The sequence below is a fragment of the Aquarana catesbeiana genome, linkage group LG03 (genome assembly GCF_042186555.1).
Source record: "Aquarana catesbeiana isolate 2022-GZ linkage group LG03, ASM4218655v1, whole genome shotgun sequence".
Taxonomy (NCBI): Eukaryota; Metazoa; Chordata; class Amphibia; order Anura; family Ranidae; genus Aquarana; species Aquarana catesbeiana.
In genome coordinates this window covers 642,034,726-642,145,152 of record NC_133326.1, presented here as the reverse complement: position 1 = coordinate 642,145,152, position 110,427 = coordinate 642,034,726, and the positions used below count along the sequence as shown (strand labels likewise).

The window sequence follows — 110,427 nt, the reverse complement described above, 5'->3', positions numbered from 1 at the left end:
GGGTCTACCCCATACAGTGATTCTGCTAATGCTGTCATGCTTTCTCACAATGATGCCCCCAATGCTGCAGCTACCCCATTAATTGCCCTTTATTAAGATACCCACAGCTTAGACCTCCTTATCTGTAACACTAACAACCCCTCCCAGATCCAACTCTGTGGAGGCCCCTAGGCAGTCCAATCCTTGGGGCCCCCTTGCAGGTTTCTGGAGCTTTCTCTCATAACATTTAACTAAGTAGTATACACATTGGCCGCTTGATGGAGATGACCATTCCTACTGTGCATTAAACATACACTATATTACCAAAAGTGTTGGGGAGCCCAATGGCATCCCAGTCTTAGTCCATAGTGTTCAATATTGAGTTGGCCCACCCTTTGCAGCTATAACAGCTTCAAGTCTTCTGGGAAGGCTGTCCACAAGGTTTAGGATTGTGTCTATAGGAATGTTTGAGCATTCTTCCAGAAGCGTATTTGTGAGGTCAGGCACTGATGTTGGATAAGAAAGCCTGGCTCTCAGGCTTTCTTATCCAACATCAGTGCCTGACCTCACAAATACGCTTCTGGAAGAATGCTCAAACATTCCTGAAGAAGAAAACGTACTTTTTTACAAAAAAATTTAAGAGAAACAAAGAAAAACTTTTTTTTTTCAAATTTTTCGTTTTTTTTTTTTTTTGCTGCGCAAAAAATAAAAATCGCAGAGGTGATCAAATACCACCAAAAGAAAGCTCTATTTGTGGGAACAAAATGATAAAAAATTTGTTTGGGTACAGTGTAGCATAACCGCGCAATTGGCATTCAAATTGCGACAGCGCTGAAAGCTGAAAATTGCTCTAATTAATCCCAAAGGTGTTCTATCAAATTGAGGTCAGGACTCTGTGCAGGCCAGTCAAGTTCCTCCACCCCAAACTTGCTCATCCATGTCTTTATGGACCTTGCTTTGTGCACTGGTCCAAATCATTTGGTGGAGGGGGGATTATGATATGGGGTTGTTTTACAGGGGTTGGGCTTTGCCTCTTAGTTCCAGTGAAGGGAACTCTTAAGGCATCAGCATACCAAGACATTTTGGACAATATCATGCTCCCAACTTTGTGGGAACAGTTTGGGGATGGCCCCTTCCTGTTCCAACATGACTGTGCACATACTTCTAAACCTTGTGGACAGCCTTTTCAGAAGAGTTGAAGCTGTTATAGCTGCAAAGGGTGGGCCAACTCAATATTGTGATACAGCTGATCATGATGTAAACAGGAAAAGCCGTTGATTGGCTTTTCCTCACTCGCGTCTGACAGATGCAAGTGGCGGCTTTCCTGACAGGGGGGGTCTGCGCTGATTGTTTATCAGTGTAGCCCCCTCTCGGATGCCCACACTGGACCACCAGGGATGCTGCCAGGACCACCGGGTAAGCCCCCAGCATGTGGATGGCCAGGTATGTACCCCATGGCCATCCACATATTTAAAAAAATGCCCAATACATGCCAATCAGTGCCCACAAATGGGCACTGACTGGCACCATTACAGAAATAAAAAAATAAACGATGCCAAGCAATGCCGCCCACCAGTGTAATGAGTGCCACCCATCAGTGTCCCTCAGTGCCACCTATCAGTGCCCATCCGTGGCCATCAGTGCCCACCTATCAGTGACCATCAGTGCCCATCCGTGCCACCTATCAGTGCCACCCATAAGTACCCATCAGTGCCGCCTATGAGTGCCCATCAGTGCCGCCTATGAGTGCCCATCAGTGCCATCTATGAGTGCCCATGAGTGCCGCATACCAGTGCCACCTATCAGTGCCCATCAGTGCCGCCTATCAGAGCCCATCATCAGTGCCACCTCATCAGTGCCACCTCATTGGTGCCACCTCATCAGTGCCCATTGGTACAGCCATATCAGTGCCCGTCATTGAAGAAGAAAACGTACTTATTTACAAAAAAATTTAAGAGAAACAAAGAAAAACTTTTTTTTTTCAAATTTTTCGTTTTTTTTTTTTTTTTGCTGCGCAAAAAATAAAAATCGCAGAGGTGATCAAATACCACCAAAAGAAAGCTCTATTTGTGGGAACAAAATGATAAAAAATTTGTTTGGGTACAGTGTAGCATAACCGCGCAATTGGCATTCAAATTGCGACAGCGCTGAAAGCTGAAAATTGGCTTGGGCAGGAAGGTGTATAAGTGGGGCCTATAGGCCGATGCCTACTTTCCCAGTTTGTAATCTGGCACTGCCTCAGAGCCACTTAGAGAAACAAAATGCCTGGAAATCATCCCCTGAACATAGCTCTGCCATAAATTAGAGTCTGCCTGGTGGAGATTTTATACTGATTGGTAAAATGTTAAAGGCTACAGGATACTATTGGTTAAAGCTGAGCTATAAACACAACATGGGTCACTTGAAGAGAATGAAAGACTTTTAAAATAACGTAATCGTAGATTTTAGATCTGTAGATTGTGCGGCAGCCAATTTAGCTAATGCCACAAATTGGAAAAAAAAATAAATTAAACTGATAATTGGGTCCCTCTTCTAAAATCAGATAAGCAGTTATAATGTTGCAATATAAGAAAAAAAAACGCTGATAACAGCAGCAAGATCACATGAGCAGGAAATGAGATTTGTCCGTTTTCTGTACACATTGCCCCAATGTTGCCCAACTACAAGAAAGCTACATTTGATTTTTTGCAAGTTATGCTTTCTGCAAAATTAAATGAATTCCTTTCAGTCCTTTATATTTTATATCTCTCAAGGGGGAGGGGGGTTTCTCATCACTTGTGCAGGCCAGGAATGATAATTGATAGTATAATCACACTTCCAGCATGGCTTTTACTGTGTAGACAACACAGAGGTAAACATAATTAAAGACCACAATACTTACATCTGCTTCAATGGTCTGACACCTGCAAGTTCCCTCGCCAGGTTCTTCTGCCCCTGGCTTTTTTTTTTGGGGTGCCAGTCCCTGGCCATCTTGATTGGCTGTGTGGGATCACATCACTGCCATGCATGCGCAGTTTAGTGATCCCGGCAAACAGGTGCCATGCTGGAATGTATACTAAGATGCCCATGTGCACCTCAGTGTAAATTTTTTAGGACAGGTGTCTGCAGCACTTTAGATGCATGATGATAGTCAGCAAGGGGCGTGCGTACAAGGGTTGCAATTGCGACCAGGCCCCTATGATCCTGGGGGCCAGTAAGGACCCCTATACACCTGGATAGGAGGGGCAGTGGGGGCGGCATATAGAGGAGCTGATCCCCTCCATTTTCCTCCTGTAGCCTTTCAGTAGCTGCTGGAGGAAAATGGAGGGTGATTGGTTCGTCTAAATGCAGCCCTGCCTCCTCTTCTATTCTGCTCCTGCTGTGATCAGGCTTTTGTGTACTCTCCCACCCCCTCGGTCATCCCCCACAGCATTGCTGGGTTCCCCCCTCCCTTCTGAGGGTGGCAGCTGCAGGGGACTTGTCAAGATGGAGAGCGGGGAAGGGGCCGGTAAATGTGTCATTTATCTGCCCTTTCCTTGTCTTAATGAATAGAGTCAGTGATCAGTACATGTTCATTCATAACTCAGGCATAGCAAACTATGTTTACTATGCTTCAGTTTATGAATAAACAGGAATAATACAATAAAAATTGTATACTAAAATAATAAAATATAAAATTGTAAAACATAAACAAATTAAAAAAAAAAACGAATGACACCAGTGGCAGAACTACCAGGGTCACAAAGGGAGGGTGGGGGCCCAGCTACGGGTCAGGGGGCCCTTTATGTTTTTTTGCACCGAGGCCCTGAAGGTTCCAGTTATGCCTCTGCTGTCAGCCATAGCCCTCCCCCCCTTATAAGGTATAAGGCTAATTTCACACTGTAGCCGATCCCCGTTAGCAGTAAAGTGCTGTTAGTTTTAGCGGCGCTTTACTGTAATTTTAGTGGCCCTTCCCAGCCGCTAGCGGTGCACTTTTAGCCCCCGTTAGTGACTGAAGAAAGGGTTAAATGTGCCCGTGTTGCGGTGCTGCCGAAGCGCTTTGCAGGTTGCCTATTCATTTCAATTGGCAGGGCGTTTTGCGAGCGGCGTATACAACGCTCCCAAACAGCCCCAAAGATGCTGCTTGCAGGACTTTTCAGAACATCCCACAAGCGCACCGCCCGAGTGTGAAAAGTCACACTGAAATGAATAGGAAGCGGTTTTCAGGCGTTAGAGGCTATTTCTAGCGCTAAAACGCCTGAAAGCAGCTTAATAAGTTATAGCTAACCAATAGTCTACATAAATACTGGGAATAACCAATATGCACAGTAGATGTCTGTATTTATGAACTAAGTCTACCAAGCCTGGTCTTGCCTTAAAGGGCATTTATTGACAATGACTCACAGCACTGTGTAGACTGTCTGGGCTACACTACAGCTATAACCCTTTAGAGCAAGATATAAACTTTGTTTCGTTTCTTGAAAAATGAAAATGAGCCATGAGAAAGTGGAAGTGTTTCCTGATGTTGTTTTATAAGTTATTTATAGTAAATACTTTTTAATGTTAACAGTTTCTGTAGCAACATGTACATGAATGTAAGAAAACTCCTGATTTAAAACTGAGCTCCAGGCAAATGAAACTTGGGTGCCCACCCCCTCTGTATATTCAAGATATAAGACTAGTTATACCCACCTTACTCCATGGTCCCATGTAGGGATGAGCCGAACACCCCCCGGTTCAGTTTGCACCAGAACATGCGAACAGGCAAAATATTTGTGCGAACACGTGAACCCTGGTAAAGTCTATGGGCCACAAACATGAAAAATCAAAAGTGCTCATTTTAAAGGCTTATATGCAAGTTATTGCCATAAAAAGTGTTTGGGGACCCGGGTCCTGCGCCAGGGGACATGTATCAATGCAAAAAAAAGTTTTAAAAACGGACGTTTTTTTCAGGAGCAGTGATTTTAATAATCGTGCCTGGGGGGTGGGGGGGGGGGTGTCCTTAGTATGCCTGTAAAGTAGTGCATCAAAAACAGTCCTGCAGCAAAATGACATTTCTAAAGGAAAAAATGTAATTTAAAACTGCTTGCGGCTGTAATGTATTGTCAGATCCTGGCAATATAGATAAAAATCATTGAAAAAAATTGCATGGGTCCCCCCCAGTCCATTACCAGGCCCTTTGGGTCTGCTATGAATATTAAAGGGTACCCCGCACCAAAATAAAAAAATTGCGTGGGGGCCCCCCCCCAAAATCCATACCAGGCCCTCCAGGTCTGGTATGAATATTAAGGGAAACCCTGCGCCAAAATTAAAAAATATATGGCGTGGGGGTCCCCCCCAAAATCCATACCAGATCCTTTAGGTCTGGTATAGATTTTAAGGGGAACCCCATGCCAAAATAAAAAAAATGGCATGGGAGTCCCCCCCAAAATCCATACCAGTTCTCCCAAAACACCTTATCCCCACTCCTCTTTAAGAGCATTTGAGCAGAAAAGGTAAAAGAGATGCATGGAACTTTTTTTTTATAAGAATCATACTTACCTAGGTGGATGCTGCATCTGTCCCCTGGCACCTCTAACACAGAGAACAGAGCGATCAAACACCACCAATCGCTCGGTTCTCAGAGCTCCCTGAACAGAGAGCTGCTGACTGTCAGTCACAGCTCTCTGCTCTGCCCCCTCGTCGCTCACTGGAACGCTGGGCTGTGGAGGGGATGGGAGCGACCAGCTCAGGCTCTCATCCTGAGGGCTGAGCCGGGTGCCGTACCAGACATGTGGGCGGATCCCGACTGGACCAGCTCTGTAAAGATCCATAGGAGAAGTACAGCCAAATGAATCCATAGGATAAGTACAGCCAAACAAACTTTGACTGTACTTCTTCTTTAAAGAATATCCCACTAATAGAGAAAATTGCCAACACTACAGGCTAAGAACATTCAACCAAAAGAGTAAATTATATGAGGGAGACTTCTGCACTGTAAATTAAGGGGTTAATTTAACAACTTGTGGATTGCCCACCCACAATGTACTGCGGATGGGCAGCCCACACAGGCAAAGTGACGCACCCACATATCGTTGCCTGCTTCTGATACCCGCTGTGATTGTACACAGCAGGCATCCATCAGCAAATCCTGCCCAATGATTCACGGCCTGGGACTGGCTGATCAGCTGTGTACAACAGCCTAGAGCCCTGTGCTGACAATCAACACAGAGCTCTGTACAGAGGGAGCGATCTCTCTGTTTCTTATCTCTGCAAAGCAGGGATAAGTAACAAAGTGATCTGTAGTAAAAAGCAGCGCATATTACACACATTACACATTGTTAGTCACACATTTAACCTCTTGATTGCCCTAGATGTTAACCCCTTCCCAGCCAGTGTCATTAGTGCAGTGACATTGAATAGTACTGTATTAGCACCGATCACTGTATTTGTGTCACTGGTGATGTCAGTGGCAGTTAGTCAGTTCCCCCCAGCGTCAGTTAGTGTTAGATTGCCCTTGTGCAATGGTCCTATTATGATCATCAGCATTAGTAGTACATAAAAGAGAGAAACAGAGATACTTAAAACTTTCTGATATTACAAATGATAATCAACAAATAAGATCTTTTTATCAGAACTAAATACTAAATTAAAAAAAGGAACAAATGCAGTCACCACAATAAGGACTACTAAGAAGCTATATATTATATTTTGGGCTTTGGGCTTATATACTAGAAAGGTACAGGTTCCCATGTAACAAAAAATGTGTATAGAACAGTCAAACCAGGTGTACAAAAGAGTGTCCATAGAGTAAGACCCATTTAACACCTTCTTGCCTGGCCTATAGCAGAATGATGGCCAGGCAATGGCTTTGCCATACTGACTGGACATCATATGACGTCCTTCGCATTGTGCCGCTCGTGACCGTCCTAGGGGACTTTATCATGTGATCATGATCAGCTGTGTCCAATTACAGCTGGTCACATGTAAACAAATGCCGGTTATCGGCATTTCCTTTCCATAGCGCAGTCAGTGTCTGAAGAAAGGAAAGCTAATAACTGGCTTTCCAGTTACAGGGCACATTTACACTGATCATCAGTGCCCTGATCATCGGTGCAGCCTCATCACTGCCCATCAGTGCAGCTTCATCAGTGCCAATCAGTGCCCATCAGTGAGGCTACATTGATGGGCACTGATGAGGCTGCACTGATGGACACTGATAGGCTGCATTGATGGGCACCGATGAGGCTACACTAATGGGCACTGATTGGCACTGATGAAGCTGCACTCATGGGCACTGATGAGGCTGCAGTGATGGTGCAGTGCCCTGATTATCAGTGTAAATGTGCCCTGTAACTGGAAATAGCCTCATCAGTGCCCATCAGTGCAGCCTCATCAGTGCCCATCAGTGCTGCCTCATCAGTGCCCATTAATGCATCCTATCAGTGCCCATCAATGCAGACTCATCAGAGCACAACAGTGAAGAAAAAAATTACTAATTTGCAAAATCCTGTAACAGAAACAAAGAAAATGTTTTTTTTTTTTTGTTTTAAAATTTTCTGTCTTTTTTTCATTTGTTTAGTAAAAAAACAAGTGGTGATTAAATACCACCAAAAGAAAGCTCTATTTGTGTGAAAACCACTCAATTGTGATTTAAAGCGTGACATCGCTGAAAATTGGCCTGGGCATGAAGGTGGTGAAAGTGCCCAGTATCGAAGATGTTTAAGGACTGCCAGAAAGTGGCAGGAAGAGATTAAAGTTCTGCAGTGAATTTTAGGGAAATAAATACAAAAACAGCTCAAACCGCGGAATAGGAAGAGGCAGATTAGGAAGACTTCCTAGCAACAAGGGTTTAGGTAAGTTTAAATTTTTTTTTTTTCAAATGTTTTTTTTTAATTTTTTTTTAGGATTTTTGGTGAATTTTTTTTTCCGGAGTGGCCCTCCACTTTAAGTACACTTACGTGAATAAGGCCAAAAACAAAAAAATATTTCCATGTAAACTCAACGTGCAAAATAACTTGCATCTCAACTCTATGCAGATAAAAAAGACTCAAATTAATGCAGTTCTTTATTTATTAATACATTATTAAATGTAATGTTAAACTCAAGCCAAAAATAAAAAGATAAAAAGAAGAGCCTATTAAAAAACTATAAAAAAGAAAACAGCTTTTGTTGCAAATTTCACTGTCGATCTAGAGATCTTCCCCACAGTACTTCCTTTCTGCTCAAAGATTTCCCCAGTCTGATGCCTGCCATCATTCAAACCACTTCCTCTAAACCTAGGCTGTCTGGGACCCAGCTCAGTCTGTGACTGGACAGTGAAGGAAGAAGCAGCACAGTGATGAGCTCATCTCTCTGCTTCTTGTCAGCACATAAACTGATTGGCCCTGTTATATAGGAACAGCTAAAGAAGACTGATATTCAGGTACTGACATTGCTTGCATTTAAAAAAATACATTTACTGACCTCACCACTTCATGCGAAACTAAAAAGTTTTGGTTTTAGATACACTTCAATATATAGAATTAGGTTTGGGGTCTACCCCATACAGTGATTCTGCTAATGCTGTCATGCTTTCTCACAATGATGCCCCCAATGCTGCAGCTACCCCATTAATTGCCCTTTATTAAGATACCCACAGCTTAGACCTCCTTATCTGTAACACTAACAACCCCTCCCAGATCCAACTCTGTGGAGGCCCCTAGGCAGTCCAATCCTTGGGGCCCCCTTGCAGGTTTCTGGAGCTTTCTCTCATAACATTGAACTAAGTAGTATACACATTGGCCGCTTGATGGAGATGACCATTCCTACTGTGCATTAAACATACACTATATTACCAAAAGTGTTGGGGAGCCCAATGGCATCCCAGTCTTAGTCCATAGTGTTCAATATTGAGTTGGCCCACCCTTTGCAGCTATAACAGCTTCAACTCTTATGGGAAGGCTGTCCACAAGGTTTAGGAGTGTGTCTATAGGAATGTTTGAGCATTCTTCCAGAAGCGTATTTGTGAGGTCAGGCACTGATGTTGGATAAGAAAGCCTGGCTCTCAGTCTCTGCTCTAATTAATCCCAAAGGTGTTCTATCAAATTGAGGTCAGGACTCTGTGCAGGCCAGTCAAGTTCCTCCACCCCAAACTTGCTCATCCATGTCTTTATGGACCTTGCTTTGTGCACTGGTCCAAATCATTTGGTGGAGGGGGGATTATGATATGGGGTTGTTTTTCAGGGGTTGGGCTTTGCCTCTTAGTTCCAGTGAAGGGAACTCTTAAGGCATCAGCATACCAAGACATTTTGGACAATATCATGCTCCCAACTTTGTGGGAACAGTTTGGGGATGGCCACTTCCTGTTCCAACATGACTGTGCACATACTTCTAAACCTTGTGGACAGCCTTTTCAGAAGAGTTGAAGCTGTTATAGCTGCAAAGGGTGGGCCAACTCAATATTGTGATACAGCTGATCATGATGTAAACAGGAAAAGCCGTTGATTGGCTTTTCCTCACTCGCGTCTGACAGATGCAAGTGGCGGCTTTCCTGACAGGGGGGGTCTGCGCTGATTGTTTATCAGTGCAGCCCCCTCTCGGATGCCCACACTGGACCACCAGGGATGCTGCCAGGACCACCGGGTAAGCCCCCAGCATGTGGATGGCCAGGTATGTACCCCATGGCCATCCACATATTTAAAAAAATGCCCAATACATGCCAATCAGTGCCCACAAATGGGCACTGACTGGCACCATTACAGAAATAAAAAAATAAACGATGCCCAGCAATGCCGCCCACCAGTGTAATGAGTGCCACCCATCAGTGTCCCTCAGTGCCACCTATCAGTGCCCATCCGTGGCCATCAGTGCCCACCTATCAGTGACCATCAGTGCCCATCCGTGCCACCTATCAGTGCCACCCATAAGTACCCATCAGTGCCGCCTATGAGTGCCCATCAGTGCCGCCTATGAGTGCCCATCAGTGCCATCTATGAGTGCCCATGAGTGCCGCATACCAGTGCCACCTATCAGTGCCCATCAGTGCCGCCTATCAGAGCCCATCATCAGTGCCACCTCATCAGTGCCACCTCATTGGTGCCACCTCATCAGTGCCCATTGGTGCAGCCATATCAGTGCCCGTCATTGAAGAAGAAAACGTACTTATTTACAAAAAAATTTAAGAGAAACAAAGAAAAACTTTTTTTTTTCAAATTTTTCGTTTTTTTTTTTTGCTGCGCAAAAAATAAAAATCACAGAGGTGATCAAATACCACCAAAAGAAAGCTCTATTTGTGGGAACAAAATGATAAAAAATTTGTTTGGGTACAGTGTAGCATAACCGCGCAATTGGCATTCAAATTGCGACAGCGCTGAAAGCTGAAAATTGGCTTGGGCAGGAAGGTGTATAAGTGGGGCCTATAGGCCAATGCCTACTTTCCCAGTTTGTAATCTGGCACTGCCTCAGAGCCACTTAGAGAAACAAAATGCCTGGAAATCATCCCCTGAACATAGCTCTGCCATAAATTAGAGTCTGCCTGGTGGAGATTTTATACTGATTGGTAAAATGTTAAAGGCTACAGGATACTATTGGTTAAAGCTGAGCTATAAACACAACATGGGTCACTTGAAGAGAATGAAAGACTTTTAAAATAACGTAATCGTAGATTTTAGATCTGTAGATTGTGCGGCAGCCAATTTAGCTAATGCCACAAATTGGAAAAAAAAATAAATTAAACTGATAATTGGGTCCACCTGCTAAAATCAGATAAGCAGTTATAATGTTGCAATATAAGAAAAAAAAACGCTGATAACAGCAGCAAGATCACATGAGCAGGAAATGAGATTTGTCCGTTTTCTGTACACATTGCCCCAATGTTGCCCAACTACAAGAAAGCTACATTTGATTTTTTGCAAGTTATGCTTTCTGCAAAATTAAATGAATTCCTTTCAGTCCTTTATATTTTATATCTCTCAAGGGGGAGGGGGGTTTCTCATCACTTGTGCAGGCCAGGAATGATAATTGATAGTATAATCACACTTCCAGCATGGCTTTTACTGTGTAGACAACACAGAGGTAAACATAATTAAAGACCACAATACTTACATCTGCTTCAATGGTCTGACACCTGCAAGTTCCCTCGCCAGGTTCTTCTGCCCCTGGCTTTTTTTTTTTGGGGTGCCAGTCCCTGGCCATCTTGATTGGCTGTGTGGGATCACATCACTGCCATGCATGCGCAGTTTAGTGATCCCGGCAAACAGGTGCCATGCTGGAATGTATACTAAGATGCCCATGTGCACCTCAGTGTAAATTTTTAAGGACAGGTGTCTGCAGCACTTTAGATGCATGATGATAGTCAGCAAGGGGCGTGCGTACAAGGGTTGCAATTGCGACCAGGCCCCTATGATCCTGGGGGCCAGTAAGGACCCCTATACACCTGGATAGGAGGGGCAGTGGGGGCGGCATATAGAGGAGCTGATCCCCTCCATTTTCCTCCTGTAGCCTTTCAGTAGCTGCTGGAGGAAAATGGAGGGTGATTGGTTCATCTAAATGCAGCCCCGCCTCCTCTTCTATTCTGCTCCTGCTGTGATCAGGCTTTTGTGTACTCTCCCACCCCCTCGGTCATCCCCCACAGCATTGCTGGGTTCCCCCCTCCCTTCTGAGGGTGGCAGCTGCAGGGGACTTGTCAAGATGGAGAGCGGGGAAGGGGCCGGTAAATGTGTCATTTATCTGCCCTTTCCTTGTCTTAATGAATAGAGTCAGTGATCAGTACATGTTCATTCATAACTCAGGCATAGCAAACTATGTTTACTATGCTTCAGTTTATGAATAAACAGGAATAATACAATAAAAATTGTATACTAAAATAATAAAATATAAAATTGTAAAACATAAACAAATTAAAAAAAAAAACGAATGACACCAGTGGCAGAACTACCAGGGTCACAAAGGGAGGGTGGGGGCCCAGCTACGGGTCAGGGGGCCCTTTATGTTTTTTTGCACCGAGGCCCTGAAGGTTCCAGTTATGCCTCTGCTGTCAGCCATAGCCCTCCCCCCCTTATAAGGTATAAGGCTAATTTCACACTGTAGCCGATCCCCGTTAGCAGTAAAGTGCTGTTAGTTTTAGCGGCGCTTTACTGTAATTTTAGTGGCCCTTCCCAGCCGCTAGCGGTGCACTTTTAGCCCCCGTTAGTGACTGAAGAAAGGGTTAAATGTGCCCGTGTTGCGGTGCTGCCGAAGCGCTTTGCAGGTTGCCTATTCATTTCAATTGGCAGGGCGTTTTGCGAGCGGCGTATACACCGCTCCCAAACAGCCCCAAAGATGCTGCTTGCAGGACTTTTCAGAACATCCCACAAGCGCACCGCCCGAGTGTGAAAAGTCACACTGAAATGAATAGGAAGCGGTTTTCAGGCGTTAGAGGCTATTTCTAGCGCTAAAACGCCTGAAAGCAGCTTAATAAGTTATAGCTAACCAATAGTCTACATAAATACGGGGAATAACCAATATGCACAGTAGATGTCTGTATTTATGAACTAAGTCTACCAAGCCTGGTCTTGCCTTAAAGGGCATTTATTGACAATGACTCACAGCACTGTGTAGACTGTCTGGGCTACACTACAGCTATAACCCTTTAGAGCAAGATATAAACTTTGTTTCGTTTCTTGAAAAATGAAAATGAGCCATGAGAAAGTGGAAGTGTTTCCTGATGTTGTTTTATAAGTTATTTATAGTAAATACTTTTTAATGTTAACAGTTTCTGTAGCATCAATAACATGAGAATGTAAGAAAACTCCTGATTTAAAACTGAGCTCCAGGCAAATGAAACTTGGGTGCCCACCCCCTCTGTATATTCAAGATATAAGACTAGTTATACCCACCTTACTCCATGGTCCCATGTAGGGATGAGCCGAACATCCCCCGGTTCAGTTCGCACCAGAACATGTAAATAGGCAAAATATTTGTGCGAACACGCAAACCCTGTTAAAGTCTATGGGCCACAAACATGAAAAATCAAAAGTGCTCATTTTAAAGGCTTATATGCAAGTTATTGCCATAAAAAGTGTTTGGGGACCCGGGTCCTGCCCCAGGGGACATGTATCAATGCAAAAAAAAGTTTTAAAAATGGTCGATTTATCAGGAGCAGTGATTTTAATAATCGTGACCGGGGGGGGGGGGATGTCCTTAGTATGCCTGTAAAGTAGTGCATCGTTTCTAACAGTCCTGCAGGAAAATTACATTTCTAAAGGAAAAAATGTCATTCAAAACTGCGGCTGTAATGTATTGTCAGATCCTGGCAATATAGATAAAAATCATTGAAAAAAATTGCATGGGTCCCCCCCAGTCCATTACCAGGCCCTTTGGGTCTGGTATGAATATTAAGGGGTACCCCACACCAAAATAAAAAAATTGCGTGGGGGTCCCCCCAAAATCCATACCAGGCCCTCCAGGTCTGGTATGAATATTAAGGGAAACCCTGCGCCAAAATAAAAAATATATGGCGTGGGGGTCCCCCCCAAAATCCATACCAGAGCCTTTAGGTCTGGTATAGATTTTAAGGGGAACCCCATGCCAAAATAAAAAAAATGGCGTGGGGGTCCCCCCAAAATCCATACCAGTTCTCCCAAAACACCTTATCCCTATGTTGATGGGGACAAGGGCCTCTTCCCCACAACCCTTGCCCGGTGGTTGTGGGAGTCTACGGGCAGGGGGCTTATCGGAATCTGGAAGCCCCCTTTAACAAGGGGTCCCCCAGATCCCAGCCCCCCCTATGTGAATGTGTATCGGGTACATTGTACCCCTACACATTCACCAAAAAAATTGCAAAATGTTAAAAATGACAGCAGACAGTTTTGGACAAGTCCTTTATTAAATTTTTTTTAAAAAGTGTCCCGCGATGTAACTTCATCTTCGATGACAGCGCAGATGACCCAAGAAAACCCCCCCCAAAAAAACTGAAAAACTCCACCTCCATCTGAGGCGTCCCGCGACTGCAGGGTTTTTGCAGTGACATCTGTTATATAGTTGAGGGCATCTGACATCATGTGACATCATGTAACGTCGGGGGGGCGGGGTGATCCATTTAAGTCACCGTGTGGCCCCACCCTCGGGTATATAACAGCTGTCATTGCAAAAAGCCTGCAGTCGCGGGATGCCTCCCATTGATGCAGAGTTTTTCTGTTTTTTTTTTCTCGGTCATCGAAGATGAAGTTACATCTCAGGACACTTTTTTTTTAAAAAATAAAGGACTTGTCCCAAACTGTCTCCTGTCTTTTTTACCATTTTAACACTTTTTTTGGTGAATGTGTACAATGTACCCCATACCCATTCACATGGTGGGGCTGGGACCTGAGGGTCCCTTTGTTAAAGGGGGCTTCCAGATTCCGATAAGCCCCCCTGCCCGCAGACCCCCACAACCACTGGGCAAGGGTTGTGGGGAAGAGTCCCCATCAACCTGCGGCCTGCCAGGTTGCATTCTCGGATAAGGGTCTGGTATGGATTTTGGGGGGTACGCCATTTTTAAAAAATAAATTAGCGTGGGGTTCCCCTTAAAATCCACATCAGACCTGAAGGGCCTGGTGTGGATTTTGGGGGGCTCCCACGCCATTTTTTAAAAAACATTTTGGAGCAGGGTTTCCCTTAAAATCCATACCCGACCTGAAGGGCCTGGTATGGATTTTGGGGGGTACACCCACTCAATTTTTGTTTTTTATTTTGGCGCTGGGTTCCCCTTAATATCCATACCAGACCCAAAAGGCCTGGCAATGGAATGGGAGGAAATGTTTTTTTCAATGATTTTGATTTATATTGTCGGGATTCGGCAATACATCACAGCTGCGAGCAGTTTTAAATTACATTTTTTCCTTTACAAATATAATTTTCTGCTTTCATTCATAAACCTATGTATGGCTGCTGTGTAAGCAGCCTTACATAGTGTAGGGCATGGACTTAGCCCCCCTGAGCCATGATGCCTTCGGTCAATCATGTCTCTTACAGCAGAGCGCTCTGTGATTGGCCAAAGCATGCAGGTCAAGTGAGGTCTCACGTTCATTATGGGGCATTCCTCGGGCGCTTGAATTTCCCGCAAGCGATCCATAATGTTCGGTATTCGGCGAGCGGGCGAACACCCGATGTTCGAGTCAAACTTACGTTCTTATTCCTAGTCCCATGAGCTCCCCCCATGGGCTTCACTCCTCCAGTCTCTTTTTGTTGCTTTTTGCAGGGCCAAAGCAACATTCCCTAACTTTTGATCCAAGAGAAAATAACCTTAAAGCAGAGTTCTGGCCACCAATTTTTTTTTTTCCAGGCATCCCCTCACACTGCATTAATAATACACATAAACTATATGTGTATATGCTAATGGATAATAATCATATATATATATATATATTTTTTTTTTTTTACTTTAGCTGATCCTCTTCTGGCCGTTGCCATGATGAGTGTGGGCATATGAAGCCCAATCGCAACCTCTTCCTGGATAACCTGGAAAATGTAAAAAAAAAATCAGGGTTGAACTCTGCTTTAAGAGCATTTGAGCAGAGAAGTTAAAAGAGATGCATGGAACTTCTTTTTTTTTTATAAGAATCATACTTGCCTAGGTGGATGCTGCATCTGTCCCCTGGCACCTCTAACACCGAGAACAGAGCGATCAAACACCACCAATTGCTCGGTTCTCAGAGCTCCCTGAACAGAGAGCTGCTGACTGTCAGTCACAGCTCTCTGCTCTGCCCCCTCCTCGCTCACCGGAGCACTGGGCTGTGAAGGGGGTGGGAGCGGCCTGCTCAGGCTCTCATCCTGAGGGCTGAGCCGGGTGCTGTACCAGGCATGTGGACGGATCAAGACTGGACCAGCTCTGTAAAGTCAGCTGACAGAGGGCTACAGCCCTCTGTCAGCTGAAAATGGAGATCCATAGGAGAAGTACAGCCAAATGAATCCATAGAAGTACAGCCAAACAAACTTTGACTGTACTTCTCCTTTAAAGAATATTCCACTAATAGAGAAAATTGCCCAACACTACAGGCTAAGAACATTCAACCAAAAGAGTAAATTATATGAGGGAGACTTCTGCACTGTAAACTAAGGGGTTAATTTAACAACTTGTGGATTGCCCACCCACAATGTACTGCGGATGGGCAGCCCACACAGGCAAAGTGACGCATCCACATATCGCTGCCTGCTTCTGACACCCGCTGTGATTGTACACAGCAAGCATCCATCAGCAAGTCCCGCCCAATGATTCACGGCCTGGGACTGGCTGATCAGCTGTGTACAACAGCCTAGAGCTCTGTGCTGACAATCAACACAGAGCTCTGTACAGAGGGAGCGATCTCTCTGTTTCTTATCTCTGCAAAGCAGGGATAAGAAACAAAGAGATCTGTAGTAAAAAGCAGCACATATTACACACATTACACATTGTTAGTCACACATTTAACCTCTTGATTGCCCTAGATGTTAACCCCTTCCCAGCCAGTGTCATTAGTGCAGTGACAGTGAATAGTACTGTATTTGTGTCACTGGTGATGTCAGTGGCAGTTAGTCAGTTTCCCCCCAGCATCAGTTAGTGTCAGATTGCCCATGTGCAATGGTCCTATTGCCAATGTCATGGTCCTATTATACGTCGCTGATCATCAGCATTAGTAGTACATAAACAAAAAAAAATTCAGTATATTTGCCATAGTTTGTAAACACTATAACTATACCTTTCCCGCAAAAACATCAGGATACTCTTATTGAATTTTTTTTTATATATCAAAGATGTAGCAGAATACATTTTGGCCAAAATTTTTGAAGAAATTTTATTTTTTTATTAGATATGTTTTGTCACAGAAAGTTAAAAATATATATATTTTTTTCAAAAGTGTTGCTCTTTTTTTATGTATATCACAAAAATAAATAACCCAGATGTGCTCAAATGTCACCAAAAGAAAGCTCTATTTGTGTATTGCATGAAAGCGCAATTACCAGTTAAAACAGCGCAGTCCTGAAAAGGAAAAAATGGCCTGGTCATGAAGGGGGTAAAACCTTCCAGAGCTCAAGTGGTTGAATTGGAAAAACAAAAAAAAAACAAATGGCAGAACTGTTTATCCTGGGGAAACTGTATGTACCCTTGTTTTGTGTTAATGGAGGTCAAAACAATTACTATTAGGCAATTTTCTCTCCAATGTGCCTCTAAAGTCTGACCCCTGGCTATTCCTTGCCCTTTCTCTTTAACTAGCAATTTTCTTTCCATTCCGAATGTTTTTTATTTGTAAGAATAGAGTGAATCAGGAAAATACTACATTATGACAACTAGATGGAGCTGACGATCATGGTAAGTATTTAACTGTAATGAATGAGCTACTGCAGAGAGTGAACTGCTATACAGAATTGATTTAATGTTGCAAACTCTGTTGTTTGTCAAGTTTCCAGGACCCGCTGTCAGCTGAAAACAGGTCACAGGAGTACAGAACAAACTGCACTCCTGTGATTCACAGGAGAAGTACAGCCAAACAAGCTTTGGCTGTACTTTTCCTTTAAATATTCCAAAATATTTACATTTAACCACTTCAGATCCGCACTATAGCCGAATGACGGCTACAGCGCGGACCTACTTTGCCGGGAGGGCATCAATAGACATCCTCCCGCGCTCGAGCGGCCTGCGCGACCCCCCCCCCAGGGCGCATGCAGTGCGCTTTGTGATCAGCGAGTCTATGAGACTAGCTGGATCACAGATCAGAGTAAGGGGTCGATCCCAATCCCTTACCATGTGATCAGCTGTCAGCCAATGACAGCTGATCATGTGATGTAAATAGAGCCGGTAAAAAAAAAGCCAATCACCGGCGGCTGTCAGAGGCACATCGGTCCCGATCAAGGGGAGCAGCCGCCAGCTCATCTGTGCCCACCTGTGCCACCTGCTAGTGCCACCTACCAGTGCACAACAGTGTCCTGCCTACCAGTGCCCACCAGCGCCACCTACCAGTGCCCACACTGCCACCCATCAGTGCCCACAGTGCCACCTATCACCAATCAGTGCCTCATCAACAGTGCTGCCCTTCAGTGTCACCTACCAGCACCCACCAGTGTCACCTACCAGTGCCAGTCAGTGCCACCTATCAGTGCCCATCAGTGCCATCTATCAGTGGTACCTATCAGTAACACCTATCAGTGCCCACCAGTGCAGCCTATCAGTGCCCACCAGTGTCGCCTCATCAGAGCATATCAATGAAGGAGAAAAATTACCTGTTTGCAAAATTTTATAACAAACTATAAAACATGATTTTTTTTTCAAAATTTTCCGTATTTTTTGTTTGTTTAGCAAAAAATAAATACCTCAGTGGTGATTATATACCACTAAAAAAAGCTCTATTTGTGTGGAAAAAATTGATAAAAATTTAATTTGGGTACAGTGTTGTATGACCGCGCAATTGTCATTCAAAGAGTGACAGCGCTGGTCTGGGCAGGAGTGGGGTTTAAATGCCCAGTAAGCAAGTGGTTAATATTTCATACTCATACATTTTAATTTTTTTTTTTAGACCACCAATAAATACAGTTGTGTGAAAAAGTGTTGGCCCCCTTCCTGGTTTTTCATTGTTTTCATTGCACGTTTGTCACACTTTAATGTTTCAGATCATCAAACAAATTTAAATATTAATCAAAGATAACACAAGGGTCTGGTATGGATTTTGGGGGGGACCCCTACGCCATTTTGTTTTAAAATTTGGCGCAGGGTTCCCCTTAACCTCCATATAAGACCTGAAGGGCTTGGTATGAATTTTAGGGGGACCCCCACGCAATTTTTTTTTTCATTTTGGTTTGGGGTTCCCCTTACTATTCATACCAGACCCAAAGGGCCTGGTAATGGACCGGGGGGGATTCCATGCTCTTTTTTTCAAAGAGTTTTATCAATATTGCCGAGACCCGACAATTCATTACAGCCGCTATCAGTTTTAAGTGACAATTTTTCCTTCGGAAACGTCATTTTGCTGTGGTACTGTTCTAAACACGGGAAAAATGCGCCACTTTACAGGCATACTATAGACATCCCCTAGGCACAATATTTAAAGGAATATTTCATTTTTATTGTTTTACTTTAAGCATTAATAAAATCACTGCTCCTGAAAAAAAGCTTGTTTGGCTGTACTTTTCCTTTAAATATTCCAAAATATTTACATTTAACCACTTCAGATCCGCACTATAGCCGAATGACGGCTACAGCGCGGACCTACTTTGCCGGGAGGGCATCAATAGACATCCTCCCGCGCTCGAGCGGCCTGCGCGACCCCCCCCCCAGGGCGCATGCAGTGCGCTTTGTGATCAGCGAGTCTATGAGACTAGCTGGATCACAGATCAGAGTAAGGGGTCGATCCCAATCCCTTACCATGTGATCAGCTGTCAGCCAATGACAGCTGATCATGTGATGTAAATAGAGCCGGTAAAAAAAAAGCCAATCACCGGCGGCTGTCAGAGGCACATCGGTCCCGATCAAGGGGAGCAGCCGCCAGCTCATCTGTGCCCACCTGTGCCACCTGCTAGTGCCACCTACCAGTGCACAACAGTGTCCTGCCTACCAGTGCCCACCAGCGCCACCTACCAGTGCCCACACTGCCACCCATCAGTGCCCACAGTGCCACCTATCACCAATCAGTGCCTCATCAACAGTGCTGCCCTTCAGTGTCACCTACCAGCACCCACCAGTGTCACCTACCAGTGCCAGTCAGTGCCACCTATCAGTGCCCATCAGTGCCATCTATCAGTGGTACCTATCAGTAACACCTATCAGTGCCCACCAGTGCAGCCTATCAGTGCCCACCAGTGTCGCCTCATCAGAGCATATCAATGAAGGAGAAAAATTACCTGTTTGCAAAATTTTATAACAAACTATAAAACATGATTTTTTTTTCAAAATTTTCCGTATTTTTTGTTTGTTTAGCAAAAAATAAATACCTCAGTGGTGATTATATACCACTAAAAAAAGCTCTATTTGTGTGGAAAAAATTGATAAAAATTTAATTTGGGTACAGTGTTGTATGACCGCGCAATTGTCATTCAAAGAGTGACAGCGCTGGTCTGGGCAGGAGTGGGGTTTAAATGCCCAGTAAGCAAGTGGTTAATATTTCATACTCATACATTTTAATTTTTTTTTTTAGACCACCAATAAATACAGTTGTGTGAAAAAGTGTTGGCCCCCTTCCTGGTTTTTCATTGTTTTCATTGCACGTTTGTCACACTTTAATGTTTCAGATCATCAAACAAATTTAAATATTAATCAAAGATAACACAAGGGTCTGGTATGGATTTTGGGGGGGACCCCTACGCCATTTTGTTTTAAAATTTGGCGCAGGGTTCCCCTTAACCTCCATATAAGACCTGAAGGGCTTGGTATGAATTTTAGGGGGACCCCCACGCAATTTTTTTTTTCATTTTGGTTTGGGGTTCCCCTTACTATTCATACCAGACCCAAAGGGCCTGGTAATGGACCGGGGGGGATTCCATGCTCTTTTTTTCAAAGAGTTTTATCAATATTGCCGAGACCCGACAATTCATTACAGCCGCTATCAGTTTTAAGTGACAATTTTTCCTTCGGAAACGTCATTTTGCTGTGGTACTGTTCTAAACACGGGAAAAATGCGCCACTTTACAGGCATACTATAGACATCCCCTAGGCACAATATTTAAAGGAATATTTCATTTTTATTGTTTTACTTTAAGCATTAATAAAATCACTGCTCCTGAAAAAACAGCCGTTTAAAATAAAAAAAATTCATTGATCCATGTCCCCTGGGGCAGAACCCGGGTCCCCAAACACTTTTTATGACAATAACTTTCATATAAGCCTTTAAAATTAGCACTTTTGATTTTTCATGTTAGTGTCCTATATACTTTAACGGTGTTCCGGCGGCTTTCGAATTTGCCCTGAACACCGCATATTGTTCGGTGTTCGCAGAACATCCGAACAACCAAAGTTCGGCCCGAACTTATGCTCGAGCCGAACCGTTCGCCCATCCCTACTTACTAGTTCTTAGATGTGGTGACTATATTAGTTTTCTATTTTCAGGCTTTTTATTTTCATCTGGTGAGTAACGCATTTCCAGTCCCAGGGTGACAACGCTCATTCACTGCACTGTATCTATGAAGAAGAAGCATTTTTGACCCTAGGATAGGACTACAGAACTCCATCCCCTTTTCTCCTCTGTTTGAGTTTACTACAACACATGAAAATGTCTTTTTATTTTATTGTGTGCACCAGACAGGGCAAAACATATCCAGCAATGGAATATTGTACAGTAAGAATAGGCTGTTACACATAAGAAAGTAGCAACATCTATTAGGAACATAGCGAATAGGATGATGTCAATATAGCAACAACTCCCCTACATTAAACTGAATTAAGATGCAACAGTGTAAAACACTAATATCGCCCCGAATCAGGTGTACACAAACAAATTTTCCAATATGATGAAGAAAACATTACATCTCAGAAGTAGGAAGACAAGAAGGCAAGAAGAGTAAGCAGTAAAAGAACCAGAGCAGGCTCAATAGAGACAGATGGAAAATGAGAATGAAGACTTAGGGGAGGGGATCGGAGGGGGAGGAGTTGAGAAAAAAGAAGGGGGGTATTGGTAAAGCAAATGGTTAAGGACACATGCACAGTTACAGTTGTTCCACTGAGGGCGCCACAAAGTTGTTATAATCTGATGTTCCATCTGGTTAATTTCATTCACCACAGCTATCCACTGACCGATTGAAGGTGGTTCTGAGCATTTCCATTTTTGCGGTATACATATTTTACGGCATTAAGAAGGTGGCTCAAGGGGTACTTCTTATACTGACGCCTCGAAATCGGAGTAAGTTGAAGTAAGCACTGCACTCGATCATCTGCAAGTGAAATGTCAGTCAGTCTAAAAACCAGTTGCCGAATAGCATCCCAGAAGGGGCAGACAAGGGAGCATGTCCAAAATATGTGTAGTAGTGAACCGTCAGGTTGTTGACATCTCCAGCAGGTGGAAGGAACTAAAGAGTAAATCTTATGTAAGAGCGTGGGTACTCTATACCAGCGGATAAGGACCTTAAAACCCACCTCCTGGAACCTACTCGCAATTGAGGAGCAGTGTGCAAAATACAAAATATGTTCTTTTGGGAAGGTCCGACTCAGGTCGCTTTCCCACTTCCGTAGATAGGGAGGTCGTCCTGGGGTTCAATCAGCATCACATACATTAATGACAGGCGATGACGGAGAAGAGCAGGATCTAGGTAGAGCCTCTCAAAAGCAGACACAGAGTAACTTAGAGGAGGGCACAAAATGCAAGGAGATGAGAAAGTGTCTAATCTGTGTTGCTCGCCACCTGTCTAGAGGGGGCGACAGCATTGCTTGAATTTCCTCAATAGTGCACCATCGACCCTCAAGAAGAAAATCTTGGAATCTTTACCTGTTGATCAGGAGAAATTCCCTAAACCTCCTCCCCAACAGACTGCAAGGAAACTCCTGGGCACCAATAACTGGTGACAAAGGTGAGGGGGTGTGAGGGACCGTTGTGATGCAACCCGTCTTAGCTACTACTGACAAAGGGTGGGATTTCAGGGTCACCGGCAGGGGAGAAGTCTGCCACAACAAAGTTGGAAGTGGAAAGAGTGACAGGGCCTGTTCCACCCCTACCCACTCCTTCTCTGAAAAATGCTTGGTCCAGTCTTGGGCTTTGGTTAAATGGAACATGTAGTAATATTTAAACGGGTCAGGGAACCCTATGCCCCCCTGGTCTTTTGGTAAGATCAGGATACACGAAAATGTCTTTATTGCATTTCATTTGTATACCTTAAAAATGAATAATCACCCTGAATATGTTTTATAGAATAGTTTATTCCATGTAGAGGCTTATTGACTGAGAACAATGTTATTGGGTATAAAGAGATGGGGTTTTTTTTCATGGTTTATTGGAAATGTTTGTGATGATGTGAAGATCTTTTAATACAAATAATAAAATAGAATTGTGGAGATCATTGTGGCCAAGATGGTGGCTGTTACAGGCTCTTGTCGCTCTCCTCTGTTGCCCTTTGATTCTGTAATTGAAAGGAGAAAGAAAGTGAAATGTCAGGTCATTCAACATATGCTATATTCCCTAAGGGCGAATCAACAGCTGTGCATTAGCGTGTGAAGAAAGGCACCTTTTTCCACACAATATCACAACATAAGGCACACTTATACTGTAAATGCAGTTCAGTTTGTCACTAATAATGTTTGTTAACCTAACATTTCATATTCCTGAAATGTGTATGTTGTACCATGTACATGTGTTAAAAAGAATGCTGTTCTCTTCTGCATCGCTTCATTTGTGCGAAATACCTGGTTATCTAGCCAATCCTCCTGCTTTACTATCGCAAACTGACCATGCTGGGCATGAGAGCATATCAATCCCAATGTAGTCAGTTTTCTGGTTGTGTTGGGAGCTCAGCCTGCCTGTCCTCTAATGGCCAAGACTTGAGCTGACACGCCCCCCTAAACAGCTCTTTGTTGGGAAGATCAGTGTATTGCTGTTTCTCTGCCTTGCTGACATACATATACCCCAGTTGAAGTCCTCGCGGACGAAACGCATCGGGTCTGATATGCCTGTCTTGCCACGATTGAATTAAGCGCTTATTTTATTCACTTTGTACCTGGTCTCTATTTTTGTCTCTATGAGCCAGAGTGCTTTTTATTGCAAAACTTTTCATTAAAGTCTTTGAAAGCTGATTCACAATATGTGGAAGTTTTCTTTTTAATCCTTCCACCTGAGGGCCTGCATCCCCTTCATGAAGATTGATTGTTGAATTGCGATACAGTCCCATACTATGAAGTTTGGAAGCTAGTGAGATTGGAGGAGGCCGATCGGTGAGTGTTTCCACCGTTTTTCCATCTGCTGTGGACACAGTGCTCCATCCATCACTTCCTGTTCTTCCGTAAGCCTGTTTGACTCTCAAGCCGCTGGCTAGTGAGTCCACCGATTCTGGTAAGGGTATTTTCACCTGTCCTTATCTACATCACAAGTCTGGTCACCATACTACACTGAAGCCATTCCCGGATATGGGGGACCCATACAACAAGTTTTAGTGGAAGTCATACTGGCCAATTCTTTAGATACACGTCTTAAGAACTTTCTATGGACTTTCACTTTACTTTTAAGCATATTTTTAATTTTTAATTTTAAATTTTGATTGTAACACTACTGGCACAAATGTTTTTCATTCTTTTTGAGTCGCACATATTGACTCATAGTTTATGCATTATCGGGTTTTTTGTTATGTGTAATTAGATATTTAACACATGAGATCACCCCACAGATATATAGATCCTATCACGAACGTTTTACATATTTGTTTATTTTTTTGAGTCGTACACATTGACTCATAGTTCATGTATTATTGGGCTTCTTTTTATGTATAATTAGACATTCAACACATGTGATCACCTCACAGATATACAGATCTTATTATAATATATAAGATCTCATACACAATCTGTAGAAGTCCTGTTTCACTAAACACTTTATTGTGCAAAAATTGACCTCCAGAATGATATTTTGGTGGGTCTTGCCCAATAATGAACATTATGTTGTTTTAGCGCCACACTTTATTAGAGTTACGGTATTTGTTCACAATTTGTCTGATTGTTGTGTCGGCTGCTTTGTACACTTTGGTTGGCGCAGTATTATTATTTTTGGATACAACACCCCCCACCACCACCACCACCACCGCAGTCTCCACCCCAGCTTTCTAAGCCTTGTACACAGCTGAAAGGTATTTATAATGATAGATATATATATCTATATCTATATATAGATATATCTATATCTATATATAGATATAGATATATCTATATCTATATATAGATATAAATGTTTTGCCTTACATTTCTATTTTAAACTGATTAGGTTGCTTTAACAGGTAAGGGGTCTGAATTCTGAAAGACAACTCAACTCAGGGGTTGTAGTAGGTGCAGTTATAGTTAGGGGTTGTAGTAGGTTCAGTGGTTCAGTTATAGTTAGGGGTTGTAGTAGGTGCAGTTATAGTTAGGGGTTGTAGTAGGTGCAGTTATAATTAGGGGTTGTAGTAGGTGCAGTTATAATTAGGGGTTGTAGTAGGTGCAGTTAGAGTTGGGGGCTGCAGTAGGGTGCAGTTATAATTAGGGGTTGTAGTAGGTGCAGTTATAATTAGGGGTTGTAGTAGGTGCAGTTAGAGTTGGCGCTTGTACTGCAGACATCTGTAATGAGACTAAGGTCCATGTCAGAGTAGTGTTCCTCTCACTGATGGTACCGAGCTCACTAAACAGAACATTAGCTTTGTACTTCCTTTCCCACTAGCCAAAACATTGTGGAATCTCCATCGCCAATGCCGAAGTGAAAAGACACACTCTAGTGGTTTATTTCCTGTCCCATGACATGTCTCTGGTGAATTGCCACCAGCAACAGGTAGTAAAAAAAATTGCACCACAACTGCAAGCCGAGTGTTTGGCTTGCATTTGGGGTGCGCTCCCGAGTGCAGGCTGAGTCAAAATGGCACAGCCATGGCATGTGTAGGCTGTAATCTTAGCATTTAGGTGGGCGGCTGTTTTCCCCACCCCCTGGTCGCTGGTGAGAAAGAGCCCTTTATGTAAAAAATATAAATGGATATTAATATTTATAAGTAAAAATACTATAGTTGATCCAGAGACTATCCGGTTGCTTTTGGGGATCAGGAAGGATTTTTTTTTTGTTGATGCAGATTGGACCATGCTTTATGATGGGTTTTTGCCTTTACAGGCGGTCCCCGGGTTACAAACATGATAGGGTACTGTATGTAGGTTTGTTCTTAAGTTGAATGTGTTTGGAAGTCTGAACATACATGCATCTTTTTAATTGTAGCTCCAGCCAAAAATATAATTTTTAAGGATTTACACACCTGTAATGCCCCGTACATGCGGTCGGACTTGCCAACAGGATAACCTCTGCTGGCATTTCCGACGGAAAGATTTAGAACATGTTCTCTATCTAAGTCCATCGGACATGCCGACAGAAAAAGTCAGATGGGGCATAAACACGGTCGGAATATCCGACCAAAAGCTCCCATCGGACTTTTTCTGTCGGAAATTCCGACTGCGCGTATGCAACATAACATTTGTTTTGCTGTCTGTGTCCCTGTTCAGAAGATTTCGGCTGACTGCCGATTTTCCGATCGTTAGTACGGTGCTTTCGACAGCCGATTTGGCTTTTTCATCAGACAAAAGCTGGAAGTGCAGACTATAAATTTTTGTCGGATGTTAACTCAACGTCCAAATTTTCATTTCATCAGTACGGTTTTCGTACGGAAAAAAATTGTAAGAGCGAGACTACGCATGCTCAGAAACAAAAGAATACATACAAAACTATTCAACACATTACGTCACTTCAGACGTTGTATTCTGTTTTCGTATTGTGAGACTAGCATGCCACAAAAAAAGGGACGTTCAGTCGTCCGAAAATCTAAGCGTGTATACGAGGCTTTACAGGAGTGAATTTTCCTTCCTAGGAGATTTCTTCTCACTTCCTGTTGTCTCCCTCCATTTGTAAGTAAAAAAATTGAATGGTCGGCAATTGTGTTCACATAGATATAATGCCACATCCAGAAAATGTAAATTTAAAAAAAAAAAAAAAAAAAAAAAAAAAAAAGCATGGGCACCCCTAAACTGACTTTTTAGGCATTGATAGCTATAAAAAAAAAAAAAAAAGTATAATGCCCTGTACGCACGGTCGGATTTTCTGACGAAAAATGTGTGATAGGACCTTGTGTTTTACGTCACCGCGTTCAGAACGATCGGATTTTCGGACAACTTTGTGTGACCGTGTGTATGCAAGACAAGTTTGAGCCAATATCCGTCGGAAAAAATCCTAGGATTTTGTTGTCGGAATGTCCGATCAATGTCCGACTGTGTGTACGGGGCATTAGAGAATGTTTACAGTATTACAAAATATTTATTGGACAAAACACTTGCATAGTCATTTAGGAGAATTGGTTGGAATGTATACAAAACTGTGTAGAGAACACCAATGTAACAGCACACGGTCAAAAGTGATCCTTAAGCCCACGTGTTTCAATTAAATTCTTTCCTCAGGAGTCATTTGTAAGTCGGATGTTTGTAACTAGGGGACCGCCTGTATTTGGATCAACTAAGGATTCAGGGTTTTGTAATATGAGATGTTTTTATATTTATTTTTTCATTTTCGGTTAATATCGATGGCTGAATGCCTTTGGTTAACATAACTATTTAACTATAAATTTCATCTACATCCTACCCAGGACCTGTCCTAGGAATTCTTTGTGAGATCATCTTAAAACAGACAGCTCTAAGGCCCCATACACACTATTAGATTTTCTGCAGATTTTTGTCTTCAGATTTACCAAAGCCATATAATATGTGGTCAAACCTTAAAGCTACTTTCACTCTGAGGTGCTTTACAGGCGCTATAGCGCTAAAAATAGCACCTGCATAGTGTCTGTAAAGAGCCTCTCCTGTCTCTCCAGTGTGAAAGCCCGAGGGCTTTCACACTGGAGCAGTGTGCTTGCAGGACGGTCAAAAAAGTCCTGCAAGCCGCATCTTTGCAGCGCTGTAGGAGCGATGTATACAGCGCTCCTAAAGCACCTCTACCCATTGAAAATAATGGGCAGCGCCGGCAAAGCGTTGCTGCAGCGCCTCTTTGCAGGCGGTTTTAACCCTGTTCCGCTAGCGGCCAAATAGCGCTGCTGAAACGACGGTAAAGCGCCCTTAAAAATAGCGTTGCTTTACCGCCGACGCCTCGGTGTGAAAGCACGCTAATGCCGCGTACACACGGTCGGATTTTCCTGCGGGAAATGTTCGATGGGAGCTTGTCAGAAATTTCGACTGTGTGTAGGCTCCATCCGACATTTTTCGGCGGAATTTCCGACAAACAAAATTTGAGATCTGGATCTCAAATTTTCTGACAACAAAATCCGTTGTCGGAAATTCGGATCGTGTGTACACAATTCCGACGCACAAAATTCCACGCACACCATATCAAGCAGAAGAGCCGCACTGGCTATTGAACTTCATTTTTCTCAGCTCGTCGTACGTGTTGTACGTCACCGCGTTCTTGACGTTCGGAATTTCCGACAAGAATTGTGTGACCGTGTGTATGCAAGACAAGTTTGAGCCAACATCCGAAGGAAAAAAAAAAAACATGGATTTTGTTGTCGGAAAAGCCTATCGTGTGTACGGGGCATAAGAGTTTCAGTTTGTATCCAATCAGGCAGGCCTTTCCACTATATGGTTTTGGTAAATCTGAAGACAAAAATCTGCAGAAAATCTAATAGTGTGTATTGGGTCTTAAGAGTCTCCCAGTGCAAGGTTTTATTTTGACAGACAGTAGACAAACAAATGGAAATGAAATGGAAAGTGGATTGTGCCTTTAAAGCCCAACTGAACCTTTAGTTTAAACCAGCTAAATACATTCCAGGTGCATCAAAGCCATGGCCTGAGTAGAAAAGCCTTTTCCCTGCCAGCAGCTGAAGAGTGGCTTCCTTTCTCTCTGTGCAGAAGCAGCGGTCAGGCCTATATCTCTTCAATCAACAGAACTTATACTCCCACTGATTGGAGAGCTCTGGCTCTGACTCACTAGAGGGTGTGTCAGACCTCTGAAGAGAGTTCACTGCTTCTACAAAGGGTGCTGCTCTGCAGCATGCTGGCAGGGGACAGGCTTTTCTATTGAGGCTGTGGCTGTTTTTAACTACTTCCGGACCGCCCGCCGTCGTTGTACGTCGGCTATTTGAAGTGGAATACCGTTGTTATGGCAGCAGATAGCTGCAATAACCCCAGTATCCTTTCCACGGTGGATGGTCCTCTTTCAGATAAAAGTGGTCTCCGCAGCGGATTCACCGCGAGATAACTTTTATCGGCAGAGGGAGAGGTGCCCCCCCTCCCACCACACTCAAGTCGTCTCCGCCACTTACCGGAGCCGTCGGTAGTGGTGGAGACAATCGCGTCCTTTCCCCTGTGAGGCTGAATGCCAAGTGAGGGAAAGATGGCCCCCACTCGGCTCCATACCATTGGATGACGGAAGCAACGTCAAACACCACTTCCGCCCAATGGTCTTAAAGGAGAAATATATATATATTTTTTTTTTTATTGCATGTCTTTTTGACCCCAGATCTCACATTCTAGAGGTCCTGTCATTCTTTTTTTTCTATTACAAGGGATGTTTACAATCCTTGTATAAGGAATAAAAGTGACCCCAATTTTTTTTTTTAAAAGGACAGTGTAAAAATAAAGAATAAAAAGTAAAATAAATAAGAAAAAAAAAAAGTAAAGGGCCCGTCCTGCAGAGCTCGCGTGCAGAAGCAAAAGCATACGTTAGTCGTGCCCCCATATGAAAATGGTGTTCAAACCACACATGTGAGCTATCACCGCGATCCTTAGAGCGAGAGTAATAATTCTAGTACTAGACCTCCTCTGTAACCCAAAACTGGTAACCTGTAGAAATTGTTAAACGTTGCCTATCGAGATTTTTAAGGGTCAAAGTTTGTCGCCATTCCACGAGCGGGCTTTTAAAGCATGACATGTTGAGCATCAATTTATTCGGTGTAACATTATCTTTCACAATATAAAAAAAAATTGGGCTAACTTTACTGTTGTCCTATTTTTTAATTAAAAATAGGTGTATTTTCTCCCCAAAAAATTGTGCTTGTAAGACCGCTGCGCAAATACAGTGTTACACAAAGTATTGCAACAACCGCCATTTTATTCTCTAGGGTGTCTGGAAAAAAAAATATAAATATATACACATTAATACACATTATATATATATATATATATATATATATATATATATATATAAAATGTTTGGGGGTTCTAAGTAATTTTCTAGCAACAAAAAATTATTAAACGGAGCTTGAAAAATAGGCCCAGTCCTATACTAAAGAAAAAAAACTGTAAGACTTTGCACACCTTTTGTTTTTAATCATCAGCAATGTTTTTAGCTAATTTTAGCGGTAAGTTTAATTGGGCTTTAAGTTTATGAAGTTACAAACATGACATGGACATAAATACCTTTTACTACGATTTTCTGTGTCATTGTGGCCGAGCCGTGTTTGTTTTCTGCTTTGCACTTATAATTGCCATCATGGGTTTTCTTTGCACTCCAGATGTTAATGACGCTGTAATCAGTGTTCTGCACATCAGTTGGGGTCTCCCAGCTGAAGTTAGGTGGGGGCACGCCTTCTGCTATACATATCAGAGTCACATTGGCCCCTTCTGCTACAGACGTTGATGGTTGCACTTTGATTTGAACTATTTTGGGTTTTACTGGAAGCAAGCAATGCATAATATAATGTTAAGACTGGACTAAAACCACAATGTTTAAAATGCAAACAGCTTAACATGCAATTGAAACTTGTATATAGAATTTCCTTTACCTGTCAAAAAATAAGGGGGCAGCACAGTGGTGTAGTGGTTAGCACTTTCACCTAGTAGCAATAGGGTCACTGGTTCAAATCCCAACCACAACACCATCTGCCTGGAGTTTGCATGTTCTCCCTGTGCCTGTGTGGGTTTCCTCTGGGTACTCTGGTTTCCTTCCACATTCCAAAGACATGTTGGTAGGTTAATCAGATCCTGTCTATAAATTGGCCCTAGTATGTGTTTGTAAGTTTGTTGAAACCCTGTGGGATAAACAACCACGCTATATCAACATCCACTCAGAAGAAAAACCATCTGGCCTTCAGGAAGAAGCTGAAGACCCAGAACGATTTTGAATTTTAAGGGAAAACTATTGGCTAATCAGTGTTTATAAGCATATATGCCTGAAGTGGTTCTTTAAAGTGGACCTTCGCCTTAATTAGCTTAAATTTTGCCCTGCTTCCTCTTCCCAATGTTTTTTATCTTTAGATATTCATTTTATTATTATTTATTTAGTTTGATGGATTTTTTTTCTCCCCTGAGCGTCCACCCTCCTCGGATCCAAGCAGAGACCTGCGACCAGGGCCGGGACAAGGGGTGGGCAGGAGGGGCGGCTATTCTGGGCACTGTGGTATCATGTGGGGGGGGGGGGGATTTGTGTTGGGAGAGGGAAGTTGGAGGGTGGCAAAGGAAAGAATAGGAGGAGAAATTAGGAGGGGTGCTAGGAATGATGATTGGGGGGGGATTTGTTTTGGGAGGGGGAATGGGGGGAGAGGATTTGAGCTCGGAGGGGTCATTTGAGGGGTAGAGGATATGTGCTGGGAGAGGTGATTATTTTTTTTTTTTGGGGGGGGGGGGGGGGGGGAATGTGTGCTCTGGGATTTTGGTGAGAATTTAGCTTGGGGAGGGTGGGGGGGCAGATTTGTACTGGGAGGTAGGGGAAATTAGGCTTAGGGGGTAAGCATGCAGATTAATCCAATTTAATTTCATTTTAATCCTCTTTGGGGAATGGGGTGCAGTTTGGTATGTTTGCCCTGGGCTCTAGAGGATCTTGTCCCGGCACTGCCTGCGGCACATCTGCCTAGTGTAGGTAGGTATCCCTACACGTGTGCAAAGATAGGTTGCTATGGAGCTACCATGGTTGTGGATGAGTGGAGAATTCCCTGCACATACACAGAAGTGGCGAAGAGCTCTGCCAGGACCTGTAGGCCGGAGGTAAGGCTGGAGGGGATGGACTGAAGTTCTTCTCTAACCACTAGATGCCTGCAATCTGTATTCTAACATTCTAAAAAATACTGAGAACTAAGAACAAACACTCATTCTGACAGATGCAGATCTCAGACTAACTGGAAACCAATCAGCTGGTTCTCGATTATTTGATCACTATGACAGCCAATCATGGTGATCATATGCAGGCTGGAGAGGTTTGCTTATCTTCTCCAGCCTGCAGATGGCACTGGTCTTCTCTCTGTGCACAAAGAAAAAATATATACTACCGTGTCTAACAAAAATGTTAAAAAGTTTAGTTAAAAACTGTATCGCATTTTTTTCACATTTAGTTCATTTCTCAGCATAAAAGAAACTTCTCTGTAGTCATATGCGTAAAAGGAAAGTTCTTATTGGCTGCTAAGGCTTACTAAGCCCTCAGTGACCGCTGTACTAGTTGCTAAGAACTTTTACGTTAATCTAGCGTCATTGTATGTTTATTAACAATTTTAACAAAATTTCCATTTACCTGCTAGCAAGAGATGTCCACTTTGTGTGTCACTGCCGTGTTCATTCTGAGACTTACAGGTATACGATCCCATGTGTCTCTTAGTGACCCCCCATATTTTGACAGTACGTTTGTCCTCAGACATCTGCACATTAGATACTGGAATGCTCCAACTCAAGACAGGAGGGGGGGATCCGCTAGCTTCACAGGTTAATGTTACATTGGTGCCTTCAAGCACCAGTGTGGATGGCTCAATGTCAAAATGTGATATCTTAGGCTTTACTGGGGAAAAAACATTTTATACAAACATGTTCAGTTATTCATTCATTTAAAGTAGAGCATCATCTTTCTAAAAAAAATTAAAACTGTAGGGCAAGACAGTAAAAGTAATATAAAAGCAAATAATATCATTTGTTTTGCTTCAGTATGCAGCATGGAGTTTAGATGTAACCTTTGAGCATAGTAATACATATTCAAATATTACTTGTTGCCATTGTGTCTACAGTTGGCTGTAGTTGTTAGTGAACCCTTGTGTAGACACACCATACTATGTACTGTACCTATACTTTCCCCATGGCAATAAGCAAAATCTCCTAGCGCTGCTCCACTCACTAAGGGAGTACTAGCTAAATCAGCCTTTCCTTTGGCAACCTCTTGCCTCTGTAGTTCTGGCAATAACTCATAATTTGGAATTTTCCATTCTCAGTGATAATTATCACCAGGACCAGGGGTCAAGTCCTGAGAAAAAGTGTGGGAACTCACCCAAGATTCCCCCACCTCACAAATAAAAAAAGTGTGTGAGTGTGTGTGTGTGTGTGTGTGTGTGTGTGTGTGTGTGTGTGTGTGTGTGTGTGTGTATATATATATATATATATATATATATATTTATATATTAGGGGAGGCCAAAAAGTTCTTATCCTCATCATGATCTAGATGTGTTAGGGATCTGGAATTTTGCAGGTTTATAGGTGGATATCTTAGTAATATGCATGCCAATTTTTGTTTTTGTAGGTCGTTGTGAATTATAGTTAGAGCCAAGAGAAATGGAGTAGGTGTCATGCCGGACAAAGTTAAATACCGAACCGTGATTAGGTTTCTCCATTTTCAAGGGAAATCTGCCCAAATAATCCATGAAGAGATGTCAGCTGTGTATGGACCATGGAAGAAAGCTGGGTAGATCTATATCATCCTGAGACTAAAGAAATTAATAAAACATGGAAACATGCTTCATCACCCACCCCCAAAAAGGCTAAGGTGCAACATTCATCCATTAATCACGACTCAGTATTCAAGTTTGTCTGGCATGACACCTACTACATTTCTGTTGGTTCTAACTATAATTCACCACAACCTACAAAAGCATGCATATTACCAAGATATCCACCAATAAACCTGCAAAATTTCCTAGCACATCTAGGCCAAGGTGAGGTTAAAAACTTATTTGCCTCCCATCGTATATATAATACATACTCTTTTTTTAACAAGACAGTGCAACATTTATTGTAAAGTGCCAGTTTACGTGGACACCTCCAAAAAAAAAACAAATAAATATAGTTCCATCTCCTCCATCTCACATGCTCCTCCTCCTCCTCCAGTCCCATCTCCTCCCTCCCATGTGCTTATTCTCCTCCAGTCTCATCTCCTCCTCCTCCAGTCACATCTCCTCCATCCCACATCCTCCTCTTCCTCTAGTCCCATCCCCTCCATCCTAAATCCTCCTCCTCCTCCAGACACATTTCCTTCTCCTCCTCCAGTCCCGTCTCCTCCATCCCATGTCCTCCTCCTCCAGTCCCTTCTCCTCCATCCTGGGACTCCGGTTCTGGTGGCAACCGTCTCCAAGGGCATTTCTCTCTCACTACCTGTTGCGCCTATGTGACCTCACAATGGGACACAAATGGTAAAAAAAAAAAAGAATGTGGTTTTAACTCTTCCATAATTTAGCCAACACGGAAAAAAAAGTGCTTGCTTTATATATACTTTTTATACATAACTAGAACATCTAATAGGGTTATATCATTGCATGAGATTTCCCCTCACTTCCTGTCTTAGTGTCACCAGAACAGGAAGTGGGGGAATTTCACCGTGGGGAAATAGCTTGTAATTGTTGCCTTATAATGTCTAAATTATAATATTTATTTTATATATATATATGTATATATATATGTATATATATATGTATATATATATATATGTATATATATATGTATATATATATATATATATATATATATATACCATTGCTGGCTATATTCCCACAGGGAGATTCCCTCACTTCCTGTTCTGGTGACATCAAGACAGAAAGTGAGGGGAAATCTCCTGCAATGACATAAACCTGTTAGATGTTCTAGTTATGTATTATACTAAAGTATATATAAATCAAGCATTTTTTTCTCCATTTTGGCCAAATTATGAGTTTTTCCCCCACATCTGTGTCCCACGGGGTGCAGGAAAAAAATTGCTTGATTCCCCTATTAACATAGACAGTGTCGATGGGGGAAACCCTGCTGTGGAGCCATTGTATTCTCCCAGTGGGGGGGGGACCGCCCCTGCCAGGAGAACACAGTAATTATTGCCAGTGGATACAAGAGCTGCTAGTGATAATTATATGTAAAATCTGACAGGCTGGTCGTACTCAAGTTGATTGATCGATTAACTTGGGTACATTCAGCCTGCCCGTACATAGTTTGAATCTCAGCCAGTCTCTGCTAAACAGCATTCAAACCATCTATGGCCGGCCTTATTTGCACTCTAGCTGCAATCTTCACAGGGGCCGATCCAGTTTTACTCAGCAAGGGATCTGTCCGTGGATTCCTTGCTGAGCTGAGTGGGCAACTGACAGATCTGTGTCTGCTTATGCCGTCAGTTTACACCCAACTGCCCTCTGGCCAGATGGAGGGGAATGGGGGCCCTTCCCTCTTTTCTTTTTGCCAGATCAGATCAGAGGCAGGCGGGTGTAAACGGACACATTTCCATTTAAATCTGCCGATCCATAGAGAACAATAGGCGGTCCCATCAGGTTGCCTAAAAAAAAAAAAGGAAAGAAAAGAAAGGATAGGAGGACCCGATCAGACCACTCATGTGAAAGGGGCTTGAAAAGCAATCCGCGTGGATTGCTTTTGAGAGCATTGGCTAGTTTAGTGAACCTGGACTAATAACAGTCACTGTAATGCTGCCCATATTGCTGTCCTTTTAACATGGTGACATAAGCTGGCACCTATGCTGCACATGTGTAATGTCACTTTCACTCTGCTAAAAGGACAGTTATAGGTCTGGCAATACAGTGATTGATATTAATAGGGGAGCACAGGTTGTGCACTGTACATGTCTTCTAGCAGCTTCAGGGAAACACTTTTTTTTTCACTTACCTCAATCTCTGCAGCAGCTTCTTTACTTTCTGTCCATCCCACCAACACAGGAACCACGAGGCTCTTCAGTGATGGACAGTGCACTCTGTGTACCTATTGGCTAAGGAGGCAGCAGGAGGCAGAGCAGCCTGCCTCCTCAGCCAATGAGCAACTGAAAGGCTGTTTAGTCCCTCCCTCATACCATCTCCCGAGTCCCAGCCGTGCCAGTTTACTATCCTTAGCCTACGGCCGCTTCTCTCCTGCAGACCTGCTCTATATCTTCTCCGGCTCCTCTCTCCTGCACACTTCCTGGTTGCCGCCAAGCACCTGCAGACACTCGGGCCCGGTACATGTGTATCGGCTGTACCCCCCTGATGGCGGCCCTGCCTGTGCCCATCAATGCAGCCTCACTGTGCCCATCAATGCAGCCTCACTGTGCCCATCAACACAGCCTCACTGTGCCCATCAACACAGCCTCACTGTGCCCATCAACACAGCCTCACTGTGCCCATCAATGCAGCCTCATTGTGCCCATCAAAGCAGCCTCACTGTGCCCATCATCAATGCAGCCTCACTGTGCCCATCATTGCAGACTCACTGTGCCCATCAATGCAGCCTCTTTGTGCCCATCAATGCAGACTCACTGTGCCCATCAAATGTAGACTCACCTGTGCCTCGAGTCTACACAGCATGGATCTCCTGCTGTGTCACGGAACTAGGGTCTGCAATGTTCAGTGGCTGGCAACTGTAACAAAGTCCTGTCTCCTAAACCGGTGGTGGCTCCTGTGATAGACAGAACACTGATCCAATGCCAGGAAATGTAATCAGTGTTCCGTCTATCACAGGTCCAGTCTAGGAGGCGGGACTTTGTTACAGTGGCCAGCCACTGAACATTGCAGTGTGTGAGGTACACAAGAGGTGGAGGAGGGAGGGAGGGGAGGACTCTGCACCTGAGCCTCCCAGGATCGGCCCTGGGTGCTACTGCAGCCACATCGCAAAGCAGCCCCTGGGCAGGCAGCCTCCTGGGAAATTTCCCTGTATCCCGGTAGGGATGCTAACGGGAACAGCGTTCGTGCTGTGGAAAAAGTACAGGAACACCGTTCCCATGCGTTCCTGCAGCACTCGAGCCCACACTGGTGTAGCGCCTACCCCACATTTCCGGGGGTCTGGTGGTGACCCCCAGAGACAGAGAGGGCCGACATTCCTCCTCAGGGTGCAGGTTACTAGGCATAGTGGGTGATGTACAAGGTAAAAAGATGAGCGCCAGTCACTTTTATGCTTGAACAAAGAGAAGTTTATTTCTCACATACAGGAAAATGTGGGAGAGAGGTGATGGGGCCCAGGACACCCATAGTGAAAAATAGTAACGATCAGCAGACAGGCAGACTCATTAGACAAAGGGTGACAAAAGGCAGACAGCAGTACAGGAAAAGAGCCTTTAAGCTGAACCAGCACATCTGTACTTTGTAGAATAGGCTGTCTCCTATAGTAACTGAACTTAACTCACGACACCATATGCAGATTCCTTTGGATGAGTTCTTTATTGAAGTCCTCCCAGCCACTTGATAGTCCCCAGCTCACGAAGAGTCACCGCTGGTGCTTTCTTAGAACTCCATCCCTCTGAGTATTGCCTCCAGGTAGTGAGCAGGCTCTCCCTTGCAGAACCTTGAGCACATGGTTAGGCCTCAGGCTGTTCCTCACACACCCACCCAGACCTAGATCACCTGACTCTCTCCAAATAAATACCCTTTCCCAGCATTCATAGCAGCCAGTCTGATTGGCAGAGAAAATGTATGTTTATCCATAACCTGAATTCATTGTAGCTCATACTTATGTCAAAGGCAACAGTGCCACCCACTGACAAAACGGAGAAGCCACAGCTGAAACAGAATTAGGGGAAAACCCATTTAATCCAAAAAAAACACAAATTACCCAGGCTAGCTACCACCCAGCATAGCTAAATTTACCTGTAACCCTGTTTAAGGACGAGGGTGCTACACCAGGACAAATAAAGAGGGAGAATCTCCCTTTTGCAAATTTTTGATCTGGCTGTAACAGATCACGATTTGTATTTCCAAAGTGGTTTGGCAATCAGGCAAGGCCTGAAATCTGTAACCGGTGTTGGTGAAAGGTGTGTCAGACTTCCCCATGCAGCAGCAAAGTTTCGTATTAAGTATAGAAAGTTTACCTGCAAGATTCAGTATTTGGGTCCTATTGTGCGTCCCGTGCTTGTTTTCTACTATACATTGGTAATTTCCTAGATGACTCATTTGCAGACTCTTGATGGTAACAGTTCGGTTATCAGCCGAAAACTGTAGGTCAGAGGGAGGCGTTTTCCAGCTGTAAGTTGGATCGGGAACGCCGTCAGCCTCACAAGTTATCTCCACCTTATCTCCTTCTCCATGTAAAGGTGGACTCAGTTTTATGCTTGATACTTTGGGTTCATCTGAAATAAATTCATTAAATAACATAAGTGTAGAATTAGCTGTATATGGAAAGACAAAAGAGTAGATGTTTGATCGCCAGTACAATAAATATCCCCATTACAGTTAAAACCAACTGCTTATTCACTTGTTATCAAACAGGAAGAGAAATATTGATTTAAAGGGTTAATCACCTTTACTGACCTTTGCCAAAAGCATCCCTATGTATTCCTGTACCCTCAGTACTTTATATGCAGTGCTCATTTTTGCAAAAGAATGCTTACTTTTTAATCTGCCCATTCCATTGCTGTCCCCTCTCCATCCTGCAGATGGCAGTACGTACCAAGTGTTGGATGCGTGGTCCCATAAACCTGCGAACAAGCTTCATTCCCTATGCACTCATGCACAGTTTGCTCTTTTTTGCAGCTCAGCATTCTACGAGAGCGGTAGAGAGCGATACCTCCTGCCATTTGCAGAACAGAAAGTGAAGGGCACTGGAATAAGTACCATAAAAAGTTGGCATTCTTTTAGGCCTCATTCGGACTGGCATACTTAAGCGTACATTCCTGTGAAGGGCCATGCGTTGCATGCACAGGATGAACAGGTGTTTTGTGCATCCCCAATCAGGCAGTCCCATTCGGGTCTCTGCATAGACACAGCCGCTGCTCCCAATTTGACATCAGCGTGAGTGCGAATGTATGTCCCCAAATGCAGTTTGAGTTCGGGGACACACACCTGGAAGGATGTCAGATTGGGAGCACTGGCTGTGTCCATGCAGTCGCTGCATTCAATATACGTGTATGGGACTGCCTGCACATAAATAAATGGAACACCTGTGCATCCTGTGCGGGCAAATACAGCCCTTTACATGGAAGTACATCTGTGTGAACAAAAACTTACAAAACAGCATATTAATGTACTATATATTAATGTGGGGGGGGGGGGGGTCTATGATCAGTGGGTGTAGAAAATGTTCCAACATTAGTGAAAATTAGACTTGTGCACAACAGAAAATTTTGTTTAGTTTCGGTTCGTTGTCATTCGTAAAATACATAATTTTGTTCTGTTATATTCGTTATGTTACATTAATACGTTTTCAGATAATTCGTTATTATTCGTAGAGTGTCGATATTCGTTATACTGAATCTCAAATCATGTCGAATGCATTAGTTATATGCGCTATAATTTCCTTCGTATTCGTTAAAATTCGATATTTATGTATGTATATTGATTCGTGATAATGATTCGTAGTTTGGAAAGTTGTTTGTCTATTGAATCTATTAACGCACACAATGACAATATCTCTTCTTCTCTGCTCAAATACAATACAACACCCTTCTCACTCAGTTCTCAGGAATGCACTTTGCCAGTAATCCAACCTCCAGAGCAAAATGAATCAGCTGATTGGACTGTAAGATTTACTTTGAGTTGACCTTTTGTTTCATTAGATCTTTAACGAATTACCGAATCATGTCGAATTCATTCGTTATATTCGCTATAATTTCTTTCGTATTCGTTGAAATTCGTTATTTTTTTATTCGGACATTTGTATTTCCAAAGTGGTTTGGCAATCAGGCAAGGCCTTTCGGGTGCATCCGAATGTCCGAAAGATGCAAAATTCGGCCGAATTTTGATTCTTTGCAAAACGAATTGCACAAGCCTAGTGGAAATAAACAATGCCTCAGACTTGGTGGTCAGTGGGTGTTATTAAAACTTACATAGCATCTGTGGTCAGTAAGGAGAGAATGGTTCCCATTGTTGGTGTCAGTGGAAGGAATAGTGGCCCATTGTTGGTGTCAGTGGAAGGAATAGTGGCCCATTGTTGGTGTCAGAGGAAGGAATAGTGGCCCATTGTTGGTGTCAGAGGAAGGAATAGTGGCCCATTGTTGGTGTCAGAGGAAGGAATAGTGGCCCATTGTTGGTGTCAGAGGAAGGAATAGTGGCCCATTGTTGGTGTCAGTGGAAGGAATAGTGCCCTCATTACTGGTGTCAGTGGAAGGAATTGTGCCCCATCATTGGTATAAGTGGGAGGAATAGTGCCCTATCATTGGTGTCTGTGGAAACAATAGGGCCTCATCATAGTTGTCAGTGGAAGGAATAATGCCCCATTGTTGGTGTCAGGGAAAATAATAGTGCCCCATTGTTTATTGTCAGTGGGAGGAATAGTACCTCATCATTGGTGACAATAAGAGAAATAGTGTTCCATTGCTTATATAAGTGGGAGGACCAGTACCCCATCATCGGTGTCAGTGGAAGGAATAGTGCCCCATTATTGGTGTTACTGGGAGGAATAGTACCCCATCATTGGTGTTAGTGGAAGGAATAGTGCCCCAATATTGGTGTCAGTAGGGGGAACAGTGCCCCATTGTTGGTGTCAGTGGGAGTAATTATAACCCACTGTTGGTGTCAGTGGAATGAATGGTACTTTACCATTGGTGCCAGTGAGAATAATGCCCTGTACACACGGTCGGACATTGATTGGACATTCCGACAACAAAATCCATGGATTTTTTTCCGATGGATGTTGGCTCAAACTTGTCTTGCATACACACGGTCGGACAAAGTTGTCGGAAAATCCGATCGTTCTGAACGCGGTGACGTAAAACACGTACGTCGGGACTACAAATGGGGCAGTGGCCAATAGCTTTCATCTCTTAATTTATTCTGAACATGCGTGGCACTTTGTGCGTCGGATTTGTGTACACAGGATCGGAATTTAACCGATCGGATTTTGTTGTCGGAAAATTTTATAGCCTGCTCTCAAACTTTGTGTGTCGGAAATTCCGACGGAAAAAGTCCGATGGAGCCTACACACGGTCGGAATTTGTGACAACACAATCCGATCACACTTTTTCCGTCGGAAAATCCGACCGTGTGTACAGGGCATAAGAGTCTCCAAGGGTTGTATAAGGGCAAACAAAGGGTTGCATTCAGTCCACATGCTGCAATTTGTCCACTGCTGTAATGCATAGGGATGCTTTTGGTAAACATCAGGTAAAGATGCCCTAACCCTTTAATACTACAAACAGGGCCACCTCTGCCCTCACCTCTGTTGTATGGATTTTTTCATTCTTTCCCCAGTGTGAACAGCACATACAGACATCATTAGGGGATGGGAGAAAGAGTGGCCCCACCTACTGCTTTGCCCAGGTTTTCAGCAGAAATCAGAATAGAGTAAATATTATGTAAGGCGCCTTGTTTTTAAAAAAAATATTTTCACCTTTCACTTTTTTATTTCTTTTTTTAACTTTATTTAAGTGTCACAAAAAGACACTTCATTTTAATACATGCACTGCAGCGGGTTGCAACACGCTATGGCGTAGTGACATACAATGCAGACATGCTACAAGTTTATGCAGTGCACCGCATCACACTTCAACACAGCCTTATGCCAAATAATAGATTTCTATGTGCCCTCGCGTTGAGCCTGCGTTGATCTCTGCAGATGCACTGCTTAATGGATATGGCATGAACGAGTCCTAACACGTCTACCTATAGCCTCTACAAAAATTTTTTTTTTTTTTAATGGTAGGCTGACCCTTTATATTGGCTCAGCACTGCAACAGAACTGAATAAGAGAATAGGGAAGAAAGATAAAATATAATTCTACATAAATTCACAGGACAATATTTTTTATAGTGTCAAAGCATTAGGCCCGAATATTAAAGGCTGCCAGGGATGGTTTCCATTGATTTTAATCTCAGCTCCAAGAAAAAATGTCGAACAAATCTAAGATAGTAATAAAAATGCTAATATAAATTGTAATAAAATGATACAATTTTCCTTTTTAACCACTTCAGCCCCGGAAGATTTGGCTCCTCAATAACCCATGCCATTTTTTGCAATACAGCACTGCATCGATTTAACTGACAATTGCGCGGTCGTGCGACGCTGTATCCAAACAAAATTGACGTCCTTTTTTTCCCACAAATAGAGCTTTCTTTTGGTGGTATTTGATCATCTCTGTGATTTTTATTTTTTGCGCTATAAACAAAAAAAGAGCAACAATTTTGAAAAAAAACACAATATTTTGTACTTTTTGCTATACATATCCCCATTTTTTTTTTAAAAAAGCTAATTTTTTCCTCAGTTTAGGCCGATATGTATTCTTCTACATATTCTTGGTAATAAAAATCTCAATGAGCGTATATTGATTGGTTTGCGCAAAAGTTATAGCGTCTACAAAATAGGGGATAGATTTATGGCATTTTTATTATTATTATTTTTTTTACCAGTAATGGGGGCGATCTGCGATTTTTATCAGGACTGCGACATTATGGCGGACACATCGGACACTTTTGACACATTTTTGGGACGATTGACAATTATTCAGCGATCAGTGCTATAAAAATGCATTGATTACTGTGTAAATGTCACTGGCAGGGAAGGGGTTAACACTAGAGGGCGATCAAGGGGTAACTGTGTTCTAACTGTGGGGGGGTGGGTGGGACTGACTATAGGAGATGACAGATCATGGTTCCTAGCTATTAGGAACTCACGATCTGCCTCTCCTCACAGAACAGGGATTTGTGTGTATACACACACACACGTCCCTATTCTGCCTCTCGTGCCCAGGATCGCGCGCGGCTGGCGGTCATCGCCACAAGCATCGGCACCCGTGCAGTGCAGCGAGCAGTGCAGCGTGCAGCGCACGCGCCTGCTATCCGCTTAAAAGGAGCCAACGTACAGCTAGGATTGCTCGCAGGATCGTGCCGACCTGCCGCAGTACCGCAATTATCAAGAAAAAAATAAATAAATAATAAAAAAAAAAATCGCAAAATTGCAATAAGTGTATATTGATTGGTTTGCGCAAAAGTTATAGCATCTACAAACTATGGGAAAAATTTATGGCATTTTTATTATTACTATTTTTTTTACTAGTAATGGCGCTGATCTGTGATTTTAGGCAGTACTGCGACATTGCGGCGGACAGATTGTACACTTTTGATATTTTTTTTGACCACTGACATTTATACAGTGTATATGCTATATGCTATAGTATGCTATAAAAATGCACTGATTACTGTGTAAATGTCATTGGTAGGGAAGGGGTTAACACTAGGGGGCGATCAAGGGGTTAATTGTGTTCCCTAGTTAGTGTTTCTAACTGTATGGGGATAGGACTGACAGAGGGAGGAGACATATCACTGTTGCTACCTACTAGGAACCAAATGATATGTCTCCTCTCCCCTGACAGAACAGGGATTTCTGTGTTTACACACATAAATCCCCGTGCTGGCTCTCGTGCCCGCGATCGCGCACATCAGATCCCCCACTGCGGCGAGGGCACACCTCCTGCGGCTCTTAAAGGATACAACGTGCCCATAGGTTGTTTTGCACAGCCGTGCCATTCTGCTGATGTAGATCGGCGTGAGCCCGTTGGCAAGTGGTTAAAATGTGCTCTCCGTCATTCAGGCTTTTAACTCTATGCTGCCATCTACTGGTGATCTAATAGAAATGCCATACGTTTTACTTTCTCCATGAACAGAACTATAATCCTGGACTGCTGGAGCTGGAAATGTACCTGATTTTGACATCCCTTAGTCATATGGCATATAAACAGACAGAGGTTTGTAAAGAAAGCTCCAGTGTGGTCACAGCTTATAAACAAACCTCCAGTATGGTCATATGATATATAAACAGATAGAGCTTTGTAAACAAACCTCCAATGTAGTCATATGGTATATAAACAAACCTCCAATGTAGTCATATGGTATATAAACAAACCTCCAATGTAGTCATATGGTATATAAACAAACAGGTTTGTAAACAAAGCTCCAGTGTGGTAACATGGTATAAAAACAGACAGAGGTTTATAAAAAAATACATTCTCCAGTGTGCTCACATGACATCATATACTGTGTAGTGTGGGCGAGGGGGCGCCATGTTGTTTTTGCTTGATGCTGCATGATATATGATGTCATGTATGATGTCATGTGACCACACTGGACCTTTTTTTTATAAGACATCCTGGCCTTCCCATTCTTAAAGTATATCTAAGGATGAATCTTTTTTTTATATTAGTTTTGGATGGAGTGACACCCATCAGGTTCTTAGTACTGTCTGTGCCCCTGTTATGGAGATTCATCTAATTGTCCTCTTTACCAGTATTACTGAGACTGAAATAATAGAAGATCCCAAATTGTGTTATCACCAAAACACGAGTAGAGGAGAAATCTTCCAATGAGGACACCAATTCCAGTCACCCTGGTGACAACCTGGGATTCCCTCACTTTGGTGGGATTTCATTCCACTTCCTTTTTTGGCTGTGGGACAGGAAGTGAAGGGAAATCACCACAACGGGACAACAATGGCAAGAAACTGGCAGCAGTTATAAGCTTCTATTGATCTATCCATAAAAGATATTGCCTATTGTATTGCACAACCTTTATTGCTTAATAGATACTTACACTCTACAGACACGTTTACCATCTTTCTATCCTTGTCAAAGCTCAAAGCAACGCAGGTGTACATCCCCGTCATATTTCTCATTGCTGTGAATTTCTCCTCAACCTCATAGGTGGTGGTGTTTTTCGCACAGGTCACTTTTGGTAGGGGGTACCCTGTGGCCCTGCAATAGAAGCTGTGCTCCTTTCCCTCAATCCACACCAACTTGTCAGGACAGTCTGTGATCTTAGGGTCAGCTGGAAGACAATGCCAAGAGATGAGAATGGTCAGTGATAATGGCAAAATGCAGGAATATGCAGAGCAATATTTATGTATAACACAGCCATAGACCCAACTGAATAATAATAATACCATTTCATCATCAAGTGTAACTAAACCCAACAACAAAAATTATTATTATTATTATTCAGAATTTATACAGCTGCCAACACTTTGCACAAAATAATTGATATATATTACAGCTTACCAATCTTTGAATGTGGTGGCTGTATTCGTTTTCTTCTAGACTAAGTACATTTTCTGCAAGTACAGAAAAACAACCCTTCGAAAAATCCACTGAGCTGTGCATTGAATTGACACCTCAAACAACGTTATCAACTTTGCCAGTTCTTTCTGTGAACTATAGGACATCCTCTCTCCATATAATGGGGATAGAGGAGAGGGGGAGAGGTGTTCTGTAGTTCTAACAGCCTGTCCTAGGATGACAATGCTTCTCCTCTATAGAGACAGTACAGCGAGTGAGCAGTGTCATTCTAGGGCAGGAATTGTATTACTCTCAGGATCACCAGATGAGAATTAGGCTGGGTTCACACTGGTCCGACAAACGCTCCGACATTGGGAGCTCATGTCGCATGACGTGTGAAATTTAATGTTTCCCTATGGGAGCCGTCCTAACTGGTCCGACACAAGTCGTTCCGACTTTAGAAATGCTCCCTGTACTACTTTGGTCCGACTTTGATCCTACTTCAGCCTATTGACTATCATTGAAGTCGGATCAAAGTCGGATTGCCGTCTTGCATGATCCGACTTCGGCACGCGACTTGTGCTCAGATGTTCTTGAGGGGGAACTCCGCGCCAAATTTTAAATAAAAAACCGGCATGGGTTCCCCCTCCAGGAGCATACCAGGCCCTTGGGTCTGGTATGGACCTTGAGGGGAACCCCCTACGCCGATAAAAACGGCGTGGGGGTCCCCCCCAATCCATACCAGACCCTTATCCGAGCACGCAGCCCGGCCGGACAGGAATGGGGGTGGGGACGAGCGAGCGCCCCCCCCCCTCCTGAACCGTACCAGGCCGCATGCCCTCAACATGGGGGGTTGGTGCCTTGGGGGAGGGGGCGCGCTGCGGCCCCCCACCCCAAAGCACCTTGTCCCCATGTTGATGAGGACAAGGGCCTCTTCCCGACAACCCTGGCCGTTGGTTGTCGGGGTCTGCGGGCGAAGGGCTTATCGGAATCCAGGAGCCCCCTTTAATAAGGGGGCCCCCAGATCCCGGCCCCCCACCCTATGTGAATGAGTATGGGGTACATGGTACCCCTACCCATTCACCTAGGGAAGTGTCAATAAAAAAAACCACAGTACACAGGTTTCAAAATTAATTTATTGGGCAGCTCCGGTATCTTCTTCCGACTTCTCCCGGTGTTCCGCCTCTTCTCCCGGGCCCCGCCGCTATCTTCTTCCAGCTCTATTGCCAGCGAGGGGCCCGGTCTGCTGCCGCTGTCTTGTCGCCGCTGTCTTGTCGCCGCTGTCTCGCCGCTTCTTCTCTTCATCTCTTCTTCCGATGTTGACACGACGCTCTCTCCGGCTGGAATGCTCTCTGTGCGCTCTGCTCTGACTTATATAGGCGGTGACCCCGCCCCCTTATGCCATCACAGTCCCTGGGCATGCTGGGACTGTGACGGCATAAGGGGGCGTGGTCATCACCCGATGATCTGTGCTATAGGAGACTGAATACATGTTACATGAGACTGCTAGAGATCACTGTCAAAAATTCTGATCAAAACCTAATTATTCCTACAAATGCCCCCTCCCTCCTCCTAACACCTATTCTGACTATCTTGTATAAGAAAGATTTAAACTGAGGGATAAAAGTATTTGATAACCTGCTGACTTTGTACATTTGCCCAAAGAAATGATCAATCTCTAATTTTAAAGGTAGGTTTATTTTAACAGTGAGAGACAGAATAACATCAAAATACAGAAAAACGAATTTCAAAAAAGTTATGAATTGATTTGCATTTTAATGCGTTAAATAAGAATTTAACCCCTTAGTACTTGGTGGCAAAACCCTTGTTGGCAATCACAGAGGTCAGACGTTTCTTGTAGTTGGCCACCGGGTTTGCACATCTCAGGAGGGATTTTGTCCCACTCCTCTTTGCAGATCCTCTCCAAGTCATTAAGGTTTCGAGGCTGAGGTTTGGTAACTCAAACTTTCAGCTCCCTCCACATATTTTTTATGGGATTAAGGTCTGGAGACTGGCTAGGCCACTCCAGGACCTTAATTTACTTCTTATTGAGCCACTCCTTTGTTGCCTTGGCCTTGTGTTTTGGGTCATTGTCATGCTAAAATACTCATCCATGACCCATTTTCAATGCCCTGGCTGGGGGAAGGAGGTTCTCACCCAAGATTTGATGGCACATGGCCCTGTCTATCGTCCCTTTGATGCTGTGAAGTTGCTGTCCCCTTAGCAGAAAACCACCCCCAAAGTACAGTATTTATCGGTGTATAACACGCACCCCAATTTTAGGAGGGAAGTTTAAGGAAAAATCTTACATTTTAAATAAAGAACTTTGAAGGAAAATTAGGGTCACAGCTCATCAATGCTCCCTGCTCAGTACCCATCTGCAACCATTAAATTGACCAACAATACAGCCTGCTCAGTGCCCATCTGCAGCCTCACCTTTCCCATCATTGCAGCCTCACCAGTGTTGGATTATCCCTGGTGTCTTATGCCGTGTACACACGGGCGGACTTTTCGGCATCAAAGGTCCGATGGTCTTTCCGACAGACTTTCAACGGACTTTTGACGGACTTCCGACGGACTTTCGAATGAATGGACTTGCCTACACATGATCACACAAAAGTCCGACGGATTCGTACGTGATGACGTATGACCGGACTAAAATAAGGAAGTTCATAGCCAGTAGCCAATAGCTGCCCTAGCGTCGGTTTTCGCCCGTCGGACTAGCATACAGACTAACGGATTTTTCGACCGGACTCGCATCCATCGTAAAGATTTGAAACATGTTTTAAATCTAAAGTCCGTCTATCACAGTGGGGACAGATCACAGTGGGGACAGATGGCACTGACGTCACTTTTTTCATTTTTTTTTTTTTACTCACCGCTGCAGCGGTTAGCTCTCCCTCCTCACATGCTGTCTCTGTGCGAGGAGGGAGAGCCGGCGATGAGAGATGATCTCATATGTTTACATATGAGATCATCTCTCATTGGCACCACCGATCGCGCTGAAATCGGCCGCTATGATTGGCCATTTTCAGCGATCTGTGACTGGCTGTGTCCAAGGGACACGGCCAGCACAGAACTTTCCCGAGCGCGCACCGTGGAAGTAAACAGGAGGACGTCCAGGGACGGCCTCCCGGCAGTTAGCGTCCGCGCTGCAGCTGTCTTTCGGCTATAGCATGGGTGCGAAGTGGTTAAAAAAGAAAAACTGAAATATCACATGGTCCTAAGTATTCACACCCTTTGCTGTGACACTCATATATTTAACTCAGGTGCTGTCCATGTCTTCTGATCATCCTTGAGATGGTTCTACACCTTCATTTGAGTCTAGCTGTGTTTGATTATACTGATTGGACTTGATTAGGAAAATGTCTATATAAGACCTTACAGCTCACAGTACATGTCAGAGCAAATGAGAATCATAAGGTCAAAGGAACTGCCTGAAGAGCTCAGAGACAGAATTGTGGCAAGGCACAGATCTGGCCAAGGTTACAAAAAAATGTCTGCTGCACTTAAGGTTCCTAAGAGCACAGTGGCCTCCATAATCCTTAAATAGAAGATGTTTGGGACAACCAGAACACTTCCTAGAGCTGGCCGTCCGGCCAAACTGAGCTATCGGGGGAGAATAGCCTTGGTGAGAGAGGTAAAGAAGAACCCAAAGATCACTGTGGCTGGGCTCCAGAGATGCAGTCGGAAGATGGGAGAACGTTGTAGAAAGTCATCCATCACTGCAGCCCTCCACCAGTCAGGGCTTTATGGCAGAGTGGCCCGATGGAAGCCTCTCCTCAGTGCAAGACACATGAAAGCCGCATGGAGTTTGCTAAAAAACACCTGAAGGACTCCAAGATGGTGAGAAATAAGATTCTCTGGCCTGATGAGACCAAGCTAGAACTTTTTGGCCTTCATTCTAAGCAGTATGTGTGGAGAAAACCAGGCACTGCTCATCACCTGTCCAGTACAGTCCTAACAAATAAGCATGGTGGTGGCAGCATCATGCTGTGGGGGTGTTTTTCAGCTGCAGGTACAGGACGACTGGTTGCAATCGAGGGAAAGATGAATGCGGCCAAGTACAGGGTTATCCTGGACGAAAACCTTCTCCAGAGTGCTCAGGACCTCAGACTGGGCCGAAGGTTTACCTTCCAACAAGACAATGAACCTAAGCACACAGCTAAAATATCAAAGGAGTGGCTTCACAACAACTCTGTGACTGTTCTTGAATGGCCCAGCCAGAGCCCTGACTTAAACCCAATTGAGCATCTCTGGAGAGACCTAAAAACGTCTGTCCACCAACGTTTACCATCCAACCTGACAGAACTGGAGAGCATCTGCAAGGAGGAATGGCAGAGGATCCTCAAATCCAGGTGTGAAAAACTTGTTGCATCTTTCCCAAAAAGACTCATGGCTGTATTAGATCAAAAGGGTGCTTCTACGAAATACTGAGCAAAGGGTCTGAATACTTAGGACCATGTGATATTTCAGTTTTTATTTTTTAATACATCTGCAAAAATGTCAACAATTCTGTGACAATATGGGGTGCTGTATGTACATTAATGAGGAAAAAAATTAACTTAAATGTATTTAGCAAATGGCTGCAATATAACAAAGAGTGAAAAATGTAAGGGGGTCTGAATACTTTCCGTCCCCACTGTATATATATATATATATATATATATATATATATATATATATATATATATATATATATATAGATTAAAAAAAGGTAATGGGGGGGGTGAGTTACTGATATGGGGGCAAACCTTTATATCAGTGTCCCCTTACATTATTGTATTCACTCCCCCTTACATCAGTGACCCCCCCCCCCCCCCCTCAGACTGGACTGGCGGTGCTGTCACTGACCTCCTCTCAGGTGCACCTCTCAGGGCTCAATCAGTCGTCTTTAGCTTGGTGCCTCTGGTTTTATCCTATTAGTCTCCTATCCATAGTCCACACATGCCTGACTTTTCCCATGATCCCCTTCCCGGTGGTGCTCCCATTCTTGACTCCTCTCCAGACTCCCTCAGAGACTGCAGACATGATATAAGACAAGAGATGGTCAGAGGTTACGGACATGATACAAGAGATGGTTAGAGGCTGCGGGCATGGTACAGGAGATGGTTAGAGACTGAGGACATGATATAAGAGATCAATGCAGCCTCACTAATGCCCATCAATGCAGTCTCACTGTGCCCATCAATGCAGTCTCTGTGCCAGTCCATGCAGCCTCACTGTGCCCATCCATGCAGCATCACTATACTAATCAATGCAGCCTTACTGTACCCATCAATGCAGCCTCACTGTGCCCATCAATGCAGCCTCACTGCCCATCAATGCAGAATCACTGTGCCCATCATTGCAGCCTCACCGCGCCCATCATTGCAACCTTACTATGCCCCTTATTGCAGCCTAACGGTGCCCATCATTGCAGCCTTACTGTGCCCATCATTGCAGCCATACTGTGCCCATCATTGCAGCCTCACCGTGCCCAACATTGTAACCTCACCATGCCCATAGTTGCAGCCTTACTGTGCCCATCATTGCCATCTCACCGTGCCCATCATTGCAGCCTTATCATGCCCATAATTTCCACCTCACCATGCCAATCATTGCAGCCTTACCATGCCCATCATTGCAGACTCACCATGCCCATCATTGCAGCCTTACTGTGCCCATCATTGCAGCCTCACCGTGTTAATAATTGCCACCTCACTGTGCCCATCATTGCAGCCTCACCGTGTTAATAATTGCCACCTCACTGTGCCCATCATTGCAGCCTTACCGTGCCCATGTGATAGACAGAACACAGCATCTATCACACGAGCTGGTCTAGGAGGAGGGTGGGACGTTTGTTACAGCGCAGGATAACATTTCACACTGAGCTCTGTGACACAGCGGTCTCCCGACTCATGCTGTGTGACAAGAGGAGGAAGAGGGAGGGGAGCCCCGCAGCCACAGCATAACTCAAAGCGGCCCCAGGGCAGGCAGCCTACCAGGAAATGTCCCGGTAGGCCATCCGGCCCTCGATACTTTGTGGCATTTGCGTAGTAATGGCTTTCTTCTGGCGACTCGACGATGCAGCCCATCTTTCTTCAAGTGTCTCCTTATTGTGCATCTTGAAAGAACCACACCACATATTTTCAGAGAGTCCTGTATTTCACCTGAAGTTATTTGTGGGTTTTTCTTTGCATCCCGAACAATTTTCCTGACAGTTGTGGCTGAAATTTTAGTTGGTCTACCTGTCCGTGGTTTGGTTTCAACAGAACCCTCATTTTCCACTTCTTGATTAGAGTTTGAACGCTGCTGATTGGCATTCTCAATTCCTTATCTTTTTATATCGCTTTCCTGTTTTATACAGTTCAACTACCCTTTCCCGCAAATCCTTTGACAATTCTTTTGCTTTCCCCATGACTCAGAATCCAGAAATGTCAGTGCAGCACTGGATGAAAGATGCAAGGGTCTGTCAGGAGTCCAGAAACTCATTGACCTTTTATACACACACACTAATTACAAGCAAACAGATCACAGGTGAGGATGGTTACCTTTAATAGCCATTCAAACCCCTTTGTGTAAACTTGTGAGCATGTTATCAGGCCAAAATCACCAGGGTATGTAAACTTTTGATCAGGGTCGTTTGGGTAGTTTCTGTTTCCATTGTAATTTAAAAAGAGTAAACACAGTTGATTGATAATTAAAGGCTTCAGCCAAACACTAACAACGAGTGAAAGAAATGTTTTTGTATTATCATTTATATTCTCAGAAAAATGGCCAAGAAATCATAAATTCTGCCAGGGTATGTAAACTTTTGAGCACAACTGTACTTACCTATTTTCAGGCCACTCTGGTCCGGTCACATGATCCGGCTCACCTGTGTCGGTCAACAACAGCTACAGGGGAGAGGAATGAGCGCTGACAATGGATGGGCAATAGGAGACAAAGAGGGATGTCACCGCTCCCAGGCATTACCAACTGCTGTCAAGTCTCTCTTCTCTCCTATAAAGCCGGCGATGGTTGACACAGGGGAGATCACATGGCCAGACCAGAGTGGCCTGAAAATAGGTAAGTATACAGATCTTTCTTACACAGGTTATTCAGCATAGGTGTTAGGGGGGAGAGAGAGCATTTTTAAGAGAAGTTAGGTGTTGCCTGAAATTCCAGTAACGGGAGCCAATGGCTCCTGCTGCTATCAATCTGTCTAATGATGAAAGAGACAGCGGCTCCCTGTTTCTTGTCTGGTCATTAGCCTAGGCTTATGAGATCATGCACAGCTCTCTCTCTCACTCTAGTGAGAGTTTGCCAGGAAGGGAGGGGGGATGAGTCATAAGAGGGCCAATGAGAGCTGCAGGGCTGCAGAGCTGGAGGTGTGCCTCTGTAAATTCAGGAAGTGAACAGGCAGCAGCTTCAGCTGCCCACAGTTAAAATGGTTGCAGCCAGACTTAGTGGAGGGAGATTTCTGCAGCATATGTGTCAAGTACAGAATCACAGTATATATAAAATAATATGCAAAGCGGCTGGAGGGAAGCTTCAGAATGGCAAAAATGTTTTTATTACAAATTATGTGAGCAGACTGCGGTTCCTCTTTAACCATTTCAGCCCCGGAAGATTTGGCTGCTGAATGACCGGGCCATTTTTTGCGATTCGGCACTGCGTCGATTTAACTGGCAATTGCACGGTCGTGCGACGCTGCACCCAAACAAAATTGATATCCATTGTTTTTCTCTTGAGAATAATCATTGGCCTTAGTTTGGCGCCATCAGCTGTACATGCTAGTACCACTGTAAAACTGGACTTCTGTTGTTTTAATGAACACAGCTTTTGAATTGACTGTTTTATTTCCAACCATATCAAAATTCATAGGAGTTTCATCCATATTTCCGATCTGACTTAACGCAGTCATGTTTTTTGCGCTGTTGTATTACATGTCGATGGAAATTACTTACTTTGCCATTCGAGATCTGCAGGTAATGTTTGTGCAATTTTGGTCTTTTGCCTCAGTACCAGATCATGTCTTTCCAAGAACCTCATACACCAGGATATAGTGGCCTTAAATCGCACTGAAGTGCAAAAATCTGTATGTTGTTTGGTGTCACTACAAAGCCATTGTGACCATGCTCCTGCACCATGTCTGCTACATGCTTTTCAAGTTCTGGCCAATGTGGGGTGTCTCTTCTTAATGAACACTTACCTCTTGGCATACTCTTTAATGCATCTTACTTTGCTTTCCAGTCTCGGAGCATCTTTTCTGTTACTCCATATTGTCTTGCAGTTATTATGTTCCTTGGCAAAGTTTACAACTTTGAGCTTGAAACTGGCTTCATGTTTTCTTCTTCTTGCTGGAGCCATGATGGGGTCCTGTCTATCAGCCATTTCACACTAATCTGAAATCCGCCAGGTATTGTAATCTGTCGGCTATTACCACTGTATTATCACTGTTATGAAGTCAATAAGGAAACTGGTGAACTACAACTCCCAGAGATCCCACAATTGGTAGGCAGCAACAATGGCCAGTGAATCCTCTCCTCCAAAGCACCAGAAATCATATTATATAAAGGGGAGATCTGGAGCTGGATGTGCAGTAATACTGCATGTACAACAGTGCGAGGTACACTGAAGAATACAGTATACACCGCTGAGCCAATCACGGCAAGCGATGTATTTTATTATTCTATTAATTAATATAAAGCCTGCTCAGATTGGCCGAGGCTGTGACATCATCAGCCCGCGCCTCTCTGACTCACTGTATGTAGCCTGCTCGGATTGGCAGAGGTTGTTACTCCAATCCCAGCAGGCTCTGTATTCATTAATAGAATCCATCGCTCGCCGGGATTGGTTCAGCGTTGTATACTGTATGTATACAGTATTACCGCACATTCAGCGAGCATCCAGGGGGCTGACATCCATCTGGCAGCTGGTGACCCCCGCTTCACACCAGGCCTATAAGACGACCCCCGCTTTTTGGCTGTTGTTTTACGTGTAAAAGGTCGTCTTATACACCGGAAAATACGGTATATTCTTTTTTTCTCCTTTTTGTTTTTCTCTTTTGAAAAATTAAAAAAAAAAACTATTAAAAGAGAATCCAATCTAATGAAAATTTTTACTACCCTGGATAGGGTTGCCACCTTTTTCTTCAAGTCAAACCCGAACACTTTAGCGGCGCACAGCAATTTGTTTTTTATAGTATATACTATACATATATTTTGCTATTAAATAATATTTCTAATCATATGAAGTTAAAAACAAGAGTCCCCTTCACATCAGAGTCCACAGAGTTCCCCTTTTACATCTGAACTCGCAGAGTTCCCTTTCACTGTAAGGGAGGACTCTGCAGACTCTGATGTAAGGGAGAACTCTGGAGACTCTAACATAAGGGATGCTCTGGGAACCCTGATTTGAGGGTTGAACACTGAGAACTCTGATGTACGGAGAGTACTCTGATATAAGGGGGAACACTGTGGCCTCTGGTGTAAAGCGGAAATCTGATGCAAGGGGTGCTCTGAGAGCCCAGATTTGCCTTAGTGTACTCACTCAGAGGCAGGAGAGAGAAGGGGGAGACTTCAGTTACAGATAGGGGATGGATGGTGAGCTCACTCACCCCTTGGCAGTCAGCACCTCTCATTCAGATGTATCTGAGGCTGCTGGACTTCAAATTTCCAGCCCCAACTTTACTATTATGAGGCACAGCGCCAGGGATTGGAGTGTGGGCAGACACAGAGGGGTAGGGGCGGGAGAAAGAGGTGCAGATCGAGCCCTCTTCTCCTCTCCTGTGTGTGTGTGTGTGTTGGGGGGGGGGGGTTAGTGCTGGCTTTGGGCAGTGTGAAAGAGTGTAACAGACATTCTTCGTTTAGACAACTGCAGCCAGCAACCCTGCTGGGAAGCCATAGTCCCGTCTGAATAATGTGTCCGGGTTTCAGTCAGTCTGAAACCCGGATGCATGATTCCAAACCCGAACTGTCCGGGTGAATCCTGGACAGGTGGCAACCCTAACCCTGGCCCAAAGTAGGGAAAACACTGGCTATTGGCTGCTGAGACCCCTGAAGGTTGCATAATAAGTACCAAGGGGCAGTGGCGGCTGGTGGTATATTTTTTTTTGGGGGGTGAAAATCTATCTGCCGACAAACCCCCCCCCTCGCACCCTGGTCAGTCTATCGGTCCATCGCCCCTGCACTTACCTCATCTAGGTCACGGGCTTCTTCTGGACGGTGGGCGGCGGCTTCACCCTGCATCTCCTCCTGCCTCGGCTTCATAGCGGTGCGGCTTTCCCTGCGTCACCTCCCTCCTCCTCCTCAGCGGCCAATAGGACCGCTTCTCCTCTTGGCCAATCAGGTCTCAGGACCTGCTTCCTGAGCTGGGATTGGCTGGGAGAAGAAACAGGAAGACAATAGCAAATATTAATTCGCTATTGTGACACAACTGCACCCCGAGCCCACCCTTCTTTGAAGCCAATTAGAGCCTTCCGGCTTTACTCACGTGCTTCTAAAAAAAAAAAGCCCATTGGAATCCATGTGTCCGGTGCCCTGCATGTAAATTAGAGGCCGGGGGCACATGGATTAGGGGGGTGGCACCCCTGTGCTCCATATGAACGGGCTGCTGCTGCCAAGGGGGCTGCATGAGGGTTGTAGGTTGGACATCTGGGATGTAAAAGATATAAAGCTGCAACTGTAGATGTAGATGAAGCTCATACTCACTTTGAATGTTCATCTTTTCAGGCAGGCTTTGGGTTTTAAACTCAGCCTCACAGGTGAACTCCATCCCATGTATCTCTGGGGTGACCTCCACGGTACAGGTGACATTTGGGTAGTTTCCTTTTTTAGGGGTGCAATCTTTGATCGTTGTGTTACCCTTGATGACAAGTTTAACATCTGGGTAGTCATTGTAGGGTAAAGTGCATGTAATGGACGTGTCCTCATCTTCAATGATATTCTCTTCAAAATGCAAAACAGGAATTGGCAGACTACCTGAAAGGACAAAATATTCCATTATAAGAATGTATCGCTGGTTCCATTCATTCAACACAGTAAAGACTAGTGGTTTAAGGCTTATGCAAAGTTTTCTGGGGTACAAATAATGTATTCTGATTAGACCCTCAGGCAAGGTGCTTTAATAGTTTATTAAAGTTTATGTTAAACCAATCGCTAAAATCTTACAGAAACTTACAAGATCTTACCATTTTCGCCCCTGTTCCTTCCGGGGCCACGGACTCCGGCTCTGTGACTGGCCGGAGCCGGGTGACGTCACTCCCGTGCATGCGCATGACAGCAGTCAGTCACGGGACTTGCGCTGGGGAAGAAACGTCACGGAGGTGAAATATCTCCTAACTAAACGGCGCACGTTTAGGAGATATTTCCACTACCTATAGCTAGGCCTTATTCTAGGCTTACCTATAGATAAAAGACAGACAGAAGGGTTTCCAACCACTTTAAAGCAGTATTAACCACTTGAAGACCGCAATACATATATTTACATTGCGGCTTTAAAGTTGTATGCCGGAATGATGCCTGCAGCTACAGGTGTCACCTCAGTATTAATTTTTTTACAAGAGGCAATTGACTTATGTAAAAGCCACCCAAGCTGCTTATTAGCTGCTGGATTGCATTACAGGTAATAGGAGATGTCACCCCCCCCTCCCGATGCCAAACTCAGAACTTAAACTGACGGTTCCACCAGCTTACCATAGAGCCATTGGAGGACCAGAAGGTCTCAGATGAGCTCTCTGGTATCGGAAATCGGAAGCAACGAGTACTATCACCACTTCTGTTTCCCCGAACATAAACAGCGTAATTTTTATAATCTTGAAAGCATTTGACCACACAAATCTTGGCATCTGTTATCTCTTCATAAAAAGTACCTGTGCTCCCTTTTGCTGTCACAAATGAGGTTTACATTCCTTGTGACAGCAATAAAAGTGCTAATTTTTATTTATTTTTTTTAAAGAAACAGTGTAAAACATTTTTTTTTAAAGCACCCCTGTCCCCTCGTACTCGCACACAAAAGCAAGCACAGGTGTTGGCCGTGCACGCATACGTAAACAGCAATCAAACAACACATCAACACATGTGAGGAATTGCAATGAACAGCTGAGCAAGAACAATAATTCTAGCACCAGGCCTCTTCTATAACTCTCCACTGGTAACCTGTAAAGGCTTTCAAAGCATCGCCTATGGAGATTTTTAAATACCATGGTTTGGCGCCATTCTGTGAGCATGTGCAATTAAAAACATGACATGTTAGGTATCTTTTTACTCTGCATAATGCCATCTTTTAGATTTTGCCAAAAGGGGTATTATATTGTGTTTGTGTACATTTAAAATTCATGTAATTTACCGTATCTTGTGTTCGAACAGTAGCAAATTTTGCATTCGAAAAACCGCGCAACTGCGCAAATATCGTGTGACATAAAAAATTGTAAAACACACCATTTTATGCTCTAGGGTCTCTTTTAAATACATATATATATATATATATATATATATATATATATAATGTTTGGGGGTTCTAAGTAATTATTTAGCAAAAAAAAAATGATTTTTAAATTTAAACTAAAAGTGTCAGAAAAGGCCTTGTCATCTGATTCCCACAGTTAATGTCCCTTTAAATAACGGCCCAAACAAACTGTTTACTGCACTAACAGGTGTGCTTACTGGGCATGCTGTATTACCTGAATGTACCCTCAGCTACATACAGCATACAGCGCTGTGTTCTAGAAGTGGGTCAACGACTTCCCATCTCATTCCTTTGAGCGGGGCTATAATCTATTTACAATAGGTCTGACAAAAGTAAAAAAAAAAAACCTTTTTCTAATGACCAGTGTTCGTTTTAAAACAAGTGTTCCTGTAGATCAGGGATATGTAATTAGCGGACCTCCAGCTGTTGCAAAACTACAAGTCCCATCATGCCTCTGCCTCTGGGTGTCATGCTTGTGGCTGTCAGAGTCTTGCTATGCCTCATGGGACTTGTAGTTCTGCAACAGCTGGAGGTCCGCTAATTGCATATCCCTGCTGTAGATTTACAGTGCCTTAAAAAAGTATTCATACTCCTTGATATTTTCTACATTTTGTCATGTTACAACCAAAAATGTAAATGTATTTTATTGGGATTTTATGTGATAGACCAACACAAAGTGACACATAATTGTGAAGTGAGAGGAAAATGATAAATGGTTTTCCAATTTTTTTACAAATAAATATCTAAAAAGTGTGACGTGCAGGGAAAAAGTTGTGGAGAAGTTTAAAGCAGAGTTAGGCTAAAAAAAATATCCCAAGCTTTGAACATCTCACAGAGCATTGTTCACTCCATCATTCGAAAGAGTATAGCACATACTTGGGCAATCTTAGAAGAAAACCTGTTAGAGTCTGCAAAAGACTGGAGACTGAGGTGGAGGTTCACCTTCCAGCAGGACGAAAACCCTAAACAGTCAGAGCTAGAATGGCCCAAAGTCCAGACCTAAATCCAATTGAGAATCTGTGGCAAGACTTGAAAATTGCTGTTCACAGACACTCTCCATCCAATCTGACAGAGCTTGAGCTATTTTGCAAAGAAGAATGGGCAAAAATGTCACTCTCTAGATGTGCAAAGCTGGTAGAGACATATCCAAAAAGACTTGCAGCTGTAATTGCAGCGAAAGGTGGTTGTACAAAGTATTGACTCCTTCCACTTCACAATTATCTGCCACTTTGTGTTGGTCTATCACATAAAGTCCCAATAAAATACATTTACATTTTTAGTTGTAACATGACAAAATGTGGAAAATTTCAAGGGGTATGAATACTTTTCAAAGCACTGTAAACGGTACATTTTATGCTATATTTTCGTCTGTGTATACTGACACTAAAATTTTGGGGTTTTTTTTTGCAAAAGAATAATAAAGCTATTTAGAAATGATATATATATATATATATATATATATATATATATATATATATATACACATACACACACACACACACACACACACTTTTGAGCTTTTTTTGTATATATAAACAAAGCAAAACAGTTTAAGTTATAATGGTAAATAAATAACATCGAAAGATTGGCAGCAAAATAACAGCTAAGAAGAAAGGAAGACATTTTTTTATTTATTATTCTTTTTTTTTTTTTTATTATTTACTTGCAAGGTTAAGCCTAAACTGAATTAAAAAAAAACAACTATTCTACACTGACCCAAAAACATTGTAATCTTCCGGTGTAGCTGGGGTTAATAGTACCTAGGAACCTGCCATATGCACTCATCAAGTGTGCCGACATGCCAACCTTTTCTGCCCACCTCCTCCATTCATAAAAGCTGTACTTCCATCAATTAAAAATCTATCTATCTATCTATCTATCTATCTATCTATCTATCTATCTATCTATCTATCTATCTATCTATCTATCTATCTATCTAGATTAAATAGAGGGAAAGACTGGAGTTTGACTTTAACAATCCAAGCTTCCAATGATGCAGGAAAAGTTTTCTTCAGTGAAAGTCAGTGTGAAATGTGTTTGCCAGGAAGTCTGTGTTGATAGATATAATATCAATTGCTTACAATATTCAGCTAAGACAATCATGCAGTAATACATAATCAAGTGTGGATGTTTTTCCATGCTCACAATTAAATACCATTGTTTTATTTTATTTTCAGGAAATAACTTATTTATGCATCTGGTTTAAGGATTTGGCAAGTTCCCCATGTGCGGTTTAGTTTGCGTTCCTATTATAAATTAGTTATGGCATTTTGTTATTGCTATAAATAAGCAGGACTACATTCTCCCATGCAAAATCTGGACATGTTTAAAGCTCACCACGCACTTTACAATCTGACTGTACAATCTCCTATGCCCAGGGCCGATCCCAGGCGGGTGCACGGGTGCAGTGCACCCAGGCGCCAGAGAGGTGGGGTCGCTGAAGCGCCAGAGTGCTCCCCTCCCTCCTCCTCCTCCTCCCCTCCATGTGCAGAAGTAGCTCTGTCCGCAGCGCTGTGCTTTACACTGCTAGAGCCCGTCCCCCCTCCCTCCTCCTCCTGTCAGAGGAGAGCAGCCGCCGGAGATCGGAGCGGCTGGTCTCTGTGTTGAGAGAGACCAGCCGCGCAGTGACTTCACTGGGGAGGGGGGGCGGCCCGTGCCTGCAGCCTGACACAGGTTCCCTCCTCTCTCCTCCTCTGTCTCTCACTCCCGCCTAAGCTGCTGCCTGGCTGTCTCGATCTGCTCTTCACCCGGGCGGCGGGGCTGCACACTGTCCTCTCTAGCTGCCGCCCGGGTGTTAATGTGTCTGTACTGATAGGGGGAGGTTTGTCCCTGGGGGTCTGTACTAATTGGGGGGGGGGTTGTCCTGGGGGGTCTGTACTAATGGGGGGGTTGTCCTGGGGGGTCTGTAATAATGGAGGGGGAGTTGTCCTGGGGGGTCTGTACTAATGGAGGGGGGGTTGTCCTGGGTGGTCTGTACTAATGGAGGGATTTGTCCTGGGGGTCTGTACTAATGGAGGGGGGTTGTCCTTTGGGGTCTGTACTAATGGAGGGGGGTTGTCCTGGGGGGGTCTGTATTAATGAAGAGGGGGTTGTCCTGGGGGGGTCTGTACTAATGAATGGGGGATTTATCCTGGGGGGTCTGTACTAATGGAGGGGGGTTTCTCCTGGGGGGTCTGTACTAATGGAGAGGGGATTTGTCCTGGGGGGGTCTGTACTAATGGAGGGGGGATTTGTCCTGGGGGGGTCTGTACTAATGGAGGGGGGTTTTTCCTGGGGGGTCTGTACTAATGGAGAGGGGATTTGTCCTGGGGGGGTCTGTACTAATGGAGGGGGGATTTGTCCTGGGGGGGTCTGTACTAATGGAGGGGGGATTTGTCCGGGGGGGTCTATACTAATGGAGGGGGGTTTTTCCTGGGGGGTCTGTACTAATGGAGAGGGGATTTGTCCTGGGGGGGTCTGTACTAATGGAGGGGGGATTTGTCCTGGGGGGGTCTGTACTAATGGAGGGGGGATTTGTCCTTGGGGGGTCTATACTAATGGAGGGGGGTGTTTGTCCAGGGGGTCTGTACTAATGGAGGGGGGGTGTCCTGGGGGGGTCTGTACTAATGGAGGGGGGTTTGTCCTGGGGGGGGTCTGTACTAATGGTGGGGGGATTTTTCCTGGGGGGGTCTGTACTAATGGAGGGGGGGGTGTTTGTCCGAGGGGTCTGCACTAATGGAGGGGGGGTGTCCTGGGGGGATCTGTACTAATGGAGGGGGGTTTGTCCTGGGGGGGTCTGTACTAATGGAGGGGGGGGTTGTCCTGGTGGGGGGTCTGTACTAATGGAGGGGGGTTTGTCCTGGTGGGGGGTCTGTACTAATCAAGGGAGATTTGTCTTGTGGGGGTCTGTACTAGTGGAGGGGGGTTCTCCTGGGGGGTCTGTAGTAATGGAGGGAGTTTGTCCTGGGGGGGTCTGTACTAATGGAGGGGGGTTTGACCTGGTGGGGGGTTTGTACTAATGAAGGGGGGATTTGTCCTGTGAGGGTCTGTACAAGTGGAGGGGGGGTTCTCCTGGGGGGTCTGTAGTAATGGAGGGGGTTTGTCCTGGGGGGGGTCTGTACTAATGGAGGGGGGGTTTGTCCTGGGGGGTCTGTACTAATGAAGGGGGATTTGTCCTGTGTGGTCTGTACTAGTGGAGGGGGGGTTCTCCTGGGGGTCTGTACTAATGGAGGAGGTTTGTCCTGGGGGGTCTGTACTAATAGAGGGGGGGTTTGTCCTGGGGGTCTGTACTAACGGAGGGGGGTTGTCCTGGGGGGTCTGCACTAATGAAGCAGGGGTTTGTCCTGTGGGGGGTCTGTACTAATGGAGGGGGCTTTGTCCTGGGGGGATCTGTACTAATGAAGGGGGGGTTGTCCTGGTGGGGGTCTACTAATGGAGGGGGGTGGTTTGTCCTGGGGGGTCTATACTGATGAAGGGGGGGTCTGTACTGAGAGAGGGGTTTATACTTAGTGGGGGGCCTGCACTGACGAAGGGGGGTCTATACTTAGTGGTGGGGGGTCTGTACTGAGGGGCGACTAAAGTTGGTGGAAGGGGGGTGACACCATGTTATACCGCACCTGGTGACACCAACCCTAGTGACGTCACTGCAGCTGCGGGCTCTTCTTTCGCCCCTTCCCCTTCCTCTCCCTCTCCTCTGCACGTGCACTGCTATAATAGTGAGCGGCGCTGGCCAGCACAGCCTCGCACTATGTTTCTTCCCCCGCCTTCATATCAGCCAGGGAAAAAATAGAATAGAAAAAGGAGCAGAGAAGAGGATTGTGGGACATGTAGTCCCGAGGACTGGCAGTCCCACTGTAACACGGAAACTGCAGCCCACACAGCAGGCTCAGCTGAATGGGAGAGAGAGAGATACAGGAGCCTGGGAAAGCTTTCAGGGAAACACACCCAGGACTCCAGAGGGAGAGGGCAGTGCTGAGGGAACACCATCAGAGAGGAAACCCCACTGCCCTGCGCCACCAGAGGGAAAGACACACAGCCTAGCACCATCCCTGGCGGAGAAAGGAATGGAGTCACTGCCAGAATACAGATCTGGGTGCTACCCAGCGGAGTCGCCACGGGCAATTCAGAGTGAGCTGACTCCTGATCAGAGGAACCATCGCTGGGTCAGGTGAGAGGGCCGATCGGCCATTATCTACTAACGTCCATAGGAACTGCAGTCTCTGACCATCTCCTGTATTATATCTGCAGTCTCTGACCATCTCTTGTATAATGTCTGCAGTCTCTGACCTTCTCTTGTATCATGTCTTCAGTCTTTGACCTTCTGTTGTATAATGTTTGCAGTCTCTGACCTTCTCTTGTATCATGTCTTCAGTCTCTGACCTTCTCTTGTATCATGTCTGCAGTCTCTGACCATCTCTTGTATCATGTCTGCAGTCTCTGACCATCTCTTGTATCATGTCTGCAGTCTCTGACCATCTCCTGTATCATGTCTGCAGTCTCTGACCAGCTTCTGTACCATGTCTGCAGTGTCTGACTGTCTCTTGTATCATGTCTACAGTCTCTGACCATCTATTCTATCTTGTCTGTAGTCTCTGACCATCTCCTGTATTATGTCTGCAGTCTCTGACTGTCTCTTGTATCATGTCTACAGTCTCTGATCATCTCCTGTACCATGTCTGCAGTCTCTGATCATCTCCTGCACCATGTCTGCAGTCTCTGATCATCTCCTGTACTATCTCTGCAGTCTCTGATCATCTCCTGTACCATGTCTGCAGTCTCTGACCATCTCCTGTACTATGTCTGCAGTCTCTGACTGTCTCTTGTATCATGTCTACAGTCTCTGATCATCTCCTGTACCATGTCTGCAGTCTCTGATCATCTCCTGTACCATGTCTGCAGTCTCTGATCATCTCCTGTACTATGTCTGCAGTCTCTGATCATCTCCTGTACCATGTCTGCAGTCTCTGATCATCTCCTGTACCATGTCTGCAGTCTCTGATCATCTCCTTTACTATGTCTGCAGTCTCTGATCATCTCCTGTATTATGTCTGCAGTCTCTGACCAACTCCTGTACCATGTCTGCAGTCTCTGACCATCTCCTGTACTATGTCTGCAGTCTCTGACTGTCTCTTGTATCATGTCTACAGTCTCTGACTGTCTCTTGTATCATGTCTACAGTCTCTGACCATCTCCTGTACTATGTATGCAGTCTCTGACCATCTCCTGTACTATGTCTGCAGTCTCTGATCATCTCCTGTACCATGTCTGCAGTCTCTGATCATCTCCTGTACTATGTCTACAGTCTCTGATCATCTCCTGTACCATGTCTGCAGTCTCTGATCATCTCCTGTATCATGTCTGCAGTCTCTGATCATCTCCTGTATTATGTCTGCAGTCTCTGATCATCTCCTGTACCATGTCTGCAGTCTCTGATCATCCCCTGTAGTATGTCTGCAGTCTCTGATCATCTCCTGTATTATGTCTGCAGTCTCTGACCATCTCCTGTACTATGTTTGCAGTCTCTGACCATCTCCTGTACCATGTCTGCAGTCTCTGACCATCTCCTGTACCATGTCTGCAGTCTCTGATCATCTCCTGTATCATGTCTGCAGTCTCTGACCATCTCTTATAACATGTCTGCAGTCTTTGACCGTATCCTGTATCATGTCTGGGGACTCTTTCTAAAAGAAGCCCTCTCTGTGTGCATCAGAGAGACTCCCCTCCAGGTCTCATTAGTGTTCTCTCTTCCTGTATTTTCTTTATTGTTAAGAGATCATGGGAGGATTTCAGGGTAACAAAGACTTCTTAGGGGAGCAGCTCTGTATTTGAGTTGTTGCCATAGAATCATTTGTAAAGGGGAGGAGTTGGTAAGATGACCACGCCCATGTGGGGGCGCCAGAAATATTTCTGCACCCAGGCGTCTGTGACCCTAGGATCGGCCCTGCCTATGCCAACGACTATGTAGTATGAGGGACAACCTGATTGAATACAGATTGATTGAGTAGTTTGGGTAGGTGCTGATATAACATTGTTTTGGTAAATCTAAAGTGGATTGTAGAAAGATTTTAACTCGTATTTTCTAAAGGCGAAGTTTTAGCCCTCTATAGGTCATCATTTTATTGTTACGCAGGAGGTCTTGTGTTAGAATTATTGCTCTCACTCCGGCATGTGTGGCGATGTGTAACATATAAATCGCAATCAACGTTTTCACACTTTCAGACTGACGCATGCGTTTACGTGTGTATTGGTGGGGGGGGGGCGTAAAAAATATTTGTAGGGGATTTTATGTGCTTGGGTGAAACTATTTTTTGCAAAAAAACAAAACTTTTTTTTACTTAAAAGGGTTGTAAACCCTTGTGTTTTTTCACCCTAAAGGGGTTATAAACCCATGTGTTTTTTCACCTTAATGCATCCTATGCTGTGACCGGCCCCCCAGCCCCCCGTTTCACTTACCTGAGCCCTGTATTTCTGTCGGCGGAGATGCGCTCTCCCTCTCTCCACAGGGTCCTAGCTCTTGATTGGATAGATTGATAGCAGTGCAGCCATTGGCTCCCGCTGCTGTCAATAAAATCCAATGATGTAGGCGCCGGGCCCCAGTCCGGCATTCGTGTCTATGGATGCAAATGCTGGACTCAGGAGCACGCCCGCAAGGTAACCCCCCCCGGGAGAGCGCTTCTCCTAGTGGTTATCTGATGTGGGGAGGAGCCGCCAGGGGACCCCAGAAGACAAGGTTCGGAGCCACTCTGTGCAAATCGAGCTGCACAGTGGAAGTAGGTATGACACGTTCGTTATTTAAAAAAAAAACAAAAACGAATCCTTACAATCACTTTAATGCATCCTATGCATTAAGGTGAAAAAACTTCATGCTCTTCCTCTCTGCCCGGGGTTCTTGGCTCTTGATTGGATAGATCCAATTGGACATTGGCTCCTGCTGCTGTCAATCAAATCCAATGACGCAGGCGGCGGGGGAGTGGGGCCGAGTCTGGCATTCTGTGTATATAGATGCAAATGCTGTACCCGGGAGCACGCAAGGTAACCCCCCAGGAGAGCGCTTCTCCTAGGGGCTTTACCGATGCGAGGAGGAGCCGCGAGCGCCGCTGGGGGGGACCCCAGAAGACGAGGTTCAGGGCCACACTGTGCAAAACTAACTGCACAGTGGAGGCAAGTATGAAATGTTTGTTATTTAAAAAAAAAAAAAAACGAAGGTTTATTGTCACTTTAACTTTTTTGACCCAGAAGTGACATCATAGACGTCGCTTTCTGGGTCACAAGAAGGGGAGGAGAGCGGACAAATGTCCGCTCTTCTCCTTCCCCTCCAGCTGCCATCACCCCCCATGTCAATCCCGGGCCGGCAGATAGGAAAGCGGAACCCTGAAAACATGGCGGGGCGCAGTGGCGTCACCAGATTGTGTGTGAAACCCCTTTTGTTGGACCTGGTAGCAAAAGGGTTTAAGTAGTATGGCTTCCCTTTAAAAAAAATACTTGCGCTGCAGCAGCACCTAATTATAAATGCATTTGCACATACTGTACACTTTTCATCTTAATCTCTCTTTAAGTCCCACAATTACCTGTTGTTCATAGACATGAAATCCACCTAATGCAGCTTCCTGTGATATGGAGACAACAATGCTGCACTGCTTCGGAATTCAGAGCAGAATTTCCACTCTTGTGTAGGCTGTGTGTAGGGCGGGGCTTAAGGCACCTTAGCGGGGACACTGTGTAACTGCACTCGCTAATACTTAAACTTTCGGCAGAAGCTGTAGTCATGTGAAATCAACATTCATTTTGGACTCCTGGCTTAGAAGCGAGCAGTACAGCTGTGCAATCAACTCCTTGTAATCTGTGGCTATACTTCTTACACTGTTCACACTAAGCACTTCGGACACAACTTCTGTTAAAGAACACACCTCCCTCCGGTGGGCAGCATTCTCCTGCCAGTACCGCAGAGCTTGTACCTGTCTCCACCAACTCAACAGTCCCATCACCTCACTCCCAATGAAAATGTTCTGTATGTTACTTTTGGACACACTTCTCCAAAGTTTCATCCTTGTTCTCCTCTTGATGCTTCACTACATCACCTGTGACTCCCAAGCTAGGTCCCCAAGTACTTTGTGCCGCGAGGTCGGTCCCCGTATGTGGGGAACCAGTCGCTAGTTAAGAAGCCAAGCATAACAACCCTTCACTATACTAGAGTATGTGTCACCTCTTTTATGTCACCTGGTTCCTGGCTGGTTGGCTACATTAGCAAGTGACACAAATATGGTAGTCCTTAGCAACGGCAATATAGCCTCCTCTGGGTAGCATTCTGCTCATTTGACTCTTGTACTGTATCTTCTCTAACCATTTCAGATCCCTGTTCTTTTGATAAGCCATGCATGCACCCCTTTAGTGGGTTCAGACCAGGCAAAACAGATGAACAAATAAAGATTTTTTTCCAAGGTAGTTGCAGGTAACAAGTAACAGTTCTCAAAGACACACACACTTTCCTATACCAAGCTCTCTAGTGCCCCTGCATAGTGCCCCACAAGGTGGTTATACTATAGACAGACAGCAAAGTCCATAAAGAATACTTCTCAAGGCAAGAGTCCATAAATAGGCAGTAAATCCACAAGAAGTAATAATAATCCTTAACAGAGTCCAGTTAGGGTAGCACAAGACCAGATAAGTTCAAAAATTCCAGACCCCACTTGGAACCCCCCGACTGGGCTGTCCCAAGGGGCGGTTCAGGCTGACAGCATGTCAGCTACATCTTGGGCAACTGACCTGTCCATTATCCTACAGCACTAATGAGCCCCTATTTATATGGTATGACCTGCAGCAGTTGGTAACCCTCATGAAAAAAGCAGGAAAAACATTCCAGCAGCGTTAACCTTCCCTTCTCAGGAGCCACAGACTCAGCAGATCAACCTAAGGACACAGTGTAACAGTTATACATTGTAACAATTTGCAATATAGTTGGCCTGGTTAACCTCAGAGCATGAACACATTAGAAATAAACTAGAACCCTCTTGGAAGCACCTTCTTATATGTGCCCGCTTGCACTACAGTGGAAGAGAGGGTGCTGCAGGGGATGTGGCTATCAACATTGTAACTGCTGATTCACAAGCCTGTAGCTTGCCAATTAGCACCTGGTTACATCTACTCCTGATAAAAAGAGGATAAGACTGTACCAGTGAGGGGACAGTCAAAGGTGCCACAAGAGTGAGCCACAGGGATATAGTAATCAAATAATGAATAGAAAGCACAAAAATCCAATTAATTACAAAAATGTATTGATAAAAAGTCCAAACAAAAAAGTTAATCCTCCACCTTCCACCATCCCAAAAAGACAATGTTGTCTATATCAAAAACTGTCTAGAAGCCATCCATGCATCCGCATACCCACACATCGAATCATGCAACATATCACTATGAATGGAAAGCTGGGGTAGACTAGCCAATGCTAGCAAAGTAGCCCTGTAGATTCAATGACCAGAGAGTAGCAGTCAATGAATGCAATTGCTCAAGTGTTTGGAGGGCTACAGGCCAAGACTGGATCAAACGAACATCATAATTGCAAAAGAGTCTCTTAGGTACTGCTGTGATGAATGAATGCTGGTGCCGATGACTGTGTAAGTTGAATAATGAAAGAAGATAGCAGGTTGCCAATGGCAAATAGCGGTCCTAAGGGCATCGACCCGTGAACACAGTACATGGGCAGCTATGCATATACAGAGTAGACAAACGATGTCCTATGCAGACAGGGGAAACATTATGGACAGCAATGATGGTGGCATATTTATGTATCCGAGTATCAGCTTGGAGGCTCAGTGAATCCACCGAAATCCTACTGCCAGTGAAGTGAATCCAGACTCCGTCAGTTTTCTTTGTGGTACAGCATGCCAATCTTCATAAGGAGCACCAGGTGTATCTGTAGGCAGCTCAGGTAAGTCTGTAGCTAGATGCTGCTTCATGTTCCCGGTGCTGCAGTTAGAACCACGCCATATCGGCCATATTGCCATAGAAGCAAAGGGATGTAACAGGTGGCGTCAGACACACAGGGGCATGATGTCAACATGTTTCGCTTGGGAGTCCCCAGCTTCTTCTACTCCTGATCCCTGCTTTCTGGATTGGCAGCATTGCCTCTGTTGCTGAACCCCTCCCACTGTGAGCTTCGGTGTCTAGGGGATGAGCATGTGAGACACAAATGAATGAGGGTTTGGTTCAATGAGGGAAGGTAAGGGAAGTTTTGTGTCTACTTTATGAGGCTTGTGCAGCACTTGTTTGGACTGTCATACAGGAGTGCTTAATTGACCTTTTTGCATACTTGGTTCTTGAGATATTGGTTCTCCTGCAGATAAAATCCCATATAAGCTTTAACATATTAAAATGTAAAAGATACATGTTAAATCATTTTACATTTGCAGCTTTCAATAAAATAATATCTGGTGATCCTGCCATGAAGGTCCTTGTTCAGGCACTTCCTACAGCAGCAAACATTCTTCCTCTATGCAAAGTGTCCTCTGATTGGACAAGGTGGAGATTGTCATGTCACTGCCCTACCTGGACAATCAGATAGTACTTTGCATTAATTGAGAAAATGCAGTTTTCTCTGAATGGCCCCCTTTCCGAATGAGCCAATTTCTGTGTTCACTAAGCAGCAGGGTACAAACTCTGCCTATGACCTAGGGGTGGTGCATACTACAGTGATTTCCAGCTTCCACAAGGATCAGTAGGTATGTCGATGCATGCTTATATTGGTCTAAGCCAGACCAATGTAACTATACAAATTATACCTTAGTATGTTTAGATGGGACTTTTCAGGCATTCTGCTTATACACACAAACACACACGTAAATCAAAAAAAGTCAATGACTAGAAACATGTTAAAATAACATGGATGCAAATAAAAACAAAATATATAAGGATCATGATAATGATCAGAGCAGGTACAATTCTCTTCACTCTAACCCATTTCGAATAGACTATTGTTTCCTCAGTGGAACAAGAATCTGTAAGAGACCCAAGTGATCATGGTAAACATATGGACAAAATCATTTCTATGCTGAAAGTCCACCTGGAAACCCCCCCAAGATAAAAACTCCAAGGAGTGCCTTCCTCAGCAGGACCCAAAGCATCACTTCTTCTATATGGGTTCTGCTTGGAATTAGTACAAGATTTCCTTGAAATGATGACCAACACACACTTAAAATAATGACCTGATAAGGAGTTAGGTTCCTGCACAGTTCTACTTAGGAGAAAGGCCAGTGGCAGGTAACAGGTCTTAACATACCCAGTACTCTAGACTGGTGGAAGAGATAACAGACAGAGGCTGAGCCTATCATAGACACTCATCTTGGGAAATCTCAGTTTGAACAGTCACTTAAAGTATGGCCCTTCTAATGGATCACATGAGTGTAGTTTGTTCTGCACTCCTGTGACACATTGTCAGCTGTCACTCTGCCATTCCAAGCTGGGGAAAGATCCCGACTTGACAGTTGAGCCGCTGGGAGAGTGATCCAACTGCTTACCTACCTCCACAGCTCCAGTGAGCTTCAGTGTGCTCCAGTGAGCACTGGAGGGGCAGAGCAGAGAGCTGTGACTGTCAGTCACCAGCAGAGCAGAGGGGAGAACTGAGCGATCAGCTGTGTTTGATCACTCAGTTATCAGTGCAGAGGCGGCGAGGGACAGATGCAACATTGGGTCGATCCAACTAAGTGACTATATGTGAGAGAATGCATTAACCTCTTCTGGACTGCCCATCGCATATATGCTGCGGCAGGGTGGCCCGGCTGCGTGAAATCATGTACCTCTATGTGATTTTGTGCATGAGGTCTGGCGCGCGCCCAAGTGCTGCCGTTGACACACTCCCGCTGTGATTGGACATAGTGGGAGCCAATCAGCGGGTCCGGTGGCCGCGATGGCCACCAGCCACCTAAGATCCTTCAGAGGAAAGGCAGAACGGTGCTCTGCCTATGTAAAACAAGGCAGACCGCCGTTCTGCCTGAGAGGAAAATGGAGATCTTGTCTTTCTGCTAAGCAGAAAGACAGATGTCTGTTTTCCTTTAGTCAAAGCACTCCCCCTACAGTTAGACCCCTTTCACACTGAAGCGTTTTTCAGGCGCTTTAGCGCTAAAAATAGCGCCTGTAAAGCTCCTGAAAAAAGCCTCATCTGCAACCCCAGTGTGAAAGCCAGAGTGCTTTCACACTGGGGCGCTGTGCTGGCAGGACGTCAAAAAAGGTCCTTCTTTGAGGCGCTTTAGGCCTGCTCCTACAGCGCCCCTGGCCATTGAAATCAATGGGCAGTGCCACCAAAGCGCCTGCAAAGTGCTGAGGCAGCGGCTCTTTGCGGGCGCTTTTAACCCTTTATTCAGCCGCTAGCGGGGGTTAAAAGCGCCCCACCAACACCCGAAAAGCGGGGGTTAAAAGCGCCGCTAAAACTAGCAGCGATTTAACGCCGACGCCCGGGCGCTAGCAGTGTGAAAGCACACATAGGGAACACATTTAACCCTCTGATTGCCCCTGATGTTAACCCCTTCCCTGCCAGTGTCATTTTTTACAGTAAGTGCATTTTTTTTATCACTGATCACTGTATCACTGACACTTTTTGGTGTCCCCAAAAAGTGTCACTTAGTGTCAGATTTGTCCCGCTAAAAATGCGTAAGCCCTGTAGTATTTTGTACCACACCTGAATGAATACATTTATTCATGACAGAAGATCAAACTGACGGCTTTCTTTTGTCTACATCCTTTAATCATGTACCTGGGTTAATGCAGTTAAACATTAAGAATCAAGTGGACATTAGGGTTCAGTATCAGTATTTTTCGGGTGTGATTCTTTTTATTGTTAGTGTTTCTGTGAGCTAATTTCATATACACTAAAAGCACCAGTGCCAAAAGGACGGACATGTATTTGGCCTAATCAGTGCCCAAACTATAACTTTAGGTTAGGGTAACAAATTTATTGAGCTTTAATAACACACATAGGTAGTTTCCCATCTGTGTGCTTCTCGGCTCTAGATTTTTATTGTCTCTATTTCCTGTTTGATAACAGAACCAGCCACACTGAAAAGGCAGGAAATCAAAAAGCAGCTGATGTAGAGTTTAGGAAACCGCACCAGTCCTAGGCATTGGGCATTGTGGGTGGAGGAGACTGGTGATATGGAAAATGCAGACACATCACTTGAAATAGATGGCAGTCAGAACATTTTTATTTTGTGTTATAATATTTTTCACAGCTAAAAAATAAATCTATAAAAATGGTGTTATACATATTTTTTAGCTGTGAAAAATATTATAAAAATATTTTTATTTCTGTTTAACCACTTCAGCTCCAGAAGGTTTACCCCTTCAAAACCCAGGCCATTTTTTGCGATATGGCACTGCGTTACTTTTACTGACAATTGCACGGTCGTGTGAAGCTGTACCCAAATAAAATTGATGTCTTTTTTTCCCACAAATAGAGCTTTCTTTTGGTGGTGTTTGATCACCTTTGCGGTTTTTATTTTTTGCGTTATAAACAAAAAAATATTGCCAATTTTGAAAAAAATATATAAATATTTTATATATATTTTTTTTTCTTACTTTTTGTTATGAAACATATCCAATAAAAAAACGTAAAACATTAAATTTCTTCATCAATTTAGGCCAATATGTATTCTGCTACATATTTTTGGCTAAAAGAAATCTCAATAAGTGTATACTGCGCAAAAGTTATAGCGTCTACAAACTATGGGATATTTTTATGGATTTTTTATATATTTAATTATTTAATTTTGATGGCGATTAAATGGTGGTGATCAGCGACTTATAGCGGGACTCTAAGTGACACTATTGACACTTTTTTTGGGACCAGTGACACCAATACAGTGATCAGTGCTAAAAAATATGCACTTTCACTGTACTAATGACACTTGCAAGACAGGGGTTATCAACAGGGGCGATCAAAGGGTTAAATGCTTTCTAACTGTGGGGGAGGTGCTTTAATTGTGAGAAGACAGAGATCTGTTTTCCTGCTTAGCTGAAACATGGGATCTCTTTCTTCCCTTGTCACAGAACGACAATCTGCCTTGTTTACATAGGCAGACCACCGCTCTGCCTCTGTCGGGAACAATCGGCGGGTCCCGGCAGGGACATGGGGTCCGCCGAACCTGCTGATTGGCTTCTGCTGTGTCCAATCACAGCGTGTGCACCCTGTATGAAAAAAGTTTATTTTGTAAAAAAAAAAAATATGTTTTATAAAAGTCGCTTAGCGATCTACATATTTCAAAAAAATGTTGCTGTGTGAATGCATCAAGCATTCACACAGCTGTCAATGTGTGTAATTTCCTAGGAATCTCATACAGCAGACTGACAACACTGCTGCCGACTGTGAAGCAGTGGCTTAGACCCCATTCACACAGGGACGACTTGTCAGGCGACCTAGTCGCCTGACAAGTCGCCTCCCGTTCTGTACTATGGAGCCGTTCTAAGGGGAGCGACGCAAGTCGCTCCGACTTAGAAAAAGGATCCTGTACGACTTCGGGGGCGACTTGGGGCGACTTGCATAGACTTCTATGCAGAAGTCGTTTTGCAAGTCGCCCGGGCATTCGTTTGCAGGTCGCCTCGCTGAGGCGACCTGCAAGTCGTGTTGCCCCTGTGTGAATGGGGTCTTAGTGTTGTCAGCCAAAAAGTGCTGTTACTGGTAGGATCTCCTCAACTCTGTGGCTGCACAGTACAAAAAGGAAAGTCCCACAGGATCTCTATGCTGACTAATACTCTTTCCAGAGTCTAAAAGTTGCACATAGTAGCGCTTCATGATTGGGGGGCCATCTACTTAGCCACAAGATCACCGGTTGCCTCCTGCCAATATCCACCAAGCTCTAGGACTACTGGAATTTTTCCCACCAGCTTTCTTCTTGCTCTCTCCAGTGAGCTTCTCCAGACCTAACTTGATCCCTGGACTCAAGCTTGCGAATAGGCCCTCCAGCTAAGCCTAGATGGGATCTCAGTGTCTTCCTAATGGATTCTTCTAGAAATCTGCCGCATGGGCAGAGCCCCTACACAGGGGTCTCCTCCACCAGGATGGACCCAGGAACTCTGCCCCTGCTGCCCAGGTCTCAGACTATTTATGGACTCCCTCTCCATCACCTGGACACATCTCCTCAGGGATTGGCTGGAATACCATAAATATTCAGGCTGCATACCCTGTTCTTCCTCCCACCACAATGCTAGAAGACAAGGGAAAGTAACAGAGCAGCAGCCTGTGAGAATCCAAACAGCCCTAATTAATTAAAGCAGGGTTCCGCACAATATCCAGCAGCCAACTCTAATTCTTAAAGCGTGCTACACCTGAGGTATTTCATGAAAATACAGCATTATAGTCACTAGATGGAGATGATGATCATTAAGAAATAAACAAAGTAGACAGTGATAGCTATTTAAAAACAAAGCCATGTGATTGTCATGTCATAGCGGTTTGGTTCCCACCTACTAGTCTGCCTGGGCAGCTGTCAGTGGCAGTACAAGCAGGGAATGAGCATTGTTCATCTCAAATAACAATATAGAATAATGTCACCTCTGCATGAGACATGGTATGTATAAGGAAAGGCTATTCTACACATTGCAGGTGCTAAGCAGTGAAATAATGATTTGAAAAATAAAACTGAACAAAAAACAAAATGGTTGCTTCCCTTTTATTTATTTTTTTAAACTCCCCCTTGTTCTACAAAAACAATCCATATTCATCTACTACTTAATGGTCATGTAATCTATTTTTCATGAAATTGTTCCTAATGCCGTGTACACATGGGCAGACTTTTTGGCATCAAAGGTCCGATGGTCTTTCTGATGGACTTTCGACGGACTTTTGAACGAACGGACTCGGCTACACACGATCACACCAAAGTCCGACGGATTCGTACGTGATGACGTACGACCGGACTAAAATAAGGAAGTTGATAGCCAGTAGCCAATAGCTGCCCTAGCGTTGGTTTTCGTCCGTCGGACTAGCATACAGACGAACTGATTTTTCCACCGGACTCGAATCCGTCGGAAAGATTTGAAATATGTTTCAAATCTAAAGTCCGTCTGATTTTCGACCGAAAAGGTCAGTCGGAAGTCCGATGAAGCCCACACACGGCATTAGGCTCCTTTCACACTTTTAAGACATCAAAGTCGTGTGACTTGCATTGCGTGTTTACAGTGTGACTTTGATGCAGCTTTTGGTGTGAATTTGATCAGATTTTACATTCTCAAAGTCACATCAAATGTCAGATCAAAGTAGTGCAGGAACCTTCAGTGCCATGTTTCCCCGAAGATAAGACCGGGTCTTATATTAATTTTGGCTACAAAAAACACACTAGGGCTTATTTTCAGGGGATGCCTTTGTTATTTACGGTATTTACAATAATCCACATTTATTCAAATACGGGCATGTCATTTTCTTCTAGAAAAAAAAAAAAAATATCTATATATCTCCTGATCCTGTAAAGCATGATAGACAGCACAGTGCTTGTGCTGTCTCATTTACTCCTCTCTATGTTCTAAAAAAAACCTGTAATAAAACAATAAAATGTTTTTAAAAAAGTTCCTGTGTCCCCTGTCTTCTCTCCCCGTCTCCTCCTGTCAGCTCAGGAGTCAGCATTATTAAGTTCTGTAATCCCCAAAACTTGGTTAAAGTCCTTGTAAAATTATGTAATCCATTCTGTAAAAAGATGATATAATGTGCAGTGTGTCTCCTTATGTAACTTTATTGTTACACGTTACATGTCATTGTTACACGTGACCCGCCGGAGCCCTTCTTCCCCACTCCGAATACTGCAGAGGGAGGGGCCAAGATCCCCGCTGACGCCAACCCTGCTCCGAGCACTGCTGAGGGAGGGGCTGCTGACAGTCAGGAGGAGAGGAGATCTCCAGCGGGTCAAGTGAGCGCCCAGCGGTGCTGTAAATAAGGTATTTTCCACAATAGAGTTACACAAGGAGAGACACTGCACATTATATAATCTTTTACAAAATGGATTACATGTTTTTACAAGGACTTTAACTAGGGCTTATTTTCAGGGTAGGGCTGCAGCTGTCCCCGAAAATCATGCTAGGTCTTATTTTCGGGGTAGGACTTACCAGGTAGTATCAGTAGGAAAGGCTCTTATAGACATACATTGAATTCCACATGTGCTGCGACTTGGGGGCTCACAAGTTGGGTCCCAAGTCAAAGAAGTGTGAAAGGAGCCTTATTGTGTTTTTATGCCTCCTTGTAACTTTCTCCGTAAGCTCTGACTCTCATTTTCTCAAGATTTTTTTTATTTTATTTTTTAAACCAGTGTTTAGCGTCACCTAAGTACCTTTGCAGCCTTATTACATAAACACAACTCCACCTAAACATACTGTATTGTTTTATTTTGGATAGTGCAGGGAAATTATATTGGTATTAGTAGACTGCAATATATAACTTATTTTTTTTCATTTAGGTAAGTTTTAAACATACCTCTGTATGTGAGGTTCCTCCTGCAGAAATCTTTTAACAATCTTCTGATTATGTAAGCGAATTGGGTGGCTTTCCTATTTAAATATGGTAAAGTGAGTAAGTAGTAAGCAGTAGTAAGACATCAACAATCACCTTTTACTGTTTCACCTAAAGTGATGAAAGGTGAAGTCTGATTGGTCGCTAAGGGTTCCTCAATTTTACACATACAGTTAAAAAAAAGGTCCACCCACAAATGGTAATTTAGATTTACCATATATATTTAGGAAAGTTAACTTAAAAAAATTCTAGGCATATATAAAGAGTCTAATGAATGTCATTTTGTAATCATTAAACACATAATATAAATATACTTTATAAACATAAAATAAACAAAGATAAAAAAAAAATAAAAAAAATAAACAAAAATAAAAAGTAATTTTAATACAATGAAACTGCCCCCATACCCCCACAACCATCGGCCAGGATTGTGGGGATGAGGCCCCCCCATGTTGAGGGCATATGGCCTGGTATGGCTCAGGAGGGGGCGCTTGCTCGTCCTACCTTTTCCTGACCTGCCAGGCTGCATGCTCGGATAAGGGTCTGAAATGGATTTTGGGGGGACCCCACAACATTTTTTTTCTTTGGCGTGGGGTTCCCCTTAGAATCCATACCAGACCTGAAGGACCTGGTATTGACTCGGGTTTTTTTTCCAGAATTTTCTATTGCCGGCATTGTTTTGTTTACATTTCAGCTGCCAGTGTGGAAGGCAGCTTTTCAGTTGCTAAGCCGTCAGTTGTCAAGGATGCGGCGGCTAGCTTCCCGATCTGCTGCATAACAACCGGCTATTTTTCACACACAATTAGAATCGGTCGTTCATTTTTCGACCAATCCAAATTCCAATCGTTCTAAAAGTTTGGAATTCATTAGAAAATTAAAACTAAATTAAACAAAAACGAAACAAAATTTAACTAAATCCAAAAGCACACTAAACGAATTCTGAAACTAAACAAAAATAGTAACTTAACGAATATATAAGGAACAAAACAAAACAAAAATTCTTCTGCACATGTCTATTACGCATTACGCATTATGTTGCATTCTCTGCACCAAAGTAGAAACCCTTTTGTGATCAGCCCCCCCCCCGTTCCCCCTAAATACTTACCTGAGCCTGATCTCAATCCAACGCTGTACCCAAGAGCAGCGACTCTCTCCGCTCTCTCTTTCCTCACAGGACATGGAGGCAGAAGCGGACGCCATTGGCTCCTGCTGCTGTCAATCACAGCCTGTGAGGAGAAAGCAGGGGCGGGGCCAAGCTGCGCTGTGTGTGTGTGTCAAGGGACACACAGAGCAAGCCTTGGGAGTGAGCTCACATGAGCAGCTTGCTATGGGGGCACTCGGAAAGGGGAGGAGACAGGAGCGACAGCAGGGGACCCAAGAAAAGGAGGATCAGGGCTACTCTGTGCAAAACCATTGCACAAAGCAGGTAAGTATAAAATGTTTATTATTTAAAAAAAAAACCTTTACAATCACTTTAACCAATGCAGAGAGGTCCACCCCACACTGCATGGATTACATGCTCGGCTAGGGGGGAAAGCAGCAGGGGAATACTTACCTTATTGCTTACTCTCACGGGCTTCCTTTGTGTGTCTGGTCCCCCAAGACACTTTGCTAATTGGCTGGTGAAGGCTCTCTGACGTCATCATGTACAATGCAGGTTTAATAGTCCTGCATTGTACGGGAAGTTGGAAAGGGCCCCTCCACATTCCGGAGCATCGAGCAGCACAGGAGAGGAATATGGTAAGTATTTGTACTTATTTCTTTACCCCAGCCAAAAGAGCATTTAACCCATGCAGTACGGTGTTGACTCCAATGCATGAGTAATTTTAACTACAACTCCAAGTTGGATTTTATGTGCAGATCAATGGGAAATTCTCTGATTTATACATAAGCACAGACAGTAATACATCAGAATGTTTTTATGATGTGTTTATGAATGAGGTCAGTATAAAATATGAAGGAGCTGCTCTTGTTGCTCCTGATACACAGAACAGGAATCAGCTGTCCAACGGACAGCTACGTCCCGAAGACTTCCTTTGGAGAGACACTTTCCCAAAGCAATCTATGGGATTGGTGAGTCCTCAGCCCCCATCCTCATCGCAAAATCCAAGGCAGGCGCCTCCCCTGCCTCTGCACCAGCCTGGCCCTGATACCAACCATAAATGTAATATTACTCCTAGATGAAATCTTCATTTAACTAAGCTTGTGTTTAGCTTAGACCTTGGTTACAATATTTGTGTTCAACAAAAACCCAGATATATTATTTATTCCCTACTTTACACTAAGCAGATGAAAGCTTCTATAAGCACGTGGAGGTGGTTAAACGATATATTTTTCATACTTTAGCTGTGAACGCCCATATACTACCTTAACGGTGCATCTTCCATGGCAAAAAGTCATTATAGCTGCATGGTTCTTCACAGCTTGTTTGATATAAAAGAAAGAATTGTAGCCATATAGAAAATGCCATGTGACGCATGCAGGGCATTGTACTATTTAATTTTGAAAATGTCATCCCAATTTTATTTGATTGCCTTTTACTGGCTTAGGTCCCCATTCAAGAACTGGCTCCTGCCAAGCTGTCCGGCTGCAGAATGGTATTACAGGAGCTGGTCTGGGAAGAGGGATTCAGGAAAACTCCATCTGTGATGATGCTGAGGTCTGACAAACCCCAAATTGTGTGGAGAGAATGAGAAAGGGTGTGAACACCCTGCCACCCTAATGCCGCGTACAGGCGATCGGATATTCCGACAACAAAACCGTGGATTATTTTTCCGAAGGATGTTGGCTCAAACTTGTCTTGCATACACACGGTCACACAAATGTCATCGGAAATTCCGATCAGCAAGAGCGCGGTGACGTACAATACGTACGACGAGCCGAGAAAAATGAAGTTCAATAGCCAGTGCGGCTCTTCTGCTTGATTCTGAGCATGCGTGGACTTTTGTGCGTCGGAATTGTGTACACACGATCGGAATTTGAAAACTTGTTGTTGGAAAATTTGAGAACCAGCTCTCAAACATTTGTTGTCGGAAATTCCGACAGCAAATGTCCGATGGAACCTACACACGGTAGGTTCCGACAACAAGCTCACATCGAACATTTGTTGTTGGAAATTCCGATCGTGTGTACGGGGCATATGGCCTCTTGCACACGAAACTCCTGTTTCAGCATCTTCGTTTTCAGATGGGGTTTTTTTTTTCGCAAATTCTCATACACGCGCGAAAATGTATTCTCGCCCACCTCTCTCTGTCAACCCCCCTCCCCCTCTGTCAGCATCCCCTCTTTCAACACCCCCCTCCCCCTCTGTCAGCATCCCCTCTGTCAACACCCCCCTCCCCCTCTGTCAGCATCCCCTCTGTCAACACCCCCCTCCCCCTCTGTCAGCATCCCCTCTGTCAACACCCCCCTCCCCCTCTGTCAGTCAGCCCACCTCTCTCTGTCAGTACCCCCACCATTCTGTTAGCGCCCCCCTCTGTCAGCCCCCTTCTGTCAGCCCCCCTCTGTCAGCGCCCCCCTCTCCGTCACTGCTCCCCTCTCTGTTAGCCTGCACCCCCCCTCTGTCAGCCCCTCCTCCTCCTCTGTCAGCCCACCCCTCTCTGTCAGCCCCCCTCTCCATCAGCCCACCCCTCTCTGTCAGCCCCCCTCTCCATCAGCCCACCCCTCTCTGTCAGCCCCCTTCTCCATCAGCCCACCCCTCTCTGTTAGCCTGCACCCCCCTTCTGTCAGCCCCTCCTCCTCCCCCTCTGTCAGCCCACCCCTCTCTGTCAGCCCCCCTCTCCGTCAGCCCCCCTCTCTGTCAGCCCCCCCTTCTCTATCAGCCTACCCCTCTCTGTTAGCCCCCCCTCTGTCAGCACCCCCCTCTCTGTTAGCCCACCCCTCTCTGTTAGCCCATCCTCTCTATCAGCCCACCCCTCTCTGTTAGAACCCCCCTCTGTCAGCACCCCCTCTGTCAGCCCCCCCTTTCTGTCAGCCCCCCCTTCTCTATCAGCCCACTCCTCTCTGTTAGCCCCCCCTCCCCCTCTGTCAGCACCCCCCTCTCTGTTAGCCCACCCCTCTCTGTTAGCCCCCCCTCCCCCTCTGTCAGCACCCCCCTCTCTGTTAGCCCACCCCTCTCTGTTAGCCCATCCTCTCTATCAGCCCACCCCTCTCTGTTAGCCCCCCCTCTGTCAGCACCCCCCCCTCTGTCAGCCACCCCTCTCTGTCAGCCCATCCTTCTCTGTCAGCCACAGCAGGGTGCACCATGCCAGCCAGCCACCCACTGACCCACAGCAGGGAGCCAGGCCAGCCACCCACAGCAGGTTGCACCGTGCTAGCCACCCAATGACCCATAGCAGGGAGCCAGGCCAGCCACCCACAGCAGGTTGCACAGTGCCAGCCACCCACTGACCCACAGCAGGGAGCGAGGCCAGCCACCCGCATCACAGTGCACCATGCCAGCTGGCCAGCCTCCTACAGCAGCTTGCACCATGCCAGCCACCCACTCACTGACTCACAGCAGGGAGCCAGGCCAGCCACTAGCAGCAGGGTGCCAGCCACCTACAGTGACCCACCCACAGCGCGTTAAGGGTGCCAGCCAGCCACCCAGGGTGACCCACCCTCACCAGGAAACCAGCCAGCCACAACAGGGTACCAGCCAGCCACACACAGGAGCCAGCCAGCCAGCCATGGTGACCCAGCCACAGCAGGGAGCCAGCCAGCCACAGTGACCCATCCACAGCAGGGCCAGGGTGCCAGCCAGCCACCCATGGTGACCCACCCACACCAGGGAGCCAGCCACCCACAGGGGCTAGTCACAGAGGACGCAGGAGCCAGCCAGCCACAGAGGATGTGGGAGCCAGCCACAGCTACAGTACCCATAGTTAAGGTAAGAGGAGTGCTTCACAGTGCCAATTTTATTTTTACGTTGTGAGAGGTTGGGGCAGGGGTGAGAGTCATGGTACAAGGAGGGGGTCCCATGAGGACCAGAGTGAAAAAAGGTGTTCACTGTACACTCTGTTAGGAAGAGGAACCCTCCAAGTCCCATTATACACCTTTTCAGTCTCTAATGGGACCTGGAGGAGACTCTTTCTAACAGACTCTCTAAAGGACACTGAAAGGGCCTGTGTTAGAGAGACCCCCTCTAGGTCACATTAGACCCCTTTGAAGTCTCCAGTGGGTCTTGGAGGGGGTCTCTCTCTAACAGAGACTTTCTAATGGGCACTGTTAGAGAGAGACCCCCCTCCAGGTCCCATTATACTCTGTTGTGGGCTGCACTGATAGGGCTGCACTGATGGGGCTGCACGGGCAGGGCGGGTCTTAAACAGGAGGGGGTGTGGCCTTGACAGGAAGGGATGGGTCATATTTAAATTAGAGTGTACACAAGTTTAGTCAGGACTAGGGCAGCACAAAACCTAAATACACCACTGGGATAGAGAGCGTCTATGAACAGCAATTTTCAAGTCTTGCCACAGATTCTAAATTGGATTTAGGTCTGGACTTTGACTGGGCCATTCTAACACATGAATATGCTTTGATCTAAAAGGATTCCATTGTAGCTCTTGCTGTATGTTTAGGGTCGTTGTCCTGCTGGAAGGTGAACCTTCGCTTCAGTCTCAAGTCTTTTGTAGATGCTAACAGTTTTTTTTCTAAGATTGCCCTGTATATGGCTCTATCCATCTTCCCATCAACTCTGACCAGCTTCCCTGTCCCTGCTAAAGAAAAGCATCCCCACATCATGATGCTGCCGCCACCATGTTTCACAGTGAGGATGGTGTGTTCAGGGTGATGTGCAGTGTTAGTTTTCCGCCACACATAGCATTTTGCTTTTAGACCAAAAAGTTTGAATTTGGTCTCATCTGACCAGAGCACCTTCTTCCACATGTTTTCTGTGTCCCCCACATGGCTTCTCGCAAACTGCAAACGGGACTTCTTTTGGCTTTCTTTCAACAATGGCTTTCTTCTTGCCACTCTTCCATAAAGTCCAGATTTGTGGAGTGTACGACTAATAGTTGTCCTGTGGACAGATTCTCCCACCTGAGCTGTGGATCTCTGCAGCTCCTCCAGAGTTACCATGGGCCTCTTGGCTGCTTCTCTCATTAATGCTCTCTTTGCCCGGCCTGTCATTTTAGGTGGACGGCCATGTCTTGGTAAGTTTGCCGTTGCGCCTTCCTTTTTCCAATTTCAGATTATGGATTGACCAGTGCTCCGTGAGATGTTCAAAGCTTGGGATATCTTTTTATAACCTAACCCTGCTTTAAACTTCTCCACAACCAAATCCCTGACCTGTCTGGTGTATTCCATGGCCTTCATGATTTTGTTTGTTCACTAAGGTTATCTATTGTTCACACAGGTGGACTCTATTTACTAATTAGTTGACTTCTGAAGGCAATTGGTTCTACTAGATTTTAGTTAGGGGTATCAGAGTAAAGGGGGCTGAATGCATAATGCATAAATGCATTATGCATACCACACTTTTCAGATATTTATTTGTAAAAAATGTTGAAAATCGTTTATCGGGGCAGGAGGCGGAGCCTAGCGGAGCAGACATGCATTGTTAGAGCTCCACACCGCTGAGGAGAGAAGAGAAGGACAAAGCGGAGCCTGCAGGCTCAAAAGGTATACATTTGAACCTTTTTGCCCCAGGGAACAAACTGTGAAAGTTTGGGCAGGAAATATGGTACTGGGGGAAACCGTGGCAGAAATAAAAATCACCTCACAAAGAGCTCACAGGCACTCACTGCAGCTGAAGCAGCTCCAGTCACCTCACAATATACAGCATCAGGGCGCTCTCACAGACAGAAAATGTCACAGCAAGACTCTGCATTTGAGTCAGATACAGAACAAATCCTCTCACAAACTTCTCCACAAGCCTCCTCAACATCCCCAGTAATATTATTACAATTTGAAAAGATGCTTCATAAGGCTTTAAAACAAACCTCAGACCAAATAACAAAAAGCCTAACCAAAGAAATAAGAGAGCTGGGAAACCGCACCGCAGCCTTAGAAATAAAAATGGATGAAATTGAAATTACAACCCAAGAAAATATAACAGAATTGGAACAATTAAAAAAAGAGAATTTAATACTTCAAACTAAGCTCGAAGATTACGAAAATAGAGCCAGACGTTCAAACTTGCGCATAAGGGGAATACCTGAAACTGTGACAGACCTGCAATCTACTATTACTGCTCTATTACAAGAACTAAAGCCAGATATCCCTATTGAATGTTTAGAACTGGACAGAGTACACAGAGCCCTCACAGCCAAAAAGAAAGATGGACCCCCACGTGATATAATCACAAAATTTCATTATTACAGAACGAAAGAACAAATACTAATTGCTGCAAGAGAAAAAAAGGAACTTAATTTTCAAGGACACAATTATCAAATTTTTGCTGACCTATCCCAACTTACTATTACTAAAAGACGATCCATGAAACCCCAACTAATGGAACTGCAACGCCACAACATTATGTATCAATGGGGCTTCCCCTTTTCAGTCAGATTTAACTACCAAGGTACAATTTACAGAAGCAGATCAGCAGATGAACTACAACAAACCCTTTTAAAATTAAATCTGACAGAACCCACAAGCAGCAACACTCCCACACGCAGAAGAATGGCATCATCTTCACCTTCAGGCAGCACCCAGAAAATTTCAGCACAAAATGGGAATCATCATTCTCACAAAAGAGGCCGTTATGCCACATCATCCATGGACCAAGAAAATTCAATGGACTGACATCCTAATTCCTGATATCTCTTCATTTATTATACTAAGAGATGGTTCTCTATAAAAAACCTGTATTTATAACTGAATGTAACTGCATTCTGATAGTCACACACTGTGTGGGATCATGTTACATTCCAGTTATATTTCTTATTACTTCTGATTCATATAGCCTTAGAATATATAAGTGAAATAAGGAAATTCTTGTTCAGTTATATATTATCAGGTAATAACAATAGATTTATTACTTTTTAGGACAAATATGTTCAATAATCCAGAAGTAATGGAAGCTTTTTCTTTCTTTTTTTAAAACAAATATATTATTACCTAACTAGTTCCTAGAATTATGTTTTTGTTTATTCTAATCTGAAGCAATACAACCTCAATTTTATGAGTTAACATATCTAAACAGTTACATATGAATAAAATATGTAATTGTTTACTCTAAAAGGGTTAAAATCCCAAAATAATTCAAACTATCTTCATCAATACCAAAGTTATTAACAGTACCTTTCTAACTGAATTATTTAGCCTAGGGCAAGACTAACCATATACAACCACCCTGGAATAAATAATTTCAACAAAAACTATATTCTGCACTCCAATTAATGAAACATCATTTTGATGTCTTTTGACATAGCACTTCTCTCCTGTAAGTGGAAGATCCGTGTACCCCCATTAGCCCTCCTCATTCTCCCAACCATATTATGTGGGAGTGTGACGAAGGCACTTATTCCCCTGAGAGAGATATTTATTCTCTTTCACGGGTAAATTGTGATTACTTGCAAAAAATAATTTATACAATGTATCATCTAATCTCATATGTTTTTTGTTTACTCTTTACTCCAGAATTCACTGGTTTCTTTTCTATCTATTCATCTCTTCAGTCCACACAGGTTGATCTGCGCAGTCAGCTCTGCATAACAAAAAGTAAGTCAAAACTATTTGATCTATTGCCATGGCACCACTGAATATACTTTCCCTGAATGTTCAGGGAATAAATGTCCCTCAAAAAAGGACCAAAGCCTTCCGTACTTTCCATAACAAGAAGGCTCACATAGTATGCCTCCAAGAAACACACTTCACCAAAGATTCTACTCCAAAATATATTTCTCCTTTTTATCAACAAATTTACACGGCTTCTGCCTGTACCAAGGAAAGGGGAACTCTAATTGCATTTCACCGATCCACACCATTCACCTTATCATCAGAAATTAAAGACCCAGAAGGTAGATACCTGATACTCATGGGTTATATAATGGATACAGCAATCACGGTGATTTCCTACTACGCTCCTAACAAACAACCTACACCATTCCTCTCACATATATTACAAGTGATTAATACACACAAAATAGGAACAGTGATAATGTGTGGGGATTCGAACCAGGTCCTCCTCCCATTTCTAGATAAATCACCTTTTACACCATCCAAAATAACCTCTAGATTACCTTTTTCTCAGCTTCTTTCCAAATACAATCTGGTAGATTCATGGAGAGAAAGTAACCCAATGAAAAAGAAATTCACTTATTTCTCGCACCCTCATCAAACCTTCACCAGAATAGATCATATTTTTCTAACAATAGGAATGATACCAGAAATTATTGCATCAGATATAATTCCGATTCCGTGGTCTGACCATAATGCAGTATACACTACTATAGCCTCAGCCATACTAAAAGCGCATGACCCAACGTGGTACTTACCGGACATAATGCTCAAACACCCACTACATCAGATGGCCATTGAACAAGCTTTAAAGGAATACATATCAATTAATAATACAACAGACATCTCCCCAATAACACTGTGGGAAGCTCATAAGCCTGTCTTGCGTGGTACAATACAAAGACAAATGGCACTATTTAAACGGGAACGCAAAAATCTAGCAAAAAAACTAGAACTCAATTTTAATGCAGCCTACATATCATTTCAAGATAATCCATCCTAGAGTACAAAATCTCATCTGGAAAAATCTAGATTGGAATACGATCTATTTCTCACTGAGTCAGTTGATAAATCCCTCAAACGCTCCAAACACAATTTCTACATGAATACAAACAAACCAGGCACATATTTGGCTCGGGCATTAAATTCAACTAACAAATCTTTCAAACCAATACGTTTAAAATTATCAAAAAATGTTTACACTTGTAATCCAGTTAAAATAGTCCATAAATTTCACTCACATCTCGCAACTTTATACAAGACAAACAATGAATTTAATCCTACAGAGGCTGAATCCTTCTTCTCAAAAATAACCTTACCTGAGTTATCTCAGAATCAAAAAAGCAGTTTGGATGAGCCTATAACTATAGATGAAGTTGCTAACGCCATAAAAGACCTAAAACTTAACAAAAGACCAGGCCCAGATGGCTACTCGGCTTTATCCACTTCGCGCCCGCGCTATAGCAGAAAGACGGCTGCAGCGCGGACGCTATCTGCTGGGTGGACGTCCCTGGACGTCCAGCTGTTTACTTCCACAATGCGCGCTCCCGCGGGCGCGCATCGCAGAAGTTCTGTGCTGGCCGTGTCCCTCGGACACAGCCAGTCACAGATCGCCGTAAACGGCCAATGACAGTGGCCGTTTACAGTGCGATCGGCGGTGCCAATGAGAGAGGATCTCATATGTAAACATATGAGATCCTCTCTCATCGCCGGCTCTCCCTCCTCACACAGAGACAGCGTGTGAGGAGGGAGAGCAAACCGCTGCAGCGGTGAGTGGGGAAAAAAAAAACTAAAAAAAAGTCGTCAGTGTCTCCTGTCATCCCTCCCCACTGTCTGTCGCCAGTGCCATCCGTCCCCACAGCCATCCCTCCCCAGTGCCATCCGTCCCAACTGCCATCCCTCCCCAGTGCCACCCGTCCCTACTGTCATCCCTCCCCAGTGCCATCTGTCCACAGTGCCATCCCTCCCCACTGTCATCCCTCCCCAGTGCCATCTGTCCACAGTGCCATCCCTCCCCACTCTCATCCCTCCCCAGTGCCATCTGTCCACAGTGCCATCCCTCCCCACTGTCATCCCTCCCCAGTGCCATCTGTCCACAGTGCCATCCCTCCCCACTGTCATCCCTCCCCAGTGCCATCTGTCCACAGTGCCATCCCTCCCCACTGTCATCCCTCCCCAGTGCCATCTGTCCACAGTGCCATCCCTCCCCACTGTCATCCCTCCCCAGTGCCATCCGTCCACAGTGCCATCCCTCCCCACTGTCATCCCTCCCCAGTGCCATCTGTCCACAGTGCCATCCCTCCCCACTGTCATCCCTCCCCAGTGCCATCCCTCCCCACTGTCATCCCTCCCCAGTGCCATCCCTCCCCAGTGCCATCTGTCCACAGTGCCATCCCTCCCCAGTGCCATCCCTCCCCAGTGCCACATATCAGTGGCATCTGTCATCAGTGTCACGTGTCATCAGTGCCACGTATTAGTGCCATCTGTCATGAGTGCCATCTGTCATCAGTGCCACGTATTAGTGCCATCTGTCATCAGTGTCACGTGTCATCAGTGCCACGTATTAGTGCCATCTGTAATCAGTGCCACGTATTAGTGCCATCTGTCATCACTGCCACGTGTCATTAGTGCCACATATTAGTGCCATCTGTCATCAGTGTCAAGTGTCATTAGTGCCACATATTAGTGTCATCAGTGTCAAGTGTCATCAGTGCCACGTATTAGTGCCATCTGTCAGTGCCACGTATTAGTGCCAAATGTCATCAGTGCCACGTATTAGTGCCATCTGTCAGTGCCACGTATTAGTGTCAAATGTCATCAGTGCCACGTATTAGTGCCATCTGTCATCAGTGTCACATATTAGTGCCATCTGTCATCAATGCCACGTCAGTGTCATCAGTGCCACGTATCAGTGCCATCTGTCATCAGTGCCACGTCAGTGTCATCAGTGCCACGTATCAGTGCCATCTGTCATCAGTGTCACATGTCATTGTCCTGGTGCTCCAGGGCCTTCAAAAGTGTAATACGTAGTCAACAAGTTAGATGTGTAATTTATGCTCCTAGAACACCTGATGGCGCTCCCTGCATGTTGGGCCTCTGTATGTGGCCAGGCTGTGAAAAAGTCCCACACATGTGGTATCGTAATACTCAGGAGGAGTAGCAGAATGTATTTTAGGGTGTTATTTGTGGTATATATATGTCATGTGAGAGAAATAACCTATTACAATGACAATTTTGTGGGGAAAAAAAAAATCTTCATTTTGCAAAGAATTGTGGGAAAAAATGACAACATCAAAAACCTCACCATGCATCTTACTAAATACCTTGGATTGTCTACTTTCAAAAAAGGGGTCATTTGGGGGGTATTTGTACTTTCCTGACTTGTTCGGATTGCAAGAAATGAGATCAGTCCACCAGTACTTCAGGTGTGATCAATTTCTTATGATTTGCACCATAACCTGTAGACTCTCTAACTTTCACAAAGACCAAATAATATCCACTAATTTGGGTTATTTTTACCAAAGATATGTAGCAGTATAAATTGTGGCCAAAATTTATAAAGAAAAATTAATAATTTGCAAAATTTTATCACAGAAACTAAGAAAAATGCGTTTTTTTTCAAAATTTTCGGTCTTTTTTTATTTATAGCGCAAAAAATAAAAAACCCAGAGATGATCAAATACCACCAAAAGAAAGCTCTATTTGTAAGAAAAAAAGGACAACAAATTCATTTGGGTACAGTATTTCATGACTGAGTAATTGTCATTCAAAGTGTGAGAGCACTGAAAGCTGAAAATTGGTCTGGGCAGGAGGGGGGTTTAAGTGCCCAGTAAGCAAGTGGTTATACTATAAAACATTCTCAGAAATACTCTCTCCCATTCTCACTGCAACTTTTAACAAACTTCTAGATGGACATTCTTTTCGGCAAGAAACACTAATGGCAATTGTTTGTATGATCCCAAAACCCCTTTCTGATGATACTTCCTGTGTGAATTATCGGCCTATCTCTCTGTTAAACCTCGATATTAAATTATTAGCAATAATAATAGCAAAACGCCTCAATAGCATTATAGGAAAATTAATACATAGAGATCAAGTAGGCTTCATGCCAAATAGACAGGCAGGCGATAATATACGCAGGGCAGTGTTATTGGCACATATTGCTAAAAAATGGAAAATCCCTTTATGTTTTCTATCTCTCGATATTAAGAGGGCATTTGACACAGTATCCTGGCAATATATGCAATATTCATTACAAAAATGGGGTTTTGGACCCCACTTTTTAACATGGATCAAAGCATTATATAATAAACCCAAAGCCTATATAAAATATGCTGGATACAAATCTGAAGCCTTTAATATCGAAAGAGGTACCCGACAGGGTTGCCCATTATCTCCCTTATTATTTGCCCTTATACTCGAACCCATGGCCCAATACATCAGAACAAACCAAACTATAACTGGCATTGAAGTAGGAGGTATTACACACAAATTATGTATATTTGCAGACGATATATTACTTTTTTTATCATCACCACAGGTCTCTGGTCCTAACTTAATACCAGCTCTTGATGGATTTGCAGCCCTATCCGGCCTTATGATTAATCCTAAGAAATGCCTAGTGCTTAATATTTCACTAACAAACATGGAATTGATCCCGGCTAGGGCTGCACTCCCATTCACATGGGCAGAAAAATCAATCCCATATCTTGGAATTAATTTAACAGCATCTCATTCTGACTTATTCTCAACCAATTATCCTCCTGTATTAAGACAGATCACAAATCTAATAAAACAATGGTCGCAACTTCCTTTATCCTGGATAGGGAAGATTAATGCAATCAAAATGACTATTCTACCCAAATTGCTTTATCTATTCAGAGTCCTCCCTATTCCAATTCCTTCCTATTTTTTGAGAATAGTACAAAAAAGAGCAACTTCGTTTATATGGGGCTCTTCTAAACCACGTATACCTATACACACACTACATCTTCCCAAAAATAAAGGAGGCCTGGGATACCCTAATTTTACTAACTACTACAGAGCAGCACATTTGGCCAGTCTGTCCAAATACCATGCAAAACAGGAAATCCCATTATGGGTATTTATAGAGGCTTCAGAAAATGACCCTCTATTAATATCAAATTAATTATGGCTTGATCCTAAAGACCGCTTTAAAATTCATAATCCCATAACTAAACACTTCTTATCTCTCTGGGATAAACTAAAAACCAAATATCAGTTACAATCTCCACACAATCCTCTCCTTTCTTTTATCAGAAATCCGGCCTTTTATCCGGCATGGATCTACCCAAATTCTTTTAAAGCTTGCACAACATCAGGCATTCAGACACTAAATGACTTCATAGCATCTAAATCATTCCTTTCATTCCCATCGCTTAGAGAAAAATATGATCTACCAAACTCTGAGATATTTAGATATCTCCAAATCAAAAATTTCTATACACCATTCCTAAAGGGGGATACACCATTATCCCAATTATCCATTTTTGAATCAATCTGTACAAAAGATCCATTTGCTAAAGGTACAATTTCATCACTTTATAATCAATTATATGGAGTAGCAAATCTTAATAGACCCTCTTACGTTCAGAGGTGGGAGGAGGACCTGGGACGAACTTTAGAAGACACGGACTGGTCTAACATATGGCTCACATCTAAGTCATCTTCACCCAACATGGACTGGAGACAAATTATAAAGTCCTAACTCGCTGGTACCTTGTACCCGCTAGAGTGGCAAAATATTCACCTAATACCTCAGCTCTTTGTTTTCGAGGATGCCCAGAAATAGGCACATATTTACACATATGGTGGACGTGCCCAGTAATCCAAACCTTCTGGAAGGAAGTCTTCGTGATTGCATCTAAAATATTTAAAAAAATAATACAACCAGATCCATATTTAACTTTACTTAATCTAAAACCGGAATGGTTAACACTCTCTCAATTCAAACTTATGATCCAACTAATAACGGCTGCAAAACAAACAGTGGCCAAGGCATGGAAATCTCCTACATTGGTACTAGCAGAAACAATTCACAGAATGAATAATACAATGTCCCATGCTAAGATGGTAGCCATCGATCAAAATCAAATTCCAAAATTTGAAAAACTTTGGCATCCTTGGATAAAACAACAGTTCCTGTCAAACTTCAATGACTCTGTCCTGTTGCCATGGTAACAGATTAAATGACTTACAGAGACACCCATTCTAAGGCTTCAAAGAGAACTAAAAAGAATAATAAACTGACGAGCGGGACAACCTTGTGGACCATACCTCTACCTTTCAACCCTTTTTCTTCTTTCTCTTTCCTTTTCTCCACCTTACGAATAAAGCTCATTATCAGAATTTATTTGACCTATATACACTCTACTTGTAAACAATATGTATAGTAGGTATAAATCATTTAAATACCTACAAAAGTAACTAAGGAAATGATATATATCTTTAATTTAGGTTTACGTGAACCCAATGTTTAATATTTGAAATTTCATGATATTTACCTATATAAACCCTACTGTAAAACAATGAGCTTACTTTATAGATCCTTGTAAACTTACTTTATGTATCTTTATAACATTGTATACTCAATAAACTTCTTTTGACAAGGAAAATCGTTTATCATTCCACTTCACAATTGTGTGCCACTTTGTGTTGGTCTATCACATAAAATCCCAATAAAATACATTTACACTTTTGGTTGTAACATGACAAAATGTGGAAAATTTCAAGGGGTATAAATAATTTTTCAAGGCTCTGTACCTGTAATGCTATTTACAGTATATTAGGTCCTAATGGCTGCTGGTTTTGGTACATCTGTAGACTGTGATCTTCTTGTGCTGTGGCTGACAGTTCCAGCTATAGTACAGTGAAGGATCGTGTGATTTACTCTCCCTTTTCTTTACCCTCATCCATTCATAAAACTTTTTTGTATTCTGTTCATAGAATACAAAGTGTTCTGGGAAGGGAAAAGTGGAAAGGAGGTGAGAGGAGGGATGGGCAAATGACAGGACCTCCCCTTGTCCAATCACAGAATGTCTTGTACCCTGTGAACAGTATTCAAAATGCTTTATGAATGAATGGAGATGAACAACACAATCCTTCACTGTACTAAAGCTGGCAGTCTCACCTGTAGCGCAAGAAGATCACAGCTGACAGTTGTATCTCCAATGAATAAAACTAGGATTTGTGAAAAACAATTGTTCCATGCTTAACCTCTTGGTGCCACCCACGTGCATATATGCGGCCACTCAGTGGGTGGGCCTTAAAGCCAGGCAGTCGCATATAAGTGGCCCTGTTAAAACAACCTACCACGCTGAGAGTGCGTTCCCTGCATGCTCCCAGGATAGTAGCGTGCGGGGATCGGTAAGCTCCTGATGCATACTTGTGAGTGGGAGCTAACTGATCATGTGACTGCTGTGACAGGCAATCACAGCAGTCACATGACCCTACTGCCTGCCTCTACCTCCCGGTTTTTAGAACTCTTAAAGGGCTGGGAGGTGGTCAAGATGACAGGGTTAATTAAGTTACCTACAAGTAGGAGTTCAAAAGTGCTCAAAAGACAAACAGTAAATACAAATAAATACAAGTGAATGCAGCAATATCATTAACAAAGTGCACCTAATAATAAAATGTAAATTAAAGTCCATTTGATATATTTTCTACATCCTTAATCCGAAACTAAATCTTGTATCATATCCAGTAAATCCAGACTCAACATTAGCAGCATTAGAGGTAACTTATTTGGACCAGGCAAAAGTCTGATCCGGTTGCAGTGTGTTCCCAAAAATGCTGCATGCATGACTTTGGTGTGGATGCGGTGCGATTTGAGCCCATTCAGAATGAATGGGCTCAAATTGCACCACACTAAATCACTTGTAAATTGTTCAGGAATGCAGTGCAGTTCCTGTGCAATTCATAGTGTGAACCAGGACAGAGTGCAAGTTTATTAAACATCAGCAGTTACAGTATTGGTACCTGCTGACTTTTACATTTTTGTACAAATTCCCAAAGTTCCTCATTGAAATAAAAAAGGATACCATTAAGACACCAAACATGACTATATTACAAGGTTTAGAAGGCTAATAGGACACATTAGACCTCCTAGGATAAATACACATCAGATATACAGTATCTCACAAAAGTGAGTACACCCCTCACATTTTTGTAAATATTTTATTATATCTTTTCATGTGACAACACTGAAGAAATGACACTTTGCTACAATGTAAAGTAGTGAGTGTACAGCTTGTATAACAGTGTAAATTTGCTGTCCCCTCAAAATAACAACACATGGCCATTAATGTCTAAACTGCTGGCATCAAAAGTGAGTACACCCCTAAGAGAAAATGTCCAAATGTCCAATTAGCCATTTTCCCTCCCCGGTGTCATGTGACTCGTTAGTGTTACAGGGTCTCAGGTGTGAATGGGGAGCAGGTGTGTTAAATTTGGTGTTATCGCTCTCACTCTCTCATACTGGTCACTGGAAGTTCAGCATGGTACCTCACGGCAAAGAACTCTCTGAGGGTCTGAATAAAAAAATTGTTGTTCTACATGAAGATGGACTAGGCTATAAGAAGATTGCCAAGACCCTGAAAATGAGCTGCAGCACGGTGGCCAAGGCTATACAGCGCTTTAACAGGACAGGTTCTACTCAGAACAGGCCTCGCCATGGTCAACCAAAGAAGTGAGTGCACCATGATCAGCATCATATCCAGAGGTTGTCTTCGGAAAATAAACGTATGACCGCTGCCAGCATTTCTGCAGAGGTTGAAGGGGTGGGGGTCAGCCTGTCATTGCTCAGACCATTAACCGCACACTGCATCAAATTGATCTGCATGACTGTCATCCCAGAAGGAAGTCTCTTCTAAAGATGATACACAGGAAAGCCCACAAACAGTTTGCTGAAGACAAGCAGACTAAGGACATGTATTGCTGGAACAATGTCCTGTGGTCTGATGAGACCAAGATTAACGTATTTGGTTCAGATGGTTTCAAGTATGTGTGGCGGCAACCAGGTGAGGAGTACAAAGACAAGTGCGTCTTGCCTACAGGCCAGCACTGGGGAGCTACAGTTCATTGAGGGAACCATAAATACCAACATGTACTGTGACATACTGAAGCAGAGCATGATCCCCTCCCTTCGGAGACTGGGCCGCAGGGCAGTATTCCAACATGATAACGACCCCCAACACACCTCCAAGACGACCACTGCCTTGCTAAAGAAAATTCAAAATCAAAAAAATACTGCGCTATCCCTCAAATCAAATAAACATTCAAAAGTGCATCTATGAAAAACACAAAAGTGTTGGTGGTGCTGCAACCATAAATGTGAGACAACCCCCACCTCAATAACTATATATAGGATAGGCTGCGCTGCTATTTATTAAGTGAATGTGATCATAGTAGATAGACGTGACCACACCAATAACATCCTTGTTATGTGAACAAAAATAAAATTACAATAAAGAAAAAATAAAATTTGCTGACAAACAATGACAAATAAGATCTCACAAATAACCATTGCAGTCAAAATTTCTAGGATACAAAGAATCAGAAACCAGAAAATATTGCCATACAGTCAAAAAAGTCCTTGCTGGAAAAAAACTTTCATAATAAAGGGAAAAAGAACACCAATCTTCAAACGGTGTGAGGCATGCAAAGGATGTCTCCCTGGGGAGCGTGATGTTAAAGAGAATTCCTCCACCTCAAATAACTCTGCCCCTTACCAGATCACTAGATCTCCTGTCACAGAGATCATGTGAACAAGTGACTGTGTCCCCCAGCCACTGGGTCTCTGTTGGGGATGTATCTCACAGGTCATCGCTCAGAAGATCCACTGAATGAGGTATTACCGCTCAGATCCCAAAGATAAATATAAGAGAAAAAGCTCCATAGCGTAATACAGTTAACGTTTATTGGTAAAAACAGAGAATAAGAAATGCACTTACAGTGTGTAAGATTCAAAAACGCCTCTAAAACAATATGTGTCGGCCGGCTCGCAGCTGCTGCCCGTGGCTTCCGGGATCAGCGTTGTGTAGTGGTGACGTCAGCACGCCGCTCCTCCCTACGCCGTTTCGACAAATCTGTCGTCTTCCTGGGGTACGGGCGGCGTGCTGACACACCACCTAAATAGATCCAATCAATTACAGGGGAACGCCCCCCTCTGAGATCAGGGCGTCCAAAGCTGTTCTCGCCATTCTTGAATTGGGCGAAGGGAAACTCATATTCCCTTACTTTGAGTGACACCTCTGCCAAATTAGCTGGATGAGAAATTGTTCTTTTAATAAGCTGATTTTACAAATTTCTGCCACCAGCACAAGGAACATATCACTACCTTGGGAACTGATAATATTAAGAGAAAATCCCTAATCTAAATATAACAAATCTGAACGTACTGACAATATAAGTGACAGAAATGTAAAAATACAAAAAGTGGTCACTTTAAAAACCATGTGGGTACCCTGATGTCAAGAAAGATTTTTTGCTTGAATTCAGGTTATCCAAAAAAATATAATCAAGAACCCTCGAACCCATAAGGTAAGAAGATTTCTTAAAGGTGAAAGGACAATATAAGCAAGGGGGTCCCACCACCCCTGCTAACAGTTCACGATAGGTTTCTAACTGTCTAAACTCAAAATACTAAATGTGGATTAATAGTACGCAATAATCAAACTGCTATAAAAAGAAAGATCAAAACAAAAATAAATTTATGTAGTAGAATGAATTAAAAAATAATTTTAAAAAATTCTTTCAAAAAAAGAGTTTTAAAAAAAGGATAATAATTGACTTCCTCAAATCAATGGACACAAAGAGGGCATCAATCGCCCACATTTAACCTAGGTAGATGTGAATGGGATAATATAGTGGTCACCCATGTGTCCAGAAAGAAAACACACATGTAAAAAATTAATTAATTATCAAGGGTTGTGTACCTTAGTGAAGAAGAGCCTTAATTAACCTCCGTATTATATATACGGGCTTGGTCTCTTAATAGAATAAATCACGTCCCCATTTATTGCTGGTAAACAGGTGGAACACTATGGTTTAAGGGAATGTTTACTTAGTGTGTTGGTTACTAAACAGTCTGAAAAGCCTGGGTGTCTATCTGGGACTGTGAAAAAGGGAAGGATTGTCCTATACATAGCCCACCCCCACCGGACACCCTGATCTCAGAATGAGGCCCTTAACATAAATTTCTAACCATTATCAATGAAAGCGTTTACATCAGTATCGATATTTAGACCATGAGGGGTGTAACACCGGACTCGATGAATCCAAACCATTTCCAATCTGGACAGTTCCCTGACCAAAGATCAACCCTTCCAGTGAGCACTATATCTATCTATCCCTAAAAATAAAGTGTTGGCAGGGTTCCGAATGTGATGTAACGCGTAATGTTTAGACACCGAATGGTGTTGGTAGCCATTTTTAATGTTTGTAATGTGTTCACCTAGACTGACTTGCATGGGACGTTTAGTCCGGCCTATATATTGCAATCCACATGGGCATTGCAATAAATATACCACCCCTTTGTACTGCATGTGACAAAAGGCTCTATTTTATGGACCCTAGATGTGCTAAAAGATGTGAAGGACTCCGTTTTCCTCTGTTTACTCTTATTGAGTGAGCAGATCTGACACCTCCGACATTGGTGGTAACCAGATAAGTTCTGGAAAAAAAGACACCTTTTGGGTAGGTGGGTCCACTACGTTAGGAGCAATTCTGTCCCGCAATGAAGGGACCCCCCTAAATACGATTTGTGGTTTGTTAGGCAAAATCGTTTTGATAACCTTATCATTCTCCAAGAGGTGCCAATGTTTCCGTAGGATCTTTGTGATCTGGTAATGTTGCGTAGAGAAACCGGTAATGAACGGTAAAGAGGGTCCCCCCGAGTCCCCCTTAGGGGCCTCACTCAGCAAAGAGGCTCTATCAATAGTTTCCACTTGTTCCATTGTTTCAACCAGAGAATTCCTATCATATCCCTTCTCCTCCAATCTGCTGGATATAATGCCAGCCTGTATCCTATAGTCCCTGATGTCTGTGCAATTACATCTCATTCTTATGAACTGGCTTTTAGGGATGGACTTAAGCCATGGATCATGATGACAACTTCCAATGGGAATGAAGGAATTCCGATCAGTTTTCTTAAAAAAAGAAATGGTTTTAAAGGCACCTCCTTCTTTGGATATAGTTAGATCAAGGAAGTTGATCCTCTCATAACTATTTTCATGAACAAACTTTATCCCCCTATTGTTATTATTAATTGAGGAAAAGAAATCATCGAGTTGGGAGATGGACCCATCCCATAGGAGGAGGACGTCATCTATGTACCTGGCCCAAAACTTTAGATAGGGGCTTCGGTCCTTATAGATGACGTCCTCCTCCCACTTGGCCATAAATAAGTTGGCCAAACTGGGGGCATATTTTGCCCCCATGGCTACGCTAAAGAAGCTGAGGTTAAAGGTGATGGTCTGGCCAAGCATATCTCCAGACCTAAAGCCTATTGTGCATCTGTGGGGCATCCTCAAACGGAAGGTGGAGGAGTGCAAGGTCTCTAACATCCACCAGCTCTGTCATGGAGGAGTGGAAGAGGACTCAAGTGGCAACCTGTGAAGCTTCGGTGAACTCCATGCCCAAGAGGGTTAAGGCAGTGCTGGAGAATAATGGTAGCCACACAAAAAATGTACACTTTGGGCCCAGTTTGGACATTTGCACTTAGGGGTATATTCACTGTGTGTTGAGTTATTTTAAAGGGGAACAGAAAATTTACACTGTTATACAAGCTGTACACTCACTACTTCAGATTGTAGCAAAGTGTAATTTCTTCAATGTTGTCACATTAAAAGATATAATAAAATAATTACAAAAATGTGAGGGGTGTACTCACTTTTGTGAGATGCTATATATCACATTTTGTCTCTAACAACGCCTAATTTTATTCTGGTAATATTAGTTGGTTCTCAGAGTGAGAAGCATTGTGCTATAGGCATACAAATTTACCCATAGTAGTTGGAAAATAAAGGGTGTTTCTGCTGGGCATTCAAGGATACTCCAGCAAACCTACAACACCCTTTCAGACCGCTTGATTGGGTGGAGCAGCTGTAAAGAAAGGCTTGCCAATAGAAGAGATGATTCCTCTGGACAGACTTCTGTTGTGCATGCGCATATGCATACTCGTGCAGGAACATGTACACTTGCGCATTCCTGTGCACGCTGGTGCTCACGTACATTTGTGACAGATGTTGGTGCCAAACGGGCTAGTTAAACTCAGAAGGTGCTCAGGATCAGTGCTGCTTTGTCTTCAGCCTCCTGTGTAACCTGTGACTCTGTATCCTGATTTCAGTTGCTGACCCAGCTTGTCTTGACCCCTCTCTGAACTCCGCCTGCACTGACCTCAGCTTGTCCCCTGACCTCCACTTCTGTCTGCTCCATTGGCTCCTGCTTCTCTGATCGGTTCCAGACCCGGCTTGTTTCCTGACCATGCTCCTGTCTGTGCCCTGTACCTGTTATATCCTATCTGTGTATGACACAGCCAGTCTGACTCTGCTTCTCTGCCTGCTGTTGCCAGTTCCAGCTGCCCACCTGCTTACTGGAGCCATCTGACGACTTCTGCCCAGTGTGGACACCTGCCTTGTTTTGCATATTAAGCTACGGCACCTCCAGGGACGGACTGAGCCAGCCCGGGCCCTCCCACCACGGGGCCCTCGGGCAGTGACCGACTGCCCGAATGGTCAGTCCGCCCCTGAGCAAGACTTACAGGCACTCGTGCCACTCTGTACTCCTGCGCCTCCTGTCCACACTATCAGGGGCCCCAAGTCAGAGGTGTAAGAGAGGCCTTCCTCATCAGATCAGGCTCTGCTACCAAGTAAGTAATATCAGCTCTACATCGCTCACTGCTATATTGTTTTAATAGAAATAAAAGAAAAATAGTGCAATAAATATTTACCAAAAAGGTATTAAAAATAGCAAGCAACAGTAATAGAAAATAATTTAAAGGTGAAACATACTTAGGTCCACATGGTCTTTGACACAATGTAGAGTTCGGATCACTTACAGATAAGGTCCATGTGATGTTGCAAGAGTCACTGGCCCTCCTAGAGTAAAGCCTGGTATACATGATGAGATTATCGCACAAATAATCGTCCGTTTTTTGTTGCATGCTAGTCTAATATCATAAATGAAGAGGTTACTCAACGTATGAAAATTCTCATACGACAGAATACAACTTTGGAAGTGATGTAATGTGTTGAATTGTTTTGTAATGTATTCTTTAGGTTCTGAGCATGCATAGTCTTGCTCTTATAATTTTTTTCGGACGAAAACTGTACTAGTTAAATGAAAATCAGATGTTGTCCTCACTTGCAATAAATATTTTATAGCATGCACCCTCAAGTTTTGTACTAAGGATCAGATAATCGGCCGATTGTACAAAATTTTACTCCTGGTTTTCTTATCATGTGCACGGGCCTTAACTCTCAGTAACCTTTAGGAGTTCTGATAGTAAGATGAGAGCCGCCAGCCACTCCTGCAGCTACCTTTTCTTGACTTCCCAACAAGGTGTTTGAACCTTTTTAATTTACTGTTGCTTTTGCTGACTTTCTAAAATCTATTTCTGTGTATGTCTTGCACCATTTTTATTTTCATTAAAACTATATTTAAAAATCATTAAGTTGAATCTCTGAATGCTCTAATTAGAAAATTGGGGAACTCTGCCTTTCTGAAGAAACTATGGTGGTGTGAAAATCTTTTACCTTGATGTCTGGGCATGGCGGCTAGTGATACAGGCTTTTTTAAGGGTCAGACTCGCCACAGTGGATGCTGTGAACAGTGTGTGTTTGCTTTAAAATGTGTGGTGGTGGCTACAGTGTGTTTAAAAGAGTTAACTGCTCAGTTTATTTATGACATGCATTTATATAGCAATAACAATTTATGCAACGTTTCACATACTGTACTGCAGCTGTTTTGTGTGTGACTGCTCAGTGTGCACACATGTGGAAAATTTCCCTTTTAAGAGTTAATTTCTATTTACTGGTTTAACAGATTTTTTTATTTTATATAAAAAAAAATATTACAAGCTTTGATGGCCCTACCAACTAGATAATATTTAGCAAATCTTACTAGTTATATCTACACCGCTTGCCAACCAGCCCCAGTCATTATACTGCGACAGGTTGGCACGGCTGCGCAAATCGCCGTAGGTGTACGTCGTCCACTTTAAGAGCGATAGAGAGTGCGACGCTGAAGCTGATGCACGTGGCCGACGGCCGCGATGTCTGACGGCCATCCACGATTGCTCCACAGAGAGCTAGGATGGGGACCTGTGCATGTAAACAAACAGATCCCCGTTCTGACAGGGAAGTAGATAGAGATCTGCTGCTCCTAGTGATTAGGAACAGCGATCTCTCAGTAATCAGTGGCTATTTTTAGCTCTGATCGCTATATATATCACTGGTCCCAAAAAAGTGTCTGATCTGTCTGCCACAATGTCTCAGTCCCGTGGACCATGACACTCCCACCACCATGCTTGACTGCAGGCAAGACACACTGGCCTTTGTACTCCTCACCTGGTTGCCGCCACACACGCTTGACACCATCTGAACCAAATACGTTTATCTTGGTCTCATCAGACCACAGGACATGGTTCCAGTAATTCATGTCCTTAGTCTGCTTGTCTTCAGCAAACTGTTTGCGGGCTTTCTTGTGCATCATCTTTAGAAGAGGCTTCTTTCTGGGATGACAGCCATGCAGACTAATTTGATGCAGTGTGCGATGTATGGTCTGAGCACTGACAGGCTGACCCCCCACCCCTTCCACCTCTGCAGCAATGCTGGCAGCACTCATACGTATATTTCCCAAAGACAACCTCTGGATATGACGCTGAACACGTGCACTCAACTTCTTTGGTGGACCATGGCGAGGCCTGTTCTGAGTGGAACCTGTCCTGGTAAACCGCTGTATGGTCTTAGCGACCGTGTTGCAGCTCAGAGTCTTGGCAATCTTCTTATAGCCTAGGCCATCTTCATGTAGAGCAACAATTCTTTTTATCAGATCCTCAGAGATTTTTTTGCCATGAGGTGCCATGTTGAACTTCCAGTGACCAGTATGAGAGAGTGAGAGCGATAACACCAAATTTAACACACCTGCTCCCCATTCACACCTGAGACCTTGTAACACTAACGAGTCACATGACACCAGGGAGGAAAAATGACTAATTGGGCCCAATTTGGCCATTTTCACTTAGGGGTGTACGCACTTTTGTTGCCAGCGGTTTAGAAATTAATGGCTGTGTGTTGAGATATTTTGAGGGGACAGCAAATTTACACTGTTATACAAGCTGTACACTCACTACTTTACATTGTAGCAAAGTGTCATTTCTTCAGTGTTGTCACATGAAAAGATATAATAAAATATTTACAAAAATCTGAGGGGTGTACTCACTTTTGTGAGATACTGTATGTATAAATCCTGTATAATAATAATGACAATCACAAAGATCCTTCTTTCTCTGGTCCGGACTCAAAGTGTCCCTGGGACTTGGATGTTTCCCTCCAGACTCAGGCAGACAGTCTCTTCAGTGAAGGCTCCAGACTGGATTCTTAATGAAACCTCTCTTTAAGCTCCCAAAGAATTTGCAGAAGAATAGGCACCCCAGATATACACAGCTGGGACTTCAATGAGACTAGCAGAACGTTCAGCAGGGTTGTCTAGAAGGACAGTAGCCCTTCTGGCTGGACTGCAATCTGCAGGGCTGTCCAATGCATCCCAATGCATGTCAATGGGCCCTTAATGGGGACTGCATGATTTATATACATTCCTGGGGCATAAAAGTTGAATACATCAAAATAGGTACTTTGAGACTTCATGAACTCTTGTCTTATCTTTAAGGCCACTTAACAATGTTGTTTTCTTTTTACAGTTCCCGTTTCTGGTAGTCATGTGTACTTGTTGCAGATTTATTCCTACATTGTATGCCCCTTTAAAAATGAAATGCACATTTTTTTATTTAGACAGATACATTTGGCTGCTGGAGCATAAATCCCACTGCAAACCACACTTTAGTCAATTCAGTGCATAAGAAGAAGTCTGTGCATGTAGGTGCACCATGGATGGGTAGTGTGTTTGTGAGTACAGTGGAACCTTGGATTACGAGCATAATCCGTTCCAGGAGAATGCTTGTAATCCAAAGCACTCGTTTATCAAAACGAGTTTCCCCATAGAAGTCAATGAAAACGAAGATAATTCGTTCCGCATTGACTTCTATTACATGCAATACCGCATATGGGCAGAGGTGGGGGGGGGCACCGGAGAGCCTTGGAAATAATCGGGGACAGCTGAACTCGGAAAACCTCGGTAAAGCTCGGAAAACCTCGGGAACGGAGTATTTCCGAGTATTTCCGAGTGGCTCTGAACCGTTCCGGTGCCCCCTCACCTCTGGCCAAATGCGGTACTGCACACCCCATTAGCTTGAATTCTGCTCGTTTTGCGAGACAACACTTGTAAACCGAGTCAGAATTAAAAAAAAAAAGTTGCTCGTCTTTCAAAACGCTCGTTAACCGCGTCACTCGTTAACCAAGTGTAGCGCTGGTAGATTTGTGATCTACCTCTGTTCCAGATTGGCTGACATTGCACGTGGTTCCACATTGTGCTGTTGGGTGTCGTTGTCACCATCGGCAGGTGTTGGAAAAGCAACGTGTTAAAGCGGATAAGGGGCTCCTCTGTCCCGGAGACAACTCGGTGCAGGTGGTCCTCCGAGTTGCATTCTGGGAGAGGGTATTTATGGGACAGATGCCATGTTTAGGGGTTTGTTTTTCAGCCACCTGCTGGCCTTCCTGGCCGACAGGTATGCGTTAAGAGTACCACCTCGTGGTCCTCCGTTCCGGAGGCCCGCGTCGCTGCGGCGTGTGGGTGGGCCCAGAAGCTTGTCTGGGGCCTACCACAGCAGCCGAGGAATGGTCCTGAGCTGTCTATCCAGAGTGAAGAAGCTGGAAAACCGAGGAGATCCCAGGGGAGGACCCGTCAAGGAAGGATCATGCGGAGTGCTGGTCTGGAGAGGGGCCTGGTGACTCGGTTGGAGGACGTATCCTAAAGTGATCCTACAACATAGTACTGCCGGGTTGGCTTAGAGGTCCAAGTACTGTGTCTGACATTCATCACGAACCAATACATCCTGTGGCAGAGGATCGTACGGGTTTATTTCAAGCAAGTATGTGGCAGAGACTTTTGTTCGTGCTATGTACTGGCTGCTAGGCAAGCGAGAGAGGCCTATCCAGGAAAGCAAAGATCGTGTCCCACAAAAGGGGATTGCATTCAATTACAGTATTCAACTTTAAAGGATGTTCTAAAGAAACCTAAAGAAAGGTATTTGAGCTTCCCTGCAGTTTTCCTCCTGCCTCTTTCCTGCTACTTCCTTCGTTACTTGGTTCAATAAACCATTGAAAACATACTCAAGTGTTGGTGCTTATATCGCCCAGAGGTAAACTCAGCGGAACCCTAGACCCGGTGCCAGTGAAACAGAAGTATCGAGAGTGCAGGTAACAGCCCGTTTAAACCAGCAGCTCCACAGAGAGTTAGTGCTACAAAGGTTCCACTGTATAAAGCTGGCCATATGTGGATTGAATTTTGGACAATTCCTGCTGCATTGGATTACATTTATTCCATGGGTGATCTTGTTGGCACCATCCAGATTTTTTAATTGATTTATGCTGAAGGAGCAGGGCAGAAAATTCTCTGCTGCACAGTGCCTGCAGTAACTGTTTGGGTATTCTGACAGCTGCAGGTGTCAGAATACAATAGTCAGCACTGCAAATCCATCCATCCATCTTCATTGTTTATCATGAATTGGGTAATTGGCAGATTTCTCTCTTTCAGCCTGCAGGACTCAACAAGACAAATCTTACCTTGTATGGCCAGCTTGTTCGAGAATGCACCAGCATAAGCGCATATCATTTATTAAATCAGACTCTCTTTCTCTCCCTAAAATATAACATTTTATACATACAGTATATATTTTCACACCAATCAGCCATAACTTTATGACCACTGACATGTAAAGTGAATAACATTGATTATCTAGTTACAATGGCATCTGAAGGTGGGTAGGATTATTAGGCAGCAAGTGAACATGTTGTCCCTGAAGTTAATGTGTTGACAGCAGAAAAAAACTGGCAAGCGTTAGGATTTGAGCGACTTTAACGAGGACTAAATTGTAATGGCTAGACCACTGGGTCAGAGCATCTCCAAAGCTGCAGCTCTTGAGGGATGTTCCTGTTCTGGTTTGGTCCATGATAGGAAAACTGGCAAACTGGCAACAGGATCATGGGCGGTCAAGGCTCATTGATGCATGTGGGGAGCGAAGGCTGACCTGTGTAGACCAATTCAATAGTAGCGCTACTGTCGTTCAAATTGCTGATAAAGTTAATGCTGGTTCCTATAGAAAGGTGTCAGAATGCACAGTGCATCCCAGTTTGTTGTGTATGGGGCTGCGTAGCCTCAGACCAGTCAGGGTGCCCATGCTAACCCGTGCCCACAGCCTAAAGTGCCTACATGTAAACATCAGAACTAGATCACAAAGCAATAGAAGAAGTTGGTTTGGTCTGATAAATTCAAGAAAACTTTGAGGAGCACAACAACGAGTTTGAGGTGTTGGTTTGGCCTTCAAATTCTCAAGATCTCAATCCAATTGAGCATCTGTGGAATGGGGTGGAAAAACAAGTTCGATCCATGGAGGTGCCACCTCGCAACTTACAGGACTTAAAAGATCTGCTACTGACAGCTTGGTGCCAGGTACCTGAGCATACATTCACACACATACTTATTATGATTGTTTTTTTACCATGCAACCGGAAAGCAGATCACACAAGAAATAGACTTGGATGTGACCGAGGAGGTAGTCCATTTCCGCCTGTGTGAGTGTCTGCTGAAGATACATACATAAATGTCTGCTGAAGATACATATATAAATGACATACTTAATAAATTACTATATAAGTAGAAGTGCTGGTGGTGTTCTCAATGCTACATCCACACTGTGTTGGGTCATGTTTTGTGTACATAAGTACATACTCTCACATTCATTCACAATGCATTTATGTCCAAAGTCAACATAAAGGGAAATACAACACTAAAGTATTCTCACTCACACCCAGCTAACTCTTTTAAAGGCATTTAGTTAAAAAAATGAGACTTACCGTACACTTGTGAAACGCTGAAAACAAATATGTTGGCCAGGGTCCAGAGAACGCAGAGCTCCATCGGGCAGCAGTGATAATCTCAGTGCAGCAAAGACGAATGATTTTTAAGGAAAGTTTGTAAAGCTCTCTCACTTATAGCAAACTTTGTGGAAACAATAGAGGGAAGGAAGTTGATTGGTAATAAGGTGGATTTTTTTTACCCTGACGGGGGATTTTTTTTACCCTGAGTGAGATGAGAATGTTGAAGTTCTGGATAGAGTCGGTGAGAGCTAGAGTGAAGATGGGCAAAGTATTCTAATAAGACAAACAGAGGTTATGATGGCGTGGGAGGGATAAGAGTGGTACGAAAACTAGAGAATGATGTTATAGATAGGAAATGAAATCTGCACTGAGTGGAGTAAGGGGACTGTCATCGCCCAGCTGTTTCTGGAAATGCAAAGTGTCTGGCTGTCCCTGAACCAATTACAAAGTCATAACCCCTGATCTGCACACTTGTTCAAAGTCAGTGAGATTGATTTACTAAAGGCAAATAGACTGTGCGCTTTTTTAACCACTTGCTTACTGGGCACTTAAACCCCCCTCCTGCCCAGACCAATTTTCAGCTTTCAGCACTGTCACACTGTGAATGACAATTGCGCGGTCATACAACACTGTACCCAAATGAAATTTTTATCATTTTTTTCCCCACAAATAGAGCTTTCTTTTGGTGGTATTTAATCACAGCTGGGATTTTTATTTTTTGCTAAACAAACAAAAAAAGATGGAAAATTTTGAAAAAAAAAAAAAAATCAGGTTTCATAGTTTGTTATAAAATTTTGCAAACAGGTAATTTTTCTCCATCATTGATATGTGCTGATGAGGCGGCACTGGTGGGCACTGATAGGCTACACTGATGGGCACAGATAGGCACATTAAGGTGGCACTGATAGGCACAGTTAAGGCAGCACTGATAGGCACAGATAAGGCGGCACTGATGGGGACAGATAAGGCGGTACTGATGGGCACAGATAAGGCAGCACTGATGGCCCCGATGGGTGGCACTGATGGGTGGCACTGATAGGTACCACTGATAGGTGGCACTGATGGGCGGCACTGATGGGCACTGGTAGGTGACACTGATGGGCACTGATAGATGGCACTGATGTGCAGCACTGTTGTTGAGGCACTGATTGTGGGCACTGATAGGTGACACTGTGGGCACTGATGGGTGGCGCTGGTGGGCACTGGTAGGTGGCACTGCTGCCTATTGCTAGGTGGCACTGGCAGGGGGCACAGGTGGGCACTAAGGATCTGCAGCAGCTTGCCGTGATCGGGACTGATGTCCCTCTCACGGCCGCCGGTGATCAGCTTTTTTTTCCTCCTCACGCTGTCAGCGCGAGGAGAAAAAATAGCCGATTACCGGCTCTGTTGACATCACATGATCAGCTGTCATTGGCTGACAGCTGATCACGTGGTAAGGGATCGGGATCGTCCCCTTACTCCAATCTTTGATCAGGCGAGTCTCATAGACTCGCTGATCACAGAGCGCGCCGCGCGCAGGCTGCTCGTGCACGGGATGACGTCAATGGACGTTGTCCCGGCAAAGCAGGTCCGCGCTGTAGCCGTCATTCGGCTATAGCGCGGATCTGAAGTGGTTAATATCATTTACTCCAGAGCTTACTAAATGAGAGGAACTCTGCTGACTTCCATCATCCAATCATGTGCAAGCAAACATGCCTTTTTTTTTCCTTGCACATAATTGGGCATTCTTTGCAAAGTGAAGCATCACCTCATTTACTAAGCTCTTTAGAAAAGTCCCTTGAAGTGGGCAATTGCAAAGTGAACAGTCTATTTGCCTTTAGTAAATTAATTGAACCACTGCATCAACATAACAGCTAGTGAACTAGTATTTTTTTAGAAGGGGAAGTTGCATAGGTGTGCGCAGCCTATTGCCATAGGATGTGCACCTCAAAGCAAAGCTCAAACACACAAATGTGTGTGTGTATATATAGAAAAAACGATGCGTCCTCCAATGCAAAAATGTATTTTTATCGAATTGCTCTTCAAGGCATAACAATGTGATGCATGCTACTGTACAGCTACAAGCATACCATGCTCTTCATGGAGCACAAAGCCTGATGAAGAGCATGGTATGCTCATAACTGTACAGTAGCATGCATCACATTGTTATGCCTTCAAGAGCAATTAGATATAAAAACATTTTTGCATTGGAGAACGCGTCACGTCGTTTTTTCTATTGGATATTGATGGAAAATTGGGAGCCCACCGTGACACTGATCTCCTGAAAAATAGAGGAACAGAGGAAGTAACCCACCCTATTTTTGTATATATATATGTAGCGCTGGTAGATTTACAATCTACTGCAGATTAGGTAAATTTAGTAAATTGTGTGTTAGGAAGGTTAAAAGTTTGCCTCTGTTCCAGCTTGGCTGACGTTGTGTGTGCTTCCGTGCTGACCGGTGGGTTTCGCTGTTACCACTAGTCAGTGTCAGAAGGGCAACGTGTCGAGGTGTATAGATGCTCCTCTGTCTCGGAGACAAGCTCAGTGGAGGTGGTCCTCGGAGTTGCATTCTGGGAAGAGGGTATTTATGGGACAGACGCCATGTTCTGGGGTTGTTTTTGTGTTCAGCCACCTGCTGGCCCTCCTGGCCGACAGGTATGCGTTAAGGAGCTACCTCGTGGTCCTCCGATCGGGAGGCCCACGATGCTGCGGTGCAGGGGTGGGTCCAGAGGCTTGTCTGGGGCCTACCACCGCGGCCGAGGAATGGTCCTGAGCTGTCGGTCCTGTGTGACGAAGCTGGACAGCCAAGAAGATCCCAGGGGAGGACCCGTCTTGGAGAGATCGCGCAGCGTGCTGGTCTATAGAGGGGCCTGGTGACTCAGCTGGAGGACGTATCCAAAAGAAGTAATTCTACAGCATAGTGTCGCCGGTTCGGCTTAAAGGTCCAGGCACTGTGACTGACTGTTCACTGCAGAAGATCTGATACATCCTGTGGCAGAGGATCGTACGGATTTACTCCCCCAAACAAGTCTGTGGCAGAGACTTTAGATTCGTGCTGTGTACTGGCTGCTAGACCGTGAGAGAGGCCTATCCAGACGAGCAAAGAGTGTGTCCCACGAGGGGAACGCATTCCACATAATTATCTGAATTCTACCGGGACATTTGTTGCTAAGATCTTATAAGATATTTGAGTTTCTCCTGAAGGTTTCCTTTTCCGTCTCTTTCCTGCTACTTCCTAAAGTTTGACTGTTTAATAAAGCATTGAAAACGTATAAAAAAAAAATAAAAAATTTTATATTGTGGTTTTGTTCGCGGCTGTGAACATGATGTTTTATAGATATAAGTCTCATAATGTCTTTTAACTGTCCTTTTTCTCTCTCTTTGCCTATCTAAAGTTTTGAAAAACTCAAATGCTACTCTCAGGCTTGAGAGTTACTGTTACTGCGTTCAGGACAGACGTTGGGGACAACGTCTATTGTAGTGCGGGGAGTATGTAGCGCTGGTAGATTTACAATCTACCGCAGATTAGGTAAATTTAGTAAATTGTGTGTTAGGAAGGTTAAAGGTTCGCCTCTGTTCCAGCTTGGCTGACGTTGTGTGTACTTCCGTGCTGACCAGTGGGTGTCGCTGTTACCATTAGTCAGTGTTGGAAGGGCAACGTGTCGAAGTTTATAGATGCTCCTCTGTCTCGGAGACAAGCTCGGTGGAGGTGGTCCTCCGAGTTGCATTCTGGGAAGGGGGTAATTATGGGACAGACGCCATGTTCTAGGGGTTGTTTTTGTGTTCAGCCACCTGCTGGCCCTCCTGGCCGACAGGTAGGCGTTAAGGAGCTACCTCGTGGTCCTCCGATCGGGAGGCCCACGATGCTGCGGCGCAGGAGTGGGTCTAGAGGCTTGTCTGGGGCCTACCACCGCGGCCGAGGAATGGTCCTGAGCTGTCGGTCCTGTGTGACGAAGCTGGACAGCCGAGAAGATCCCAGGGGAGGACCGTCTTGGAGAGATCGCGCAGCGTGCTGGTCTATAGAGGGGCCTGGTGACTCGGCTGGAGGACGTATCCAAAAGAAGTAATTCTACAGCATAGTGTCGCCGGTTCGGCTTAAAGGTTCAGGCACTGTGACTGACTGTTCACTGCAGAAGATCTGATACATCCTGTGGCAGAGGATCATACGGATTTACCCCCCAAATAAGTCTGTGGCAGAGACTTTTTATTCATGCTGCGTACTGGCTGCTAGACCGGTGAGAGAGGCCTATCCAGACGAGCAAAGAGTGTGTCCCATGAGGGGAATGCATTCCACATAATTATCTGAATTCTACCAGGACATTTGTTGCTAAGATCTTGTAAGAAGATATTTGAGTTTCTCCTGAAGGTTTTCTTTTCCGTCTCTTTCCTGCTACTTCCTAAAGTTTGACTGTTTAATAAAGCATTGAAAACGCACTCCGTGTGTCGTCCAGCAGTAAACTCAACGGAACCCCTAGACCCGATGCCGGTGAAACAGAGGGAAGCAAAGTGAAGGTAACAGACCCGTTTAAACCAGCAGCTCCATCGTGAGTTATTGCTACATATATATATATATATATACATTCAGTGGGTAAAATAAGTATTGCCATTTTGCCATTTGCCATTGCCATTTTTTTTTAACTTCCGCTTTAATACTTTATACAAAATCCTTTGTTGATAATGACAGCTTCAAAGCATCTTCTGAATGGAGAAGTTAGTCGCATGCATTGCTCAGGTGTGATTTTGGCCCACTCTTTCACATAAACAGTCTTCAAATCTTGAAGGTTCTGTGGGCCTCTTCTATGAACTCTGATCTTTAGTGCTTTCCGTAGATTTTCTATTGGATTCAAGTCAGGTGATTGAATGGGCTATTCTAGCAGCTTTATTTTCTTTCTTTGAAACCAATTGAGAGTTTCCTTTGCTTTATGTTTTGGATTATTGTCTTTCTGAAATGTCCACCCTTGTTTCATCTTCATTATCCTGGTAGATGGCAGCAGATTTTTATCAAGAACGTCTTGGTTCAGTTTTCCTTTCATCCTTCCTTTAACGATATGAAGATTGCCAGTACCGTATGCTGAAAAACAGATGTTCCCACCTCCAAACTTCACTGTTGTTATGGGGCTGTTTTTGGGGTGATGTGCAGTGCCATTTTACCTCCAAACATGGTATGTATTATGGCATCCGGAGAGTTACATTTTGGTCTCATCTGACCAGACTATATTCTCCCAGTATTTCACATGCTTGTCTAAATGTTGTGCAGCGTCAACATGCTTTTTCTTCAGCAATGGAGTCTTGCGTGGTGAACGTGCATACAGGCCTAGGCGGTTACATAGTTGCATAGTAGGTGAGGTTGAAAAAAAAGACACAAGTCCATCAAGTCCAACCCATGTGTGTGATTATATGTCAGTATTACATTACATATCCCTGTATGTTGCGGTCGTTCAGGTGCTTATCTAATAGTTTCTTGAAACTATCAATGCTCCCCGCTGAGACCACCGCCTGTGGAAGGGAATTCCACATCCTTGCCGCTCTTACAGTAAAGAACCCTCTACGTAGTTTAATCCCTTCCCGCCGAGCGTACGCAGATGTGCGTACTCGGCTTTCGGGGGTTATACCGGGATGATGCCCTGGTGGCTAGGGACAGACTGAAACAAAGCCGTAAGTGGCTTCGTCTCCTAATTGTAAACACGGAAGCACCGTCATGACGTCACTTCCTGTTTACTCGGCTGCCAATGGTGCCGGTTTTAAAAAAAATATACAGTATTCAGAATCGCCAAAAACGGCGATCTGAATACTTTGAAGTGCATAGGAGGGATTGGGGGTCTTTTAGACCCCCGATCCCTCCATAAAGAGTACCTGTCACCACCTATTACTGTCACAAGGGATGTTTACATTCTTTGTGACAGCAATAAAAGTGATCAAAAATTTTTTTTTTTTTTAAACACAATTTATTAATATAAAAATAAATGAGAAAATTTTTTTTTAACCCCCCTAGCGGTATTCCCGAGTCTGGCTCGGGGGGGAATTTTCAATACCAAAAGCGGTATCCCCG

The 110,427-nt window shown here is 44.0% G+C and overlaps 1 protein-coding gene across 1 annotated transcript; it reads right to left on the bottom strand.

The window, feature by feature from the left end:
* Positions 1–22,706: 22,706 nt before the first annotated feature.
* Positions 22,707–104,752, bottom strand: LOC141133284 (intercellular adhesion molecule 5-like). Its single transcript, XM_073622558.1, has 7 exons — positions 104,375–104,752; positions 55,294–55,563; positions 44,157–44,390; positions 37,512–37,769; positions 32,001–32,261; positions 29,918–30,172; positions 22,707–22,926 (listed from the first exon to the last, which is right to left on the bottom strand). The coding sequence occupies exons 1-7, from the start codon at positions 104,436–104,438 to the stop codon at positions 22,832–22,834; spliced, it is 1,437 nt and encodes a 478-aa protein (XP_073478659.1). The 5' UTR covers positions 104,439–104,752; the 3' UTR covers positions 22,707–22,831.
* Between the last annotated feature and the right edge of the window lie 5,675 nt (positions 104,753–110,427).

Bases quoted from the DNA above. Each gene is read 5' to 3' on its own strand.
- LOC141133284 (XM_073622558.1), bottom strand. From the start codon at position 104,438: ATGGAGCTCTGCGTTCTCTGGACCCTGGCCAACATATTTGTTTTCAGC. The intron at 44,391-55,293 runs GTGAGTATGAGC...ATTGTCTTCCAG, and splicing joins TGAAAAGATGAACATTCAAA to CTGACCCTAAGATCACAGAC. The intron at 30,173-32,000 runs GTAAATGGAAAT...GCTTGCTTCCAG, and splicing joins TGGACATCTCTTGCTAGCAG to TAAAACCCAAAATAGTTCAA.